The following is a 144,179-nucleotide window of genomic DNA, read 5'->3' as shown; positions in this document are numbered from 1 at the left end:
TCATAACCACAGGAAGAGGAGGAAATGGGCCAGATTCCTTAGCGATCATGAGTACTGCCAGCTCACTTTTATATTGGCAAAGTGCATCGAGATCACTCTGATTAGTTCATTCCCACATCAGCCCTCAGGGGGCACGGGAGTATTTTTCTTTTTGTTTAAAGATGTGGGAATTGGGAAGCACAAGATTTCTGCCATTTCCAACACCTGGCCTGATCAAAACCCTCTTCTGGGTATGCGGAGTTGCCTTATTGCTGTTAGAATTTTAGGGATGGCATTTTAGGGTCTCGAGCCATTCGATACTCTTCCAGGAAGATAGGCTGCCTGGTGTTGTCTAAGCGACTCTTTTACCTATCAGATGGGGCTGTGGGGAGGCCTAGGAGGAAAGAAACTCCAAACCTTAAAAGGTTAGGAATGCAGAGCCCAGGGAGATAGGGGGAACGGACCAATGAAAGCACTCAGCAACATCCAAGGACCAATGGAGGATGAGCCCCTCTGTTTCCATGAGGCAGCCTTGATTATCATTGGCTGTGATCAAGAAACTGTCTTCCTGAACTGGGGAAAGGGGAGGAGGGGTCTGCAGCTCTGTTTAGGTACTTATACCTGTCCATGGAGGGGGCTTAAGAAAGCTGGGGGCGTTCCCACTCAGGCCTTTGGCATCCGTAAGTTCTCAGTCATATTAAAAACAAAAACAAAAACAAAAAAACCTACAGCAGTTTTTAGCAGACTTTTGCTTTTGCCAGGTCTGCACAAATGCAAATTGTGCAGGCCATAGGCATGTGGTCTGTACATGATATAAAAAGGCACACATGGTCATCTTAAACCCCTGAGTGAAGGAAAAGCTATTTATATGTCAGTCCCTGCCTGCCTCAAGCCTGTCTCATTCAGCAAGGATGATCAAAGACTTTCTGCCCGCTCAACTCGGCCCGGCTCTGGAATCAATGTGAACCCAGCCTGACAGGGCGTTAGGGGGTTCCCTCCTCAGCAAGCGGTATGAGGGGACACTGCAAATAGCATTTGCTGCCCTGGGCGCTGCATCTGAGGCTGGGAGTGAGCTAAGCCCCAGAGGTCATGGGGGTCTCCCACCTCCCACTGCCCCTGAGCCCCCACCTTGAAGGGCTGGTTTTCCTGACCAGCCATTGTGCCTGGGGCCACTGTCCTTGATCTCTCCATCAGCCTCACCTCCCAGGGGACCTGGTATCCAGTCCTGAGCCTCAGCTGGCTGTTGGGGAGCCAATTGGCAGGTTTGGTTCCTGCCAGTCCCTCCCTTTCCTCAATGTTAAAACTGTACTTAGACCTCATGCCTTGTGTGGGCTTGTGGGATGGGTGACTAGATTTCCACTGAACGCCAAAGCCTGCTATTGCACCCTGCTGCCCACACTCCCTAGATATTGCACTCTGTATCACATATGCCTTGAGTTTCCCCCATATCCTTTAGACTTTATACTCAGACTACTTCTCATGCCCTGGCTGGGCTATTCCTTAATTTTAGCACCTACCGTGAGCTAGAAGCTGGGAAGGTTGCTGGGTTCTAGCTGTCCCCGGCCCCTCTGTCCAGAGCCAGCTTGGACCCTGATGGCCCCATACCCCCACGTGGGAGTTTCTAGCCTGCTGTACAGCCAGGGCCACCCCAGTTAGGAAGTTTCCATGAGCCATTGATTTATGCTCTTATCTTTATTATTTCCTTCATTCTTTTTACTTTGGGTCTATTTTTTTCTTCTATGTTCTTGGAGTAAGAACTTAGATTTTGGATCTGGGGCCTTTTCCCTTTTCTAAGGTAAGCATTTAGTGCCACAAGTTTCCCTCTAAGCACTGCTTTAGATGCATCCTACACATTTTGATATATTGTATTTTACTTTTCATTCAGTTCAATGTTCTGTGGGGGCACAAGCCACGCTGAGGTGGGAGGTGGGAGGGGCACACTGACAAGGATACTGGTTGATGCTCACACTAAAGAGGGCTTGAGTCCTTGTTTAGGGAGCAGCACCTTCCCTTCCACTCAATGTGGGGAAGAGTTCCAAAACTAGGAGGAACCGGGATTCAGTCTGCTGTCCTAAATCCTGGTCTCTAGCTGTGTCGGATGGGCCCCAAGCACGTGAGAATCCAAAGAGCCACAACGTCCTCCACTACTACCATGTTGGCCCCAGATATCTGCTTCTGGTACTCCTTTGGATTCCTGATTGGCTCTCGTGTCAATGCTGGCTCTCTGTGACAGTCTGCCTTAAGTGCCAGTCTGCCGGGTCTAAGATTGACCTGTGTCCCCTCAGCTCCAGCCTTTTGTCTTCCATGACCACAGCACTGGTGATGCCCATCTGGAACTGGCTCTCCACAAACCTCCCAATTAGCCTGGGAGGCCCTTAAGGATGGGGTCTGGGTCTCATTCATCTCTGTATCTCCATCACCACCCACAGAGTGTGTGACACAAAGGAGGGCCTGTAAGTGTTGGCAGAACAAATACCTGCACTCGGCTTCGAGTGTAGGACTAAACTGGCTTCCTCATGGCTTGGTCAGCTTATTTTGTCCTTGAAGAATCTCCACTCCTTTCAAAGAAAGATCTGACCTAAAACTTGGATTTCCACTTGTGATTACAAAGTGAATTTTTGCTCACGCTGAGTTGAGTGGGGAAGGACAAGGGCTTAGAACACAGGCCCCTGATGAGATGGAGAGTAAATATTTGCCAACATAATCAACTGTGCGTGGTCCAAGAGGGACAGCAACCACATTGGTCAAAAGGAAGCCTCGGAGTCTTAATGCACAGCAGCCTCTGAGGAAAGGGGCCCCCAAGTAAAGAGTGCTGAAATGTGCACAGGGGCTCTAAAGAAGTCATTTCTGAGGGAGCACGGTGTAACAGAAAGCATACAGGTTTGAGGCCAGAGTGCCTAGGATCAAATCCCAGCTTTGCCATCTACTGGGTGACTTTGGCAATTTCATAAGAAAACTTCATTGCCTATTTCTTCGTGCGTAAAATGGGGATAGTAACATTATCTGCTTCAAGTTAGCACAAAGGTTACAAATAATACATAGAAGCTACCTTGTAACCTGGAACATTCTCAATAAATGGCATATATTAGTAATATGATTAATAATGTTTGGTACATGATTGATCCTGACACACAAAGTTGAACCTGGTTAAATTTGCAGAGACTTCAAGCAGGGTCTTCAGGGTGGAATTATGTGTGTAGGCAGGTTATATCTTCTAGGAAATTCACTTTAGGATAGTAAATGAGGTGACAGTGAACTGGCTATTTATTAGGTCTGATGGGGATTAGGTCTGATGAGGCAGAGAACACTGGAGTAGGGACCTGCACCTTGCAGTTGCATGTGTGCATGCTCACCTCCGCCAAGCCAACTGTGGGCACCCCAGTGGCAGCACCAAGCCCAACCCTCCTCTCTCTGCCCCACCACCCTACGTACCTAGCCCAGGCCTGGCACAGAGCAGATGCATGAGGGGACAGGGCAACCAGAGAATTCTGGACAGAAGCTACCCAACTTGGGTCTGTGAGAGCCCTGAATTACATGTCTTCGCCTTGTTCGTTCATCCATCCATTTGACACAGGAAGGGGACAGGGCACAACCTTTAAAAGAATGACATAGCCCAAGGACACGACATAAACTGATTAGAACCAAATAGGTCCAAGATGGCGGATGAGTTGACTTCCACTAGACCTTGATCCTCAGTATACGCTCATTGTAACACATCGGCAAGCTAAATGACACACCCACAGGTGCCATGACAGTTCAAGGCCAACCAGAAAGGTCAAAATGTGGGCCGTGGCTCAATTCCTGGAAATCCCCACCCCTTCCCCAAAATAGCTGGAATACTCCTCCCACTCATTAGCCTATGAAATTACCCACCCCTATAAAAACTGACAACTCCATACCCTCTTGCCTCTCTCAGCTTCCAAGATGGCCCATGCTCTGTCTATGGAGTATGTTTCAAACCTTTCACTTTACTATGGCTTGCTCTTGAATTCTTTTCTGCATGAAGCCAAGAACACACACTTGGCGGCTGTCCCAGGGACTCGCCTGAGACCTGGGACGTGACCATCCTCTCTGGCCCCAGCTCTCTTTCCTGCAACACATTCACTTATTCAATAAAGCACCTACCATGCACGAGGCACACAGTAGGTCCACACCAACCCAGGCCTAAGTCTCCCTGCTCACTCTACAAAGTCCTTGCAGCTCCTTCTTTGGGTTCAGGAACTGTCTTCTTCGCCGGACATCCTGCTCAGCTTTGATTTTCAGCTTCTTCACAAGATTCTGCTTCTTAAATCCTACCTCTTGGCTCCTCCCATTACGGCCTACAAATAGGTGTGGTGTATAGTTCCTAACCCCCCTCCAGCTCCAGGACACCCCACCCTGGCCTGGCCCTAACACTCCAGGCTCCTACTGGCCTGAAAAAGGGGTCAGGATTGAGGACCAACTCAAAGACAAAGAGAAGAGAGCAACTGAGCCCTGCTCTCAGGGAGGACGTGGATCGGGATGGAGTAGGGCAGAGAAACAGTGAGGCCAGGAAGTCAGCTGGGGACAGTCCTTTCCTAGACCCCTACTGGGGGTGAACTGGGACAGCCAATCTCTCACAGAGGCAGCACACTGGGCCGGCTGCCCCGCCGCATCCCCACAGGAGGTTGAAGCCCAATGAGCGGAGTTTGAGGCTTTTGTTTCAAAGGCTAACTCACTCCACCTGACCCTGTGGGTTGAAACCATCCTAGATGTTTTTCTGTTGAAATCACAGGGACTAGGGATCAGACAGACTGGGAGGGGAGAGTAGAACACCCAGGGGCAAGGCCCGAGGGGGTGGCTTCATCCATGATGCCTGCAAGGCCTTTGTCCCCAAGCAAAGCCTCCAGTCTCCACCCCAGGCCAGTCTACCTGCTCTTACCCGAAAGAAAGCTCTTGGGCTCTGTGGCAGCTGTTTCTCTCAGGGCTGGCAACTCTCATAGAGGAGCCCAGAACTGAGGCGTGAAGGGGAAAGAGAAGGCAAGCAGCATCCTGCACGGGCAGCTTCTGAGAGAAGCCCTCACCATGCCCTTCTTGAACTCCTTTTGTTTTCCATCCCACCCCCACCCCTAGCCTGCTGAGAATCACCAGCTGAAGGCCAGGATCAGATGAGTAAATAAGCCAGACACTAAATGTTTCCACCCAGAAAGGGAAAGAGGGAAGTGACATGAAACCCTCCTCCCATTTTTTCTTCTCCAACTTCTTGGATATTATTTTGTGCTGTCTCCTGTTTGAAAGCCAATTTTTAAAGTCAGGTGGATGTACTTCTGCATCACCCAGGAGTAGGGCTACTTGCAGAGGGGGAGGGTAGGGCATCTGGCCCTAGTGTTTCTTCCCTGCTCCCTCTGCTCTCCATGTTATAGTCATATAAGAGGCCGTAAAGGAGTGGCCAGTAGATGTGTTCTTTTTTTTTCCATCCAGCTATTCCTTTATTTTATTTTTTAAAATATCTTTATTGGAGTATAATTGCTTTACAATGGTGTGTTAGCTTCTGCTGTATCACAAAGTGAATCAGCTATACGTATACATATATCCCCATATCCCCTCCCTCTTGCGTCTCCCTCCCACCCTCCCTAACCCACCCCGCTAGGTGGTCACAAAGCACAGAGCTTATCTCCCTGTGCTATGTGGCTGCTTCCCACTAGCTATCTATTTTACGTTTGGTAGTGTGTATATGTCCATGCCACTCTCTCACTTCATCCCAGCTTCCCCTTCCCCTTCCCCGTGTCCTCAAGTCCATTCTCTATATTTGCATCTTTATTCCTGCAGTAGACATGTTTTGATGGTGTAGCTTACACATTTGAAATCATTGTCAACGTTGAAAAGTGACAATATTTTACAGTAAAAAATATTAATTTCTGGCATCTCGAAAAACTGGAAAATGTGGCAGCACTGGGCCAGTAATTCCAGATGACAACGAGTAGTAGAGCTTAGAAGCAGCAGTCCCCTTGGGGCACAGACTGTCCAGTTTCCCACATTCCTCATACTTCCCTCTGGTGCTCCAGGCATGGAGGGCCACTTACTATGTTCATGCTAGTCTTTGTTTGTACATGACCTGCTTCACGCACTTATATTAACTTCTGGGGCCCTCTCAGCACTTCAGTTGAGATCTCTGATTTACTTTCAGCTACTTATTATTTCCAAAACACACCTCCATGTTTGCTTTATTCTACCGTTGGCATGGAATGCCACCCTATAGCCTACCTAGAAAATGTCTACCCATCCTTTACAACCTAACTGAACCTCATCTCCCCTGTGAAGCCTTCCCTAACTCATGCAAGCAGAGCTGGGGATTTCATTGTCTGGATTCTTGCATCGAGGCCAATGCTCCACCATTATCATTTACCCATTGGATGATAATTATGCATTTATATGTCTGTTTCTGCTACTAAACTGTGTGCTACTAAACTAGGTCTTCCTTATCTTTGAGTTGCCATCTCCTAGCAAGGGGCCTGGCACATAGGAGACATTCAAATGCTTGTTGAATAAATGATGGAATGACTGACTGAAGGGATGAAAAGGGAGCTGTAAAGTGCTCACTCAGGATAGATAGTGACTATCCCTTGATGGGGACCAGAGGCCAGTTGGGTGGTACCAGAGCGATTCTAGTTTCCCTGAAGTCAATCTCATTAGGCACCAAGTGCTTGGCACAGAGCCTGTCACACTCTAAATGCTCACGGATTAAAAGAATGGAGCTCATCTGACCAAGGAGAGTGATACTTAAACTTTAGTTTGGAGTTGGAGTGCTCCAGGGGCCACCTCACATCACTCTGGTTTAGAATCCTGCCTCCAGCACATCCTAGCTCTGGGGCCCTAGACAAATGACTTAACCTCTCTGAGGTTCAACATCCAAACCAGAAAAAAAAAGAGAAAATAATAATAATACTTTATCACAGAGTAGGTATGATGTATAAACAAGGTATCTCTAGGTCAAGTGAAATGTTGCAGACAGTTAATAAGTGTTGGGCCCTTTGTTGGTCTAGGTTAGTAAGGAGTATGTGTGTGTGTGAGAGTGAGTGGGTATGTTAAATTACATGTGGAACCGTACAGATGTGATCTGTTTTCCTATTCAGCTCCGATTCCTTGGGATACTTCAAGGGAAGATTAGGACACATCCTCTAAAAGGAAGAATCCTATTACAGGATGGTTAACAAGACCTCCAAAGAGAGAGCTAAGTCCAGTTCCTCCATCAAAGGCTGCTCACAGGCACAGCAGAGCTCTGCGCCACCCCAATCCCCATCCCCTAGTGCCCACAACACCCATAGGTGCTGCACTCACTTAACCCATTTTGGCTGCCATTTGGATGTTTCCTCATCTCTATAATGAAAATGATAACAATTGCTTGGAGGGCTGGGTGGGACCATTAATGAGACTGGACATCTGAAGCACTTAACTTGGTGTTAGTGTACAGAGCAGATGCTCAATAAACCTTGGGCCCTTTCCCTTCCGTGGGGCCACAGGACTGCAGGCTAACAAATAAATAATGGCAGAGGGAGGGACACTGAGGACATGTCACGTTGTGTACTGAAGGGGGTGTACATGAAAGTGACAAGGACAGGAGGAATTTTAATAGGCCCATGATGAGATGAGGCCAAGGGATTGAGAATGAGTGAAAAAGATGCATGTGTGTGTCCTGAATACCCACAACAACTCCACACAGGACCCAGCCCACTGATATAACCAGCTCCTACCCAACTAAAGTGGGCCAGATTGTGGTTAATGGACCTTTCTGAGATTTCCCACAGATACCACATGGGGATTACTGATTGGAAGTGTACCTGCCACTGAACTTGACTAAACTTGAAGTGGGAGACTTTTTTTGAAAGCTTCAAAAGGCATTTCATAGTGGCAGTATTTGTAAACACTGAAAAATGAGAAGAAATCTAAATGTCTAACAACTGGAGAATGGATAAATAAATTGTGGTACAGCTATTATATGGAATAGTATACAGCAATAAAAATGAATAAATTGTAACTCTTGTATCAGCATGGATAAATCTCAAAGCATAATGTTTTTAAAAAAGGAAAGTTGCAGAAGAATATGCATGAACAGTATGATGCTATTTATACAAAGTTTAAAAACATGCAAAAAACAATATATATATTTTTTATGGATGCATATGTATGTGGTGGAAGCATGCATGGGAATTAGAAAGAGCCAATTTGGGATACTGGCTTCCTCCAGGCCAGGATGGGGTGGGGCTCACAGCTGGATCTGTAATGAGCTGTTTCTTAAAAAAGATCTCAAGCAAATGTGGCAAAATGTTAAGATTTGACATTTTCCTGTCTACTTTGATGTATGTTTGAAAGAGTTTATAATTTTGAAAATATGGAGGAAAAAAGTGTTTCGGGCTGCCCCTGCCTCATCCTTTTACACACGCTTCTTTGTTGAGGGCCTGCTACAGACCACAGATCATTTAAACCTTCACACAACCTTCACCTCATTTTACAAAGGAGGCACTTAAGGCTCAGACAGGTGAAATGACAAGTCAACAAGAAGCATGATTGGGTCTTAGGCTCCCAGACCTCATTCTCATACCCTGCATCTGGAAGTATAAGTCCTATGCTGCCGAAGCAAACTGGGATTCTTTGAGCTTTCTGGTGGCTTGGATTCTTAAACGGGATTGATCGGCATTTCTCAACCCTCCACCTTGTGGCAGAAGGCAACCCAGGTCCAGCATCTCCCAGCCGTCCACCCAGTGACAGAAGGTAGCCTAGGTAAGCCTTTCTTTCCCTGATGGCACTAGTAGAGATGGAGTGGGAACCCTGTTGGCACCAGGCTGCCCAGAGAGTTGGTTGGGTGCAGCACTCTCTGCTTAGCAATCTGGTATCTCTCACTGCTTACCAAGAAGAACTTGGTAAGAGGCCTGGGGAAGCACCTTCTGCCACCACTGGGGGCACCAGTAGGGATCCAGTGGGAGGTCCACAGACATCTGGCCTGGCGAAGAGCTTTCTTCCTTCACAGGCCTGGTGTCTCACACCCTCACATAACAGTATGAGTCCTGGAGAAGTGCATTCTACTCCCATGTGAAGCATTCTACTCCCATGTAAAGTGCATTCTACTCCCATTCTACTGTTCACCAGTAGGGTGAACAAAAAGACCAGAATACTAGTGCAAGGGCTCTAAAAACTAAATTGTTATTGGAACCACAGCCCACAGAATTAGGCCAGGACCTGCCCGTTAAACCTAAACAGAATTACTTCCTGTTAAAATACAAGATTGAAATAGGATCTAGAGTCTCCTAACATAATATCCAAAATGTCTGGGACACATTAAAAAAAATCACTCATCATACCAAGAACCAGGAAAATCACAATATGAATGAGAAAAGACAATCAGCACATGCTAACACCAAGATGAATCAGATGTTGGCATTATTAAGCAAGGATTTTAAAGCAGCCATCATAAAGTGCTTCAACAGATACTACTGAAAAAATTTTTAAAATAGAAAATTTCAACCAAAGTAATAGAAGATACAAAAAGAACCCAACATAAATTATAGAACTTAAAAATACAATAACAAAATCTCACTCACTGGCTAGGCTCAGTAGAAGAAATAATATGACGGAGGAAAGGATCCATGAACTTGGAGATAGAACAACAGAAATTATACAATCTGAACAGCAGAGAGAAAATAGACTAAAAAATATGAGCAGAGCATCAGAGACCTGTGGGACAATAACAAAAGATCTAAGATTAATATCATCAGAGCCCCAGAAGGAGAGTAGAAATAAAGGGTGAAAACTCCCCAGATTTGGTCAAAGACATACGCCTACAGATTCAAGAAGGTGAGCAAACCCAGATGGGATAAACCCAAAGAAATTCACACCAAGACAAGCCATAAATAAACTTCTGAAAACTAAATATAGAGAAAAAATCTTGAAAGCAGTCAGAGAAAAACAATCTATTACCCATAGTGCAAAAACAATGCAACCGACAGTAGAGTTTTCATCAGAAACCATGGAGTTCAGAAAAAAGTAGAACATTTTTCAAGTGCTGAAAGAAAAGAGCTGTCAACCTAGAATCCTATATCCAATGAAAATATCTTTCAGGAATGGAGGGGAAATCAAGACATTCTCAGAGAAAGGAAAACTAAGAGAATTTGTCATCAGGAGAACTACCCTGAAAGAATAGCTAAAGGAAATTCTTTAAATATAAAGGAAATTATTAAAGAAGGAATTTTGGAACATCAGGAAGGAAGGAAGCACAGAATAAGCAAAAATATGGGTAAATACAATAGATTTAAGATTCTCTTAAATTTTCTAAATTACGTTTTATGGTTGAAGCAAAAATTATAATATTGTCTGACGTAGTTCTAAATGTATCTAGAGGAAATATTTAAGACAATTATAAATGGATGCTAAAAAGGACATAAAGGGAGGTAAGGTTTCTACACTTCAATTGAACTGGTAAAATGACAACATTAGCAACTGTGATAAGGTCTATATCTACATCTATATCTATATCTTATGAGATATCTATTTATATAAATATCTATCTATCTATATCTATTTGTCTATCTACCTATCTATAAATACCTTCAGCAATGTTACACAAAGAGATACACTCAAAGACATTTAGATACATCAGAATGGAATTCTAAAAAATGTTCAAGTAACCCACATGAAGACAGGAAAAGGAAAATAGAAAACAAAAGATAAAGTGGCAGACTTAAGCTCTAACATATTAATAATTACATGAAATGTAAATGGTCTACATACTACAACTAAAAGATAGAGATTAGCAGAGTGGACTAAAAGGCATTACCCAACTATATGCTGTCCACAAGAAACTTGCTTCAAACATAACAATATAGGTAGGTTGAAAGTAAGAAGATGGAAAAAGATATGTCATGCAAACATTAACTTAAAAGGCAAGAGAGACTATATTGATATCAGATAAAGTAGACTTGAAAGCAAAGAAAATTACTTTCTTTGCTTTCAAGTCTACATAGGGAAAAAGAAAGACATTACATAATGATGAAAGGATCAACTCATTAGGAAGTCAGCAATCCTAAATATGGATGCATCAAGCAACAGAGCTGCAAAACACAAGAATCAAAAACTAAAAGAGGGGGCTTCCCTGGTGGCGCAGTGGTTGAGAGTCCGCCTGCCGATGCAGGGGACACGGGTTCGTGCCCCGGTCCAGGGGGATCCCACGTGCCGCGGAGCGGCTGGGCCCGTGAGCCATGGCCGCTGGGCCTGCGCGTCCGGAGCCTGTGCTCCGCCACAGGGGAGGCCACAGCAGTGAGAGGCCCGCGTACCGCAAAAAAAAAAATAAAAAAAAAAAATAAAAGAGGTGAAAGGAGAAATAGATGAATCCACAATTATAGTTGGGGACTTAAACACTCCACTTGCAATAACTGATAGACCTACTAGACATAAAATCAGAACTCAACAATACAATCAATCCATAGGATTTAATTGACATACATGAAAAACTCCACCCAACAGGAGCAGAATACATTTTTTTTCAAGCATTCATGGACCATTCACTAAGGTAAACCATATCCTAGACTATGTATAAACAGATCTCAGTAAGTTAAAAATATTTGAAATCATATTGAGTGTATTCTATGACTGTAATGGAATCAAACTACAAGTCAATAAAAAAAGACAACAAGAAAATCTCCAAATACTTGGAAGTTAAACAACATACTTCTAAAAAATCCATGGGTCAAAGAGGACGTCTCAAAAGAAATTAACAGATACACTGAACTGGACTTCCTTGGTGGCGCAGTGGTTAAGAATCTGCCTGCCAGTGCAGGAGACACAGGTTCGAGCTCTGGTCCTGGAAGATCCCACATGCCATGGAACAACTAAGCCCATGCACCACAACTACTGAGCCTGTGCTCTAGAGCCCGTGAGCCACAACACCTGAAGCCTGCATGCCTAGAGCCTGTGCTCCGCAACAAGAGAAGCCACTGCAATGAGAAGCCCACACACTGCAACGAAGAGTAGCCCCTGCTCTCCACAACTAGGGAAAGCCCATGGGCAGCAGTGAAGACCCAACGCAGCCAAAAATAAATAAATAAATAAAATTATAAAAAAATACATTGAACTGAATGAAAAGTAAAATACAACATATCAAAATTTGTTGGATGCTTCTAAAGCAGTGCTTAGAGGGTAATTTGTGGCATTAAATGTTTACCTTAGAAAAGGCGAAAGGCCCCAAATCCATAATCTAAGTTCATACTCCAAGAACATAGAAGAAAAAAATAGACCCAAAGTAAGAAGAATGAAGGAAATAATAAAGATAAGAGCATAAATCAATGAAATTGAAAAATGAGAAAGCAATTGATCAAAATCAATGAAACAAAAAGCTGGTTCTTAAAAAAATCAGTAAAATTGATAAACCTCTAGGAAGAATAACAAAGGTAAAAAAGAGAAGGCACAAATTACCAATATCAGGAATGAAACAGGGATATTGGTACAGATCTCGAAACCATTAGAAGAATAATAAACAAATATTATAAAACAACTCTACACTCATAAACTCAACAACTTAGAAGAAATGGATCAATACCTCAAAACCACAAACTACCAAAGCTCAATCAAAAAATGGATCATCTGAACAGTCCTATAATGATTTAAAATATTGCATTCAAAATTTACAAAGTTTCCAAAAAAGAAATCTCCAGGCCCAGGTGGTTTCACTGGAGAATTCAACCAAACATTTAAAGAAAATTTAACACCAATTTTACACAATCTCTTATAGATAACAGAAAAGGAGGGAACACTCCTGTAAATCATTTATGAGTTCAGTATTACCCCAATACCAAACTAGACACAGACAGTATGAAAATGAAACCTACAGACCGATATCCTTCATGAATTGACACATGACACAAAAATGCTTAACAAAATATTAGCAATAGAAATCAGCAATATAGAAAAAGAATTAAATGCCATGACAAAGTGGATATTTTATTCCAATGGGGGTTTATTCCAGGAATGCAAGAGTTGTTCAGTATTTGAAAAATCAGTGTAATCTACCATATCAACAGGCTAAAGAAGAAGAATCGTATGATCGGATCAACTGAAGCAAAATCATTTGGCAAAATCCAACACCCATTCGTGATAGAAATGCTCAGAAAACCAGGAAGAGAGGTGGAACTTCCTCAACTTAGTAAAGAACACCTCCAAAAAAAATCTGCAGCTAACATTAAACTTAATGGTGAAAGACTGACTGTTTTCCCCTGGAGATCAGGAACAAGGCAAGGATGTCTATTCTTACCACTCTTACTCAACACAGAAAAGACAATTGCATTACTATATACTAGCATTGACCATGTGGGAACCAAATTAAAAACACATAATATCATTTACAATTGTTCCAAAGAAAAAGAAATACTTATGTATTAAACTTGTACAGGATCTCTACGCTGAAAATTACTAAATCGATCAGGAAAGAAATTAAAGACCTAAGTAAATGGAGAGACAATACTGTATCATGGATTGGAAGACTCAACATAGTAAAGATGTCAATTCTTCCCAAACTGAAGGTATAGGTTTAATGCAATTCCTATCAAAATCCCACAGATTCTTTCGTAGATATAGACAAACTTATTCTAAAATTTATGTGGAAAGGCACTAGGCCCTAGAATAGCTAAAAATATCTTGAAAGAGAAGAGTGAAGTGGGAGGACTCACTCTACTCATACTATATAGCTACATTAATCAAGAGTGGTATTGGTGGAGGGACAGATATACAGATCAATGAAATGGAATAGAGAACCCAGAAATAGACCCACAAAATACGCCCAACTGATTTTTGACAAAAGTGGAAAAGCAATTCAATGGAGGAAGAATAACCTTTTCAAAAAATGGTACTGAAGGAATTGACCTCCCCAGGGGGGAAAAAGAATCTCTAAATGGATGATGAGTTAAATGTAAATATAAACTATAAAACTTTCAGAGAAAAAAAGAGAAAGTCTTTGGTATCAAGGGCTAGGTAAAGAGTTCTTGGATTTGACATCTCAAGGACAAGCCATAAAAGGAAAAATTGATAAACTGAGTCTTGTCAAAATTAAAATGTATGCTCTGCAAAAGTCCATGTGTAAAGGACAAAAAGACAAGCTCCAGAGTGGGAGAAAGTATTCGCAAACCACATATCCAAGAAACCACATATCTAGATGCTAGAATACATAAGGCAGTCTCAAAACTCAACAGTAAAAAAAGAACAATCCAATTAGAAAACGGACAGAAGTCATGAACAGACATTTCACTGAAGAGTATATATAGATGGCAAGTAAACTATGAGAAGGATGTTCAACATCATTAGCCATTAGTGAAATGTAAGTTAAGATCACAGTGAGATATCACACCTATCAGAGTGGCTTAAAAAAAAAATGACCACACCAAATCCTGGTACAGCCACTAGGCGGAACACTCTTTGACATAAATCGTAGCAGTATTTTTTGGATCTATCTCCTAAAGTAAAGAAAATAGAAGCAAAAGAAAACAAGTGGGACCTAATTAAACTTAAAAGCTTTTGCACAGCAAAGGAAACAACTGAGAAAACAAAAAGACAACTTACTGAATGGGAGAAAATATTTGCAAATGATATGGCCGATAAGGGGTTAATATCCAAAATATATAAACAGTTCATACAACTCAATATCAAAAAACCAAACAACCTGATTAAAAAATGTGAAGATCTGAATAGACATTTTCCCAAGAAGACATACAGATGGCCAACAGGCACTTAAAAAAGATGCTCAACATTGTTAACCATCAGAGAAATGCAAATGAGGTATCACCTCACACCTGTCAGAGTGTTTATCATAAAAAAGAACACAAATAACAAATGTTGGTGAGGATGTGGAGAAAAGGGAACCCTCACACACTGTTGGAGGGAATGTAAATTGGTGCAGCCATTAAAGAAAATAGTATGGAGGTTTCTCAAAAGTCTAAACATATAATCACCATATGACCCAGCAATTCCACTCTTAGCTATTTATCCAAAAAAAGGGAAAACACTAAATTGAAAAGTACATGTACCCCAATGTTCATAGCAGCATTATTTATGATAGCCAAGATATGGAAGCAACCTAAGTGTCCATCAACAGATGAACGGATAAAGAAGATGTTGTGTATATACACACACACACACGCACACACACACACACAATGTAATAGTACTCAGCCATAAAAAAGAATGAAATTTTGCCATTTGCAACAACATAGGTGGACTTGGAGGGCATTATGCTAAGTGAAATAAATCAGACAGAGAAAGACAAATACTGTATGATATTACTTATATGTAGAATCTAAAAAAAACTATTGAATATAACAAAACAGAAACAGATAACAAAAAAGAAACAGACTCACAGATATAGAGAACAAAGTAGTGGTTACTAGTGGGGAGAAGGAAGTGGAGGGGGACAGGATAGGGGATTAAGAGGTACAAACTACTACATATAAAATAAATAACCTACAAGGATATATAGTACAACACAGGGAATATAGCCAATAATAACTATAAATGGAATGCAATCTTTAAAAATTGTGAATCACTATATTGTACACCTGAAACTTATATAATATTGTGCATCAACTATACCTCAATAAAAAAAATCCTCATGGAAAAAAAATTAAGCATGCAATTACTATACAACTTGGCAACTGCACTCTTGGGCATTTATCCCAGAGAAATGAAAACTTATGTTCACAGACAAACTTGTTACATGAATACTCATAGCAGTTTTATTCATACAGCCCCAAACTGGAAACAACACCAGTGTCTTTCAACAGGTGAATGGTTAAATGAACTGGTACATTCATACCATGGAATACTACTCAGCAATAAAAAGGAGCGAACTATTGATAGATGCAACAACTTGCAAGGATCTCAAGAAAGTGATGCTGAATGAAATAAGCCAGTCTCGAAAGGTTACATATGATATGAATTCATTTATATAACATTTAAAAAATAACAAAACCATATAGATGGAGAATAGCGTCTTGGTTGCCAGGGGTTAGCGATGGGGGCAGTGGGGAGTGGGTGGGTGTGAATATCAAGAGGTAGCACCAGGGAGATCTTTGTGGTGACCAAACTATTCTGCACCTCGATTTTGGGGATGGTTACACACGTGATAAAATTGCATACACACACACAATACGTACACACACTCACAGAGTGCATGTAAAACATGAAATCTGAATAAGCTCAGTGGATTGCACCAATATCAATTTTGGCATTGTACTACAGTCATATAAGATGTCAACATCAGGGAAAACTGGATGAAGGGTCACAGGACCCCCTGTACATTTTTTTTGCAATTTGCTGTGAATTTATAATTATTTCCAAATAAAAACTTTAAAAAGGGGGGTTGGTATATTTACTTGATGTATTATTTCCTAAGATATCAGAGCTGGGGTTTTTTGGGAGAGGTTCATTCTCAGTTTATCAGAAAGCAGGTAAGGGATGGAAACCAGCATTTGCTGGGAACATGCTCTGGGCCAGACAACTCACCTACATGACTGCAGTTAAATCTCAAGACAACTCTGGCAAGGTTGGTATTTTTTTCTCATTTCACAGATGAAGAAAATAAGTCTTAAAGAGACTCAGAGCTTATCCAAGTTAGTGGCTAATAATTCCTAATTGAAGCTAATAATTATTAAGTGCTTTGTGTGCTAAGTGCTATAATGAATTATTTCATTTAATAACTCAAAATAATTATGTAAGGCAGGTACTACTATTACTCCCATTTAACAGATGAGGGACCTGAAGCTCAGCAAGGCTAAATGACCTACTCAAGATCATACAGTATGGAAGAGGTAGAATCAGGATCCAAGACAGGCGTGTATGATGCTCTTTTCCTCAACCCCAAGGCACTTCCCAAAGTAAAGTGGGGTAAGAAATTCAGATTCCAAAGCAGAGATGAGCCTTCCTCGGTGCCCTCAATAAGTCCCATGAGTCTCTTACCCCAGTCCCTAGAACACTTCATTGCATACCTACCTCCACATGCCTGCCTCTCCCTCCAGGTGCTAAATTATGGAAGCTCCTTGAGAGACAGAACCATGGTTTACTCAGGTTCATGACTCTAGAATAGAGGAACAACTGATGTCTGGTGCATGGATGAAAGAAGTTAGAGGTCACTTTAAATCCCGTGACCAATTCTCTTAACTAAGGGGGCTGCACCTGGGAGTATCTGACAGCCCACCTTCATCTATCTCAGGTGGGCTGGGTAGATGTGTGGACCCAGTTCTCTTTGAGCCCACATCACAGCCACTGGTATACTGGAGCCAGTTTGCCCTGGCTCACCATAGCTGATTGTTAAAGTTTCAGAATTTTGAAAATCAATTGTTAAACTGTTCATAGCTTGAAATCAGCCATGGCAGGAATATCTATGCCACAAAAATTGGCAAATGCTACAAAGCAGGGCACCCCCCACAAACACCAGAACTGGTTGTTAAACATTTACCAGCACACTGCTGATTCAAGACATTTGGCTGCAGCACTTAGGTGCATGTAAATAAAGAACTCCCAGGTGGAAGGGGCAAAAATGAGCCTTCTGGGGTGCTGAGAATGTCCTTTATCTTGGTTTGGCTTATGGTTACACACAGATGTATACATAGGTAAAAATCCATTGAGCTGCACATTTACAACTAGCGAAATGTATGCAATTTACTGTATGTGTGTTTTACTCAATAAAAAGGAACTCCCAGACAATGCAAAGAGCTGCAGATTGATCCTGAGTGCCCCCCTGCAGAGACCCCACTAATCAAGCTGCACTGACGCTCCCCAGCCATACTGATCTGCATGCGTCACGGATGATGAGGCAGCCCAGTTCAGTGCATTATCTATTGCGCAGGAGGGGGCAAAGGTGGTCCAAACAGCTGCTGGCATCAGGAATCCGAGTCCCGTCACGTCTTTTCTTCGTCACAGCTGCTGTCATCTCTCACCTACGTTATTCCTGGCTCTGTGGCTAGGGATGGTGCTGTTTGCTGACGGGCAGCATGACTCACTACCCAGCAGATCATTTTTCTAATTAAGTGGAGAGAGATGGACGGATATTTTCCCATACTTGGGCAGAAGCCTCATTTGCTTGGATCATTTTACTGGAATTACTTAGCTTTACATTGAAGGGGTGATTTTCTCCACTTTAAACAAATAGTTCACAAAACCTGCTCCCCTTAGACAATCAATTTGTGGAGAAAATGGAGACTAAACGAAGTGCTTCTCCAAAATGCACCCTCAGAGAGAAAACAACGTTTACTGAACTTCTTCCATGAAGTTGCCCTAGATGGGAAGGCCCAGCTCCCTATTTTATCTTTAGGATGCTGGCTGGCATTTAACCTGCCTGACACAATTCCTGTCCTCCTCTGCTTTCCCTGCCCCTCTCCCCTCAGCCACCCAGCTGAACAACTTGCTTGCGGCAGCAGCTTTATTCTGTGAAAGAATGACAGGAGCTTGCAGGCAGAGCCCGGGGTCCAGGAAGTGGGCACAGCATGTGAGAGGGTGGTGTAGCTCGGTGATAGCTCTTCATGGGGAGCTAGGAGCAACCACAGTGGGATTTGAAGGGTGGACGAGGATAAATTTGCAGAGCGTCACCATCATAGCCTCAAGAAATCATACAGTCTAGTCCCCATCTCCCTTCTAGGCTCAGAAATAGCCCCTCAGATAAGCCCAGCTCAAGCCCAAGTGTCCAGAGTGCATTGTAGACAGATATTGCTATGAGGAGGTGTTTTTAAGTGGAGTGGTGGTAGCTCCTGGAAGTCCCACTCAGCCCCCTCAGCTGAAGTCATGGAACTCACCAGTCCACTCAGCCCCTCCAGTTTCTCCCTCCAGCAGGGTGAGCAGGCCCAGGCACTGGTTCTACTGCTCTTTCACTGTATTCACGGGGCCCTTGTGCAACCTGCCAGTTATGAGTCCAGTCCTGAATCCCAAGCCTACTTGGAAAGGGTTACACTTCCTGCCTGGCTTTTGCCAGGCTCTTTCTCCTAGGGACTACTTCCTATAACACACACACACACACACACACACACACACACACACACACACACACACGTGTGCACACAAGCTTGTCTCTGCCATGCCTAAGCCTTCCACACCCAAAGACCACCCAAGAACCAGTATTCCTGACCCCACCCCTTCTTCAACAGCCTAGTGGCTGAGAACCCAGCATGCCTCCTGCCCAAATTATGACAACTTGCTTAAGTCACAAAGAAAAAAATCCTCAGATACTCTTGGAAAATCCAACCGATCCTTGGCCCACGTATGATGCTGAGGCCCAACCAGGGGCCCAGCTTTACCCCTAATATCCAGAGAAGGGCTAGACCACCCCTTCTGTCTGGGACGGGTTAGGCTGGATTTCTGTGTCCCTGCTGGTTCCTGACCTTCAAAGTCCTTCCCGGTGGTTGAGGTCATGTCTGGGGCCCAGCCCCAAGTTTCTTTCAAGAGGGACTGCTGTCAGGTGAGATATACCCACTCTAGTGCCAACAACGTCAGCACTTATCATGCCCTCATCAGGTCACCTGAGTGCACTAGAAGCTGGTGCCTGTTTCACTCTCAAAGGGGCTGGGAGTTGGGTGAGGGAAGGGAGGAGGAGAGACGTAGAGAAGGAGTTCAGGTGGGAGGGTCAGCTGCCATGTTGGGTTGCTGGTTCCCCCAACACCAGCAGTGGCCGATAGTCATTTAACAGATGTTTGCTGAATAAACCCATAAAGAAATGCATGGATGAATCCTAAAATATAGGAGGAGAGACGTAGAGAAGGAGTTCAGGTGGGAGGGTCAGCTGCCATGTTGGGTTGCTGGTTCCCCCAACACCAGCAGTGGCCGATAGTCATTTAACAGATGTTTGCTGAATAAACCCATAAAGAAATGCATGGATGAATCCTAAAATATAGGAGGAAAGCATTCTTAAGCTCACAGAAATCTCAGGCTCTCTTTGAATCTCTATCACTGGCCCAGTTTACCTTCCCTACCTCTTTCTTTGTGTTTCCCCCCTTTCAGTTAAGTAGCATTAAGTCCTTTCCTCTGAAATGTAAACTGAAGTCTTTAAAAACTAAGAGCCTTGCTTGTAGTCATCCACAAAGTGGAAAACAAGCCCTAGAAGAACTTGCATGGCTCCTGGCTACCACGGCCACCACACGTGCAACTCGAGCCGACCGAATGCCATTTGCCTCATGGGAGAGGTTATATACCAGCGTGTCATGGACAGACAGACTGATGGCTGGGGCTGGAAATGTTCCCATCTGCCTTTCTCATGGGATTCCTGGCACCCCTCTGGCCTCAGTTCCTCCAGGAGCAGCAGCAGCAGCACACTCAACACTTCACATTCCCAAACTGCCACTCATCAGAATTGGGGTAGGCAACTCATGAGGGTGCTGGTGAGCCAGGCTGCATGGACCGGGCCTCTGTCTGAGCTTACAGACTCCCAAACATAGAGCCCCTGGTGGAGTCAACCAGAGGGCTGTGGTCAAAGCCCACGCATCTTCTTCCTGCCTCAGTTACGACGGTTCTTGGAGGTCCTGGGGGGTCCCCCTCCCACCTCCCACCAGGTCCATGTCAGACACTCCCGGACCTCAGTGACAGGGCAAAGGTTAAAATGTCCAAACTACATACCTAGTCATTCCAGCAACTTGCCCCGTAGTCCTCCAGATCGTGTGCTTGGGAGCTGGAGGAGGGACAAGATGAGAGGACGAGGCTGCTGGGGAAAGCCCTGGGCTCCGTAACCTCCTGGCCATATGGACTGAATTTCCAGACTAAAGCTGGAGGAGGGACAAGCAAAGGAGAGAAAGGAAAAGAGGCAGGACCAAAGCTAACCCCTTCTTTTTTCCTCCTAAACTCAATCCAGATTTGCCTTCTGAAGGCTGCTTGAAACTGATCCCTGCGGCTCTGACTCGGCCTTTCTTAAAGACATAGTCTCCACTATGGGGGGGGGGGCGGGGCGGTGGGAATCTCACCTGGCCCAAATATGTCCCAGGACAAAAGATAGGGGGAAGGCAACACAAGTGCAAAACCCCAAATGACCCGCACCTCCACTCTTGATCCAGACCCACAGCTGGAGATTCCCTCAGAGCAGCCAACTCAGGACCTCTGCTGGGTGACTCAAGAGACTCTGCTAGAGCCACTGGGCTGGTCTGCTGAAGTCTGCAGGTGGGTGTGGGGAAAAGAGCACTGGAGCAGGAGTCCCACCTCTCACTACTTCCTGTGTCACCATGAGCAAGTCACTCTCCTCCTCTGGGCCACGGTTTCCCTTCGTGACGCATGAAAAGCGAACAGTGGCAGCCCTGCCATGCTCCCAGCTTGCTGATGTCTCCTGTTAACAGCAGAAGGCAGCACTCTTAGGGTCCTGGCGTCTGACTCCCAGCAGGCTGTGCTGTTCCAGCTGCCAGATATTTACAAGGATCAGAGTTGGGACTTTCTGCTGGGTTGGGTGGGGGTGGAATCTGGGTGTGAGCTAGTGAGTGGGTAGATGGGGAGCCATTTTGTGTGGGTGCCAGGGGAGGAGGAGGAGGAACAGCCTGTCTCCCGTGTCCTTTACAAGGTATTAACAACCTGTCAGGATCTGCCATTCGAGGGCACAGAAAGAGGCTGTGAACACATCCTCATGTTCCCCTTGTCCCCATATTTACCATTTCCTCTGCAGGAAAACCACCTAGGCCATCAGCCTGGCAGGGCCTGGGGCCAGGCTCTGGGCCTGGTGGCTCTTTCTTACTGCAGGCGCCAGCTCCCTTTCTTCCCACCTCTTCTCCACCCCTGGGCTTCTGTTCCTTTTCATCCTGTCTGCAGAGCGGGGCACCGTCTCCAAGCTCCCTCCTCCTTTCTCACCAGAAACAGCAGCACACAGCCTCATTTCCTTTTGAGGCCATGGTTCTCAGCTGTCTCCACCTAAGAATCTCCTGAGGAGCTTTGGAAAAAAAGGCTGCTACTCAAGCCTCACCCCTGGAGTCAGATTCCGTTAGTCTAGGGCGCCCTGGGCACCACGGGTGTAAAAGCTCTAGAGGTGATTCTAATGTGATGTCAGAGGCGCGAGCCATGGGTTTGAGGGTTCCTGCTGCTTAATACATCAGGGAATCAGAGGAAGGATGACCGGATAACAGGTATGCAGAAAGAGAAAGGACTGGTATCTCCCAAAGTTCTTCCAGAAGCAGTTCTTCCCTCCATGCATATCACTCTCTCAGGAGAAAATAATGCCAACGGCTCACACCGTCATGCCAGACACAGTGTCAAAGGCTTTGTTACCTCACTGAATCCTCATGACCACTGTAGGCGGTATCATTATTATCCTTATTTTACAGTTGAAGAAACTGAGGCATTGAGAGGTGAAGCAATTGGTCCAAGAGTAGGATTTGAGCTCAGGCATGCAGCTGTCAGCCGTTATGTCACATCCCCCTGGCTGCCAACCATCAAATCTGGTACTGCTCTCAAGACACTCCTCTCCTCCCTGGAAGGGGCTTCATCCCATACCTTAGGTCTGGAGATGCACTGGGGCTGAAAAAATGGTGTCACCTTGTATGCATTCAGCTGTCCTTTGTCCTAGGGAGGTCATTTGTATTTGAGGAAACTGCATTTGAGGTCTGGCACTCACCTTCCGGGAAGACAGACAGCTGCAGTGGTTACAAAATAAACTCTGGTCAGACAGACCTGGACGCACAGCCCAGCCTGGCCACTTACTTGATGGTGACTGTACATGAGGCTCTCCTCCTCGCTAGCCCTGGTCTCCTCGTGTGTCAAGTGGGATAATCACACCAAGTTCCTGGGTCACGGGACTGCAATGAAAGTACATGGGCGAAGTGCCTGGCACAGAGGGGTGCTTGGTGTGCACGCTTCCCAACTCTCCAGCCTGCCCTCTATCAGAGGAGCCTTCTAGAGCATGCAGCAAAGCCTTTTGACAGTCTATGGACCCTTTCTCAGAAAAAAAAGAAAGCCTTTAAATACATTAAATAACTACTTAGGATTACAAAGGAAACTGATTACTGAAATGCAATTTACAATCTGGTCATATGTGCTTCTTTTTTTTTTTTTCTGCGGTATGCGGGCCTCTCACTGTTGTGGCCTCTCCCGTTGCGGAGCACAGGCTCCGGACGCGCAGGCTCAGCGGCCATGGCTCACGGGCCCAGCCGCTCCGCGGCATGTGGGATCTTCCCGGACCGGGGCACGAACCCGTGTCCCCTGCATCGGCAGGCGGACTCTCAACCACTGCGCCACCAGGGAAGCCCTCATATGTGCTTCTTGATGAACAGATTCAATGTAACAATATCTAGCAGTAGGTCTAATACAACATTTTGAGGCAGTAATAAGGAGAAATGATTTTTTGAGATACACGCAACAACTGTGATGTGATATGAAAAAAAAGCTGTGACTCTACCGGCGACAGTCCCAGATGCTGCTAATACCACTGTGGTTTACTGCACTGGAGACAGATCTTCTCACTCCTCTACTCAATAGCTATGTGATCTGGGCCAACCTACTTAGCCTCTCTGTGCCTGTCTCCTCATGTGTAAAACAGGGTTGCTGTGAGGATGCAATGAGTGGATGAGTACATGTAAAGTGCTTACATCCAGGCCTGGGACGCAGCAGGTGCTCTTTAAGTGTTAGCTCTTATTGTTATGTACAAATGGGCTTCCATAGATCAGGGTGCAGAGTTCATTAACTCAAACCCCAGGGCAAAGCCCTACCTCCAGCTAAGCTCCCCTACTATGCAAAGATGACTCCAACCCCACGCACAATGCTGTGCCATTTGTATTCTTCTGGGACCTGGGATCTTTAAATATCCCCTTTAAAACACTGCCAAGGCCGGGTCTTCTGAGGCCAAGAAACAAGCCCCTTTTCAAGGACTGCCTGCCCTTGGGCTTTGCCTCAGGACAGCCTCCAAGGCCTCTCCCCATAGCCCCACTTGCCCTCAAACAACCCCCCCCCCACCTCCCCCGTACCTCCGCTGCCCAAGGCGCCGCAGTTACAGGCTCTGCCATGGCTTCAGGTTTCCCACTTAAGAGTCTAGAATTCGCCTCCAAACCTCTAACAAGCGAAAGGGTAATTTGGAAACCAGAAGCACTTCCTAACTTATTGCAGTCGTCATGGGTCAGGGAGGGGGTCTGTGTAGATCAAAGCCATCCCTTCAGTGTACAGATGTGGCAACTGAGACCCAGAAAGAAGCAAAGACTTGCTGAAGGCCACGTGGCAGTTTGCTGGCAGTGCTGGGCCTGTGACCCAAGATTCCTCTTATTCCGTCCTCCTGGATTGGAGCAAAATCTCCATCGTCTTTGACTTCTCCCTTCTTCTTTTTCTCCATCATCTGGTCAGTTGATACTTCCTGTCAGTTCCATTTCCTCCTAAATATGGTACCAATCCATTAGCCCCTCTTCATGCCCCAGTACCTGCCCTGGGTCAGGCCCTCTCTCCCTCCACTCCTCACCTGCCTCCCCAACCCTAGTCCACTCTGCTGCTTGAGCCTTCTTACTCTGTGCCTCTCCTCCCGTTGCATGCCACGGATGTCAAGAGCTCGGAGGAAGCTTATGGTTCACGAGCCCAACTCCTCACACATCACCCCACTCCACATCCTGCCATATCAGAGAGGAAGACGCTGAGGCCACAGGGGAATGGGGCCTGCCAAGGTCTGACAGCAAGAAAGAGGGAGAGCTGGCACCCAAACCCAGGTCAAAGGGTCGTGGAATCTGAGTTCTAGAAAGAATTGACTTTAGTGCTATTCCCATGACATCACCCACCTCTCAGAATTACACCCCAAATCCTATTGTTTCAGGTAACAACTGGAAACGTTGTTTTGGTCAGGACCATAATTGCTACTTCCCCTTCTACATGCTAATGTAGACAATACTCCATATCTTTCTTCCAATTCTCCCCAGAGCCCCTAAGGTAGGCCTCCAGCATCCACCAGCCCAAATTGCCTCCTGATCTGTCCCAAGCATGGTTAGGCCCTGCCTGTTCACCAACCATTTTCACAAATATTTCTACTGGCCTGGGCTCAAAATCAGTTTGCCAGTCTCACGTTTGTGGACTTCCCTGTTGCCCTGAATCTCCTAGAATATACTAGACTGTGTCTGCCTCTCCTCTGCTGCCCCAGCACCTGGTACCAGGCCTAGCATAGAATGGAGATTCAATCTCTGAGAAATGAATGAATGAATGAAGATGCTGATATTGCAAGGGGGAAAGAGAGGAATAAGACACAGACAACCCTGCCCTCCAGGAGCTTAGAGTTTACTTATGAACACAAGATATAGAAAGTAATAGAAATATGTGAATATAGAACCAGGTTGCCATGTTTGACTTTCCCTGCAGGCCAAGCAGGAGCCTGGGGCACTGCAATGAGGCTGCAATGCAAAAGCAGTTGGGTGCGAGGGCGCAGCAGGGCAAGTCACGGGGGTAGCACCTTGGATCCAAGTGGACATCAAGTTAAGCAGCAGGCTGTAACAGGGCTGGGGGGAGTGGGGAAAACCAGGTAAGGTTTCCAGGAACCAGACACACCATGGTACTAAAAGCATGTTCAGAGTGGAGAAGAGAGATTCTGGAAATATTTTTTCAAGGCCTGGTGTGCAGCTGCAGAGGATTATTGGTAAACTGGAGGGGAGTGGGACCAGAGACAGGAGGAAGCCTGGGGATAGATGAGAAGTGTCTGGATGAGAATAGAAGCAGTGAGAAAGGAAAGACAAAGCCAGCCAAAAATGGCTAAGGAGGGACTTCCCTGGTGGCGCAGTGGTTAAGAATCCGCCTGCCAATGCAGGGGACACGGGTTTGAGCCCTGGTCTGGGAAGATCCCACATGCCGTGGAGCAACTAAGCCTGTGCTCCACAACTACTGAGCCTGCGCTCTAGAGCCCGTGGGCCATAACTACTGAGCCCACGTGCCACAGCTGCTGAAGCCCGCGTGCCTAGAGCCTGCGTTCCACAACAAGAGAAGCCACCACAATGAGAAGCCTGCGTACCACAACGAAGAGTAGCCCCCACCCACCGCAACTGGAGAAAGCCTGCATGCAGCAACAAAGCCCCAACGCAGCCAAAAATAAATAAATTAATTTTTAAATGTGAATTTTAAAACAAATAAAAATAAATATAAAATTTAAAAAATTGGCTAAGGAACCAATTCCATCTGGTGACTGAAGCTGATGCTATCGCCACTGAAATGGGCAACACACTGAGGGGTGGGAGGAGTGCAAGTGTACCTTGAAGTCTTCTCATCCTTAAACTTCATGCATTCACTCATCAAACATTTACTCAACACCCAGGACAGCTCTTGACTCCGTGTGTGTGTGTGTGTGTGTGTGTGTGTGTGTGTGTGTGTGTGTCTACATATTCTAACCTCTAGGGAATGCTGGAGGCCTCTCCTAACCCTTCACCTTCAGGGAGGACAAGGGAAGGCAAAAGAGACTTCTAGATCTTTGCTACTCAAAGTGTGGTCCGTGGACCAGCTGCATCACAATTACTTGGGAACTTGTTAGAAAATGAAGAATTTCAGGTTCTACCCCAGACCTTCTGAAACAGAATCTGCACTTTACTTCTTAAACTTTAATATACAAACCATCTCCTAGAGAGCTTGTTGTCTATGCCACTGGCCCATGGATCCCACATTGAATAGAAAGGAACTATGACACAATAAGGGGTCAGTGTGCTGGGGATGAAGCTTTTAATGGGAGGGACCAAGGGAAACTGAGTAAGCCAGGGTTATGGGTTTATTTGTGGGGCCCCCTTCAGGCAGGTAGGGAAGTAAGTTCCCAAGCAGCCTCTCCCCAGGGCCCCCAGAAAGCTGCTCAGCGCTGTCTCTGGTCTGGATCAAAGCAGGCCTGGTGGCCCCCATGTAATCTAGCCCAACTCTAGCCCAACTCCAGGCAGGGTGAGAAGGCCCCACAGTGGTTCAGGTCCAAAGCCCTGCCTCAGAAAGAAAAGTTCTCTGAAGAGTATGGCCTTTGAGGACTTAACATGATGGTCTACACCTGGCTAAAGAATCAGAGTTTTGGGGTCCCAGCCAACATCTCTTCTCATCAGAGACACAACTAATGGAGGGTAAGCGAGAACTGCCTCCAGCTCATGCTTTCACTGGGAACGTAAGGCTTACATGACAGTCATCTGTGACGGTGTGTTGTATGAGCTCAGGTGTGTGTATTATAATGAAGGCATAACAAATCTTCAAGGAACTACATCAGGTAGGTGAAGGATGGGTGGTTTTTATTTTCTTCTGTATACGTTTCTGTTTTGCCCACAATTAACTGTGTTAGTTTAATAATATGAAATTAACCAAGGCTTTCTTTCAAAAACCCATTGAATACAAAGAAAAATCGTGGCAATACACAAATGAGTGCTGGTTTTTGTGGCATAGATAACTCATTGTATGAGGATTCGAGGGAGATTTCCAAGGTTTAAGACAGAGCAAGGGCGGTGCTTTGTGACACCCTCGAGGGGTGAGATAGGGAGGGTGGGAGGGAGGGAGACACAAGAGGGAAGAGATATGGGGATATATGTATATGTATAACTGATTCACTTTGTTATAAAGCAGAAACTAACACACTATTGTAAAGCAATTCTACTCCAATAAAGATGTTAACAAAACAAAACAAACAAAAAAAGACAGAGCAAAGAGATGGGAGAGGGGTGCTTAAGATTGCCAAGTCTTTATTCTGAGGATGGGCCCACTCAAAAGTCAAAACCTGAATATCTTGAACTGCAAAGCTGTCCAGGCCCTAACCTGGGTAACTGGATTCATTTTTAGAATCAGAGAATCTCAGAACCTGAAGAATCTGAGAGATTAGAGGGCCAACCCTATCCTTTTTTTTTTTTTCTTACAGGAACGAATTGAGGCACAGATTGGTGAGGACATCGTGAGCTCTGTACCTTGGCACAGGTTCTTCTCTGCCTGTATCGCCCTCCCTTCTGGCCCTGGGTGCCTAGCTAACACCCACTCTTCCTCAAGACTTGGTTCAAACGTCACTTACTCTTGTGGGTTAGGTGTTCTCTGTGCTCACAAAATGCCTAATGTATTCCTTTATCATTTATTTGACCAACTACTGAGCACCTACTGTGTGTCATGCACTGTTCTAGGCACCTGGGACACATCAGTGAGCCAAAATTCCCTGCCCTTGTGTGTAGTGATTAAGACGTAGCATTTATTTATTCAGCAAATATTTGTGGGTCACCTATGTGTGGGGTCCTGTGTGAGGCATAAGCTGTTTTAAGGTCGGGATAATTGTTCACAGCTTTGGCCTCCTCCCTTCCCCCCATGGTCAGTGCCTTGTGGACACAATGAATGTTTTCTGAATGAATGAATAATAAATGGCCGAGGTCACACTCGAGATGGAGCTGGTACTGAAACCCTGGTCCCCTGATAGCTAGAGCTCTTCCACACCCCACACCCCGCCCTCTGCTGTATCAGCCCAAATCTTTGAAACCATCACCTCGGGTGGGAAAGGTCAAGAAGGGACAAGATTAAGGGCTGGGTCACCTAGGCAGATCTATTTTGGAAAAGGGGGACCCACCCTATCAGGGACCCTCTCTGGGGAGAGTGGGGAAGTCGCCAGCTTCTCACATCCCTGCTCAAAAGCTTGGGACAAGCAAGAAGAGGCTCTCTCAAGTATGGCCCTGTTGGCCCCATTGCTCTGTACAGGGACTGATCTTTTTTTTTTTTTAACATCTTTATTGGAGTATAATTGTTTTATACTGTTGTGTTAGTTTCTGCTGTGTAACAAAGTGAATCAGCTATACATATACATATATCCCCATATCCCCTCCCTCTTGTGTCTCCCTCCCACCCTCCCTATCCCACCCCTCTAGGTGGTCACAAAGCACTGAGCTGATCTCCCTGTGCTATGCGGCTGCTTCCCACTAGCTACCTATTTTACATTTGGTAGTGTATATATGTCCATGCCACTCTCTCACTTTGTCCCAGCTTACCCTTCCCCCTTCCCGTGTCCTCAAGTCTATTCTCTACATCTGTGTCTTTATTCCTGTCCTGCCTCTAAGTTCTTCATAACCATTTTTTTTCTTTTTTAGATTCCATATCTATGAGTTAGCATATGGTATTTGTGTTTCTCTTTCTGACTTACTTCACTCTGTGTGACAGACTCTAGGTCCATCCACCTCACTACAAGTAACTCAGTTTCGTCTCTTTTTATGGCTGAGTAATATTCCACTGTATATATGTACCACATCTTCTTTATCCATTCATCTGTCGATGGGCACTTAGGTTGTTTCCATCTCCGGGCTATTGTAACTAGTGCTGCAATGAACACTGGGGTGCATGTGTCTTTTTGAATTATGGTTTTCTCAGGGTATATGCCCAGTAGTGGGATTGCTGGCTGTATGGTAATTCTATTTTCCGTTTTTTAAGGAACCTCCATACTGTTCTCCATAGTGGCTGTATCAATTTACATTCCTACCAACAGTGCAAGAGGGTAGGGACTGATCATTTTGAGGTACATTTCACTTCTGTGTTAAAAACAAGCATTTTCGTTAAAAAATATATTATGAAATAGACCCTCAAAACATTAAAATATTTACATTCTGGCCCTCTACAGAAAAAGTTTGCTGACCATGCTCTAAAGTTTGAGAAAGACACCTGTGAGATCTTGTGATTTTTCTCTTAGGTTCCAAATAAAGTTTATTTAAAATTAGGTTTTTCTTTCAAACCTGTAGCACATTCCCAATCTTCTGTAACCAGGTCAGAACTGGAAAAAGAATGCCAACAATAAAGTGACAATATTTTAATAATCTATTAAAATACATGAGATATAACTTTATTTTGTAATATCAGGAAAATAAATATATTAATTGTTTCACAAAAACAAAAACAAAAAACAAAGCCACCACTGGGGCTGCAGAGACCTTCCCCCCACCTCCGGGGCCGGGATCTTTCCCTCTGGGCCAGACGCGGTGCCTGCCTTTGGCAGCTGGAGCGGCTGCACTGCAGCGCCCTCTGCCGGACACGGGGCGGCTCTGCCGCTCAGCCGGGCGGCTCTGCCGCTCGGCCAGGCGGGGGAGGAAGGCCGGCGGGGGCCGGGCCGCTTTCGAGGAGCCTCATGTTCCGGAGGAGCTGAGGGACCGTGACTCATCCCGCTGGCTGCGCCCGCACAGGCCGCCCCCGCAGGCTCGCCGCCTCTGCCAGCGCCTGGTGACGCACCAAGACGCGCGGAGGTGCTCTGCGCACGAATAGCAGCCCCGGGCGGCCCCGCGACGGTGGCACCTGCTCCGCCGACCCGGGCCCCGCCCTGCCTGAACCCCCAACTTGGGGAAGCTTCTGGCCCTGGAAGCCCCCCTCACCTCCACTCTGAGTCTTCATCGCTAACCTCGAATAGGGGTTGTTTTGTTACACGGCCTTAACAGAATAGGAAACTGAGGGGTGACAGAAATGTGAAGCGAGGGCCAGGGTCATGCAGCAGCTAAGACGCAGAGGAGAGACTAGATGAACCAGTTATCTCTGACCCCAAAGTTCAAGGTACGCTCTACCCAGCATCAAGCTGCACTGTCCTCCTAACTGCCCCCCCCCCCCAACCCCACTTACAGACATACACAGGAAGGGAAGGTTGGGACGCATCATAAGGACTTTGAAAGTCAAGCACTATAGTAAACATTTGCCATTTTGGAAATAAAGGAAAAGCTGTAAATGGCATTTAAGAAGAAAGTCAGGTGGACGTTAGGCCTCGATTCTGTCAAGATGTTTTATTAGGGAGCAGAGGACATGATTAGAGCTTTGAGTTCGGAAGATGCACCAGAGGAAAACACATCAGAGAAGTGGCCCCTGAGCTAGTCCAGTAGTGCTCAGTGGAGCCCAAATCAGAGTCATGAAAGTGGGAAAAAATGGTACAGATCCAAAAGACACTGGGGTGGGAAAAGGCTTAGTGATAGATTGGATTTTCAAAAGTGAGGTTAGTAAACTCCACATAGCACTTTGCACCTCTCCTAAGGTATTTACTGCACTTGATGTTGCCCTCTTTGTTAGAGCAATGTTTTGTCGGCCTTGTTAGATGTTAAGGTTCAGAGAGTGGTGCTGGTAGCTCAGGCCCCGCCCCTGCCTTGGAGAACATGACCTTGTGGGGGAGAATAAAGATGGCTGGGGGCAGTGTCCATCCTGTCAGCTGAATGGAACATAGGTGAGGGCAGAGCTGCTTGCCCAGACAGCATCTGCACATGGGAAAGAACCCCTAAACCAGCGCCTACTTCCTCCTTAGGAAAAGTTTGGAGGGCTCCAGCTAAACTCCAAGGCTGCCTCATACTACCAAATATCCTTCTTGGGCTTACAGTTTGCTGAAACACCTGAGCAGGTAGGTTGAGCTGCTCTAGCAGCCCCACCCAAAGCCAGGCATCCAGATCTGTGCAACTGGCTGTGAGTACCTGCTACCAGATAGTAACACTGAAGGGGCACACCTCTGGGCAGGCAGCATGGCCCTTTTGTGATAGAATACACCATTTTTATACAAGGGTAAACTATCCAGGCATCGGAACACCCACCAAGACAGAAACCCCATGGGACTTGGGAGTGTTTTATGGGAGTGAACCCAAAGATAGCCAGATCTGCTTCCAAACCCACACTATGGTCTATCCAGAACATCAGGCCCAATAGGCCCAGATGCCAACCCAGCCCGTCTTCCAGTATATACTGTATATAGATGGACACAGTGAATAAGAGCACCTTGCTGGGAACAGGTGGTTCCCTAGTTCCTCAGGACCCCACCCCATAGACAACAGCATGGAAGAGGGGGCCACTCCTAATTCCTGGCACTGTCCATCCTTCACCATTCATAGTTGCCGTTATCCTGGGCTCTCCTGGATAAAAAAATCATGACCCCACTGTCTCCTAATGTTACCATGTGCTGCTTGTCTCCTTCATCTACTCCCCACTTCCTTCCTTGAAGTCCAGCAAAGTATGTTATCAAGCCAGAGTTTGGGGGGGTTGTTTCTTTTCGATCAGGAAAAGGAGTTGCCCCCACTTTGGGAGTACCAATGAACAACAGCCCTAGTGCCCAGAGCCCGTGTTTCTAATAGATATTTACCCTTGGAGCCTAAGCGTAGGCTTTCACAAATACACAGAAACAAGTGTGTGTGTGTGTGTGTGTGTGTGTGTGCGTGCGTGTGTGTGTGTTTGTGTAGAAGGGGCTTATGTGTGTTCTTTAGCCCCTAAGCATTTTTCATGTGGGCTCCAATATTCTCCATGAACGAGGAAAAGTTGTGTGGGGAAAAGTAGAAAACATGTCAATTCTCCCTAAATTAATCTATAAATTAATTGCCGTTCCAATCAAATCTCCACAGGAATTTTTCATAGAACTTGACAAACTGATTTGAACATCCATATGAAAGAGAATATGTACAAGAAGAGCTAAAACAGTTTTGGAGGAAAAAGGACAATGAAGGATGATTCATTATATAAGGTATCAAATCTATAATAATTAATAGGGTGTGGCATTGGCACAGAAATAGACAAGTAAATGAATAAAAGAGAACAGAGAGCTCCCTAGCCAACTCATGTAATAAGATATTAAATAAATAATATGTGTCATTTATAAGTCTGTGGTGAAAGGATGAACTATTCAATAGAACAACTGGTTTTCCATTTGAAAAAAACTAAATTAGATTTCTGCCTCATAGTACATGCCTGCACACAGGCACACAGGCACACAGACACACAGACATTCCAGATAGCTCAAACAACTAAATATGAAATAATAAAACATACCTATAACCACAATGAGAAGCATGTAGGCATATATATTTGTGACTCTGGTGTAGAGAAATCCTGTTTAAACAACACACATACACAACACAAAAGCCATGAAGGAATGCTTGATAAATTTGAATCTACATCAGAACATTTCTTAGATGAAAGACACCATCAATAAAGTTAAAAGACAAATGATAAACTGGGGAAAATATTATTTGCTATATATATTATATAAAAATTAATCTCTATATATAATTTCCATAAATCAATAAAAAAGGCAGACAACTCAAAAGATATATAGCAAAGTATATGGTCAGTCAATTCAAAAGGAGAGTTACAAATGGCTAATAGACATTTGGGGAAATTCACAACCTCTAGTAATCAAGGAAAGGCAAATGAAAAGAACCATCAGATACCATCTTTCACCCATTACACTGATAACTAAAAGTTTGATTCTATCAAGTGTTGGCATGGAGCTGAGCAAAACTGATACTCTCATACACTGCTGGGTGGAGGACAGGCATCACAGGTAGGAATTTAGTAATAGCTATTAGTATGCAAAATGCACATCCCCTATTACCCAGCAACTCTACTTCTTCGCATCTATCCCAAAAAAGCCCTTGCACATGTACACAAATGTTTATTGAATGGATTCTTATTGAAATATCAGCTGTCAAAATTTAGAAACAATCTGAGTTCATCAAATGGGTAAATAGTTGAATAAACTCTTATAAATGTCATACTCTGCAAAATTGTGTAACATTTAAAAAGAATAAGTTAGGACTTCTGCTTCTGGGAAGATGGAGTAGATAAACTTTTTTTCCCCCGATTCCCCCACTAAGTAAAACTAAAAACTAAGTACAACTGAAACTCTTGAACATTATAAATAAAAGAGACACAAGAAGACTCTGAAAGGTGGAGAGAAGGGACACCAGAGAGACCTGAGGAACGACACGGTGGTAAGTTCCGTGGATTTGTTTTGCCTCATGTATCTCAGAGTTGGAGCTTAAAAAGCTTGCAACATGGAAACACCAACGGGTGCAGACAAAAAACAAAAACAAAAAAACCTATGTCTCTAACCAAAGGACCAGAAAAGGCGGTATACCAGCCAGATAGAAAATTTTAGACACTAACTGCTCTATTCCAGCCAAACATCACAGGAAAAGAAAAACGTGGCCCCAACCCTCAACCCCACCTGCAAAGAAAGGGTTAAAAACACAGACTTTCACCCTTGCTGAACTGTAACCAGGGGTAACCTCGGTACTGGGGTGATGTCGAAGAAGGCTGAGTGGGGAGCTGGGATGGACCTACTAGACAGAAAATCAGCAAGGGTACAGAACTCAACAACACCCTCAACCAACGGCTTCTAATTTAACATTTATAGAACACTCCATTCAACAAAGAAGACTACACATTCTTTTCAAGTGCCCATGGAACAAGCTATGTTACACCATATCCTGTGCCATAAAACAAGCCTTAACAAATTAAAAAAAAACAATTGAAATAAAATGAAATGTATTTTGTGACTACAATGGAATCAAACTAGAAATCAATAATAACAGAAAGATAACAGGAAAATATCTAAACACTTGAAAACCAAACAGCTCACTTCTAAATAACCCATGGGCCAAAGATGAAATCTCAAGAAGAATTTTAAAAAATACATTGAACAGAATAAAAATGAAAATACAACATAGCAAAATTTGTGGATGCAACTAAAACAGTGTGTAAACGGAAATTTATAGAGAGGAGAAAAAGTGTCAAATCAATAATCTATGTTTCTACCTCAAGAAACTAGAAAAAAAGCACAAGATAAAGCCAGAAGAAAGGAAATTAAGAGCAAAAATCAATAAAATTGAAAACAGGAAAACAGAGAAAATCAATGAAACAAAGATCAGCAAAACTGACAAACTCCAGTAAGACCTACAGAGAGAGGAAAAAAAAGAGAAAACACAAGTTATTAATATCAGGAATGAAATGAATATCACTACAGACCCTTCAGACATCAAAAGGATAATAAAGGAATAAACACTAAGAACAACTCTATACACTTAGAGAATTGTGATGAAACTGACCAATTCCTTGAAAAACACAAATGCCCAAAACTCACTCAGTAGGAAATAGATGGTTTGAATAGCCCTATCACTATTAAGAAAATTGAATTCATAATTTTAAAACTCCCAAAAAAGAAATACCCAGGTCCCATGGTTTCGCTGGAGAATTCTACCAAATGTTTAAAGAATTAACACCAATTCTACACAATCTCTTCCAGAAAATAGAAGAGGAGAAAATGCTTCCCAAATAATTTTATGAAGCTAGTATTATCTTGATGCCAAAACCAGCTGACAGTTGCACACAAAAACGAAAACTACAGACAAATATCCCTCATGAAAATAGAAGTAAAGCTCCTCAACACAACATTAGTATTTAGAATTCAGTAAGAATTATACACCATTATCAAGTGGGGTCTATTCCAGAGATGCAAGACAGTTTCAATATCTGAAAATAAATTAATGCAATCCACCATATTAATAGACTAAAGAAGAACAATCACACAATTATATCAATCAATGCAGAAAAAGCACTTAACAAAATCCAACACCCATTATGATAAAAAGAAAAAAAAAACCCTCTCAGAAATAGGAAAAGAAAGGAATTTCCTCAACTTGAAAAAGAGCACCTACAAAACACTTACAGCTAACACTAAACTTAATGGTGAAAGATAATGCTTTCCTCCTCAGATTGGGAACAAGGCAAGAATGTCTGCCCTCACCACTCGAATCCAACATAATGCTGGAAGTTCTAGCCAGTACAATCAGGCAAGAAAAGGAAATAAAAGGCATACAGATTGAAAAGGAAGAAATAAAACTGTCCCTATTTGGAAATAATCTGACGGTATATGTAGAAAATCCCAAGGAACTACAAAACAGTTCCTAGAAGTAATACATGAGTTTGGCAAGGTTGCAGGATACAAGATATGCATACAGAAATAAATCATATTTCTACATACCAGCAATGAACAAATGGATGCCAAAATTTAAAAATACTATACCATTTACAGTTTCTCAAAATAAAATGTTTAAGTGTAAATATAACAAGACACGTATAGGACTTGTATGCTAAAAACTACAAAATGCTGATGAAAGAATTCAAAGAGACCTAAATAAATTGAGAAATATACTGTGTTCATGGATTAGAAGACTCAACATAGTAAAGATGTCAATTCTCCCCCAATTTATATACAGGTTTGGTGCAATTCCTATCAAAATTCCAAAAAAAATCAACTTAAAATGCATCACAAACTAACCTTATTTTGGTAATCATTTTGAAACATATATACGTGCACCAAATCATGTTGTACACCTTAAACTTACACAATATTATATGTCAATTATATTTCAATAAAGCTGAAAAAGTGCATCACGAACTTAAATGTAAAATGTAAAACTATAAAATTTTTACAGAAAGGAAAATATTTGAAATCTAGAGCTAGGCATACAGGCTAGATTTTATACATGACAATCAAACAATGACATGAACAGATAATTCATTGAAAAGGATATATGGATGGCAAATAAGCACATAAAAAGATGTTCTATCACTTGCTATTAGGGACATGCAAATTAAAGCCACAATAAGATACACTACATACCTATTAGAATAGCTAAAACTTTTTTAAAATGACCACACCAAATGTTGGAGAAGATGCCAAGAAATTGGATCCCTCATACATTGCTGATGGGAATGTAAAATGGTATGGCTATTCTGGAAAACAGTTTGGCAAGTTACTTTAAAAGGTAAACTTGCAACTACCATATGACCCAGCAATTGCACGCTTGGACATGTATCCCAGAGAAATGAAAACTTCTGTTCACATAAAAACCTGTTACATGATTGTTCATAGCAGCTTTATTTATAATAGCTAAAAACTGGAAATAATCCAAATGTCCTTCAACAGGCGAATGGATAAACTATTTGTGGTACATCCAAGCCATGGAAAACTACTCAGCAATTAAAAGAAACAGACCGTTGACACACACAACAACCTGGATGAATCTCTGGATAATTATATTGACTTAAAACTGAACAGCCCTTAAAGGTTACATACTGGATGATTTTATTTACATAACATTATCAAAATGACCTAATTTTAGAAATGGAGAACAGATTAGCAGCTGCCAGGGGTTAAGGAGGAGGTGGGGGGTGGGGAGAAAACTGGGTGTAGCTATGAAAGGGCAACTTGAAGGATCCTTGTGGTGATGAAAATTTTCTGTATCTTGACTGTATCAGTGTTACTATCCTGCTGGTGATATTGTCCTATAGTTTTGCAAGAGGTTGCCATTGAGGAAAACTGGGTGAAGTGTATATGGAATCTATTATTTCTTAAACTGCATGTGAATCTTCAATTACCTCAAAATGAAAAGACTGATTGAAAAAGAATGAGTTAGATCCATGTGTCCTGACATGGTAAGGTTTCCAAGATACATTGTTAACTGAAAAAAAGCAAGTTACAGATCAATATATATACAGTGTAATACCATTTATTTTTAAATACCCACATACGACCGAACTATGTATACATAGAAAGAGATTGGGAAGAGAGCACTCTTTGCTGATAACAGTGGTTGTTACCTCTGGGGAGCAGACCTGGGGAGGGAAGAGGATTTTAACTGTAGCTGGACTGTTTGATTTTTTTCACAATGAGAATAGCTTCATATACCACTTGTATAGTAAAAACATTATCCTGGACACAGCTACAGTATACTAGGAATTCAAACCTGTTTTGCTTGTCTTGATCTGACCTATCCCTGTTTCACCACCACTGTGGCCGGAGGGCCCAGCTCACATCCCCCAGCCCTTGAGCCTCAAGGAAGTGCTTCCTGGGCCCACCTTACTTGGAAACAGGCCCATTAGCACTACTACTGAGGTATGGATGTACCACCTGGAAGGGCCAATGTCCCCATGACTGTGAATCTATCCACTGCTGTGGACTTAACAACACACAAAGCTCAGCCCATGCTAATCAGTGCAACAGCAGTTTCCATAAGGTTCGAGTTGACAAACTGTCATGCAAGTTTCAATACTGAGGGCACCAAAGGCCTCCCCACCCTCTGACTTGAAATACCGCAGCAGCGAGCCTCTTTGGAGAAAACTCAGAGCAGCAGGCATTAAAAACAATTGAACACCTACCCCTAGCTGTGCCTGGCTGAGAGCAGACTCACCGTAGGGAGGCCTCTGAGAGTGCTTCATTCATTGACCAGATATTTATTGAGCACCTACTGTATACTATTCTAGGCAGTGATAATAGCAATGAATCAAACAAAGTCCCTGCCCTCATGGAGCTCCCATTCTAGTGGGGGAGCAGATGACAGGCAAGATAAATAAATTATATGTTATGTGGTATTAAGTGCTATACGAAAACATAGCATGAAAGGATGTAAGGTGTTGGGGGCTGGGGGCTGAAATTTTAGAAATGGTGGCCAGAGAAGGCTTCACTGAGAAGATAACATTTCAGTGGAGGGCTGGAGGAAGTGAGGGAGCCAGCTACAAAGCTATGCAGAGGTTGTGCACATTTTCCATTTGCCCCTCCAGATCTTGTCCACCCTTTTCCACCCAGCTTCGTGCCTTGGTAGGCTGACCTGTATAGACTCCATCGACAGGTTCCCTCGCCCTCTGGCTTCGGGTTAGGTTTGACCAATGGGAGGCACCTGCAAGGAGATCAGAAGGAAAGAGAAAGTGAGATTTTTTTCATCAGCTCTCGCTGTGCAGGTTCATCACGGGTTGGCCGCATCCCTCCACCAAAGACCACAATTCCTGTCAGGTAGCCTTCTCCATACAACAACCTTTCCCCAGTTCCCATAACCACACTCTCCCAGGATCCTGACTGATACACTGGGGTAAAGCATTCCAGGCAGAAGGAAAAGCAGGCACAAAGCACGAATGTGCCTGGAAAGCTTAAAGAATGATCAGGAGACGAGTGTGGCTGGGATGAAGGAGGAGACAGAAGGATTTGTAGGAGATAATGTCAGGGAGGTAAGGGGGGTGGCAGGTTCTGAGGGCCTCGCAGGCTACCCTAAAGACTTTTAATATGAGTGAGATGGGGAACAATTAGAGGATGTTGAGCAAAAGACTGACATAGACTATGTTTTAACAGCATCATTTTAGGAGACTAGTGACAGGCAAGAGAGGATGATGGCTTGGACTAGGTGGTAGCAATGGAGGTGGTGAGACGTGGTCGGATTTGAAATAGATTTTGAAGGTGATGCTGAAAAATCCTGTTCACTAAAATGACCAGAGTGAAAGCCCAAACCCAAGATCAGAGACTTGTCACCTCTTAACACTGCATATCACTGAAAATTCAGAAGTCCCTGCATGCAGCTCGATAATCCTAATCCGTTACCACCTGTGCAGGACACACAACTCTAGGCCAAAGGCCCAGCCCCAAAGGTTCCCAGAGTGTACCTGACTCCAGAACAATTCCAAAAAACTATCATCACAGACTTTCTAGCCAACCTACCCCACCCTAAAGCCACAACTCTATGGGGGTTGTGCTGCGTGCCATTTTGCCCCTGACTGGGTCCAGCCTCTGCCTCCACTGGCTCCTCAGTGAGTTGGCCTAACCACGTCACATCAGAATTCTGGGAAACACTGTCCACACCTGCCCTGTTCCTACCTCCTGTCCCCTGCTCACCATCACTCACAGGCTGGCAGCAGATGGATGGCATCCATCAACCACTGAGCAGATAGGGATGGGTCCCAGGGATAGTCAGAACACAGTGTGGGCAACATCTCAAAGGTACCATGATTTTGATAAGGATTTAAAATTTTGCCTGGCAGCCACCAACCAGATCACTGGCCGATCATTGGGAAGAAAGAGAAAATAGAAAACTCGGCTCCACAGGCTAAAAGCCCCCAGCCTGAAGTATCTTCTGGGAAGAAAAGCACCCTGGCATTTTTTGAGTGCACACTGTTAATGCTCAGGACAAGGCCTATTGCTTCATGTTCGTGAACACCCAGCAAAGGCACCCAGCTGCAAACTGGAAAACAGCACATGATTCTGAGGACTCATTCCAGAGCCAGGAAAAACTGATGGTATTTTGTTTATGTTCAGAGAAATCAATCCAGAGATCAGCCCCACAGCCAAAGTCAGCAAGACCGGGGAGAAAATTGCTGCCAATCGGGGAGGGGATGAACTGCACTGGAATCCTGGATCCAGGACTTTGAAGCTATGTGCCCTTGGGTAAGATTCTTAGCCCTCCAAGGGCCTCAGTTTTCTAGCCTGTAAAATAGAGACGATACCTACATCACAGAGTTGCATTAAGGATCAAAAGAGCTTGTGTGCGTAAAATGTGTCTGGTGTGGCCTCTGGGATACTAGCTACTCACTACATGTTTTTTTTCTCATGTCCCCTTATCTTTGGCAAGAGCCAGGCCAGTGGTGTGGTGCAACTATGGAGTTCCAGTGGCCCCTGTTGCCCTTAGGAAGATCTCTCTGAGGAATTCTCTGGCTCTTTTATGCCAATACTGTTTTTGCCCTTTACTAAATGGGCATCCTGGGCAGCTGGCATTTGATCCCAGCAGGACATGATTCCATGCACAGCTGGTCACTGAAGGGCACTAATGCCTATTAATTAACCGTACATTCAGCTGACCTGCCTAGGCAGCTGCTTTCATTTCCAGAGTCCCAAATCTTTTCTTATTCCATTCCAGGTTGTTTGAATTCCTATGTATGGAAGCTGTTGATGCAGACCTTGGCTCTCTCCTCTCCTCTTTCATCCTCTCAGCCTCTCCTCTCTTCTCCATTCAGCTCCCTCTGCCTGCCCACACCTTGGCTCTCCATCTTTTTCCTTCTCTCCCTTGGCTCTTTCACTAACCCTCATCCGAAGACAGTGCTTATGGAGAGAGCAGTTAAAAGTGGCTCAAGTGGATGCATTGTCAGGCTTGGGGGAAACCACTGTACTTTCTCTTTGCCCTGTCCTACCAGCCCATCCCCAAGCCCACTTTCCCGTCCCTTCACACTAGGCTGGGTAATGGGATGACAAAGCAAAACATGGCTGCCGCCCTCAGGGAACTCTCAGTCTGGTGGGAGAGACAGAAACCCCACAGTGTTATGAAGAGCTGGAGAGGGAGGTACAGAGATGGGAAAGTGTGCTTGCCTCTGAGGGGTGGGGGAAAGCTTTACAAAAGAGCGGAGGCTTGAACTCAGCCTTGAAGCCTGAATTTATTTTTCCAAATGGAGAGAGGGTCAAAGGGCATCCCAGGGGAGGAGATGGCATCGATGAAAGAAGGACAGTGTGTGTTTGGCGCTCTGTGTGGCCAGATGGTAAGGTCTAGGAGATGAGCACCAACAATCCTTGAAGGATAATCTGGAGCCAGCTTGCTGGGCAGCACGACTGCAGGGGGTTAGGTTGTGAGGCTGGACCTGGTGAATGTTGGGAAGGGACTTGATGAAAGCCAGGTTTTAAGAAGATAATTCTGGAAGGCAGAGAGACCAGAAGAAAAACGGAGGCCAGTTAGGAGGCTGCTGCAATGGTCGTGGCATGAGCAGAGGCCCTGAACTAGGGTGCTGGCCTTGGGAATGGAAACGAAAGGGCAGAGGTGCCCCCAGGGCTTACTTCTCTAGCTTCAGCCTCTGTTCTGAATTCATTCTTCACCTTTTCCCCAATATCTTCTCCCTTGATGATCTTAATGGATGCTGGGTCTCAACCCTAACTCCCACTTCAAAGTGGATTTATCCCAAATCTATATCTTGAGGTTGACTTCTAATGTACACCTGGGATCAAATAGTGGCTGTTTTCTGAACATTCTCAAAATACCATCTCATCATCTCATCATGTTCAAAACTGCCATCAGGGTGCCTGCAGCTCAGCCCTAAGCCAGCCCGAGGGAACTGTGGGCCTAGGCTACCTTACAGGCTTCTGGGGCCTAACTCAGCCACTGAAGGATTATTTTACACCTTTCTGGGACAAATTTGATTTCCCAGCTCTAAACCACCAATTCCATGTGGACTTGGAGGACTCAACACGTTCATACCTTGGGGATGGCCTTCCTTCCCTCATGTCCTGTCAAGTCCCTCAGCAGTGGTCCTCAGCCAGGGGTGGGTCCTCCCAGCCCCTGGAAGTATTTGGAAATGTGTAGAGGCATTTCTCACTGTCACAATGACTCCAGGGTGCTAAGTGGGCCAGAAGTCAGGATGCTGAACATCCTGCAATGCACAGGACCATCCCACACTGCAAAGAATCGTCTCACCCCAAGTGCCAATAGTACTCTCACTGAGAAACACTGTGACCGCGAGCTCAGTTGAGGGCAGGAATTCTGTCTATTTTGTTCTCTACTGTGTTCAGCAGAGTGCACGGCACATGAGGGTGTGCAATGAGTGTTTGTTAAATTAATAAATTGACTCACCCCTTCATATAAGCAACACCTACTGAGCATTGCCCTGGTGCTGGGGATAGAAAAACAAACAAGACTTGGGCAGTGCCTTTGTCCCTTAGCCAGCCTTAGCTGGGAAGGGTAAAGATGATCCTGAGATGGAGGCTAAAAGTCAAGAACACGTCACCTTCCAGAACTACCACGGGGTCCCTTCCTAGCGAGTGGAACGTACTGCCAGTTAAATGATGAATTGAAATCCATTCATTCATTCAACCAGCACTTGAATAGCACGTGAACTTTTTGAAGTACCTTCTCACACATGATCTTGCTGGAGTTGGCCTGGGAGGAGGGGAGGGTTGGGGCGGGGGCTGGAAGCAGAGTGGAGGCCTGAGAGGTTCCTGCCCAGCTCAGACTGGAACAGACAGGCCCAATCAGACAGTCTCCTGGGACTGGGGGGCGGGTCTGGTGTAAATGGAAATGTGTGCCACATGGCCTGAATTGCAGAGGCCGGCCTCAGGCTCCCACAGCCCCCAAACACTTCCAGATGGATTTATTTATAACTCCCAAAGCAGAGGCAGCACTCCATTCCTTTTCCTCACTCTCCTCCCCACTCCTGGAGCAAGGCTTGGCCGCCCCTTTCCACTCCGGAAACCAGCAGGAGATGGGAATGTGCTGTACTGCTCAGCCCAAGTTCATGGTCACTGCCTGTCCCCTAGGTGGCAACAGCAGCTCACTGTGTGGGCACCGGCTAAGCTGGCCATACTCCTGCGCCCCCCCCCCCCGACCCCCGGCCTCTGTGGGCTCTCTGCTAAATGGGTGGTGTGAACCGGTCGTGTTCACTCTGGTAAGTTTCTACTCCAGACTTGCCTCCAGTTTGTAAAGCCAGTCACACCCATTTCTTCTCATTCTCTGTCTCTGGTAGATTCTGAGCTCCCTCCCCTCCACCTTCTCCCATAGGATACTGCTTCTCACTGTACAGGCTGCCAGAGGCTTTGGACTCAGATGTTTTCCAAATCAGGAAACAAGCTCAGAGAGGTTGAGTGACTCGCCCAAGGTCACACAGCATGTTAACTAGCAGAGCCAGACATCTAAAGCCCTAAGCTCTGCCTCTGATGCTAGTGCCTCCTGGACCTCAAGTTTCCTCATGTGTGAAGTGGAACAAATGCGTGGCAGGTGGTCTGGTTGGAAGTGTGGGCTCTGGAACTGCTCTGTATCGAGTGTGTGCTGGTTCTGTCATTTACTGGCTGGATGACCTTCGATGAGTCACTCTTCCTCTCTGTAACTCAATTTCTTTATCTTTGAAAGATTAAAGAGAGAATGGACTGAAATGGTTCAGCACAGTGTCTGGCCCATAGTAAGCTCACAATAAATAATAACCAATATGATAGCTTATTGCTCAGTTGCATCATTAGAAAGCTCACAGCTCCCATCTCTTAAAATATGGACCAGGCCCCATACAAACATCGCCTCGTGACTCCTCACACTATACAGAAAGAAGTAAACTTGGGTTTGGAGAGATTAATGACTTGCCTAAGGCCACCGTTGTAGGAATAGAGGAGGGGCTTGAACCCGGTTCTAGGTGAGTCCAAGGTTACGGATTCCATGTTTCTTATAGTCCTATAAACTCCTACAGAGTCTGAAGGATAAAAGCCCCCATATGAATCCTTTGCCCTGCCTCTCCCACATGACCCCTGCCCTATCTTGCCTCCTTTAGGACTGGCCCGGGAGCTCCTTCTGTCTGAGCATTTCGGTGGCCCTAAGCAGGGCCTGTGAGCACATCAGACCTAGAGGAACCTGGGGCTGAAGGCTTCCCGCTTCCCTCCTCTCCTAGCCACAGCTGGAACTGGCGGTGGCTGGAGGGGGCAGGGTGGCAAAGAAGGCAGATGAAGCCTCCAGGGTCAAGCTTCTAGATGCACCATATCTGTTTCCTGTACAACCTCTTTGCCCTCAAAGTTACTCAGAACCAAAGTCTGGTGAACCCACCTCTCTGCCTCCAAGGGTCCAGACAAATTTTCCTGCAGCTGTTTAGCAACACATGACACCAGATTTCTGCCCCAGCGGGAGTCTACGGTATTCTCACATTCCTTTCTGCTTGCTGCTGCGCAATGAAACATGCATCATTTCTGCATGTTTTCCCGTCCCACACCACACATCAGTACCACCAGTGATGGCATGAGGGAATAGCACAATCTCTGTGCACATATGGGCAAGGAAATAAGCAGATGCTTCTCTCAGCTGAACATGACTCACCAAAGGGGCTCCAAATGCCATGAACAATTAGGTTCAATCTAGCTGTTTGTCCCTCAGCTTTTCAGTGAGCTGCCCAGGAAGCTCCGAATTCCTGATAGCCCAAGAATAAGTGCAGAGTTACCTCATAAATGCCCAGCACAGAAAGGACATTTAAAAACTGCTTAATCTCTATCCAAACAAAGTAACTCTCCAAGTTTGTGGACAAACATTACCAGCGAGTCCCAGGGGCAGCTCCTCTCGGCTTCCAGCATTGACATTTAGGAAAGATTCCTCATCAAGCACAGGCATTGGCCCTTACCCCAGAAACTACCAGATCTCCAGCCCCAGGCCTATTGCATAGGCTCTCTGAGCCTCGGTTTCCTCCTCTGTTGTTCTGAGGCATCTAGCATGAGTCAGGTACATTGATACTTTCTCAACAGACAGTACATTTGTAAAGCTTTACCTTGGAGTAAAAGTAAAGTTTTACACATTCTAGAGTCATCTGGAGGATGATTCAGGAAATTCTTTATTCTCTCAGTACTTATTGAGCATCTACTAGGTACAGAGATGCATGGGAGAAACAAAATAAATTCAAAATAAAGTTTCTTTCCTCCAAGAGACTCTAATACAGCTGGACATTTAGATAAGTGTGGAATATTTCAGAATTTCTGAATGTCTTGAGGAGCCAGGCAGGTACTATAAATGAGTGAAGGAGGCTGGAGTAATATAATAATGATGATAATAATAATAATAACAATAATAATAATAATGATAGGGAGTGGTGGGAACTGTGGCGAACTGGAGAGCAAGAGCTCCATCTAACAGGGAAGCCACCACCCCAATCCAGCTAACTACTAACCTGTGAGAATGCAGAGCCAGTATTACTAGACTTCTCTGTTTTTCAAAGAAGCCAGCAATCCAGATTGAATGGAAAGATTACTAATTGTGACTTGTTAACAAATAATTTAGAAAAGAAACAAACCACATGCAGACTAAACCAAACATATCTGTGGGCATTATTCGGCCCACCAGCCACCGGTTTATGACCTGTCCATTATGGTAGATGGTACACTGTCAAAATGAGCGTTACTGACAATAAGTTCTGGAGGCGCTCAGAGGAGGACGTGAGTCCCTTGGGCTGGTATAATCTGGAAGACTTTCCTCAAGGTGGTCAGATTCAGACCAGGCCCCAAAGTGTGGGTATGAATCTGATAGGCAGAAGGAAAGGGCACAAGGCTTTTGGCAAGGATAGACTGGGGAACCAAGAAGGTTGTAGTCAGAGCTCAGAGGTAGTGAAGGGGTGCATCTGGCTGTTATGAAGGCTTCTTGGGGGAACGGCAACCTCTGGCCTTTGGTTGGTCTCAGTGGACGAGGCTTCTTGTGACCAGAATCAGGAATCTCAGAGTGGAGGAAACAAGGGAAGATAGGGAACTACTACTTAGAGGGTCTGATTCTGAAAAGCCAGTCAGAGAGTAATATTAAACACAGACAGACAGATGCCTCATCAGCAGGCATGGGGAAAGGCCATTTTAGTAAGTCCAAGGCCTTTTCTAGAATACAGCAATGTAAAAATCTGTGAGAAGCACAAATAAATAATGCAGGATCCTGGCTGGTGACTAGAAACAGGTCCAGAAGGTGGGGATGGATAAACCACAGTACAATGAGACCTACCACGTAGGAAAGGGGGCTCTGGCCCCATACAAGCACTGGAGAAAGGAAAAAAATGAACAGGAGCTTTGAAAAAGCCAGCAATCCACAAAAATCCTGGAAACTATTTTAGGAACACTTTAGTAAGAGCCAAGGTAAAATATATGTCCAGGATTAAAAGCCCTAGGGATTAGAAACCATTCTCCCACAGGGCTCTCTGGCAGCTGGGATAGTAACGGAAGGAAAGAAGGCACTTTACCCCAAAGTGGAGGGCACGGAGACGTGTGGCATGCAGGTGTCAGGGAGAATAATACCGGCCTTCTATCGGATTATGTAACCGCTAAAACAAGAGGCAAGGTGGTTAAGGGTCATAGAAAAAGCACAAGTGTGGTAGGCAAAATTATGCGCCCCCCAAAGATGTCCGTGTCCAAAATCACCAGAACCTGTGAATATGTTAGGTTAAATAGCAAAATTCGGAAATAAGGTTTGCAGATGGAATTAAGGTTGCTAATCAGCTGACCCCAAGATGGGGAGACTCTCTTGCATGTAGTAAGTGGGCATCATGTAATCACAAAGGTCCTTATAAAGTGAAAGAGGGGGGCAGGTGAGGCAGAGTTAGAGAAGGAGATGTGACAACAGAAGCAAGGTCAGAGAGATGGGATATGAGAAAGACTCAACCGGCCGTTACTGGTTTTGAAGATGAAGGAAGGGGACAAAAACCAAGGAATGCAGGCAGTGTCTAGAAGCTGGAAAAGGCAAGTAAACAGATCCTCCCCTAGAAGCTCCAGAGGGAATGCAGCCCTGCCAACACCTTGATTTTAGTCCAATGAGACCCGTTTCAGACGTCTAACCTCTAGAACTGTAAGATAATATATTTCTGTTGATTTAAGCCACTAAATTTGTGGTAATTTGTTACAGGAGCAATAGGAAACTAATACAACTAGCTTTGAACTCAGATGTAGAGTTTAATCCTGACTCCACTATACAGCAATTACTTGACCTTGGTCCAGTCATTTAACCTCTCTGAGCCCCAATATCCTCATCTCATCCTCAGAAATGATGTCCATAATACTTACACTTCGCAGAGTTGAGGTGAAGAGCAACTGAGATGATGAACATAAAAAAGCTAGCACAGCTTGGCACAGAGAAGGTGCCCGGCAGTGTTCTTTTCTTTCCATCAATGCATTTGATGAAATAGTAATTGATACCTAGGATGAATGGTGTTCTGGTAAATGTTTAACCACTGGCTTTTAAAAAAATGCATGCATGTATATACATATATATATATTTACTTATTATGTAAGAAGTGAAACACCCAATTTATGAATAACAATGAAATAATACTCTATTGCAAATTCCATACAGCCAATTGATTTTCATATAATGAGTTCATTAATTTTGCTGAACTCTCACATCCATAGCCATCCTACAGCTGAAAAAGAAGAGTGAGTGTAGTTCCTACATGAATGAATGGTGGTTGATACTCTCACTTATGTTAATGAGTAAGAAGAAAGTGAAATGGTGAAGAAGTGTTGGAACTTGACAGATTCATCAATGATTCAAACAACTCCTTTGCTGAATCAGATTGTAGTTTCCATGTACTGGAAGCATATTTCTTCAATTTTTGGGGTGTTATTCATGAAGATGGACATCATTTCTGAGGATGAGATGAGGATATCAGGGCTATAAATATGAAACGCTTTTAAGTTTAATGTACATTATTAACATTTTCTCAATCACTTTCTCAAGGCTAGAGTACAATGAACAAAACAAGAATCTTTCCCCTTTTGTTGACATCTTACATCATTATAAAATGTGTCAAAACTGAGAAATTAACATTAATAACTAAAGTATAAAGATTATTTGGATTTCACCGATTTTTCCACAAAAGTCTTCTCTCTGTTCTAGGATCCAATCCAGCATCCCATATTGCATTTATTTGGTAGAATATCCCTCATCTTGGCTTGTTTTCTGTTTTCTCCTATAATTTAATTTTTAACGATGGCTGTGTTTAATAATTGGCTCACAGATTTCCTAAATATTGAACAATTGGCTCTCATGAGCCACAAGCCCAAGCCAGCTCCAGCACACCACTACCTAGGAAGCTCTAAGCAAAACCGACAAACAATTCGTTTGCTTTTTCCATCAATTCCACTAATATTTATTGAGCGCCCTCTAGGGGCTAGTGCTGGGGGTGTGGAGATAACGGAAACGTGCAGTCCTTGCCACTGAGAAAATTACAGGTTAGGGGACGTGGCTGAGCAGTAGCAGATAGCACCCCTAGAGCAATCAGGGCTACGATGGGGGGGAATAGGATGTACTGGAGCACTCAGAGGTGGGAGGGACCAACCCTGCCTGGGGAGGTCAAGGAAAGCCTCACAAAAGAAGTAAAGGATGAGCAAGAGCTCCCCAGGTGGGACGCAAGGAGATAAGACGACTGTGTGAGCTGAGTCTTTTTTTTAAAAAATAAATTTATTTATTTTTGGCTGCGCTGGGTCTTCGTTGGTGCAAGCAGGCTTTCTCTAGTTGCAGCGAGCCAGGGCTGCTCTTCATTGCGGTGTGCGGGCTTCTCATTGCGGTGGCTTCTCTCGTTGCAGAGAACGGGCTCTAGGCATGTGGGCCTCAGTAGTTGTGGCACGCGGGCTCAGCAGTTGTGGCACGCGGGCTCAGTTTCTCCATAGCATGTGGGATCTTCCCGGACCAGGGCTCGAACCCGTGTCCCCTGCATTGGCAGGCAGATTTTTAACCACTGTGCCACCAGGGAAGTCTGTGAGCTGAGTCTTGATGTGTGAGTGAGAATGAGCCAGTCAGTTGAGGAAGCAGAAGGAAAGCAGTCACCATTTATTCTTTCATTCTATAAGCATTTATTAGGCATCAATTCTGTACCAGGCTCTGGAGATGCCCAAATATGTAATGAATAAGGGCATTCAAGTGTGACAAGGGTTGTGATGGTGGAGACGGTGCCTGGGCTGTCTTGAAGATGAGGTGGTGTGTGCACATGTGAAGGTGGTACCATGAAGGAGCATGGACATAAGGGCACTGGCCAGACATCTCCTCCCCGGCAGTGCAGAAGAACCTAAGAGGAAGCTCTCAGGCTTCTACCGTCACTTCATCTAATGCTTCAACCAACAGCTTTTGCCAGAGGACGACTAATGCCAGAACCTTTCAATGCAGGTACAATACGTTCACAGCCCCCTCTTTCCAGCCCCTCACACCCAGAGCCCCGTGTACAGACCTCTGGGAGCTACACTTAGCAACTGACTCCTGCCTTGGGCAGATGGCATGTAAATGCTCTCGGGATGAGGTAGTGTTGACCAACTCAAGGCAAGGGCTCTTGACCTGAGATCAAGAACCCCCAAAAGAGCTCCTATGTCCCTTTCTCAACCCCCCTAGAGATATACCTCAGCCACTCTCTACATCATTATACTGCTTTATTTTCTTCATAGCATTTATTACTATCTGAAATTAAGTCTTTTCTTGCTTTTGCCTGTCTCCTCCCACTAGAATCTCAGCTCCTCAAACATAGAATCCTTGTCTGTCTTGTCATCAATATATCCCCAGCTCACAGCTCAGGGTCTGGCCCGTGGTGGGTATCCATGAAATATTTGTGGAGTGGACAAGTGAATGAATGAATGTGTGGATGGATGCTATTATTCAGATTTGAGGGTTGCATTCCTAATCCTCTGTGGCCCAAACTATTTCCCTCAATTTAAAATCCGCTGCCTGTCCTTGGTGCTGTGAACTAAAATGTTGCCTGGATGTTGCAGCCATCAAGCCACCACATTAGAGCTACCCCTAAGGAAACTCAGGATAGAAACAGGATGCCCGCCATCTAGCAGTCAACTGCTGCAGCCACCCCCGACGGTGTACCCTGAGGAGACTCAGGATGAGAAAGCACAGGACACTGGCCCCAGATAGCTGAGGTGCAGATCAAAGGAATGATTTCAGTGAGCCCAGACTCTTGCATCTTCCCATACATAGAAAAGCGCTAAATTCCTTAACTTGAGATATCTGGTTTTCTTTTATTAACAGTAATCTTTTGATGTTCCGACTACTTGGTCTTTTGTTGCAAAAACTCCTGTATATCCTGGCTCACCCCCTTGGCTCTTAGGAACAGTTTCTCAGCATTATCTGAGATGCTGTGTACCAGGCTAGAAGTCCTCAGAATGTCCGCCGAATAAAACATAACTCTCAACTTTTAGGTTGTGTATTTTTTTCCAGTCAACAGTGCCTTGACTCTAAACTTGAACCTTACATGGAGGAAGAAAACTGACATGCATGAAATTCAGAGTGCTCCTCTTGGAATTGTTGTGAGAATGTGAAAGATAATGACAACTAATGTTTGTTGTGTTTACTAAGGGCCAGTTCCCATTCCAAGCACTTCATAGGTATTCAATAAATATTTGTCGAGTCTCTACCAGGTGCCAGGCACTGTTTAGGCCTTAGGGATATAGCAGTGAATAAAAGACAAAATAATCTCTGCTTTGAGGGACCTTAACCATTAGCTCATTTAATCTGAAAACAACCTTGAGATGCGGACCTTGTGATCAGTCCCATTTTAAAGATGAGGAAACTGAAGCACAAGGTTAGATCACACAGCAGAGCCAGGCAGTCTGGGCCCTGAGCCTGTGTTCTTAACCAATAGGCTCCCCTGCCTCCTGAAGAGCTATTATATAGGGAAGTGCTTGGCAAACTTTGAATGACTTTGACAAATTTGAGTTCCTATTTTTCTTGGTGGGAGCATGGTGTGGGGAGGGGGCAGGAAAGAGACTGGGCCAGGGAGCTCAGAGGATGCGTGGAGAGCAGTGATCCCGGAGGTGCCTTTGGTACTACTTAGGCCGGGAGAGCACTAGCTGTGTCTCTGGAGTCCCCACCGGCCTCTTGCGGGGGCTGTCAGACTTAGCAGACTCACATGGAGTAAGGCTGCATGAAAGAGGCTGCAAGGCCTCCTCACCAGCATGTACTTAGCTCTTTGTGGATTTTTTTTTTTTTTTTTTTTTGCCTAGAGTCCTGTCCTGGTTCCCCTTCTACTGATTTGTTGCCCTTATGGGGGCCCTGCCCCACCCCCCTTGCATAGTCCTCCCATTCAGCCTCTCAGCCCAAGAAGACAAAGGAAAGTTTGGCCAACCCCCACTGGGCTTTTCTGGTTTTCTGTTTCCATTGGAACAAAGAACTGCTCACCAAGTGCTCTCTGATCTTTGGAATGAGAAAGGAAAATAGTTTATCACATGGAGTACCCCCCACACACCACTCCCATCACTCACTGGTCTCAGCATCTCAGGACACCCAGATTCCTGGCAAGGCTAGGCAGGGAAGGCGCCTCCCTTCTGCTCAGCCTTCAGGGAGCCGGCAGGAGAGTGATGACTTCCATCTGGGCTGGCCTGCTTTCCACTCCTTGGGCTCCACCTGTGTCCTAGATTGAGCAGAAGGAAGAAGGAAGCATCCTCCCTCCTGCCTCTCCCACAGCTCCAACCACACAGATGAGCCTCCTAGACCTTGGTCAACAGATTTCCAAGTGATTCCTGCAGAAGAATGAGAGGTTGCTTGGGACCTTGGGCAAATTCCTTAATCCCTCCAAGACTCAGTGTTCACTGAAAAATGGGTCGAAGAATGCCTGCTTCATAATGTTATTGCAAGGATTAAAATTTTAAGTGAAAAATGTTTGAAAAATGCTAGGCCCCAACTAGACTAGGTAGAAGAATTTAGTTTGGTCTAGGAGAGGAGATGGCATTGCTCCAGAGATGGGCCCACCTGAGTGGTAGGTGTGGTAGAAACTTTTGCTCTGGAGGGTGGAGTAGGACGTCCTCCCAACTGCTGGGCTCTGCCAGACTTCTCCCTTGCACCAGGCCTTTGGGTCAGAGCCAGGTACCCTTTGCAGAGCACCGCTGGCTTGATCGAATGTGGCTGATGGGCAGCCACCCCATCCCCCATCATTATGTGACCAGCTATACCATGGTGTCTTTATAGATGTGGGTTGAAAAGAAGATGGCACATTGGAAGAGGTCAAGAAAGCAAAAGGGAATGGCAGGGGTGAGGACCTCTGCCCTGGTGTCCATGGGGCCTGAGTTGCAAACCCAGATGGCCAGGCCCTCACTTTACCCCTTAGAGATGATCACAGATCCCTTACTTTATCAAAGAGCAAACTGAGGATCATAGAGCAGAAGGGACTCGCCCAAGGTCACTCTGGCTAGACCTGCTAACTTCTATGGACTAGCGGGCTCTCTGCTTCCCCTATACAACCTGCTCCTGTGAATCCCAGGTCACATGGTCCAGAGATGGCCCAGAGCAGCCTCACTGATCCCCTCAGTCTACCTGTTTATTCAGTAAGTCCTCATTGAGTGCCTACTATGCACCAGGCACCTAGATTAGAAGGCAATGTCTGATTTGGGGGAAAATGAAACAATGAAGGGACTTGGGGGGGCAGCAGAGTTGGGGATGGTGCTTTATAAGAGGATGGTCAAAGAAGGATTTATTGAGAAGGTGACATCTGAGCAGAGATCTGAAAGAAGTGAGGGAGTGAGCCCCGCAGATATCTGGAGGAAAAGAATTCCAGGCAGACGGACTTCCCTGGTGGCTCAGTGGTTAAGAGTCTGTCTGCCAATGCAGGGGTCAAGGGTTTGAGCCCTGGTCTGGGAAGATCCCACATGCCATGGAGCAACTAAGCCTGTGAGCCACAACTACTGAGCCTGCGCTCTAGAGCCTGTGAGCCACAACTACTGAGCCTGCGTGCCACAACTACTGAAGCCTGCACTCTAGAGCCTGTGCTCAACAAGAGAAGCCACCGCAACGAAGAGTAGCCCCTGCTCACCATAACTAGACCCACGTGCAGCAACGAAGACCCAACGTGGCCATAAATAAATAAATGAATTTTTTTTAAATGAAAAAAAAAAAAAAAGAATTCCAGGCAGAGAGAACAGCAAATGCAAAGACCCTGTGGCTGTCTGGGAACAGCAAGGAGGCCAGAGTGGCTGGAGCAGAGTGAGTGAGGGAGATAGTGGTAAGACATGAGGTCAGACAGGTCGTGGGCGGACAGATCACTCAGGACCTTGTGGGCCATTGTAAGAACTTAGGCTTTTAGTCTGAAATAGAGACCCGTTAGAGGGTTTTGAGCAGAGACAGGACATGACCTGACTTATGTTTCATCAGGATCACTCTGGCTGCTGTGTCTAGAGTCGATGTAGAGGATCCAATAACCTTATCTAACAGGCAGACCTGGTAGGAAGCTGTTGCTAATATCTAGGTGACAGATGATGGTGGCACAGACCATGATAGTGGTAACAAGTGGTTCAATTCTGGATACTACGAAGGTGGAAATAACATGATATGCTAATAGAGCGGAGATGGGAAAGGAGAGAAAGAGAGAAGAATGACTTTGGGGTTTGGGTCCTGAGCAATTGGAAAGTTGGGGATGCCATTAGCTGAGATGGGCAAAACTGTAGGAGCAGCAGGTTTGCGGGGAACAGTCTGGACTTTGGCTTTGACCGTGGTAAGTTGGATATGCCTAGGTGACACCCATGGGGATGCCTGTGAAAGCCAGACCAGGAGCAGCATGTCCTCCCTCCCTCCCTCACTCGTACAGTCGCTAGTTCAGCAAGGATGAGGCGAGCAAGCCCAGGCACTGGGGATGCAGCTCCCCAGCTGGCTTCCCTGTCATCAGTCTCTTCCCCCTCCTGTCCACATGACACACGCAGGCTCCAGTGGGGACCTTCCAAAGCCAAGGTCAGATCTGTCACTCTCCTTCTCTAAGCCCTCAGCTGGTCCCCACTGCCTCCAGAGTAAAAAATGATCCATCCTGTTCCTGCCACTCCCAGCCCCCCATTCCTTATATACCTGTCACGGAGTGACTCACCAGGGCCTGAGCAGGCCATCCAGAGCCACAACTCCAAGGGTCTGCTCAGGGGCTGCCCCAGGCTAGGAGAGGCCTGCCCCCTCCTCAGCTTGCTTTACTTGCTTTCTTCCTCCAGGACCTGGCCAAGCCGTCTCCTCTCACCTGAAGCCTGCCTTTCTCAGCTTTTACACACACAGAGGGAGCCTCCCCCAGGGAGCCCTGAGCCTTTACACACTTGCGAGTCGCTGTTTGCTCTCCTGTCTCTCCCCTCACTGTACTAGTTACTCCTCGAGGGCAGGGGTTATTTATTTATTCATCTCTGTAACCCCAGGATAGCCCTTGCCAAGGTACCCAATAAAGTTTTATTGAGTGAATGAATGGTCTAATATGCGACAATAGAGAGGCTAAGGGATCAGAGAGAGAATTCATTTGGCTGAAGGAGGGAGGTCAGAGAAAGTGTCACAGAGATGCTAGTTAAGCTGGGTTTGGAAGATCAGGGAAGATTTAGCCAGGCCAAAAGAATTCTCAGTGATGTGCAACTAAATTTCACTTCTCACAACGGTCACAAACTGGCAGCCAGGAGGCTGAATATGGCTTGCAGATGCTTTTAGTCTGGTCATTTTTTTTTTTTTTTTTTTTTTTACCATGTGAGGAGACAGGCATTATGTTTGGTCACACCACAACTCTCAGCCCTGTTAACTGCCAAGGGTGGCATGGTGAGTGTGGCCCTGCATGCATATGAGTTTGCCTCCCTGGCTCGGGGAACCCCCAAAATGCTCACCGTCCAAAATTCCTACTGCTAAGGGGAGGACAAACTTGGCTCATTCAAACTAAGCCCCAAGCCATGGAAGCCACATGGCCATGCCAGGCCTGACCAGCCGGCTAGTAGCCATGGGGATGAAGACCCAAATGCTCGCCAACTACCAGACCATCGTCTCGACCTCAAAGACCCCTAGGCGTGTGAGAGCTCTCCTCACAATGGTAGGAGAGGATGCAGGGCTTGGGCAGTGTGTAGGAAGCAGCTGCAGAGCCCAGGCCAGGGCTTGGCTTACCCTGACCCCCAATTACTCGAAAGGTAGAGAAGAGCAACCACAGAGTCCCCTCAGTGGCTTCCATCTCAGAAGGAGATGGCATTTCAGCAAGAAGCCTCACTGTGTGATGACGGCAAGGCTGAACACGAGGCGCGGGTATGGGTCTGCAACCAAGGCCCCAACCTTATCTCCTTTACCCGCTAGTCAGAGAGAGCTGGGTTTCTGGGGCACCCAGGGTAGCTGAGTGTGCCAACAGTGGCACAACTGTGCTGCCAGACACAGGCCCAGTGGGCTATGGGGAAATTAAGGTGAGAGCAGTTGGCTCCACGCCCATGTACCTGACAATGGGGCTCTCCAGCCTTTCCTGTGTTTGCTCCTGTCACTGCCAGAACATCCTGGTTTCAACCTGCAAGCCACAAATCCACACACAACAGCTATAGCCAGGTTTCCCAGTCATGTCAGAAACATGTACATAACACACAGTACAGCCACAGTCATACCACCCGCCACATCACATCTCCCCACGTGCATGGTCTTTGGCCTGGGCTGAAGCTGAGCCCCACCTAGCCGCCTCTCCCACCCTTCAGTGGCTGTGATGTCTTACACTTCCCCAAGCAGGTGTGCCCAGCTCTCCTTGCACATGCAACGGTCTCATGTGTCTCACCCAACACCTTGCTGACATGAGTTGGGTGCACTCATGCAAAGGAAACCAACAATACTAAAAAAATAATTTAAAACTGTTTCTCTAGGGCTTTACATGTGTTCCATAAAGTTTCTCTGGTAGCAGATGCAAACTATTATATACAGAATGGATAAACAACAAGGTCCTACTGTAGAGCACAGGGAACTATCTTCAATATCCTGTGATAAACTATCATGGTAAAGAATAAGAAAAAGAAGAGATATATTTGTATAACTGAATCACACTGCTGATTTCTAGTTTCACTAGAAACTAACACAACATTGTAAATCAACTATACTTCAATAAAATAAATTTTTAAAAAAGTTTCTTTGGAAAGTTTACTTTCTCCGTTCTATTTGCCTTTGAAAAACAGTACTAGGGATTCACCTCCCTGAGTTCAGAAGCCGCCAAGCACGAAAGGGCAGACACAGGGAAGCAAAACCACACAGTCAATCCCTTTCACTCCAGGAAGCTCCCTAGAGTTATCCCAGACACATGAAACACCTTAGTCATAAGCACCGTCTGTCTTCTCCCCTCTGCCTCTCTCATCCTCCCTGTCCTCATCCGAAATGCCTATAACTGCTACATACAGGGTGACTTCACCATGTGTGTCCACTAACTGAATAGCCCCTCTATGCCTTCCACATTGAGTTTGGGGACAGCCAGGCTATACATACCCCAAGTCAGAGCAGCCATTTGGTGCCACGGGCCACCAGAGGTTCCACTTCTACTCAGTGACTGTGCCCAGTGATGGACACATATACCTGCACCAGCCCTTTGCCTAGCTCCCAGTACCTTTCACCCAGATGCTGCCCAAACGTGTGGGGCTCAGCTGCTGTCTGGGCTAAGCGAGTGTCTTCCAGCAGCCGCTGTGTTGGTCTGGCATCACCCCAGTGAGCCGAGCCTTGCCAACCTGTGGCCAGGCAGGTTTGCAGCTATGTGGCCCTAGGGACCAGCTAATGCAAAGGAGCTCAGGGGTGAGAATGCTGTCTGTCCCTGACCTTCCTTGCCCACCCTGCGCTTCTCTGTGGAGTCTCAATGTGGACCAGGCCACTGAGAGCCAGGCAGAGATCGAGAGCCTGGCTTGCTAGCACACACTCCACATTCAGCACTTTGTCCTGGAAAGGATCCTGCCAGGCAACTTAAGCTAAATTCATACTTTGTGCCTGCAGCCGATGCCCCCTGTGTATGTATGCCCAGCTGGCTGCCAATGGGCTTGCTGTGCTTGGTCCTTTCTAGATTGAAAATGGGCCCCACTTGTGCTGGGTTATGTGAAGACAATCGCTTTCAATGGAATAACATCTCCCCCTGCAGCTGACTGCCAACATCAGAATACTAAGGGCACACACCATTGTTCTTTGGTGGCCTGTTTTGGGAGGGCAGAGCCAGTCAGGCCTGGCTGCTGTGTATGAGATGACATTGGAAACCACTTAAGCAAAGCACTTGCAATTTTCATTTCAAAGCAGGTCAAGCAGAATCCTGGCCTTGCCAGAGTTGAAAGGTGCATAAACACCACCTCATCCAAGGGTCACAAATGTAAATGCCTTTAGGCACCAAGCAGCTAATGAAAATGAGAGAGGAGGGGAGGTGTAAGAAAATGAGGGAAAGGGGTGTGGAACTGGAGCCCAGCTGTCTTACAAAAAGGCATTTAAATTCATTTTAATGTGCCAACCAGCAAAGCAGGCCTGCTTTGGCCCTTAGGGCCAAAGACCTGTAAGTTTGGGAGTGCTGCTGGAGACAGGAAGCCCAGAGAGAGGAAAGGACTTATTCAAGGTCATGCAACTAGTCAGTGACAGAAGTCCCCGAAGAACAGCTACTTGGCAAAATGAGTCTTTATCACATTCATCCCTTCAGCAAACAAGTCCTGATCCCCACGAGGTCCTAGGCATCCTCCTGTGCCATCAGGGTCCCAGAAGTGAACCACACATGCTCTCTATCTTCAAGACAGTCTCAGTCCAGTAGGGAAGTGTCAAGAACTAAGCCTGGAAATTGAGATTGACAGCAGAGAGCATGGGACCTTGAATGTCAAGCCGAGGCATTTGGATTTTATGCTGGAACCAGCAGAGAAGCCTTGGGAAAGTCTGAGCAGGTCTCAGAAAGCTGTTCTATAGGAAGATTCATCCATCGATGGTAACAAGATGGACTGGGGCCAGGCTAATGGGGTGGGAGGTGTAATTTGAGACACACAGAGTGGCTGAAGAAACCAAGAGTCTAGGTCTAAGGTAATGAGGTTGAGGGTCACTAAGAAGAGAGGGGAAAGGATGAATGTGTTAAGACATTGCAAGTCAACAGGGTGGGGCTTCCAGAGGCGTGAGACTGTGTGTGTGTGTGGGGGGGGGGCCTGGGGTGAAGGAGATGGGTTGGCAAAAGGCGAGAACAGGGAAGAATCAAGATGACTCCAAGATGGGGTGGATTGCTGGAATGCCAACAGACAGGAAGAAACCCGGGAATCGGGTAGGGGGAGAGTGGGTGGGTGGGGATGCCCAAATGTTTCTCTGTGACAGCAGCCTCAAGACCAATAGGAAGAAGCTGGTATTATCTGTTTTACATTCTTGGAGCCTTTCCTTCCTCAGTATGGAAAATTGAGCCAGGGCCCCTTGACCTCTCGACTCTTCCATGTGCCCGGAAGTGACCCCTGGGGAAATCCCACTCGGTGCTTCTGGGTGAAATGGTCCAACGATTTAACAAATACTAATCAAATAAATAACTAAAATACATTCTCCACCCCCGGACTCTTTCTGTCCCCCACTCCAAAACAGCTCTGTGGGAAAGTCAATTTGGGAATTTCCCACATGTGTCTATGACCGCAACGCCAGAGCAGTGGTCTAAGTCAGCTACAACCTTCAAAATTCTGTATTTGCTTCTCATATAAAAGGCAGCCTGCTGGCTGGGAGAGCCCTGGTGATGTTGTAAAATAATTCCCCATGTCACCTCAGGGGCTACCTGGGACTTCTGTACTAGCTTCCAAAGGTGTGGGCTACCAGGTCGAGAGAGGCCTGCCAGGCATGTGACTGAACCATATGACCCACTTACCCCACACCACCCACAGGGATGTTCATTTGCCTCCCGCTCCCTCTCAAGTTGCCCTTTCCTCTTCCCTCTGGAAGAGGGTGCAGCATCGGTGAACAAGCCAGAACCACTGTGGGGTTCCAAAAATAGATGAAGACTTCCAGTCCAAGTTTTGGCTACAGAAAGGGGACTTGAAAAGCTGCAGATGAAACTGAAGCTGAAGGATGCATGGGGCTCTGGAAAGAGTAGGGGATTTGGAGTCCAACTTTGGTTCAAATCTCAGCTTGGCCTCATTCCAGACGCATGGTCTGGTCAGTTTTTTTCATGCATAAAATTGTTATTATGATACCTCCCTTTCAGGGTTACTGTGAGGATTAAATGTGATGATGCATGCACAGTTCCTGGTACATAGTAAATGCTCAATACAAATTAATTTCATCTTTCATATCTTCTGCTTTTGAAGACAAGGTCTTTAAAAAATAAGGACCAGGTGTTATACCAAAATACCATCTAGTGAGAGGGGTTGGCGGAGAGGAGAGCCAAGGAGAAGGGAAAAGGTGCCAATATCTCATCTTACCAAGTGGAGATTCAAAAGGTGCCGATGATAATTGATGGAATAAAAACATAAAAGTGTTAGTATACTGCATAAATTACTAGATTAACCAATAAAGGAATAAAAATGGTGATATAGCCATATAATGGTGATAAATCCTCAACTAGCTTAGCAGGAAGTCAACAGATCATCTCCCAAAATTGGTAAATGAAGGAATAAAAGAAGTGCTTTATTTAGAGAAATGAGGGTAAATACAGGAAGAAAAGAACGAAAGTTGGTTGCCTTCCAGAAAGGGGACTGGGTGGGGTTCCTGCAGGGATCTGTTGTTTCTTTCCACGGGCATGTTCCACTTTGATTACAAAAACCCAACCAGGAATAAGATGGAAAGTCTGGACTAGCACCTATGCCCACCACCTTAAAGGATGGCCCACAGCATCACAGCTGCCATATGCTCCACCTTTAGCCCCCTTCCCTGCATGTTGTGCATGTCCCTCATTTGAGGTAGACCAAAGGGGGCAGAAACTTGATTAGGCCAGTTTCTCAAAGAAGCTCCCTTGCAGGAGAGCAGAGACGGCAGTCAGAGTGGCATGGGGCACAGGCCAACTTGAGAAGTCATTTACAGAACACATTCTCCACTGGGAAGGGTCTACCTGTCCCGCCCCTGGATCCCCAAATTGATGATCAGTTCACACTAGCTGACCATAGATAGTGTCCCGAAGTGCCAGGATATGGCACATGTGGCTACACCAGCAACTCTACCCACCCATAGCCCTGCTTGCAAGGAGAAAGATCTATGGCAACTTCCAGCCCAGAAGGAGCCCACCACTCTCCATCCCACTGCCTGAAACTTCTGCCTGGAAGCTGCCTTGAGGCTCTTTTCTTAAAAATTCATTCATCCGGAATTGACTGATGCCCAACAGGAATGCAAAGACCACTTCAAGGGAGAGTAAATTAAACCTTTTCCACTTTCAGGCAGAGGGAGAATTAGAAAAGTGCTGAGGGAAAATTTTGCCTATGTGACAGTTTTGCCTGGGGCCAGGCCAGGACCGGAATACCCTGAAACACGCATATGAGCACATGCACACACACACACAGCCAGGGAATACACACTCACACAGAAACACCTCCTATGATCTCTGATAAACCCTTTTCCCTTTATCAAGTCTGCCATGGTGGCTCTGGATAGTTCGTTTCTCCTTCCATTTTTTTCTTTAACAGTTTTATTGAGATACAATTCATATACCATGCAATTCAAACAATTAAAGTAGACAATTCAATGGCTTTTAGTATATTCACAGAGTTGTGTATCCATCACTACAGTCAACTTTAGATCATTTTCATCATCCCCTGAAAGAAACCCCATACCCATTAATTCCCTATTCCCCCTTCCCCACAGTCCCTAGCAAACACTTAATCTATTTTCTGTCTCTACAGGATTTGCCTACATAATCATACAATATGTAGGATTTTGTATCTTGCTTCTTTCGCTCAGAATACTGTTTGCAAGGTTCATCCGTGTTGTATCATGTATAAATCTTCGTTCCTTTTGATGGCTGAATAATATTCCATCACATGGATCTGGATATACTACATTTGTTTATTCACTCACACACTGAAGAACACTGAGTTGTTTCTATCTGTTGGCTATTATGAATAATGCTCCCATGAACTTTGTACAAGCTTTTGTGTGGACATGTGTTTCCATTTCTCTTGGGTATAAACCTAGAAGTGGAATTGCTGGGTCATATGGTAACCTGGGTAATATATTTAACCTACTGAGGAACTGCCAGACTGTTTTCCAAAGTGGCTGTGCCATTTTACATTCCACTAGTAGTGCGTGAGGGTTCCAGTTGCTCCACATCCTTGCAAACACTTGCTATTTTCCATATTTTTGATTATAGCCATCCTATTAGGTGTGAAGTGGCATCTTGTGGTTTCAATTTGCATTTCCCTCATGACTGATAACGTTGAATATCTTTTCATATGCTTGTTGGCCATTTGTATATCTTCTTTGGAAAGCTGTCTATTCAGATCCTTTGTCTATCTTTAAATTGGGTTACTTGTCCTTTTGAAATTGAGTTAAGAAGAATTCTTTATATATTCTGTATACAAGTCCCTTATCAGATATATGATTTACAAAAATTCTCTCTCATTCTGTGGGTTGTCTCTTCGCTTTCTTGATGGTGTCCTTTGAAATGAAAAAGGTATTCACTTTCGATTAAGTTCAATTTATCTATTTTTTTGGTCACTTGTGCCTTTGGTGTCATATCTAAGAAACCACTGCTTAATCCAAGGTCATGAAGATTTACACCTATACTTTCTTCTAAGAGTTTTAGAGTTTTAGCTCTTACATTTAGGTCTTTGATCCATTTTGAGGTAATTTTTTATATGGTGTGAGGTTAGGGGTCCAACTTCACTTGCTTTTGCATGAGGACTCTCATTCCTTTTTATTTCCAAGGGCAGCACCTTAACTGAGAACTGGGTCTAGGCAAAATCATGACTCATAATAATTACCAACGTCACTGATTAGGTCTCTACTAGATACTCACATATGCTACCCCTTATTTTTACAGCAACTCTTCAATGTAGACCTTTGTACTATTCTCATCTTACATTTGATCAAAGTGAGAGAGATGAACTTGTCCCTCTTTCCACAATTGGCAAGAGGCAGGGCCAGGATTTGCATCAGGCCTGTCTGTCTCCAAAGCCTAGACTCAAAGTGCTGCACCAGGCTGCAGAAGTAAGCATGGTAATAGTGCTTGAGATACGCTGGTTGAATGACTTGATAAGGACAGGTTGTTGACAACAGCTGATGTTGCACAGGAAGTGATCCCGGGATAGGCTAAATGATGCCAGGACCAGGAGCAACTTAGCAGAAAAATGAGCAGTAACTTCGGCATTAAGTACTGAATGCACCAAAAGCTTCTGGTCTGATGTAGGTGTGCCATTTCACTCTTCCATGACTGAGTAAAACCTCTAGCTTGGAATCTCTTTCTTCTAGTCCCATGCAGAGTGCGGTTAAAGACCTATAGTAGTTTGTTGGGCCTGGAAATACATGAGGATTACCTGAGAAGCTGTTCTGAGCAAAGTCCTGGCACCAAATGAGGGCCCCATAGATGGGATTGAGTATAAAGTACCCAAGGGCAGGGGCTGGCAGGGCCAAGGGAGGGATCTGACCAAGATTCCCATGTAAAGGAGAGCACTGTTATCAGGGCCTGAAAATGCATGGACACCTGAGAATTGGCTAGTAAGGGAAAACCTACAAGAAAAGTTTAAGAGATGTCTAATGACTTCTCAGTTTATTTTCTAATAGTAATAATAATAATAATAGCAGCTTAAATTAGGGCTTCTTATGTGCCAGGTACTGTGCTAACCGCTTTACATGTATTAACTCATCTAATCCACATGAGAACCTCATAATAGAGATACTGTCATTATGTCTATTTTACACACGAGAAAACAGAGGCAAAAAGAGGTTAGGTAACTTGCCCATGGTCACACAGAGAGTAAGTAGCAAAGGTGGAATCTGAATTTAGGCCACCTGGCTCCAGAGTCTGTGCAGTTATGCTATTAGGCTGTATAAGCACAAGTGGAATGTAAATAAGGGAGGTGGGAGAAAAAAGCACAGTCACCTCCTTCTAGAAAGTTATATTATGATTTCAGAAATTTTCCACTATCCTCCTAGTGAGGTGTCTGGAGCACTTTGAAAAGTTTTAAAAGATTTACCAATAAAAAATGGTGCCACGATTAGGACTGTGGTTTTACCTCATTGGAAAAAGTCAAGAAAGAGAGATTAGTCCAAAAGTTTCCAACTTCACCTAGTATGGGACACATATTCTGGGAGGACAAATATTAGCTAAGGTTTATAAAAGAACTTACCGTGTATAAGACAATGTTCTGAGAGATTTCATGAACTTTTAAATTTAGTAATCACAATAATCCTTTGAAGTAGGTACTATTATTGTCCCCCATTTTACAGATGAGAAGATGAGACACAGCTTTTTCAAGGTTACACAGATTATAAGTGGCAAAACTGAGACTTATGTCTGGGAAGTCCATCCTTCCGTCTGGGGCACCTGTTATGCTAAACCAATCTTGCCAAAGTCTATAAGGGAGGCTGCTACCGAAGAAGCCAGACTATAATGTTATCCTGCTGTCCTCAATCCCTTTTTTGTTTTGCAACTTGTTTTAAGCCTACTTTTAAAAGTTCCTTGTGTTGACTTCAGCAGTTTAGAAGTTTTCATAAGCACCAACATATCCTGGCCCAAGCCACCCAGATACCCCTGTCACACAGTTGTACTACTCTTCTACTGGTTTATCACAGAGAAAAACAATGCCCTATGATTTTCCAGAAGGAAAAGTGTATCTCAAGTGTCTCCCTTATCTTCCTGCCCCTGCTGCTATAATATAGTAGGAAGACAACAGGCTTTAGGGTAGACAGATCTGGATTCAAATCCTGCTTTCTCTGCTTCTAGGCTGGGAGGCCTTGGGCAGGTTGCTTTGCCTCGGTCTGTTCCTCTATGATATAAGGATAATCATAGCAGCTATTTCAGCCCCCAACCCCACCTTCCTCCTCCTCCAATATCATACACATACTGAGTTCCTGCACTGTCCCAGGCACTTGGGGGCAGGGGAGAGAGGAAACGGAATAAGACAGGAAAGCATATTTAGGGCATGACAAGAAGTCCAACGTGACTGAAGTATTGTATAGAGAAGGTAAGGAGGACTGAGACCAGAGCAAGAGTCTTGAATGCCTCAGACAAATGGGTTAAACTATATTTGAGAGGCAGTGGAGCCTTTGAAGGTCTTCATACAAGGGATGATGCAATCATGATGAACGTTTGTCGAGTACTTATTCCAGGTTAGGCACGATTCTTCACTAAATCCTCACAACAGGACTATGAGTAGGTATTACTATTTTTCATAGTTTGCAGGTGTGGAAACAAAGACTCAGAAAGATGGACTCACTTGCCCAAGATCTCGCATAGCTTATAAATGGCAGGCCTGGGACTAAATCTATACAGCTGGATCCCGGAGCCCCAGGAGGCTCTGTTATTTTGAGGTAACTCAATCAAGCAGGGTTGCACACAGTAGACTGGAGGGAAGGGCAGAAAACAGAGACCATTTAGGAGGTCACTATAGTCATCCAAGGGAGGATACGGGTGAAATGGAGGCAGTAGCACAGACCCTGAAAACAAGTTAACGTGGGAGGTGGGGGTGGTGGTTAATCTAGCCCAGAAATGGGAGGGGCAGGAGGAGGCTTGTCCCCCCATGTTCTTAAAAATTAAGAATAATTGTCAACAGCTTTAAACAGGACAGTTTAATATCTGGATTTCAGTCTTCTCTTAATGAACCAGAGGATTTGGCAGCACTGGGCTGGCACTCCCACAGGGCACCAGTGGCCTGGGGCCCAGCAGTAGCTTCCCTCTTGAGACAGAGAAGCATGTCCCAAGGCCCTCTGGGCCCTGCTTCTCCACCTTACCTGGCTGGCCAACGGGGGCCCTGGAGCCCCTAAGCCCTGAATTTTGTTAGACTGCAAACCCAGATGCTGGGAGGAGTGAATTTGGTGGGGAGGGGCTAGTTTAGGAGAGGAGAGAAACACTGTCTCTGTAAATAAAGAAAATTCAGTGCCAAGAGAAGGAGGAGATAAAGCAGCTAGGGGAAGGGGGGCAGGGAGTGGGCCTTGAGATGACAACTGGCATGACAAGAAGGGACAAAGGTCAAGGGGGGTTGAGGACATCATGGGGTCCAGGCTTTTTAAAGAAGCAGTTGGAGGCATTTACTGATGGAGAGGGGGGAAGACAGAGAGAGAGAGAAAGAAAGGCAGGAGTGGGGGAGGCAATGTCTAAAATCCAAAGGTTCTGGCAAAAGCTTAGAGGCCATCCTGCAGATGTGCTGGGAAGCTGTGGGAGGAAGGAGGTCGTGCTCAGAACAGAGAATTAAAGAGTGAGATATCTTGATAAAAATAAAAATGCATTCATGAATGATGAAAAGAGTAAATTAGAGTTCAGAAGGATAGGAAACGGAGAGGCCAGTGTGCTGCCATGGCCATGGTCTCAAAGCAGTCAGTTCCTCAGCGTGCCTGAACTTCCTTTGCAAAAGGCAAATGGAGGAGAGTCCCCAGGGAACAGATAGGTTGGTATCTGCCCCTCCAGCCATGTGACACTGCATCCAGGGTTTGAGGTTGCCAGATTTGGGAACAAAGGAGCAGTGGCTGCCCAGAATCAAGACACACACAGGCTGAACAAGGAGGAAGAAAAGTAAAAGCTGCTATGGCTACCTCTTCTCTTTGGGGTCCTGCACTTCTTTGAAACTCACCATTCCCTTGATAAAATGGTCAGGATGAGTAGGCCAACAAGAGAAACAACTGGAGAGAGGGTGTCAGTTTAGAAGAAGACATCTTTCTTAGTGGCACAGTCTTACTGCACTTTCCATTGAGGTAAGAGTTTCCCAGCCTGGCTGGTGTTCAGAATTCTATGCCTCAAAAGGAGAAAGCAAGTCAGAGAGAGAAGGGAAATGATCTTTCCCAAATGGTCGGTGTGGAAGGGGTCATGAAAGCAGTTAAAAGTCACAGCACTGTCACAACCTGCTTTTGTACATTTTTGGACCAAGGCTGTATGTTTCTAGAGACCAGATGATGAGCTATTTTGTGCTCTTGCAAACATTTAGCCAAGATAGATTTTCCAGTAAAAAATTACAGTGGGGGCTTCCCTGGTGGCACAGTGGTTGAGAGTCCGCCTGCCGATGCAGGGGACGCGGGTTCGTGCCCCGGTCCGGGAGGATCCCACGTGCCGCGGAGCAGCTAGGCCTGTGAGCCATGGCTGCTGAGCCTGTGCATCCGGACCCTGTGCTCCGCAACGGGAGAGGCCACAGCAGTGAGAGGCCCGCGTACCGCAAAAAAAAAAAAAAATTACAATGAAATTTCCAAACCATAGCTGTATCAGCAGCAGAGCAGGCCCTATATAACCATAAGTATTTCCCAGGGATGAGATTATTTCTGCTGCTCCAGGGATCAGAATGCTTTACACATATACTGCTGTTTCCCCCTCTGATTAATGCCTGATTCTGTAGGACAGCTACTCTGCAAAACATCAGCACTTAGGTGATAAACCTCAAACTATTTATTGGGTTTATTTTTGAAATGTCTTACATTGTAACGCCATTTCACTTTTTGTATGCTTTCTTTCCCTCTGAATAAAATCTTGGGTTTGAGCTAATTGAGTTCTAGTGGAGAAGGAGCCCCCACCAATTTTTTTTCCACTGGAAAAATGTTAAGTAGGGATGTGGGACTTCCAGAATGGCTCTATGGGAAGCTGGTGTGACTCCCCTGTGAAACAACCATTTCACTGGTGAAAATTATTTTTAAAAACAACCATATAAAGTCTCTGGAGATTTGCCCTCAGGGCGTACTGCAAGTAGAGAAACATTTATTCAAGAAAATTTACTAAATCTTGGTAAGAACAGTGAGAGTCTGTGGCATTTGAGTCATGACGTGTTCCAATTCCATACCCCACCCCCACCCCCGCCAGCTCCATCTTACAGAAACACTGTTCTTGACAAGTGTGGCCAAGAAAACAGGGCTCCCTTTCCTCCCAGCTCCTAGTCTAGGGGCTATAGTTTCACCCCAGGAACATCTCTTGTCTCCCCTAGCTCAGTATTGCAAAAGCTCTATTCTGGATGGCCAAGAGGACTGGGCTGCCCTCTCCCACCCGGCCCCAACTCATAGGGTGGAAGAAGCTCTACCTCAGGCTCAGCAGTCCAAGAATATTGGGCCCTCAATCATCCCACCTCAGCTTGCTCATAGGATGGAGGATCCACACTAGGAGAGGCAAGCTAAGACCAGGGGCTACCATCTCCTCCCCAGCACCAGTTCACAGAGCAGGGAGTATCACACCAGGAGAGGGGGGCACAGTTCCCACTCCCAGCCTCTGTGCAGTGGCCCAGAGTTTCCACCCAGGGTTGTAGGCAGACCATAAACATGGAGAGTGCAACAGCACATCTCTACCCTAAGGGGACTATTTAGAACAGAGCATGGAGGAGTTCATGCCTAAGGACACTGTCAAAAACAATGGAAATTTTGGTGACAAAAAGTTAAGAGGGGGCTGGTAGCTTGATGAAATTAGTAGCAACAAGAAAAATGGCATGCCAGCCAAAAGGTTACCAGGGGAAAAGACAGCCAAGAAGATCCCCTCACGCGATAATTCTCATCTTTATGGATCTGGAAAGCTGTACACATGCACTAGGCTGCACCTACTGCAGGAGCAATCAGAGAAGGACATGGGACAGACTTGAAAACACTCCCCAAGCCACACACAGATAAAGCAGCAAAGGGTAGAAGTCTTACTGGCTCAAGGAACTTATGTACAACCTCTGACCAGGCACTGACTGAGCAAGAAGTCATTCTTAAAATTAAATCACAACCATCCCTAGTGGTCTGGAAGACTCTGCCCTCTCAGGAATGACTGGAGAGAGAAATTTTAAGTTATTACTTCCTGGTTGAATGTGAGGCAAAACTGTAAACTCCCTGAACTGTCAAAGCAGTCTCCAAGCCATACACACACATCCAATTATAAAGATAGATCAATAGAGATTTTGCTATCTGAAAAACAACAAAAAGAATAAGGAGGATGGAGAGGGGAAGTAAGACGAGGGGAAGAAGAAAAATGAACAGAGCCTCAGAAAAATGTAGGATACCATTAAGCGCACCAACGTATATATAATGGGAGTACCAGAAGGAGAGGTGACAAAGAAAGGAACAGACAAAATATTCAAGGACATACTGGCTGAAAACAATCCAAATTTGATGAAAAATATTTATATACACATTCAGAGGCTCAGTGAACTCCAAGTTGGATAAAGACAAATAGATCCATAGCCAGACACATCATAGTTGTTGAAATGTTGAAAGACAGAGAAAATCTGGAATGCAGAAAGAGAAAACTATCAGACACAAGGAAACACCAATAAGGGTAACAGTTAACTTCTCATCAGAAACAATGGAGGGGGAGCAGTGGTTAAGAATCTGCCTGCCAATACAGGGGACAAGGGTTCAATCCCTAGTCCAGGAAGATCCCACATGCCATGGAACAACTAAGCCCGTGTGCCACAACTACTGAGCCCACATGCCACAACTACTGAAGCCTGCATGACTAGAGCCTGTGCTCCACAAAAAGAGAAGCCACTGCACCACAATGAAGAGTAGACCCTGCTCAACACAGCTAGAGAAAGTCCGTGTGCAGCAATGAAGACCCAACGCAGCCAAAAAAAAAGAAAAAGAAAAAGAAACAATGTAGGCCAGAAAGAAGTGGAATGGCATATTCAAAGTGCTGAAACAAGGGGGACCTTCAAGATGGTGGAGGAGTAAGAAGTGGAGATCACCATCCTCCCCACAAATACATCAAAAATACATCTACATGTGGAACAACTCCTACAGAACATGTACTGAACACTGGCAGAAGATCTCAGACTTCCCAAAAGGCAAGTAACTCCACACGTACCTGGGTAGGGCAAAAGAAAAAAGAAAAAACAGAGACAGAAGAATAGGGACAGGACCTGCACCTATGGGAGGGAGCCGTGAAGGAGGAAAAGTTTCCACACACTAGGAAGCCCCTTCTCCAGTGGAGACGAGGTGGGTGGTGAGAGGAGGGGAAGCTTCAGAGCCACGGAGGAGAGTGCAGCAACAGGGGTGCAGAGGGCAAAGTGGAGAGATTCCGCACAGAAGATTGGTGCAGACCAACACTCACCAGCCTGAGAGGCTTGTCTGCTCACCCACCAGGGTGGGTGGGGACTGGGAACTGAGGTTCAGGCTTCAGAGGTCAGATCCCAGGGAGAGGACTGGAGTTGGCTGCATAAACACAGCCTGAAGGGGGCTAGTGGGCCACAGCTAGCCGAGAGGGAGTCCAGGAAAATGTCTGGAACTGCCTAAGAGGCAAGAGACCATTATTTCAAGGTGCGTGAGGAGAGGGGATTCAGGGCACCGCCTAAATGAGCTTCAGACAAGGGTGCGAGGCGTGGCTATCAGCGCAGACACCAGAGACAGGCATGAAACACTAACTCTGATGCTGCAGCTACCAAGAATCCTGTGTGCAAGCACAGGCCACTACCCACACCTCCCCTTTGGGGAGCCTGTGTAGCCCGCCACTGCCAGGGTCCCGTGATCCAGGTAAAACTTCCCTAGGAGAACACATGGCACACCTCAGGCTATTGCAACGTCATGCCAGCCTCTGCCACCGCAGTCTTGCCCTGCATCCCGGCCTGAGTGAGCCAAAGCAACCGAATCAGCTGCTACTGTAACCCCGTCCTGTCTGGGTAGGGAACAGATGCCCTCAGGTGACCTACACGTAGAGGCAGGGCCAAATCCAAAGTTGAACCTCAGGAGCTGCACAGAACAAAGAAAAGAAAGGGAAATCTCTCTGTGCAGCCTCAGCAACAGTGGATTAAATCTCCACAATCAACTTGATGTACCCTGCATCTGTGGAATACCTGAAGAGACAACGAATCATTCCAAATTGAGGCGGTGGACTTTGGGAGCACTTGTAGACTTGTGGTTTGCTTTCTGCATCTAATTTGTTTCTGATTTTATGTTAATCTTAGTTTAGTATTTAGAGCTTATTATCATTGGTAGATTTGTTTACTGATTTCGTTGCTCTCTTCCTTCTAATGTGTATATATATGTACATATATATATATATATATACATATATATGTTTTCCTTTTTCTCTTTTTGTGAGTGTACATGTGTATGCTTCTTTGTGTGATTTTCTCATATAGCTTTGCTTTTGCCATTTGTCCTAGGGTTCTGTCTGTCTTTTTTTTTTTAGTAAAGTTTTTAGTGCTTGTTACTATTGGTGGATTAGTTTTTTGGTTTGGCTGCTCTCTTCTTTCTTTCTTTCATTTAATTACTTTTTAATTTTTGTAATTTAAAAATTTTTTATTTTAATAACTTTTTATTTTATTTTATTTTATTTTATTTTATTTCTTCTTTTTTCTTCTCCCTTTTCTTCTGAGCCGTGTGGCTGACAGGGTCTTGGTGCTCCAGCCAGGTGTCAGACCTGAGCCTCTGAGGTAGGAGGGCCAAGTTCAGGCCATTGGTCCAACAGACCTCCCGGCCCCATGAAATATAAAATGGCGAAAACTCTCCCAGAGATCTCCATCTCAACACTAAGACCCAGCTACACTCAATGACCAGCAAGCTATGGTGCTGAACACCCTATGCCAAACAACTAGCAAGATAAGAACACAACCCCACCCATTAGCAGAGAGGCTGCCTAAAATAATAATAAGGTCACAGACACCCCAAAACACACAAACGGATGCAGTCCTGCCCACCAGAAACACAAGACCCAGCCTCATCCACCAGAACACAGGCACCAGTCCCCTCCACCAGGAATACTACACAACCCACTGAACCAAACTTACTCACTGGGGTCAGAAACCAAAAACAACGGGAACTATGAACCCACAGCCTGCGAAAAGGAGACCACAAACACAGTAAGTTAAGCAAAATGAGAAGACAGAGAAACACATAGCAGATGAAGGAGCAAGGTAAAAACCCACCCGACCAAAAAAATGAAGAAGAAATAGGAAGTCTACCTGAAAAAGACTTCAGAGTAATGAAAGTAAAGATGATCCAAAATCTTGGAAATAGAATGGAGAAAACACAAGAAATGTTTAACAAGGAACTAGACGAACTATAGAGCAAACAAACAATGGTGAACAACACAAAATATGAAACTAAAAATTCTCTGGAAGGAAACAAGAGCAGAATAACTGAGGAGAAGAACGGACAAATGACCTGGAAGATAAAACAGTGGAAATAATTACCATAGGGCAAAATAAAGAAAAAAGAATGAAAAGAATTGAGGAGAGTCTCAGAGATGTCTGGGACAACATTAAACACACCAACATTCGAAGTATAGGGGTCCCAGAAGAAGAAGAGAAAAAAAAAAGGGACTGAGAAAATATTTGAAGAGATTATAGTAGAAAACTTCCCTAATATGGGAAAGGAAATAGTCAATCAAGTTCAGGAAGCACAGAGAGACCAACACAGGAAAAATCCAAGGAGAAACATGACAAGACACATATTGACCAAACTATCAAAAACTAAATACAAAGAAAAAATATTAAAAGCAGCAAGAGAAAGACAAAAATAACATACAAAGGGATCCCCATAAGGTTAACAGCTGATCTTTCAGCAGAAACTCTGAAAACCAGAAGGGACGGCAGGACATATTTAAAGTGATGAAAGGGAAAAACCTACAACCAAGATTACTCTACCCAGCAAGGACCTTATTCAGATTTGACGGAGAAATTAAAACCTTTACAGACACGCAAAAGCTAAGAGAATTCAGCACCAAAAACCCAGCTCTACAACAAATGCTAAAAGAAGTTCTCTAGGCAGGAAACACAAGAGAAGGAAAAGAACTATAATAAAAAACCCAAAACAATTAAGAAAATGGTAATAGGAACATTCATACCGATAATTACCTTAAATGTAAATGGATTAAATGCTCCAACCAAAAGACATAGACTGGATGAGTGGATACAAAAACAAGACCTGTATATATGCTGTCTACAAGAGACCTACTTCAGATCTAGGGACACATACAGACTGAAAGTGAGAGGATGGAAAAAGATATTCCATGCAACTGGAAATCAAAAGAAAGCTGGAGTAGCAATTCTCATATCAGACAAAATAGACTTTAAAACAAAGACTATTACAAGAGACAAAGGAGGACACTACATAATGATCAAGGGATCAATCCAAGAAGAAGATATAACAATTGTAAATATTTAAGCACCCAACAAAGGAGCACCTCAATACATAAGGCAAATGCTAACAGCCATAAAAGGAGAAATCGACAATAATACAATAATAGTGGGGGAACTTAACACCCCACTTTCACCAATGGACAGATCATCCAACATGAAAATAAATAAGGAAACACAAGCTTTAAATGATACATTAAACGAGATGGCCTTGATATTTATAGGACATTCCATCCAAAACCAACAGAATACACTTTCTTCTCAACTGCTCATGGAACATTCTCCAGGATAGATGATATCTTGGGTCACAAATCAAGCCTTGGTAAACTTAAGAAAATTGAAATCATATCAAGTATCTTTTCCAACCACAGTGCTATGAGACTAGATGTCAATTACAGGACAAAATCTGTAAAAAATACAAACACATGGAGGCTAAACAATACACAACTAAATAACCAAGAGAGCACTGAAGAAATCAAAGAGGAAATCAAAAAATACCTAGAAGCAAATGACAATGGAGACATGACGACCCAAGACCTATGGGATGCAGCAAAGGCAGTTCTAAGAGGGAAGTTTACAGCAATACAATCCTACCTCGAGAAACAAGAAACATCTCAAATAAACAATTTACCCTTACACCTAAAGCAGTTAGAGAAAGAAGAACAAAAACTCCCCAAAGTTAGCAGAAAGAAAGAAATCATAAAGATCAGATCAGAAATAAATGAAAAAGAAATGAAGGAAGTGATAACAAAGATCTATAAGACTAAAAGCTGGTTCTTTGAGAAGATAAACAAAATTGATAAACCATTAGCCAGACTCATCAAGAAAAAATGGGAGAAGACTCAAATCAGTAGAATTAGAAATGAAAAAGGAGAAGTAAAAACTGACACTGCAGAAATACAAAGGATCATGAGAGATTACTACAAGCAACTATATGCCAATAAAATGGACAACCTGGAAGAAATGGACAAATTCTAACAAACGCACACCTACCGAGACTGAATCAGGATGAAATACAAAACATAAACAGACCAATCACAAGCACTGAAATTGAGACTGTGATTAAAAATCTTCCAACAAACAAAAGCCCAGGACCAGATGGCTTCACAGGCGAATTCTATCCAACATCTAGAGAAGAGCTAACACCTATCCTTCTCAAATTCTTCCAAAATACAGCAGAGGGAGGAACACTCCTAAACTCATTCTACGAGGCCACCATCACCCTGATACCAAAAGCAGAAAAAGATGTCACAAAGAGAGAAAACTACAGGCCAATGTAACTCAGGAAGAGAGATGAAAAAAGCCTCAACAAAATACTAGAAAACAGAATCCAACAGCGCATTAAAAGGATCATACACCATGATCAACAGGGGTTTATCCCAGAAATGCAGGAATTCTTCAATATATGCAAATCAATCAATGTGATAAACCATATTAACAAACTGAAGGAGAAAAACCATATGATCATCTCAATAGATGCAGAAAAAGCTTTTGACAAAATTCAATACCCATTTACGATAAAAAACCCTCCAGAAAGAAGGCATAGAGGGAAGTTACCTGAACATAATAAAGGCCATATATGACAAACCTCCAGCCAACATCAGTCTCAATGGTAAAAAATTGAAACCATTTCCACTACGGTCAGGAATAAGACAAGGTTGCCCACTCTCACCACTATTATTCAACATAGTTTTGGAAGTTTTAACCAGAGCAATCAGAGAAGAAAAAGAAATTAAAGGAATCCAAATCGGAAAAGAAGAATTAAAACTGTCACTGTTTGCAGATGACATGATACTATACATAGAGTATCCTAAAGATACTACCAGAAAACTACTAGAGCTAATCAATGAATTTGGTAAAGTAGCAGGATACAAAATTAATGCACAGGAATCTCTTATATCCCTACGCACTAATGAGGAAAAATCTGAAAGAGAAATTAAGGAAACACTCCCATTTTTGCCAATGAAACAAAAAGAATAAAATACCTAGGAATAAACCTACCTAGGGAGAAAAAAGACCTCTATGCAGAAAACTGTAAGACACTGATGAAAGAAATGAAAGATGATACAAACAGATGGAGAGATATACCATGTTCTTGGATTGGAGGAATCAACATTGTGAAAATGACTATACTACCCAAAGCAATCTACAGATTCAGTGCAATCCCTATCAAACTCCTAATGGCATTTTTCACAGAACGAGAACAAAAAATTCCACAATTTGTATGGAAACATGAGAAAGAAAAATGGAGCTGGAGGAATCAGGCTCCCAGACTTCATACTATATTACAAAGCTACAGTAATCAAGACAGTATGGTACTGGCACAAAAACAGAAATATAGATCAATGGAACAGGATAGAAAGTCCAGAGATAAACCCACACACATATGGTCAGCTTATCTTTGATAAAGGAGGCAAGAATATACGATGGAGAATGAACAGCTTCTTCAATAATTGGTGCTGGAAAAACTGTACAGCTACATGTAAAAGAATGAAATTAGAACACTCCCTAACACCATACACAAAAATCAACTCAAAATGGATTAAAGACCTAAATGTAAGGCCAGACACTATAAAACTCTTAGAGGAAAACATAGGCAGAACACTCTATGACATAAATCACAGCAAGATCCTTTTTGACCCACTTCCTAGAGAAATGGAAATAAAAACAAAAATAAACAAATGGGACCTAATGAAACCTAAAAACTTTTGCACAGCAAAGGAAACCATAAACAAGACGAAAAGACAACCCTCAGAATGGGAGAAAATATTTGCAAATGAAGCAACGGACAAAGGATTAACCTCCAAAATATACAAGCAGCTCATGTAGCTCTATATCTAAAAAAACAAACTACCCAATCCAAAAATGGGCAGAAGACCTAAACAGACATTTCTCCAAAGAAGATATACAGATTGCCAGCAAACACATGAAAGGATGCTCAACAACACTAATCATTAGAGAAATGCAAATCAAAACTACAATGAGGTATCACCTCACACCAAATGGCCATCATCAAAAAATCTACAAACAATAAATGCTGGAGAGGGTGTGCAGAAAAGGGAACACTCTTGCACTGCTGGTGGGAATGTAAATTGATACAGCCACTATAGAGAACAGTATGGAGGTTCCTTAAAAAACTAAAAATAGAAATACCATATGACCCAGTAATCCCATTACTGGGCATATATCCTGAGAAAACCATAATTCAAAAAGAGTCATGTACCACAATGTTCATTGCAGCTCTATTTACAATAGCCAGGTCATGCAAGCAAGCTTAGTGTCCATTGACAGATGAATGGATAAAGGAGATGTGGCAGATATATACAATGGAATGTTACTCAACATAAAAAAGAAACGAAATTGAGTTATTTGCAGTGAGGTGGATGGACCTAGACTCTGTCATACAGAGTGAAGTAAGTCAGAAAGAAAGAGAAAATCAAATACCGTATGCTAACACATATATATGGAATCTAAAAAATAAAAAAGGTTCTGAAGAACCTAGGGGCAGGACAGAAATAAAGATGCAGATGTAGAGAATGGACCCGAGGACACGGGGAGGGGGAAAGGTAAGCTGGGACGAAGTGAGAGAGTGGCATGGACATATATACACTACCAAATGTAAAACAGATAGCTAGTGGGAAGCAGCCGCATAGCACAGGGAGTTCAGCTCAGTGCTTTTTGTCCACCTAAAGGTGTGGGATAGGGAGGGTGGGAGGGAGACGCAAGAGGAGGAGATATGGGGATATATATATATATACATATAGTTGATTCACTTTGTTATACAGCAGCAACTAACACAACATTGTAAAGCAATTATACTCCAATAAAGATGTTAAAAATAAATAAATTAATAAGAAATAAGGAAGGAAGGAATGGGGGAGGGGGGAGGGAAAGAATAAAGGAAACGAAAGAAAGAAAGAAAGAAAAGGAGGAAGGAAAGGAAGAAAAAAATAGAAATGAAATGAAAAGTATCCAGGTTGGAAAGGAAAAAGTGAAACTATCTGTATTTGCAGATTGCATGATTTCGTACGCAGAAAATCCTAAGGAAACCACTAAAAAGCTATTAGAACTAATAAATTCAACAAGGTTGTAGGATACAAGATCAAATCACATTTATCTTCTTTTTCAGATGCCCAATCTCACATCAGGGACAACCACCTTTTCTTGAGTATCTTCGAAAATTTCCAGGCATAGATAGAGAGACATACGGTATTGATATTTCTGTATCAGCACATATAGAAATACCTCATTCTTTTTTTTTCCTCCCTGGGGAATATTCTACTATAATCATGTACAAAACTTTATTTATGGCACTTTCAATGAAAGACTTTTAGATAGTTTCCTAGTGTTTACTATTACAAACAGTATTGCAATGAACATTTTTTAGGCATATGTATATCTCTATACTGTGTATTACTAGAAATGGAATTGTTACCTCAAAGGTTATGTGCATTTGTAATTTTGATAGCTATTGCAAAACAGTCCTCCAAACGAAAAAGCTGTACCAGTTTACATGCCTACTGACAGCACATTTGAGCACTGCTTCCCCTCCCCCCATCTCATCAACACAGAACTATCAAAGCTCTTGATGTTGGTTAATCTGATAAAACTTGATACTTTACTGTTTAACTTTGCCTGTGAGAAAAGTTAAGAATCTTTTCCAATGTTTCATTTTCTCTCTTTTTCTTTAAATTTTTCTCCCCTTTTCCTTTCTTGGAGTGTTGGCCTTTGATTCGGAAGAATTCTTAGTGCACTAGGTAAATTAGCCTTTTGTTGCTATACATATGCTAGTCCACATTTGTTTGCTTGTAAAAGCCCCTCTTTCCCTGCTTATTTTATCATTTATTTTTTGACATTATTTGTGGTATATTTTGACTTGTACAAAATGTTAAGTTATATTTTGTCAAATGATTATTATTTTTTTCTTTAAGTTTGATGGGCTTTATGTGTTTCCTAGAAAGCCTGCTTTCACACCAAGATTATAAAAGTAAATTCTCCCATGGATACTTCCAATTATTTTCATGTTTTTACTTTTTAACATTTCAATATTTGAACCATCTGGAATTTATTTTTGTGTAAATTGGGATTTAACTTTATTTTTTCAAATGGGTGACCAGTTGCTCCATCATAATTTATTAAATAACCATCCCATATGGCTCTGAAATGTTACTTACTTCACCTACTAAATCTCCTCATGGATTGGGGTCTGTCTTGGGACTCTTATTTTCCATTATTCTGAAGGCTCATTCATGTACCAGAACCAAACTGTTTTACAACAGATATCAATATCTGGTACTGCTACCAATACTTTATTTCAGAGAAAAAAGTCTGCTCTCAGGCTTGTACAACAGATATAAAATTGACCATGTGAACCATAAGGCAACCTATTCAGAAACAGACAGTGCAGCCTGTTAATCACTTGGAACTTTCTGACAATCAGCCTAGCTAACATTTTTAACATTCACTTTACTGGATAAAAGGTCCTCACTGAGGCACAAAAACTTGGACCTAGGAAGGCTAAAGAAGCCAGCAATTGGGCTTCCCTGGCGGCACAGTGGTTGAGAGTCCGCCTGCCGATGCAGGGGACGCGGGTTCGTGCCGCGGTCCGGGAAGATCCCACATGCCGCGGAGCGGCTGGGCCCGTGAGCCATGGCCGCTGAACCTGTGCGTCCGGAGCCTGTGCTCCGCAACGGGAGAGGCCACAACAGTGAGAGGCCTGCATACTGCAAAAAAAAAAAAAAAAAAAAAGCCAGGAACTCTACCTTCTCCTCTGACAAATGTTCTCATTTCCAGAGAGGCTGTGACTTCTCTGAGTTCCCACATTGCCACAGTGACCCTCGGATCATGGGAGTACAGGCACAAGTCTGCCTCTGACCAGGAAGCAGGGCACAGGGGTACATACTGTGGTCTGATGAAATATTCAGATTGCTTAAAAATGTACCTGGCCAGTAATGGTTACTTCAGCTTTAGGAAGTGGTGGAGTAAACCCATACCCAGGTTGCTGCTGCTAGAGGAGGAATTGGAATTGGCCAGTAGAGATAGCCCTGACCCAGTTGATAGAAGATCAATAAAGAGAAAAACAAATACTGTATGCTAACACATATATATGGAATCTAAAAAAAATGGTTCTGAAGAACCTAGGGGCAGGACAGGAATAAAGACACAGATGTAGAGAATGGACTTGAGGACATGGGTAGGGGGAAGGGTAAGCTGGGACGAAGTGAGAGAGTGGCATGGACATATATACACTACCAAATGTAAAACAGACAGCTAGCCAGAAGCAGCCACATAGCACAGGGAGATCAGCTCGATGCTTTGTGTCCACCTAAAGGGGTGGGATAGGGAGGGTGGGAGGGAGATGAAAGAGGGAGGAGATATGGGGATATATGTATATGTATAGCTGATTCACTCTGTTATAAAGCAGAAACTAACACACCATTGTAAAGCAATTATACTCCAATAAAGATGTTAAAACAAACAAACAAACAAAAAAACTCCAAAAGATACATGTACCCCTTGATAGCAGCACTGTTCACAATAGCCAAAACATGGCAACAACCTAAATGTCCATCGACAGATGAATGGGTAAAGAGGTACATATATACAATGGAATACTACTCAGTCATAAGAAAGAACAAAATAAGGCCATTTGCAGCAACATGAGATTATCATACTAAGTGAAGCAAGTCAGAAAGAGAAAGACAAATATCATATGATATCACATATATGGAACCTAAAATAAGGCACAAATGCTCCTATCTACAAAACAAAAACAGACTTGTAGACATAGAGAACAGACTTGTGGTTGCCAAGGGGGAGGGGAGGGAGAGGGATGGACCGGGAGTTTGGGGTTGGTAGATGCAAACTATTACATTTAGAATGGATAAACTATAAGGTCCTAATGTATAGCACAGGGAACTATATTCAATAACCTGTGATAAACCATAATGGAAAAGAATATAAAAAATAATGTGTATGTATGTATAACTGAGTCACTTTGCTGTACAGTAGAGATTGGCACAATACTGTAAATCAACTATACTTCAATAAAAAAATTTTTTAGTCTACTGTATACACTAGCATGAGCCATCTGAAAATGAAATTCAGAAAACACTTCCATTTACAAGTACATCAAAAAGAATAAAGTACTTGGGAATAACCTTAACAAAAGAAGTTTAAAAATTCATAGTCCAAAAACTACAAAACACTGTTAAAATAAATCAAAGAAGATATAAATAAATGGGAAGACAGCCCATGTTCATATATCAGAAGACTTAATATTGTTACATGGTAATACTCCCCAAATTAATCTGTAGAATCAATGCAATCTCTATGAAAATCACAACTGTCTTTTCTTTCTTTTCTTTTCTTTTTTTGCATGAGTTGACAAGGTGATCCTACAATCCATATGGGAATGAAAAGGACCCAGAATAGCAAAAACTTTCTTGAAAAAGAGCAGCAAAGTTGAAGGACTCACAATTCCCAATATCAAAACCTACTACAAAGCTACAATAATCAAAACACTGTGGTACTAGCACAAGAATAGACACATAGGTCAACTGAATAGAGCTAATAGATCATACATAAGCCCCAAATTTATGGTCAATTGATTTTGGACAAAAATGCCAAGATAATTCAATGGGGAAAGAGTGTTTTTTTCAACAACTGGTGCTAGGACAACTGGATAGCCACATGCAAAAAACATGAAGTTGGACACCTATCTGATACCAGACACAGAAAATTAACTCAAAGATAATAAACTAAATGTAAAAGCTAAAAGTTTAAAACACAGAAGTAAATCTTAAGGATATTGGGTTAATCTATTTTTTTCTTACATACAACACTAAAAACCACAAGTGAAAGAAGAGAAGAATGACAAGTTGAACTTCATCAAAATTGAAAACTTTGTATTTCAAGGAACACCATCAAGAAAATGTAAAAATAACCTACATTACATAAATATTCATAGCAGCATTATTTATAGTATCCAAAAAGTGGGAAAAATCCAAGTGTCCATCAGCTGGTAAATGCAATAATGAAATGTTTTATATCTGTATAATAAAACATTACTTGGCAATAAAGCAAAATGAAGTGGCAGGCTCAACTTCAAGTGTGGCAGTGTGAGGACCTCTGTGAACACACTCCCCAGAAAAATTGGTGAAAAAATTTTTTTAAATCATTAATTTCTGGTTTCCAGTCTGGCATGTAACTCTATCCTAACAGCAAACAAAAAGATGAGCAAACTGAAAATCAACTCTTCTTTGATCCATCAGAGAACTGAGGTCACAGGGAAAACTTCTGCCCCCCAAATTAGAGACACAGACAAGCAGACACAGAGAATCAGAACTTAAGGGAGCAGAAACCAGTACTGGGGTAGGAAAATCTGAAGTGTACAGTAGTATCCCCAAGATCCCCAGTGGATGCCTGAAACCGAGGATAGTACCAAACCCTATATATACTACGCTTTTTCCTATACATACATACCCATGATAAAGTTTAATTTATAATTAGGCACAGTAAGAGATTAATAACAATAACTAATAATAAAATAGAACAATTACAACAATATGCTGTAATAAAAGTTATGTGAATGTGGCCTCTTTCTGTCTCTCAAAATATCTTATTGTACAAATTTAATGCCTTTTCCATCTTAACTAAGCACTCATCATGCACTGTAGCTGTAACTTTTGCAGTTTGAGGTACAACAGCAAAACCAGCACAGGTTTCTTTACCCTTCATCACAATTTCATGGATAGGAGATTCCTTCTTACTGTAGATCTTAGCAACCTCAACATGCGATTATTTTTCTTTCCTTATTAAGTTGAGAAGAGAACTTTCATCTTGCCCTTAAAGGAAGCACTTTATGGCTCCTCTTTGGCATGTCCGAATTGCCAGCATCACTACTCTTGCACTTTGGGGCCACTGTTAAGTAAAATAAGGGTTACTTGAACACAAACACTGCGATCTGCGATGGTTGATCTGATAACCAAGATGGCTACCAAGTGACTAATGGGCAAGATACACTGGACAAAGGGATGATTCACGTCCTGGGTGGGACTGAGAAGGCCATTGTGAGATTTCGTCATGCTACTCAGAATGGTGCACAATTTAAAACTTATGAATTGTTTATTTCTGGAATTTTCCACTTAATATTTTTATTTTACCGCAGTTTACTGTGGGTAAATGAAATCACAGAAAGTGAAACCGCAGATGCGGGGGAACTATTATAATTGACAAACTGTTGGAGGTTCAGTGTGGACAAGTCTGCAAGTTAAGAATTCCAGGGGAAACCAGTCATACGGAGGGCCTCACACTTTTGTGAGTTTTACCTCCAGGAGCTCTACCACATTCTCACAGTGAAGATCAGAGAAAAATCCCCTAGTGCTTTCAGCAGGGGGAGGAGAAATGGAAACATTTTGAAATATGCTAAACCATTCTGTTCTTCTTAATAAGGTCTTCCCTCAGGAGAAGCTATTTTACCAGAGTCTAACCTGCTGGGATTTTATTAGAGCCTAATGGACCTAGGGGAAGGGAAATACCCAACTCCAGCTCCATATGATTAAGGATTCAATTCTCCAAGAAGTTCACAGTCCAGCGGCACAAGCTCACTAAAAAACTGATACTTAATCATAGGACTACATGACACTTCCCCTCCTCCCACACCTTACCACTACTCTACTAAAGACCTATTTACCACAGTTCCTTTTACCTAGTACATCATGTCCACCTTACAACAAAAAATTGCAGGACATACTAAAAGGTGAAAAACACTGACTGAAGAGAAAAAGCAAGCATCAGAACCAGATTCAGATATGGCAGGGATGTTGGAATTATCAGACTGTGAATTTAAAAAGACTATGATTAGTATGCTAAAAAGTTCTAATGGAAAAATTAGACAACATGCAAAAACAGACAGGTAATGTAAGCAGAGAGTTGTAAATTCTAAGAAAGAGCCAAACAGAAATGCTAGAGACCAAAAACACTGTAACAAAAATGAAGAATGCTTTTGATAAGCTCATTAGTAGACTGGACAGGGCAAGGAAAGAATCTCTGAGCTTGAAGATATATCAACAGAAACTTCCAAAACTGAAAAGCAAAGAGAAAAAAGACTGAAAAAAAAGTCAGAACAGAATATCCAATGGTTGTGGGACAACCACAAAAGGTGTAACAGGGCTTCCCTGGTAGCACAGTGGTTGAGAGTCCACCTGCCGATGCAGGGGATGCAGGTTCATGCCCTGGTCTGGGAAGATCTCACACGCTGTGGAGTGGCTGGGCCCGTGAGCCATGGCTGCTGAGCCTGCGTGTCCAGAGCCTGTGCTCTGCTACGGGAGACACCACAACAGTGAGAGGCCCGCATACCGAAAAAAAAAAAGGTGTAACATACATGTAATGGGAATACCAGAAGGAGAAGAAAGATAGAAAGGAACAGAAGCAATATTTGAAGCAATAATGTCTGAGAGTTTCTCCCAAATAAATGTCAGACACCAAACCACAGATCCAGGAAGCTAAGCAAACACCAAGCAGGATAAATTCTCCCCCAAACCTACAACTAGGTATATCATATCCAAGTTTCAGGAAATCAAAGATAAAGAAAATAATCTTGACCTCCCAGTTTGTCAAATAATGGGATAATTTCCCTTTATTCCTGGAAGGGACATTAGATTAGAAGGAAAAAACACAAGAACTGGAAAATGGCATTAAAAGCTAATACCAAGCAGGCTTATGGGAGTAAGATCTGGATTCCCTCTTAACTACATTTGGAGGAGCTTGTCTGTTGTACTGTGAGGTGGTTCTTATTTGGTTTCCTGCTGATCTTCAGGCTGGAAGAAATTTTGTTGAATTAGGGGGAAGAAATCCAAATGACAACCATGGAAAAATCAGTCCCAGTAGGAACCGTACTCCATTAGCATGGGTTTGACAAGTGCCTCATATTGAACGTGAAGATAAACCGGAGTTCACTGTCCCAACACTGTCTTAAAGGTGAATGCTTTCATATGAACAAGGATGTTTACCACATAATCATATATATTTGTGTATCCATAATATATAAATATATATGTATATTTGAAATAAAATATGGTATAGTGAAAAAGAAAAAAGAAAATAATCTTGAAAAAAGTCAGAGGGGAAGAAAACACCTTACCTTTAGAGGAGCAAAGATAAGAATTACACCTGACTTCTCAGAAACCATGCAAGGAAGAAAGGAGTGGAGTGAAATATTTTAAATGTTGGGAGAAAAAAACAACTGAACTAGAATTCTGTATCTGTGAAATTATCATTCAAAATGGAGAAAGAAAGACTCCTCAGAAAACAAAACTTGAGGGAATTTGTTGCCAGTAGACCTGCCTTGCAAGAAGTTCTTTAGGAAGAAGGAAAATGATATAGGTCAAAAACTTAGATTTCTTTAAAGAAAGAAGAGCATCATAGAATAAATAAGTGAAGGTAAAATAAAAACTTATATTTTTCTTATTCTTGATTGATCTAACAGATAGCAGTTTGTTCAAAATAACAATGGCAACAATGTATTCAATTATGTATACATATTCATGTATGAATGAAATGAATAACAGAAATGAGACAGGGACAGAAGAGAAGAATTAGAATTCTATTATTATAAGGTACTTGCATGAAGTAGTATAGTGTTATCTGAAAGTGGACTTGGATCAGTTGTTAATGTCTATTACAAACTCTAGGAGAAACACTAAAAAGTAAAAAATAAAAAAGTTTGATATTCTATGATATGCTAAGAAATGAGAGAAAATGGAATCACATAAAATGCACAACTGAAACCACAAAAGGCTGGAAAAGAGTAGAAGCTAAAAATAGAAACAAGGAACAAGGGCAGCAAATAGAAAACAGTAACAAATATATTAGCTATTTCTCCAGCTATGTCAATAATAACTTTAACATCACTAATTAAAAGACAGAGATTGTCAGAATGGATGAAAAACAGGACTCAAATATATGTGAGGCAAAAACTGACAGAATAGCAAGGGAAAATAGATGAATCCACCATTATGGTTAGGGACTTCAACATCCCTCTATTAGAAAAGGACAGATCCAGCAGCCAGAAAATAAGTAAGGATATAGTTGAACTCAACAGCACCATCAATCAACTGGATAAAATTGAAATCTATAGACTACAGATTACTTCACCCAATTACAGCAGATTACACAGCCTTCTCAAGTTCACATGGAACATTTGCCAAGATAGACTGCACTCTGGGCCATAAAACACATGTTAAGTTTAAAAGAGTAAAAATCATATAATGTGTGCTCTCAGACCACAGTGAAACTATTATAGAAATCAGTAACAAAAAGATTGATGGAAAATCCCAAAATACGTGGAGATTAAACAACACACTTCTAAATAACACAAAGGTCAAAGAAGAAATCTCAAGACAAATTTTAAAATATCTGGAGTTAAATGAAAATGAATACACAACATATCAAATGTGTGGAATGCAGCAAAAGCAGTGCTTAGAGGGAAATTGATAGCATTGAATGCCTATATTAGAAGAGAGATCTAAAATCAATAATCTAAGCTTCCACCTTAGGAAACTAGAAAAAGAAGAGCAAATTAAATCCAAAGCAGAAGAAAATAAATAATAAAAAAATTAGAGCAGAAATCAATGAAACTGAAAATGAGAAATCAATGGAGAAAATTAGCAAAACCAAAAGTGGCTCTTTGAAAAGATCAGTAAAATCGATAAGCCTCTAGCCAAGCTAACTAAGAAAAAAAAAAAGAATGAAGACACAAATTACTAATATCAGAAAGGAAAGGTGACATAACTACAGATCTCATGGGCATCAAAAAGGTAATAAATGAATGCCATTGACTACTCTGTGCCCACAAATTTGATAACCTAGATGAAACAGACCAATTTATTGAAAGACACAGTCTGCCAAAACTCACACAAGAAGAAATAGATAATCTGAATAGGCCTATACCTATTAAAGAAATTGAATCAATAATTAATAGCCTTCCAAAACAGAAAGCATCAGGCCTAGATGGATTCACTGGTGAGTTCTATCAAACATTTAAGGAAAAAATTATACCAATTCTCTACAATCTCTTCCAGAAGATAGAAGGAGAGGAAATACTTCTTAACTCATTCTATGAAGCCAGCACTACCCTAATACCAAAACCAGACAAAGATATTATAAAAAAAGAAAGCTACAGACCAATAGCTCTCATGAACATAGATGTAAAAATTCTCAACAAAATATTAGCTAATTGAATACAACAAAAAATACAATAAAAAGAATTATATATTACAACCAACTGGATTTATCTCAGTTATGCAAGGCTGGTACAATATTTAAAAATCAATTAATGTAATCCATCACATGAATAGGTCAAAGAAAAACTATATGATCATGTCAACAGATGCAGAAAAGCATTTGACAAAATCCCTCACCCATTCATGATAAACACTCTCATCAAATTAGGTATACCGGGGAACATCCTCAGCATGATAAAGAACACCTACAAAAAGCTAACATCATACTTAATGGTGAGAAATTCAAAGTTTTCACAATAAGATCAGGAACAAGGCAAGGATGAACCCTCTCACCAATACTTTTCAACACCGTACTAGAAGTTTTAGTTAATGCAATAAGACAAGAAAAGGAAATAAAAGGTATACAGATTGGGTGGGAAATAAATTAAATAATATAAATAAATTAAATTAATATTTAAATCTCTCCTTGTACACAAATGGACATGATTTTGTCTATGTAGAAAATCTGAAAGACTCAACAACAACAACACCAAAACCCTCCTGGAATTAATAAACAATTATAGCAAGGTTGCAGAATACAAGCTTAACATACAAAGGTCAGTTGCTGTCCTATATAGTAAACAATGAGCAAGTGAAATTTGAAATTAAAAACACAACACCTTTTACATTAACACCCCTCAAAATGAAATAATTAGGTATAAATCTAACAACAGATGTACAATATCTTTATGAGGAAAAACTACAAAACTCTGATGAATGAAATAAAATAACTAAATAAATGGAGAGATATTCCATGTTCATAGAGAGGAAGGCTCAATATGTCAAGGTGTTAGTTCTTCCCAATTTGATGTATAGATTCAATGCAATCCCAATCAAAATCCTAGCAGGTTAATTTGCAGATATCAACAAACTGATTCTTAGTTTATACAGAGAGGCAAAAGATTCAGAATAGCCAATACCACATCGAAGGGAAAGAACAAAGTTGAAGGACTGACATTACCCTATTCGAAGACTAACTATAAAGCTATAGTAATCAAGACAGTGGTATTGGTGAGAGAACAGACAAATAGATCAATGGAACAGATTAGAGAGCCCAGAAATAGACCCACATAAATATAGTTAACTGATCTTTGGCAAAGGAGCAAAGGCAGTAAAATGGAGCAAAGACAGTCTTTTCGACAAATGGTGCTGGAACAACTGGACATTCACATGCATAAAAATGAATCTAGATACAGACCTTACACCTTCATAAAAATTAACTCAAAATGGATCATAGACCTAAATGTAAAACACAAAATTATCAAACTGCTAGCAAGTAACATAGGAGAAAATCTAGATGACCTTGGGTATGGCAATGACGTATAGATAAAACACCAAAGGCACAGTTCATAAAAGAAATCATTGACAAGCTGGATTTCATTAAAATTAAAAATTTCTGCTCTGCAAAAGACAATGTAAATAGAATGAGGAGACAAGCCATTGACTGGGAGAAAATAGTTGCAAAAAGACTGCTATCCAAAATATACAAAGAATTCTTAAAACTTAACAAGAAAACAAACAAATTGATTAAAAAATGGGTCAAAGACCTTAAGAGATACCTCACCAAAAAAGATATACAGATGGCAAATAAGCATATGAACAGATGCTCCACCTCATATGTCATAAGGGAAATGCAAGTTAAAACAACAAGATACCACTACACACCCATGAGAATGGTCAAAATCCAGAACACGGACAACACCAAATGTTGATGAGGACATGGAGCAACAGGAACTCTCATTCACTGATGGTGGAAATGCAACATCATACAATCACCTTTGAAAGACAGTTTGGTGGTTTCTTACAAAATTAAACATGCTCTTACCATACAACCCAACAATCACGCTTCTTGGTATTTACCCAAAGAGGTCAAAAACTTATGTTCACACACAAACCTGCATATGGATGTTTAGAGTGGCTTTATTCATAACTGCCAAAACTTGGAAACAGCCAAGATGTCCTTCAACAGGTGAATGGATAAGTACACTGAGGTACAACTGGACAAGGAAATATTCAGCACTACAAAGAAATGAACTACTAAGCCTTAAAAATACATGAAGGAACCTTAAATGCATATTACAAAGTGAAAGAAGCCAATCTGAAAAGGCTACATATTGTATAATTCCAACTATATGACATTCTGGAGAAGGCAAAACTATGGAGACAGTAAAAAGATCAGTGGTCGCCAAGGGGTTGGGGTAGGGGGTTAGAGAGAGGATGAATAGGTAGAGAACAGGATTTTTAGGGCAGTGAAAATATTCTGTATGATGCTAGAGTGATGGATTCATGTCACTATACATTTGTCCAAACCCATAGAATATACAGCAAGAGTGAATCCTAATGTAAACTATGGATTGGGTGATTATGATGTGTCAATATAGGTTCATCAATTGTAACAAATGTATAACTCTGGTGGGGGCTGTTGATAATGGGGGAGGCTATGCATGTGTGGGTGCAGAGGGTATATGGGAAACCTCCGTATCTTACTCTCAATTTTGCCATGACCTTAAAACTGCTCTAAAAATAAAGTCTACTAAAAAAAATTTAAAGTCGCCAGACATGGTCTTCAAGGTATACAGCAAATGAAAAATATTTATTCAAGAAAATCTGCTAAATTTCTATAAGAAGAGTGAGACCCTGGGGTACTTGAAACAAGATTCACTCCCTCCTCCCTCCCAGCGCATCAAGATAGAAACTCCACTCCATAGTGTTGCAGCCAGGAACACAGGGCTCCCTCTTCCTCAGCTCCTGGTTGAAGGGCTATCTTCCTGGGAAGAACAAGACATCCACATTTCTTAATTATGAGCCCAGCTACCTGTTGGTGAGGCTAATTTCTAGGTCAGTGAGTCTGAGAGGTGGGGCCTCCCTTCTTCCACTTACGGGATAGAGGCTCTAAGTAGGGTGCAGCACCACTGAGAATACTAGGGCCATGATCATTCTTTGACCTGGCTTGTGGGACAGGGTTACCACGTCAAGAGAGGTGAGCCAAGGAGACCTGGAACGCTGCCTTTCCCTCCACTGAGCACTCGGCTCCTAAAGTGGGGGTGTCATTCAGAAGTGTGCCATTGTCTCTGACTGCAGCAGTAGTGCTGTGGCTCGGAGACTGCCCTGGGGGAGAATCAGGCCACAGAACAAAGACCTCTGAATCTCTCCCCAAAGGAACGAACTTTATTTGCAACGGAGTGTGGAGAAGTTCAAGACTAAATGCACTCTCAAAAAGAGTGGAGGTTGTGGTAAAGGGCAATTGTTAGGAGAATGATAGATTCATTAGAGATATAGGCTAAGCCTAGCTAGCTAGACAGGCTAGCTTACTAGAGAGAAACGAGGAAAAAAGCAGCTGGGAAAAGCCCTCCTGGATCATAACAAATCACAAACTGTGACCTAGGAAACTATCCCTTCAAAGGAGCCCAGATTTGATTGGATCAATTTGTGGAACAATTTATGCCATACAGGATTGTTGAAAACAACAGAACAATCAGCTGACAATTAGTGGAACTTAACAGCTGGGAGTGGTCAGTAGAAGAGACAAAGAGAGCCCTGCCAAAACCCAGAATGTCTGTGGGCATCCTAGGGCTATGCCCTCTGGGGAGAATCATAGGCTTCATACTAGGAGTATAGGGGCAGTAGCCTTCACTAAAATAACCCAGTCAGTGACTAAACAATTAAACAAGCAAATATCTTAAATAAGCCCTGGGGCGGGGGTGGGGAGACCAGTACCCAGAATTGCTACAACATGCTATCTAAAATATCCAGTTTACAGCAACTAGTATGAGACATGTAAGGAAACAGGAAAGAATGATCCACACATCAGAAAAAAATCAAGCAACAGAAACTACCTGTGACAATAAGCAGATGTCAGATTTAATAGGCAAAGACTTCAAAGGAGCCATTATATAGATGTTCAAAGAAAACAAAATTATGAATGAAGAAGTAAAAAAAATCTGACAACAATGTCATATTAATAAAGAGTATCTGTAAAGAGAGAGAAATTATTGAAAATAACCAAATGGAAATTTTGGAGTTGAAAAGTACAATAACTCAAATAAAAAACAAAAGAGAGAGAGATCTAGTTTGCTATATCAAAGTACTGAAACCAAGCAGGACCCTGTGGGGCTTCTGGGCACAGAATCCTCTCTGTCCCCCATTTCTTGTTTGTAGGGAACAGACTCCAGCCTCCATGACCTTTCCTGAGTTCCAAAGGGCAGATTCGAACAGTTGCTAATCAAGGGAGGAACAGCCAAGAAACCACCTCTGGCAGGGAACCAGAGAAGCTCATCAAGAAGATCACCAGAGACCAGATTAGAGGACTGCAGGCCCTGCACACACCCTAATCTTGTCAGCAACCCCACTCTTGAACTATTACTATAAAACTCATCAAATCCTCTTGGGATGGGACATATAGTACTTTGGAGCAGAAGTCCACTGTGTCCTTCTTTGCCTGGCAAAGCAATAAAACTATTCTTTTCTACTTCACCCAAAACTCTGTCTCTGAGATTCGATTCAGCACTGGTGAACAGAGGCTGAGCTTTTGGCATCAGTACCATAAACTGGATGGCTTAAAAAAAACACAAATTTATTGTCTCACATTTCTGTAGGCTAGAAGTCTGAAATCAAGGTATTGGCAGGGCCATGCTCCCCCTGAAGCCTCCAGACTTCCTTGCCTTTTCCAGTTTCTGGTAGTTCTAGGCATTCCTTGGCATGTGGCAGCATTACTCCAATCTCTGCCTCCATTTTCTCATGGCTGTGTTCCCTCTTTGTATCTGTGTCCAAATTTCTCTCTTCTTATAAGGATACTGATGCTGAAAGCTCAGCCTCTGTGCACCGGTGCTGAATCGAATCTTGGAGACAGAGTTTTGGGTGAAGTAGAAAAGAATAGCTTTATTGCTGTCAGACAAAGGGGGACACAGAGGACTCCTGCCCCCCAAAACTATATGGCCCAACCTGGGAGGCTTTGATGAGGAGTTTTATAGCAGTGGTTCCAGGTGGGGTTGCTGATAAGGATTAGAGTGTGTGCAGGGCCTTTAATCTGGCCTCAGGTGGTCTCTTGATTAGCTTCTTGAGGTTATCTTCTGTGATCTCTCGAATGAAGAATGCTAAGATCTTGATTTGTTGGGGGTTTTAGTTCTGTAAAGAGCTCAAGGCTATTGTTACATGTATCCCTTGAGGTGGAACCAGGACCCTGCTCCAAGACTGCACTATTGTTTCTTGGCTGCTTCTCCCTTGTCTTTGCATCCCCTCCTTTCCCTGATTAGCAACTGTCTGAAAGGCTTCCATGTCCAGGAGCCCCACAGGGTCTGGCTTGGTTTCAATGCCAATTATATTGGATGAAAGGTCCACCTTTCTTCAGTATGACTACATCTTAACTAATTATATCTGTAATAACTCCACCCCAAATAACTCACATTTTGAGATACTGGGGATTAGGACTCCAACATATCTCTTTACAGGACATAATTCAACACATAACAACTGGTAACTGTAATTATGCAATTATAAAAGACAGTAAAAATGCTCGTTTCTTCTCCTTTCTTAACTGATTTAAAAACCAATTATATAAAACAATATGTATATAATGTATTGTTGTGGATGTAACATATAGACAAGTAATATATTTACCAATAAGACCAGAGAGGAAGTGGGTGGAGTCAAGGCTATATTGGACTAAGGAAAAGACTCAAGATAGAAACTCGAATCCACAGGAACAAACGAAGAAAATCAGAAATGTATTAATTTTAAGGTTACAAATAAATTTTAGCAAGTAGGCGAATTTGTAAATATGGAATCCATGAATAATAAGAATCAACTGTATATAGGAGTAACATTTATAATAGGAGTAACATTTCTAAATGTCACTGGAACTAAGTTAGTATAAATCTGAAGCTGATTCTGATAAATTAATCTATGTATGGTAAGCCTGAGAGCAACAACTAATAACTCAAAATAGTAGTGTAAAAATCATTTAAAAATTAAAATGCTACATTAGAAAATATTCACTTAATATGAAATAATGCAGTAAAGGAGGAACGGAGGATGAAGACATGAAACAAGAAACCAAAAATTAAAATGGCAAATGTAAACAAAACTATATTGATAATAATATTAAATGTAGGGAGACCTTCAAGATGGCAGAGGAGGAACACATGGAGATCACCTTCCTCTCCACAAATACATCAGAAATACATCTACATGTGGAACAACTCCTACAGAACACGTACTGAATGCTGGCAGAAGACCTCAGATTTCCCAAAAGGCAAGAAACTCCCCAGGCACCTGGCCGTGTGGCTGACAGGGTCTCCGTGCTCCAGACGGGTGTCAGGCCTGCACCTCTCAGGTGGGAGAGCCGAGTTCAGGACATTGGTCCACCAGAGACCTCCTGGTCCCACGTAATATCAAATGGCGAAAGTGGTCCCACAGATCTCCAACTCAACACTAAGACCCAGCTCCACTCGACAACCAGCAAGCTACAGTGCTGGACACCCTATGGCAAACAACTAGCAGGACAGGAACACAACCTCATCCACTAGCAGAGAGGCTGCCTAAAATCAAAATAAGGTCAAAGATACACCAATGGATGCAGTCCTGCCCACAGGAAAGACAAGATCCAGCCTCATCCACCAGAACACAGGCACTAGTCCCCTCCACCAGGAAGCCTACACAACCCACTGAACCAACCTTAGCCACTGGGGGCAGACACCAAAAACAATGGGAACTACGAACTTGCAGCCTGCGAAAAGGAGACCCCAAACACAGTAAGTTAAGCAAAATGAGAAGACAGAGAAACACACAGCAGATGAAGGAGCAAGGTAAAAAACCACCAAACCAAAAAATAAAGAGGAAATAGGCAGTCTACCTGAAGAAGAATTCAGAGTAATGATAGTAAAGATGATCCAAAATCTTGGAAATAGAATGGAGAAAATACAAGAAACATTTAACAAGGACCTAGAAGTACTAAAGAGCAAACAAACAATGATGAACAACACATAAATGGAATTAAAAATTCTCTAGAAGGAATCAATAGCAGAATAATGTAGGCAGAAGAACGGATAAGTGACCTGGAAGATAAAATAGTGGAAATAACTACCACAGAGCAGAATAAAGAAAAAAGAATGAAAAGAATTGAGGACAGTCTCAGACACTTCTGGGACAATATTAAACGCACCAACATTCGAAGTATAGGGGTCCCAGAAGAAGAAGAGATATAAAAAGGGTCTGAGAAAACATTTGAAGAGATTATAGTTGAAAACTTCCCTTATATGGGAAAGGAAATAATCAAATCCAGGAAGCACACAGAGTCCCACACAGGATAAATCCAAGGACAAACATACCAAAACACATGTTAATCAAGCTATCAAAAATTAAATACAAAGAAAAAATATTAAAAGCAGCAAGGGAAAAACAACAAATAACATACAATGGAATCCCCATAAGGTTAACAGCTGATCTTTCAGCAGAAACTCTGCAAGCCAGAAGGGAGTGGCAAGACATATTTAAAGCGTTGAAAGGGAAAAACCTACAACCAAGAATACTCTACCCAGCAAGGATATCATTCAGATGTGACAGAGAAATTAAAACCTTTATAGACAAGAAAAAGCTAAGAGAATTCAGCACATCAAATCAGCTTTAAAACAAATGCTAAAGGAACTTCTCTATGCAGGAAACACAAGAGAAGAAAAAGACCTACAATAACAAACCCAAAGCAATTAAGAAAATGGTAATAGGAACATACATATTGATAACTATCTTAAATGTAAATGGATTAAATGTTCCAACCAAAAGAAATAGGCTGGCTGAATGGATACAAAAATAAGACCTGTATATATGCTTTCTACAAGAGACCCACTTCAGACCTAGGGACACATACAGATGGAATGTGAGGGGCTGGAAAAAGATATTCCATGCAAATGGAAATCAAGAGAAAGCTGCAGTAGCAATTCTCATATCAGATAAAATAGACTCTAAAATAAAGACTATTACAAGAGACAACGAAGGACACTACATGATGATCAAGGGATCAATCCAAGAAGAAGATATAACAATTGTAAACATTGATGCACCCAACAAAGGAACACCTCATTACATAAGGCAAATGCTAACAGCCATAAAAGGGGAAATCGACAGTAATACAATAATAGTAGGGGACTTTAACACCCCACTTTCACAAAGGACAGATCATCCAAAATGAAAATAAATAAGGAAACAAGCTTTAAATGATACATTAAATAAAATGGACTTAATTGATATTTATAGGATATTCCATCCAAAAACAACAGAATACACTTTCTTCTCAAGCACTCATGGAACATTCTCCAGGGTAGATCATATCCTGGGTGACAAATCAAGCCTTGGTAAATTTAAGAAAATTGAAATCATATCAGGTATCTTTTCTGATCACAACACTACGAGACTAGATATCAACTAAAGGAAAAAAATCTGTAAAACATACAAACACGTGGAGGCTAAACAATACACTAATAAATAACCAAGGGATCACTGAAGAAATCAAAGAGGAAATTAAAAAATACCTAGAAACAAATGACAATGAAAACATGACAACCCAAAACCTACGGGATGCAGCAAAGGCAGTTCTAAGAGGGAAGTTTAAAGCAATACAATCCTACCTCAAGAAACAAGAGACAGCTCAAATAAACAACCTAACTTACATCTAAAGCAGTTAGAGAAAGAAGAACAAAAACCCCCAAGTTAGCAGAAGGAAAGAAATCATAAAGATCAGATCAGAAAAAAATGAAAAAGAAATGAAGGAAACAATAGCAAAGATCAATAAAACTAAAAGCTGGTTCTTTGAGAAGATAAACAAAATTGATAAACCATTAGCCAGACTCATCAAGAAAAAAAGGGAGAAGACTCAAATCAGTAGAATTAGAAATGAAAAAAGAGAAGTAACAACTGACACTGCAGAAATACAAAGGATCATGAGAGATTACTACAAGCAACTCTATGCCAATAAAATGGACAACCTGGAAGAAATGGATAAATTCTTACAAAAGCACAACCTTCCAAGACTGAACCAGAAAGAAATAGAAAATATAAACAGACCAATCACAAGCACTGAAATTGAGACTGTGATTAAAAATCTTCCAACAAACAAAAGCCCAGGACCAGATGGCTTCACAGGCGAATTCTATCAAACATTTAGAGAAGAGCTAACACCTATCCTTCTCAAACTCTTCCAAAATATAGCAGAGGGAGGAACACTCCCAAACTCATTCTATGAGGCCACCATCACCCTGATACCAAAAGCAGACAGAGATGTCACAAAGAAAGAAAAATATAGGCGAATATCACTCACGAACATAGATGCAAAAATCCTCAACAAAATACTAGCAAACAGAATCCAACAGCACAGGAAAAGGATCATACACCATGATCAGGTGGGATTTATCCCAGGGATGCAAGGATTCTTCAATATACACAAATCAATCAATGTGATAAACCACATTAACAAACTGAAGGAGAAAAACCATAGGATCGTCTCAATAGATGCGGAAAAAGCTTGCAACAAAATTCAATACCCATTTATGATAAAAATCCTCCAGAAAGTAGGCATAGAGGGAACTTATCTCAACAAAATAAAAGCCATATATGACAAACACACAGACAACATCTTTCTCAATGGTGAAAAACTGAAACCATTTCCTCTAAGATCAGGATCAAGACAAGCTTGTCCAGCCTCATGACTGTTATTCAACATAGTTTTGGAAGTTTTAGCAACAGCAATCAGAGAAGAAAAAGAAATAAAAGGAATCCAAATTGGAAATGAAGAAGTAAAGCTGTCACTTTTTGCAGATGACATGACACTATGCCTAGAGAATACTAAAGATGCTACCAGAAAACTTGTAGAGCAAATCAATGAATTTGGTAAAGTAGCAGGATTCAAAATTAATGCACAGAAATGTCTTGCATTCCTATACACTAATGATGAAAAATCTGAAAGAAAAATTAAGGAAACACCCACATTTACCACTGCAACAAAGAGTAAAATACCTAGGAATAAACCTACCTAAGGAGACAAAAGACCTGTATGCAGAAAACGATAAGACACTGATGAAAGACATTAAAGATGATATAAGCAGATGGAGGGATATACCATGTTCTTGGATTGGAAGAATCAACATTGTGAAAATAACTATACTACCCAAAGCAATCTACAGATTCAATGCAATCCCTATCAAACTCCCAATGGCATTTTTCACAGAACTAGAACAAAAAAATTCACCATTTGTATGGAAACACAGAAGACCCTGAATAGCCAAAGCAATACTGAGAAAGAAAAACAGAGATGGAGGAATCAGGTTCCCTGACTTCAGACTATACTACAAAGCTACAGTAATAAAGACAGTATGTTACTGGCACAAAAACAGGAATATAGATCAATGGAAAGCCCAGAGATAAACCCATGCACATATGGTCACCTTATTTATGATAAAGGAGACAAGAACATACAATGGAGAAAAGACAGCCTCTTCAATAAGTTCAATAAGTGGTGCTGGGAAAACTGGACAGCCTGTAAAAGAATGAAATTAGAACACTCCCTAACACCATACACAAAAATAAACTCAGAATGGATTAAAGACCTAAATGTAAGGCCAGACACTATAAAACTCTTAGAGGAGAACATAGGCAGAACACTCTGTGACATAAATCACAGCAATATCCTTTTTGACCCACCTCCTAGAGAAATGGAAATAAGAACAAAAATAAACAAATGGAACGTAATGAAGCTTAAAAGCTTTTGTACAGCAAAGGAAGCCATAAACAAGATGAAAAGACAACCCTCAGAATGGGAGAAAATATTTGCAAATGAAGCAACTGACAAAGGATTAATCTCCACAATTTACAAGCAGCTCATGTAGCTCAACATCAAAACAACAAACACCCTGATCCAAAAATGGGCAGAAGACGTAAACAGACATTTCTCCAAAGAAGACATACAGATTGCCAACAAACATAAAAGGATGCTCAACATCACTAATCATTAGAGAAATGCAAATGAAAACTACAATGAGGTATCACTTCACACCAGTCAGAATGGCTATCATCAAAAAATCTACAAATAATAAATGCTGGAGAGGGTGTGGAGAAAAGGGAACCCTCTTGCACTGTTGGTGGGAATGTAAATTGATACAGCCACTATGGAGAACAGTATGGAGGTTCCTTAAAAAACTAAAAATAGAACTACCATACGACCCAGCAATCCCACTTCTGGGCATATACCCTGAGAAAACCATAATTCAAAAAGAGTCTTGTACCACAATATTCATTTCAGCTCTATTTACAATAGCCAGGACATGGAAGCAACCTAAGTGTCCATCGACAGATGAATGGATAAAGAAGATGTGGCACATATATACAACAGAATATTACTCAGCCATAAAAAGAAATGAAATTGAGTTATTTGTAGTGAGGTGGATGGACCTAGAGTCTGTCATACAGAGTGAAGTAAGTCAGAAAGAGAAAAACAAATACCATATGCTAACACATATATATGGAATCTTAAAAAAAATTAAAAGGTTCTGATGAACCTAGGGTCAGGACAGGAATAAAGATGCAGAGTTAGAGAATGGACTTGTGGACACAGGAAAGGGGAAGGGTAAGCTGAGACGAAGTGAGAGAGTGGCATGGACATATATACACTACCAAATGTAAAATAGATAGCTAGTGGGAAGCAGCTGCATAGCACAGGGAGATCAGCTCAGTGCTTTGTGACCACCTAGAGGGGTGGAATAGGGAGGGAGGGAGGGAGAAGCAAGAGGGAGGCCATATGGTGATATATGTATATGTATAATTGATTCAATTTGTTATAAAGCAGAAACTAACACACCATTGTAAACCAGTTATACTCCAATAAAGATGTTAAGAAAATATTAAATGTAAATGAATTAAACAATCCAGTCAAAATGTAGAAATTGTCACACTGGATAAAAAAAATCAGTATAACAGTGTAACCATATGCTATGACATTTTAAATTCAAAGATACAAATAGATTAAAAGTGAAAGGAGCAAAAAAGAGAGAGAGAGAGAAAAAGTGAAAGGAGCAACAAAAATACAAGGAGCAAAAACTGACAAAACATGAAGGGAGAATAGACAATTCAACAATAACATTGGAGACTTCAATTCTCCACTTTTAATAATGGATAGAACTAGGCAGAATATCAACTTTGCACCCTAAGCAATAGAACAATAAGAGGAAACTAAACCCAAAAGTAGCAGTAGGAAGGAAAAGTAAAGGTAAGAGCAGAGATAAATGAAGTAGACAATAGAAAAATAATAGAATTTATTGCGTCAAAAGCTGGTTCTTGGGCCTCCCTGGTGGCGCAGTGGTTGAGAGTCCGCCTGCCGATGCAGGGGATACGGGTTCGTGCCCCGGTCTGGGAGGATCCCACATGCCACGGAGCGGCTGGGCCCGTGAGCCATGGCCGCTGAGCCTGTGCGTCCGGAGCCTGTGCTCCGCAACGGGAGAGGCCACAGCAGTGAGAGGCCCGCGTACAGCAAAAAAAAAAAAAAAAAAAAAAAAAAAAAGCTGGTTCTTGGGGCTTCCCTGGTGGCGCAGTGGTTGGGAGTCCGCCTGCCGATTCAGGGGATGCGGGTTCGTGCCCCGGTCCGGGAGGATCCCACATGCCACGGAGCGGCTAGACCCGTGAGCCATGGCCGCTGAGCCTGCGCATCCGGAGCCTGTGCTCCACAACGGGAGAGGCCACAACAGTGAGAGGCCCGCGTACCGCAAAAAGAAAAAAAAAAAGCTGGTTCTTTTAAAAGATTAAGAAAATTGACAAACGTTAGCTAGACTGACCAAGAGAAAACAGAGAAGACTCAAATTACTAAAATCAGATATGAAAGTGGGGACATTACCACCAAACTTATAGAAATAAAAAGGATTATAAGATAATACTATGAACAATTGTACATAGTATTCTTTTGTACAGTTGTTACAAATTAGATAACCTAGATATAATGGACAAATTCCTAGAAACAGACAAACTACCAAAACTGACTCAGGAAGAAATAGAAAATCTGAATGGATTTATAACAAGTAAAGACATTGAATCAATAATCAAAAATCTCCCAGTAAAGAAAAGTCCAGACCAGATTGTTAGACTGGTGAATTCCACTAAACATCTAAGGAAGAATTTACACCAATCCTTCTCAAACTCATCAAAAAATTAAAGAGGAGAGGACTTCCTAACTCATTCTACAAGGCCAGTATTAGCCTGAGTCCAAAGCTAAACACATCACAAGAAAAGAAAACCACAGACCAAAATCTCTTATATAAATGCAAAAATCCTCAAGAAAATACTAGCAAACCAAATCCAGCAGCATACTGAAAGGATTATATACCATGACCAAGTGGGATTTATCCCAGGAACGTGACAGTGGCTCTGCATATGAAAATCCCTATCATCATAAAACACCACATTAATAGAATGAAGGAAAGAGGCCACATGATAATCTCAAGTAATGCAGAAAAATATTTGACAAAATTCAACACATTTTCATGATAAAAACACTCAACAAATGAAGAATAAGAGGGAACTTTCAAAACACGATAAGGGGCATATATGAAAAACTCAGAGTTAACATAATACTCAGTGGTGAAAGACAAGGACGTTCTCTCTTGCCACTTCTATTCAAAGTTGTACTGGCAGTTCTTGCTGGAGCATTCAGGCAAAAAAAAAAAAAAAGAAAAATTCATTGAAATAGGAAAGGAAGAAGTAAAACTATTTTTATTCTCAGATGACATGATTTTATACGTGCAAACTCCTAAAAAAAACCAAAAAAACTATTAGAGCTAACAAGTGAATTCATCAAAGTTGCAGGGTACAAGGCCAACATACCCAAATCAGTTTAATTTCTATACATTGGCAATGAACAATCCAAAAATAAAATTAAGAAAACAATTTCATTTATCAAAATGAATAGCATCAAAAAGAATAAAATACTTTGGAATAAATTTAACCAAGGACATGCAAGATTTGTACACTGAAAATTACAGAACACTGATGAAAGAAATCATAGAAGCACAAATAAATGGAAATACATTCTGTGTTCATGGACTGAAAGATTTAATATTAAGATATCAATACTACCCAATGTGATCTACAAATTCAACACAATCCCTATTAAAATCTCAATAGCCTTTTTTGCATAAATGGAAGAGCTAATTCTAAAACTCATAAGGACTTCCAGGGGACCCCAAATAGCCAAATCGCTCTTGACAAAAAACAGCAAAGTTAGAGGGCTCACTTCTGGATTTCTAATCATACTAGAAAGCTACACTAATCAACACCATATTACACTGGCATGAAGATAGACATATAGTCAAGTGGAATACAATTCAGAGTCCAATAATAAACCCAAACATCTATGAACAACTGGTTTCAACAAGGTTGTCAACACTACTCAATGTGAAAAGAATAGTCTTTTCCACAAATTGTTCTGGAACAACTGTATAGCCACAAGCAAAAGAATAAAGTTGGACTCCTACCTCACACCATGTACAAAAATTAACTCAAAATGGATTAAAGACCAAAACATAAGAGCTAAAATTATAAAGTTATTACAAGAAAACATAGAGGTAAATCTCCATGATCATGGATTTGGCAATGGATTCTTAGATATGGCACCAAAAGCATAAGCAACAAAAGAAATAATCAATAAACTGGACTTGATAAAAAAAAAATTGCACATCAAAAGTCACTATCAAGGGGCTTCCCCGGTGGCGCGGTGGTTGAGAGTCCGCCTGCTGATGTAGGGGACGTAGGTTCGTGCCCCGGTCCGGGAAGATCCCACATGCCGTGGAGCGGCTGGGCCCGTGAGCCATGGCCGCTGAGCCTGCGCATCCGGAACCTGTGCTCTGCAATGGGAGAGGCCACAACAGTGAGAGGCCCATGTACCGGAAAAAAAAAAAAGTCACTATCAAGAGAGTGAAAGGACAACTCACAGAATGGGGGAAAATATTTGCAAATCATATATCTGATAAGGGTCTAGTATCCAGAATATATAAAGAACAATTACAACTCAGCAATAAAAAGACAAATCACCCAATTTTAAATGAGCAAAGGATTTGAATATATATTTCTCCAAAGAAAATATACAAATGGCCAACAAACACATGAAAAGATGCTTAACATCATGACTCATTAGGGACATGCAAACCAAAAGTACAGTGCCCACTGGGATGGTTATAATCAAAACAACACTCAGTAAAATGTATTGATAAGGATGTGGAGAAATGGTTCAGCCACTTTGGAAAACAGTTTGGCAGTTCCTTGAAAGACTAAACACAGAGTTATCACATGACCCAGAAATTCCACTCCTAGGTTTGAAGAGAATTGACAACATATATCCACACAAAAGCTTGCCAATTCAAAGGTCTGTCAACTGATGAATGGATAAACAAAATATGGTATATCCATAAAATTGAATATCTTTCGGCAAAAATAAAGGAATGAAATACTAATACATCCTACCACATGGATGAATCTCAAAAATCTTATGCTAAGTGAAAGAAGCCATTTACAAAAGAAGACATATTGTATAATATCATTTATTTGAAATGTCCAGAACAGGCAAATCCATACAGGCAGAAAGCAGAGTAGTCATTGCCTAGTACTGGGGAGTGCAGGAGTAGGGGAGGGCGAGGCATTGGCAGTGATGGCTAAAAGGGTACAATATTTATTTTGAGGGTGATGAAAGTATTCTAAAATTGGTTGTGGTAATGGTTGCACAACTCTTTAAATATAGTAAGAACCTTTGAATTGTACACTTTAAATGGGAGAACTTTATGGTATATAAATTACATCTCAATAAAACTGTTAAAAATAATTAAAACCAGGCTACGTTTTTGGTATAAATATATTCCAGAAATATACTAGCCCTGACTCTTATACTTGTACAAGCAACAAATGTTTGTGGATTAAAATTGTTTAGGGTAAGTGGCTCCTCTCTGGGGGCTACCCTTGGCCAACTTCCCAGTCTTAAAGAGGTGAACAGAGCTGTGGCTGCATAGCTATAGAACAGTGGGCAGGTGAGAGCCCAGATGGGCAGGGGCTCCATTTCCACCCTCTTCCTGATCCTTCAGTGCCTTCTAGACTCCTCCATTCTGGAATGGAAGCCTCCTGTTTTCTTTTCCATCCTTGATCAACTTATTCCCCAAGGAGGCACACTCTGGTCTGGTGCTTGCCTAACTCTTGCATTTCCCCTTTCGTTTCCTTTGTACAGTCCCTGGATTTGATATTTGTAATTAATTTATGACTCCCAGCCTTCAGACTCTGCAGCTGAGAGACGTTAGGAGACCTGGGCTCAAATTTCACCTTCCTAGCCGTGTGCCCTTGGCAGTCACTTAAACTCAGTTTCTGCAAAGTGAAAACAACAACTCCTACTTTATAAAGTTGTTTTGAAGACTCAATGAGATACTATGTTTGAAAGCATCTGCTGAATTGAATCCAACATCCTGTCCCATGTCAAGTGAAACCATTCAGTTTACCACTTAATAGCAACTAGCTTCCTTTAGACAGAAATTAGGAAACAGAGAAAGAGGCAGAGGGCAGAGAGCAGAGAAAGAGCTGGATTATATTCCCAGGCACATGCCTATGGATAGCACAAGCAGAAATGTTGCTATCTAACTCCTCGCTCTGTAGTTTGGGGACAACCCAATGCACAATCTCATAAAAAATAATGGGCCCTCCCCCTGCCCCCAGTCGGCCCGATTGCTGCCCAGCAATGGCCTATCTCAGCCATATAAATGATGGATGAAGTGAGCCAGCAACCATCATTCCCTGTGTGGCCTTCTCCCAGCCCAGGACCTTTATTGTTTCTAGCAATGTGATGAGCTGGGAAGGAAGACTTTTGTGAGGAAACTATTACCAGGCCATCAGGATTGGCCACTACTTCCGGCTTGGGCTAGCCAAGGGTCCAGCTAAATCTATTTGGCTACGTGGGGGCTCAGATCAAGGTGTGATGGGAAGGGAGTGTTCAACTTCTCAGTTACACTGAGACTCTGGGATTAGCAATGATTTGCAGTTCTCTGAGCTCTCTGGGGATATCCTCAGGGAGCTTTCTGGCCCTAAGCCTGCTGCTGGGGCCTGGAATGCAGCCTACCCTCACTCCCCACCCCCAGCACATAAACATTCATGATCCACTATAGAAACCCTAGTGCCTGTTCAAGATCAGCTCGAATGTCACCTCAAGCAGGAAGTTTTCTCTGGAGCCCCTTCCCCCGCCACTGCCAGATGTGAGCCTCCCGCCTCTCCATCTCTTCATTGTTCCTCTCCTAAGGCATTCATCACATTCTGTCGTGTGTAATGGTTATTTATGTGTTTGTCTTATCCCTCCTTCTCTACTATAGTCAGGGATTCGGGCCAGTTCATCTCTGTACCCCCCACAGTGCCTGCCATGGAGTAAGAGTTCATTCAGTCAGTCAACAAATAGTTACCAACCACCTACTCTGGGTACTTGCTGAGTACTCAGGAAGTAGACACCCTGGGCCTATTGGAACACTGCTACCACCTCAATTTCCCCTTAGCTGAGACTTGTCTCCAAGGCACTCCTTTCCCACCTTACCCTGGGGTGCAGCAGGCAGGGGGTTCTCTCAAAAGAGGGGAAGTAACTGGCCCTCCTCCCTTCCTCCAGGGAGCTACAAAAGATGCAGATGTTGGGAGCATGTGCTTGCTCCAAAATGACTGTGTGTGGCTCAGCCCAGCGCTCCTCAACCCCAGCCCATACCAGGACCCCTTGGAGGGGTGTACTGTGGGGCAACCAATGAGGTATAGAGTGCCAAATAGAGCTCCCTCCTAATCCCAAGATTTTCACCCTTTACCACCAGCCCCATGCTTCCCCCTCCAGGGGTTACTGAACATTTGCCCCGCACATGGTCCGGGGAGACTGCATACAATGAATAACATGCCAAGAGAGTTTCTGCTTTCTGGAAACCTCCAGGCTAAGAAAGTGTAAGGCTTCTATTCTATGGCCTCATCTGGTGATTTAGGAGGGCAGGGGAGCCCATTCTTTTGCCCCCTTATCCCCATCAGAGGCCTGCAGAGGTGAGCTATGGCTGGCTTCCAGATTGAGCCAGGAGGAAAGCAGGACTATCTGCTGGGTGCAAAGAACCTAACTCACCTCAGCAACATGGAAAGAATTTTTTTGAATTTTATTTATTTATTGTGTTGTACAGCAGGTTATTAGTTATATATTTTATACATATTAGTGTATATATGTCAATCCCAATCTCCCAGTTCATCACACCACCACGAGCACCCCCGCCACTTTCCCCCCTTGGTGTCCATACGTTAGTTCTCTACATCTGTGTCTCTATTTCTGCCTTGAAAACTGGTTCATCTGTACCATTTTTCTAGATTCTACATATATGCGTTAATATACAATATTTGTTTTTCTCTTTCTGACTTACTTCACTCTGTATGACAGTCTCTAGGTCCATCCACGTCTCTACAAATGACCCAATTTCGTTTCTTTTTATGGCTGAGTAATATTTCATTGTATATATGTACTACATCTTCTTTATCCATTCGTCTGTCGATGGGCACTTAGGTTGCTTCCATGACCTGGCTATTGTAAATAGTGCTACAATGAACATCGGGGTGCATATGTCTTTTTTTTTTTTTGGCTGTGTTGGGCCTTCGTTGCTGTGCACAGGCTTTCTCTAGTTGTGGTGAGCAGGGGCTGCTCTTCCTTGAGGTGCACGGGCTTCTCATTGTGGTGGCTTCTCTTGTTGCAGAGCACAGGCTCTAGAGGGCAGGCTCAGTAGTTGTGCTGCATGGGCTTAGTTGCTCCGCGGCACGTGGGATCTTCCCGGGCCAGGGATCGAACCCATGTCCCCTGCATTGGCAGGTGGATTCTTAACCACTGCGCCACCAGGGAAGCCCCATGTGTCTCTTTGAATTATGGTTTCCTCTGGGTATATGCCCGGTAGTGGGATTGCTGGGTCATATGGTAATTCTATTTTTAGTTTTTTTTTTAACACCTTTATTGGAGTATAATTGCTTTACAATGGTGTGTTAGTTTCTGCTTTATAACAAAGTGAATCAGCTATACATATACATATATCCCCATATCTCCTCCCTCTTGCATCTCCCTTCCACCCTCCCTATCCCACCCCTCTAGGTGGTCACAAAGCACCGAGCTGATCTCCCTGTGCTATGCGGCTGCTTCCCACTAGCTACCTGTTTTACATTTGGTAGTGTATATATGTCCATGCCACTCTCTCACTTCATCCCAGCTTACCCTTCTCCCTCCCCGTGTCCTCAAGTCCATTATCTACATCTGCTTCTTTATTCCTGTCCTGTTCTCCATAGTGGCTGTATCAATTCACATTCCCACCAACAGTGCAAGAGGATTCCCTTTTCTCCACACCCCCTCCATCATTTACAACATGGAAAGAATTAAGCCTTTATTCTTGGGAATATTATCTTTGAATGGAGTGTAGGGTAGTACCCAGTGCACCGGATTAGGAGTCAGGACTGGATTCACATCCCAGCTTAACTATTTATTAACTATGAGCAGATTATCTCTCCTTTCTGAGCTTCAGTTTCCTCATCTGTAAAATGGGGTTAATAACCCACTCAAAATCCTGCAGCACTCCAGTCATCAGCCAGGACCCTGCTAGAATGTAATTTAGGGCATGAGAAAACAAAGAAGAGAGATTGTACTTCTTTCATACTGTTCTTTAAAAAAAATTGCTATTTAGAAAAGATTGTCATAGAAATGTCCTGTAATGACAGGAACCTTAAGAGATCTTCTTGTCCAACCATCTCATTATATTGATGGAAAAACTGAGGCCCAGAGAGAGCAAGGTCTGCCTCAGGTCACCCAAACAATACAGCGCCAGAGGAATATCCTTTTAACAAGCACCACAAAAGTTGGCTTTCGTGAAGAACTGACTTCCGAGGGTCTGCCGGCCCCAGTACCTAAAAGCCAAAGCCACTGCTCCTGAGAGTTTTCTAATCTAAGAAGAGCTCATCACCAATAGACTTATGTTCATTCCCTCAACTTAGGTTGTGAAGAAAGATTAAAGGTGGCCAACAAGAAGAAATTTGGGGGACAATGGAAATGTTCATTATCTTGATCTTGGTGATGAGTTTATGGGTGCATACATATATTAAAACTCATCAACGTTTAAATATATGTAATTTATTGGCAGTCAAATGTACCTCAGTAACACTGTAAAAAAAGAGTGGAGGGACCCAAATGTTGAGCTGAGGAAGAGCTAAGCAGGGCCTGAGTATTGCTAACGTGGCCTCAAAGTAGCTTTGTTGTTCAAGACCAGCATTCCTTCCACCCCATTTCATGGAGGCGCCACAGGCAGCTTTCTTGGAGGTTGTCATATCTGGGCCTTTTGAAGCCCTGAGGCTCCTTACTGCTGCTCGGCTGCTGCAGAGCATGGGACCCACCAGGCATGGTTCTCAGACTGTGTCCTGCTCTTTGGTTTACCCCGGGGTGACGTGGCAACCAGTCAGGGATAGGCACAGAACTAACTTTTCTGACTTCTTTCTCCCTAAAGATTCACGGGAAACTTGCAGCTGGAATTGAATGAAAATTCAAAAAGTTTAGGAGTTGATGAAACTGGTTAAGTCATTTGAATGATTTCTATCACTCCCTCTATAGCCATCTCACTTCCACCCCCTGTCATCTTCCTTCACCTCACAGATTCCTGAGAGGACATATATGTGGTACCTAAGATTAGCTTTCAAGCTGCAGAATTGACTTTTTCTTTCTTTGCTTCCCCAGTTTGACAAATGCTTTTTGAGAATTTATCAATACTATGTGCAAGGCTGGGCCCTGTGGGAAACAAAGATGCCTAAGCCATTCCTCTGCCCTCCACATAAACTCTCAGCCTGGGACACAGTGGGAAAAAGATGATGCATGCTGTGAAGGCTGTGCAAGGGCTGGAGCATTGCAAAAAGAGAGGGTGCTCACTTCTACTCAGGGCCCTGGGGGAGCTTTCATGGGGTGGTACCACAGAGCTGAGCCCTAAAGGATGGGTCATTGCCCATATGAAATGGCATTTGGATGGCGCTTTACATTTTACAAAGTGCTTTTCATATAATTCTGTCTCATCACCACAACCATTTAAAAAGGTAGGTGGGCTGTAGCATTAGGCCCATTTTAGAGACAAGGAAACTGAAGCTCACAGGGGATGAGCCTGGGAGGTATGGCATTCAACCCAGGGCTACAGATCTAACCGTTCTTACTACTCCCTGAAGCTGCTTAATAGGCAGAGGCGGGAGGAGCAAGGAAGCCAGAAAGCCAGGAGTCTTTGGGCCATGATGGGTATTTGTGTCAATAGGAAAATTAGGATTGTGTAAGGAAGTGGTGGATCCCAAGACTGGAAATGATGCTTGGGACCCACTTGTTGGCAGCTTTTAGTGCCAGGCTAAGGGTCTGTGTATTTATCACCTATGTTTTATAAGAATAAGGGTAGATGCTAACTAGATTTATTGTGGTGATCATTTTGCAAAATATACAAATACTGAATCATTATGCTGTACCTCTAAAATCAATACAATGTTATATGTCAATTATATCTCAATTAAAAAAAGAATAGGAGAATATGAAAACAATGTATATATAACTGAGTCACTTTGCTGTATAGTAGAAATTAACAAAACATTGTAAATCAACCACACTTCAATAAAATAAAAGAAAAGAAAAGAATAGGGTTAGAATTAGTACTTGGAAGGGAGGTGGGGACCAAACCAGTGATGTATGTAAGGAGCTTCCTTTGCTTTGCTTTTAGGCCCCCAACAAAATAAACAAACAACCTTAGGGTGACCCCAGTCCCACTCCTTCAGCCATGAGTAAATTTCCAGAGAAGGTACAAGGAGACACTCATCCAGGTTAAATAACAAAAGCCATTTCCTTCAGAGCAGCTTGCTTTCAAGCTCCCATGGAGGGGGCAGTAAGGTCAGGGAGCAGAAGGCAATGAGAGAGGGTAGGAAGATAAAGGGAGGGCCAGGAAGGGAAGTCAGGCTCCAGGCCACATCCTGACAGCCAGCCGGGCCCAGCCTGAGGCTCTCCAGAGATGCTCTGGCCAGTTTCCCACTAGGACAAATTCAACTTTAATCAATCTGTTTTCCCCTCCAGCTCATTGTTCTTGCAGGCAAAAGAGAAAGAAAGCCCTTGTGTTGAGACCCTTTGCTAGTTATCCCAGCAGCAGAGGCAGCAGCATGCACCGGGGAGGAAAGGGCAGGCCCCCAAGGACGCAGTGTAAAGCTCACGTGAGTCAGGGAACCTGGGGCAAATTACTGAGCTTCTCTGAGCCTCAGTTTCCTCAAGTATCAAAGGATACCTGCTGAGCTGGCAGGAGAATTCAAAGAGCTCAGTCAGATGGAAGCCCAATGCAATGCTTGGCTCCCAGGAGGGACTCAATAGATGCTAGCTTCCTCAGTTCCTTCCCATTGCGCCTAGAACGGCTGCCAGGGGATGCCCGCGACACAACGAAGCAAGATGTCATCTCACGAGCAGAAGCGTCCAAGCCTAGTGTAGATTTCTCTAGGCCAAACAACGTTTAAGAATGCGTCCCATGTCATGTTTCAGGAGGATAAGCGCTGGGATTGTGCACACTAAGGAAGGAAAAGATTTGAAAAATCCTCTTTCCGGAGGGGCCAGGCAGGGGTTGGGAGGGAAACTATTAAGTGGAAGAGATTCGACCAAAGCAGAGTAATCTGAGGTTTAGTCACCAGCACTTCTGCCTTGAATTTCAGCAAGGAAAGCATTAGAGGAAGCTAATGAGGAAACAAAATATAGTCAATGGCCTAGTTCTCCGTGCTCATGGAGGAGAATATTAGTAGATCTAATAGATCCAATTGATTAGTAAACCTATTCTAGGTTTGTCTCACTGTCACCAGAGATCCAGAAACAGAAAGGTCTCCAGAACCAAATGCTGGCAAATCCTGTCATACAGCCCTCCTGGCAACTGTCTGCACGTAAGTCTCTTTTTAGAGAGGCAGGTCACTCTAAGGCAGTGTGTCCCGATCTCCAGTCACCTGTTTTTGTTTTTGTTTTTGTTTTTGCGGTACACAGGCTTCTCACTGTTGTGGCCTCTCCCGTTGCGGAGCACAGGCTCCAGATGCACAGGCCCTGCGGCCATGGTTCACGGGCCCAGCCGCTCCGCGGTACGTGGGATCCTCCCAGACCGGGGCACGAACCCGTGTCCCCTGCATCGGCAGGCGGACTCTCAACCACTGCGCCACCAGGGAAGCCCACCTTCCCAATTTTTATCACAGCCACAAACCACCTGAACTATTACTTAACTCATATTTTCCTTTAAAGTTCTCACTCTTTCACTTAAATAAACTGTGTATCGCTCATGTAAATGGAAAACCACTACCATGTGCCCTAAATTAAAGGAAACCATGAAAACAAATGCACTGCTATTAAAATAAAAATACTTATTCCTGTGCCATCTAAAAGCCTGAGCTGTACCCCCACTCCCAGGGCAACATGGGCCCACTTTGGGAAGCTGACTCTAAAGAACAAGATCGCTGCCTTGAGGATGAAGCCTACTCCAAGACAGACCTGGCAGCCAAGCTCCTGTCCCAACAGAACACCAGGCTGGAGTGGGAAGGCTCCAATGAACAGCTGGTTTGGGACATGGTGTCTGGGTCTTGCCCTGGAATCTCCTCTCAGATTATGGTAAGTCAAATGGTACTTACCACCTAGGGATAGGCAGAGAGCTGGGCCAGAAGGCAGGCAGGTAAGGGAGCAGCTGCAGTGCCCTGGCTCTTGCTGGTTCAGACTGCATCCCTTTCGGATCCAAAACTTGCACTCAGGAAACTTGTCTATTTAATATGTTGCTAATTGAACGAAGATCCCGCGTGCCACAACTAAGACATGGCGCAGCCAAATAAATAAATAAATATTTTAAAAATGTTGCCAACTGTATTTTTTTGGCAATGATTTCCTCCTTGCTCTCCTGTACTATTTTATAAATTGCCTGTTGAGAATACCAGATGTCTCAGGAGCTCAAAGAGAAGGATGCGGGTCTGGTCCTCAGGTGGGCTAACAACCAGCACGCCCGAGGCCACGTGGGGTAGTGTGGACAGTGGAGTCAGTGAGAGGATTCCAGGAGGAAGATGAAACTGAAGAAATGCATCCCTTCTCCACCTGGAAACCCTCCTACTACAGTTCTTGCCTGCTAAGAACTTGGAGGGGCTTCCTTTTTGTTCTTACTTTTGTTTTTCATGAGGGTCACCAGCTCTTCACATTCATTCAGAGATCAAACAGCAAAGGAAGCTCCTGGACAACATCTTTAGTGACAAATTTGGGCATTTTGATAGCTACGCTCTCATAGATCTATTTTCTATTCCTCATCTTATCCTAATGAAGAACAGGCAGGTTTCAAAGAAGGCACAGAACTGCTTGATAGACAAATAAAAACAAGCTTTTTGCATGGAGAGAGGGGCAGAATTATCTACTCTTTTGACCAGAAAATGGGTTCAAAGAAACTTGCCACCTCCTGCCTTTTCCCTTCTTCTCCATTCCCTGAGTCTTTTCCTCTCCAGGATGGCTGGCTGGCTGTTGCAGTAGGGTGGGACTATATTGGCCAGAGATGATAGAAAACAGACAATCAGAGATGTCTAGAGTTGGGGAAGGCCAGGTCTACAACCATGGGCAGAGAGTAGAGGAAGACTGCAGGACTGGCTGGCTGCGGGCTTGCAGCCTTCAAAGTGTGTGGAGAGACCAGAGGTAACTGATTGTACACCAAAAACTTCTTTAAGTCAAGGCAATCCTAACATACAAAACAATGGGCATGTCCAACTTCCTAGTGTGCCTGGAAATCAAAGCTAAATGCACAGCCTCATAGGCAAGCCAAAAACTTACCTGTCCAGCACATGAAAAGATGCTCAGCATGAGTAGCCATTAGGGAAATGCAATTCCAAATCACAGTGAGGTACCACTTTGCACCCATTAGGGTGGCCATCATTTTTTTAAAAGGTAAAAATAGCAAGTGTTGGTGAAGATGTGGAGAAACGGGAACCCTTGTGGTACATCACTGGTGGCAATGTGAGGTGATGCAGCCACTGTTTAAAACCGTATGGGGGGCCCTCAAAAATACCCCAAAGAATTGAAAGCAGGGAGTCAAATAGATATTTGTACACCCATGTTCAAAGCAGCATTATTCACAATAGCCAAGAGGTGGAAGCAACTCAAGTATCTAGCAATGGATAAACACAGTGTGGTATACACATTCAGTGGAATATGATTCAGCCCGTAAAAGGAAGGAAATTCTGACACATGCTACGATACGGATGAACCCTGAAGATATTATGCTACGTGAAATAAGTCAGATGCAAAAGGACAAATGTTGTATGGTTCCACTTATATGAGGTACATAGAAGAATCAAATTCATAGAGTCAGACAGTAGAATAGTGGTTTATAAGGGGTTGGGGGAGGAGGAAATGGGGTGTTACTGTTTAATGGGTACAGAGTTTCAGTTCTGGAAGATAAAAATGTTCTGGAGACAGATGCACAACAATGTGAATGTACTTAACCCCACTGAACTGTACACTTAAAAATGCTTAAAATGGTACATCTTATGTTATGTATGTTTTATCGCATGCACAAAAAGAACGTGCCTGCCTAGTACTAAAGGCAAATGAAGAGAAGGGACATGGAGTGATCCCAGCCCACTAAGGCTCTCACCCCTGCTAATAACCCACCGAGGGGGCAGGGGATGTACCACTCCAGGTGCTCACTGGAAAGGGGACCTGAAGCAAGGATGAAAGCGAGGGGTCCCTCTGCATGTCTGCAGGAGGCAGGCAGTATTGCAGTAGACAGGGAAGGAGGTAAGATAAGGAGAAACAAGGAAATACGGAGCCAGGAGGACTGTGCGCGGGGAGGGGAGAGGAAGAGCTGCTGGGCAGCAGGAGGCCATGGTGGGTGCTACCTACAGACAAGTATTTATTCTCCCCAGTGGGAAACTCTGGGGCTTCCAGCAGCTCCCCTTAATCCAAGCAAACCCCAACAAGAAGGGAAGCCATCCACCCCCTTCGCCTATTCCGTGAGTGGCTGTTTAAGTGCAGGCTCTGTGCTAAGGGCTGGTGGTGTCAAGAAGGAAACAGAGATGAAACGTGCTCTCAGGGAACTCACAGACTTGTAATAAGGAAAACAGGCAAATACACTACTAACTAGAACCCAAGGGAAAAGGTCCCAGAGGCCCTAGAACAAATCCGAGCAAACGTTGTGGAACGGATAGAAGGGAGAAATGCTGTCCGGCTGAACAGGCTGAGGGGACCTCGTGAAGGAGGTGGCCTTTAAGTTGGGCATTGAGAGCTGGGCAGATGGGGCCTGTGATTTTTGTTTTGTTTATTTGCTCTTCTTGAGAAATAAGCTCTATGCTCATCATTTATAATATCCCAGATTGACTTTCCTCAACCTTTTTCTTACACAGCAGAGCTTTATGTCAGCTTTACACCTAAAATCTTTGAACAAATTAGTTTACATAGGCTCTCAGTGCAGGTAAGACTTGGACATGTGACCACAAAGGTACCAATTACCATATCAAATACTGATCATCCAAATATATTTAGACACACAGAGTTGGAAACTGGCAATTTGCAAATGGAATTTGACACCACACCAGTGTCTGTGAGATGTCAAATACACAAATAAAACTGAAAACATTGTATCCACTATCTATATATTTTTTCAACATGATGCCAGGTGTACAGTCATTTGGACATTATATATATATATATATATATATATATATATATATATATATATATATAACATATTCAGTCTGGGGGGCAAATACGTGGCATTGGAATGTTGAACATTGTAAAAGATGAATTGTTGAAGTCTTTGAATACCAAGCTCAGGAGTTTGGACTCAACTCGAATGCCACCATCAAAATGAGCATTAACCCCTCTCCCCCTCACACTACAGGCTGCGCTCAATATCAGGATATGCCAGAAATCAGTAGGATGTGGCTGATGCCAACCCTGCAGAAATGGCCACATGGCTTAGTGTGGGAATGACAAACAGAGCTGTGCAAGTCAGGTCACAGGGATGGGGAGAGCTTAAAAGCCACAAGAAGGACCCACCGTGTCACAGGTAGGAGCAGAGCCATGGCACAGATGCTCACCCAGGCCCTTAGGAAGCTGTAAGGCATGTGCCACTGCTGGGCATTTATAGTGACAGGAATCCCTGGGGGCAGGACACAAGGACTTCTCCCTATAGCAGCCATTGGCTGCTGATACAAATTCCAGCTGGAACTGGGGCAAAAAGTTCAGCGCTCCTCCAGTTTTTGTTTTGTTTTGTTTTGTTTTGTTTTGTTTTTTTGCAGTACGCGGGCCTCTTGCTGTTGTGGCCTCTCCCGTTGTGGAGCACGGGCTCCGGATGCGCAGGCTCAGCGGCCATGGCTCACGGGCCCAGGTGCTCCGCGGCATGTGGGATCTTCCCGGACCGGGGCACGAACCCGTGTCCTCTGCATTGGCAGGCGGACTCTCAACCATTGCGCCACCAGGGAAGCCCTCTCCTCCAGTTTTTAACCCCGTCCCCCAGTCCTCCAACCTCAGGCTCACTAACTCCTCTGCCTTTTTTTTCAGTCCCACTGCACCAGCAGGCAAAATACCATGGCAACCTGCCGTGAACAGGGAGCTGGGAATGCTCTGTACTGCTGGCCAGGTTGGGTCCAGCTGGGCATTGGGACCAGCCGCTGCTGCAGCTCCTTAGCCTCACCTTCTTGCCTTACCCCACGGGCTTCCTCTTCCTCTGGAAGCTAGCCTTTGCCTCTCACCTAGGCCAGCTGGGCAGCCAGCAGGTACCTGGCGTACATCCCTGGCTGGACAAACTAGTGGCTACACCTACTGGCCAAAGGATTCCAGGTGGAAAAAAATACTCTGATGGATGGAGCAGAGGTCTGCAGAAATCCAAGAAATAGATAATCCAGATCCACCACTTGCAATGCAAAAGCACATGCTCAGGTGGCCACACTCTCTACCCCTGCAGACGGCCTGGCCCTCCCTGCCGCCTGGGGCCTCCTGCTGCTGGCCTGCAGGCACTGGTGTGATCTGGAGAGGCCAGAGGTCACACAGCAGGCCCCAGGGAAGTGTGCTGCCCCCTCCCCACCCCCAGGCCTGCTATGTGGCATCCCAGGGAAAAAAAACAGTCCCCCACCCCTGGTCTCTGCTTCCTGGTCTCCGCTCCCTGTGTGTGGCTTGGTGTGTGGAAGGGGCAGGGGGGATTTTGACTTTCTGATGAGCTTGTGTGTTCAGGCTGTGGGATCTTGGCCTTTCCGCTTGCAGGCAGGGCTGAGTGACTCCTGCTTTACCCAAGTGGCAGACAGGGTGGAGAGTAGGCCAAGTCAGAAGGCAAGTTGGAGATCTGATGTGTGGCAGTGATTGTCTGAGCAGACGGCAAGGAACCTCTGGGTTGGGGTGGGGGAGCTCAGTTATTGCCTGGTGAAGTGGCCTGGAGTTTTTCATCCCTATCTGTGAGCCAAGCAAGTCTGGGACAAAGCGACTCACTCCTCCACTGCAATATCTCCAGCCAGGGAAGTTCAGAGGTGCTAAGCTACTTACTGGGTAGTGCCCAGACTGTGCAGGTCCCTACAGCCTGTTTGGGTTCATCCTGGCCCAAATCTCCGGCCTGTGTCTTTCCCACCCTGCATTACCTAACGTATTCCTCTCCATCCTTCCTAACTCTTCTCAGACCTCCTCTCCTCCAGGAAACCTACCCCAAAGTCCTTCTCAGCCAAGCCCAGCCCAGGGTCCTCTCTCTCAGCACCCTGAATGACCTCTGTCACGGGGGCTCTGACAGAGCAGTACTAACATTTTATTTGATCATGTGAAGGCATTTTAAAAACTGCTATTTACTATAATCAAGATTTCATAAATAAGACGATGTTTTAACTTCAAAAAGTTGGAATGACAATTTCAGAATTTAAAAACCTGAACACGGGCTTCCCTGCTGGCGCAGTGGTTGAGAATCCGCCTGCCGATGCAGGGGACACGGGTTCGTGCCCCGGTCTGGGAAGATCCCACATGCCGCGGAGCGGCTGGGCCCATGAGCCATGGCCGCTGAGCCTGCGTGTCCGGAGCCTGTGCTCCACAACGGGAGAGGCCACAACAGTGAGAGGCCCGCGTACCACAAAAAAAATAAATAAATAAAACCTGAACACATTTGGCTTTATGAAAAATTACAGCATCATTTTTCACTTTTTTAGTTCAGAAGAATGAAAACCTTGTGAAGGATGAGCACCAGGTTGCGTTTGGGAACTACAGGCCTAGACACCAAGTAGGTAAATAAAAGCCTGTCTTGGGGATTCCCTGGTGACGCAGTGGTTGAGAGTCCGCCTGCCGATGCAGGGGACACGGGTTCATGCCCCGGTCCGGGAAGATCCCACATGCCGCGGAGCGGCTGGGCCCATGAGCCATGGCCGCTGAGCCTGCACCTCTGGAGCCTGTGCTCCACAACAGGAGAGGCCACAGCGGTGAGAGGCCCGCATACCACAATAAAAAAAAAGCCTGTCTTCAAGGACATGTGAGCACTTCCCCCACATTTGGATGGCACTCTGAAGTTTACCAAGCCACCTGTACATGCTCACTACCCCCTGCCTTGGAGGTATCATTTCCATTTTACACATGAGGAAAACTGAGGCTCAGAAAAATGCAATCACTTACCCAAAGCCACACAGGTAAGGAAGACCCCAAATCCATAATCTCCTAGGCTTCAACACAGTGGTATCTGCAATCCAACTTAACAAGCATTTGTTGAGAACAGACTCCTACCAAGTACAGTATTGTTCTGTCAGATGCAAAATTGAAGACGGCGTGTCCCACGTCCTCACAGAGCTCACAGGGAAGCAGGGACACTACAGATAACTGGGATTACATCACCACCTCTCAAGGTTGTTGTGACAAGGAATGACATGACTTATGAAGGCCCCTAGCATGAGGCCAGTCATCTAGTAGGCATTCAATAAATATTAGTTTCCTCACTTCCTTTCCTTCTTCAAAGCATCAGGGAGGGATGTGGAAAACAGCCCTGCTGCCAACAAGTGCCCATGCCTCCCAGCCCCAGTGCAGTCTGCTTTGGAGCACAGGGAAAGTGCTGGGGAATTGTGTCCCTTAACATTTAGTACAGTTCATCCCAGTCTTTGTGGTCTGTTTCTGGGAGCTAAGGATAAGTGCATCTGAGGGATGAGGTTAGGAAGGGAGGCCCATGGCCCAAGAAAGCTTCTTAGTGGGCCACGAGTCAAGGACCAGCTTGAGTGAGAAGAGGGAGAGGTCTGGTGGGTGGGGAGGGGCAGGAATCCTTCACTCCTGGTGTGTGAGAAGGCTGAGCATGGGGCGGGAGAGAGCAGATGAAGAGGCCATTGTTTAATTTTGCCAGAATGGAAGGGAAGGAGGGGCCAGAGCAGAAAACAAGGGGAGTGAGGGAGGTTGGGTGCCCAGTTAAAGGGTCTGAGGCTGAGGATGGAGGTTTGCCAAGTCCTCGAGTCTCCAGTGAGCATTCCTGTCGAGACCAGATACCACATGGGAAAATCCTTGGCAACCTCTCCACTGACAATGCAAATAGAAAAGAAAGGCCGATGGTGAGTCAGGCCCTGTGCTGGGCCCTTGATCACACGTGCAATTTCTATGGAGTCTCACAACTCTGGAGCAGGAGGTGGTACTAGCCCCATTTTACCAATGAAGAAACTGAGGCTCAGAGAGATCAGGAAACTTGCCCAAGCTCACACAGCTAGCAAGTGATAGAATGGGAGTGAACGCTTTAAAATCCACACTCTTCTACAAAATCCACACTCTGCTCCAATCAAATTATTTTACTTACCCAGTTATCCAGTTAGCAGAAAAGTTATAAGTGACTTTGGAGAAAGACCTGAGAAATGGAAATATGTTGTGAAGATTATTTGAAGAGTCCAGATGTGAAACAATATGGGCTTCAACCAAGGCAGCAGTAATAGAGCTGGAAAGGACAAGACAGATGTGAATGTGAAGCCAGATGATGGCTCCTTTTCAGTCTCTTTGGTGAGCTCATCGCTTTCTACCTACCTCTCGGCATTCACCAAGGCTTGCTCCTAGTGTCCACACTCTGTACTGCCTCCCTCTATGATCCTGTTCACAACTACAGCTGGGCACCTCTCTATGTGGTCTTCAACCGTCAGTGTTCTGGTAAACCAGTTGGGACAGGAGTGGGGGAGGGGACACCAATATGTAGCATTTGCCAACTTCCTTCCTTGCTATAAACACTTTCATCATAACCAATTAGAAGTAAGCAATGGTTTGATAACCAGCTTGCAAAATTCCTCAATATTTAAACAACAGTTCTTGCAGCTCCAGAACACCACTGAATCCACCCAGCCCTCTCCTATAAACTCTAGGTCCACATAGCTGAATAAGCCTGCTGCTTACTTGACCCCTACTCTTGGATGTTTCAATGGCACCCCAAAATTAACATGCCCGAAACTGAACACATGATCATTCCCCACAAAACCCCATCTTCTTCTGGGTTCTCCAGAATATAACCATCTATCTACCTGGATGTGCAAGACAGAATGCTAGGAGCCTTTCTGGACATCTCTTTCTCTATCTCTTTAATCCTCACACTCAATCTGTCACCAGATTCTATTGATTTTCCTTCCTCAATAGCTCTGGAATCCTTCCATGGCCCCAAGGTTACCACCCAAGTCCAAGCCACCATTCCAGATCTCTCTCCAAGACTATGGCAGTTGTCCCTTGACTGGTCTCCTCCAAAGCAATCTCCACACTGAAGCCAGAGTTGCCAGAGGGATCGGTTCATAATGCAGATGTGAACATGTCATCTCCTGCTTGGAAACGTTCAAGGGCAAGACTGAAAGAGGCCTGCAGGCCTTGCCTGTGTGAGGGCTTCAGGCCTCCCTCACGTGTGCGCCTCTCACTCCACCGGTCACTTGAATACGCTATGTTCCCTCCCACCACAGGGTCTTTGCACGAGTTCTTTCTTCTGTTTGGAATGCTGTTCCTTCCCTTATTTGCCTAATTAACTCCTATTCATCCTACATATTTCATCTCATCTCCCTCAGAGAAGCTTTCTCTGACTTGCCTGACTTGGTCAAATCCCCTATAATATAGGCTCCCCTAGTATGTATACATTTGTCTGTGTGATTATTTGGCTGTTATCTGCCTCCTCCATGGGACTGTGAACTCCATGAGGGCAGAGACTGGGTCTGGTTTTGTCGATCATTCTACCTCGAGTTCCTAGCACAAATTATATCCTCAGTAATTCCGGAGAAAAGTACTGAATGCGTGAATGAATAAGCGAATGAATGACTCCACAGAAGAGTCAGCAGAAAACCCCAGAGTGAGGCTACCTGAGTTTGGATCCCAGCTCTGCCACTTACCAGCTGTGCAGCCCTGGTCAAGTTACTTATCTCTCCTGTGCCTCAGTTTCCGCCTCTGGAAAACTGAGATGATAAAAGCAGTCGTTATGAGAATTAAATAAGCAAATATTTGTAAAGCACTTAAACAGTGTTGGGCACATGATGAGGTATATAAGTGTATAAGGTGTTCACTTAAATAATAAACAAACAAGTTCTCCTGTCTCATTGGCTCAATGGCAAGCAAGAATGCATTTGTTTTCCAGAGAGTTCCAAGACTCCAGACCTCAAGTTTGGCTGTAGGAAGCCCTCAACTTCAGCCTCTGTGAGCAGAGAAGAAAAGCGGAGGTCTGTGGAGCCCAACTGACCTGACTTGACTCCTCCCTCCCTCTCCTCCTACCTCGAATCCATCAGGAAGCGCTGTCAGCTCTACCTGAGACACAAACCCCTAATCTGTCTTCCTTGGTTCTCTCACCCTCAGCTAAGTCACCATTGTGATATCCCCACTTCCACTCTTGTTCCCTTAGAAGCCATTCTCCACACAGTGGCCAGGTTGAGCCAAAGAGAAGACCAATCATATCTCATCACTCTCCGGCTCAAAGCCCTCCGCAGGCTCCTCATCACTCCTAGAGTGAAATCCAAACTCCTCCCCACAGCTCCCATGGCACTCCACCACACAGTCCTGCCTACCTCCTCAGTCTCACCTCTCAGCCTGCTCCAGCCGTAGTCAGCCATGCTCAATGGTTTCTCAAAGCACTATGCTCTCTGTTGATTCTGGCCATTTGCAATGCTATGCCTTCTAGTTGGATCACTTTTTTCCTACCATAGCTTTCACTCGGCTGACGCCTGCTCCTCTTCTGGATCCAGCCCAGGCATCACTTCCTCTGGAAAGCCTTTGCTGCCTCCCCACCTCCTGCCCATGGCTGTAATGGATGCCCCTCCTCTGTACTCCCATAGCATCAATTTCTTCTCCATCACAGTAAGTGCCACCCTGTTCTATCCCTGCCTGCTTACTTGTCTGTAACACACACCCCCACAGCTGCTGAAGTTGCTGAAGGCAGCGACCTGCTCTTGTTCACAGCTGCATGTCCAGCATCCAGCACAGGGCTTGTCACAGAGCAGGTGGTTCAATACATTTTTGTTGAGCAAATCCTGACTTCCCCATTCCCTAGGTAAGTGACCTTGGGTAAATTCTCTCTGAGCCTGTTTCCCCAACTGTAAAATGGGAGGATCATACTTTGCCAAGCTGTCATGAGGATTAAATGAGATAACATACGTAAAGCACACAACACAGAGTAAGCACTCAATAAATGGCCGCTATTGTTGGATAACAACTGGTCAGGAGAAAGAAAAACAAGGCTCTCCTCACTGCTATCCCATATCCACACCCATCCGGCTTCGCCGCACCCCCCCCCCTCCGCCCTGTCCTGTCTTCAGTCTCTTGAATAAAGCTAGAAAACCTGACCCAGCAAAAATAATCCCCTTCAGTAAACTCTTGGGAGAGAACTATCTTCTGTATCAACAACACACCCTTGGCTCAGTCTCCAGTGGACCAGCCCCAGGTTGGAGGTCTGGCTTTGCTTTTCACCCCATCCAGATATTTACAGTGTAAACCTTGGATGATGGGGAGGGGCACACAGACCGTGCCAAGAAACCTCAGGAAGGAACTCACACTGGGTCTCCACACAGTAATGCACACTGTTCTGGAATGGGAATGGGACATGAAAATGCTTTGTCGGCTGTGAGATAGAAGAAAGGGATCTTCTCTTCAGTGAGGTGGACATGCAGAGGCTGTGTAGCTCTCTCCCAGCTCTGACTGTAGTCTGCTCTATCTAGCAGAGAAAAGACCCAAGTTCTAGTTCAAGCTCCATCTTAACTTTTCTGTCTTTATGGTGAAAGGAGGGAATAGTCTTGGATGCCCCATCTCCCACTTCTAAACTGCAGCTGAACTGGAACCTCCAATTGGTGACCCCCAACTGTCTCAGTGTTGACATTCAATTCCAATAAATATGTATTGGTTACCTAATGCCTCTTTGACTCAAACTCAGAAAGTTGTCTTCTGATACATGTCACATGTACATTTTATACAATCAATATGTACCTACTATTTTGCTCTTTTTCACTTAGCATTATTCTGTACAAATATTTTCTCGTAACAGCAGAGTTCAGAAAGTATCAAATTTGGTGACCATATCATAGCCAAATGTATTAAAACGAAAACTCACACTCTGCTTAGCCAAATCCCTATAATTGGCTGTTTGGGTTGTTTCTATTTGTTGCTATAATAAATAGCACTTTGTACAATTTACTTTTGGAAATTTCCTCTTCTAGATTTTTTTCTCTGGATGTGAATTCACTTTCAGAACTACTTCAGAAAACATACATGAAAATCAAAGATCCAAAGGCAGGAATGATTTCTTCCATGGAGAAGCAGGTCTGTCCATTCACTCCCCCCTCAGGCCTTGAAGTAGAGCCACAGGTAGAAACTACTCACGTGGCAGTAACAGAATGGGACAGTACCACACTCCACCAGACTCTTCGTTTAAGCTGAGGGAAGCCGAGCTGAGAGAGCCTACATAATCAGTCTGACCTTCCAACTGAGAGTCAAGGACACTTAGGTGCAATCGTGCGAGCACAGAGAAGATGGCTCTTTCTGGAAACCTCTTGGTCTCAGGGCTTCCACATCTCAGAAGCTAACTCAAACTCGGAGCAGGCTACTTATTTCTCTAAACTAGTCTTTATTGAGTTCTTTGGTAGATACTGCTAGGTGCCTATCTAACAGCCATTCCCTCCACCTTCATGCTTGCTAACAGAACTTCAATTTGTTCACGTAGCTGGTACAGATCCTTTCCCTGATATGAAAGGATCTTTGCCAGTTCCAGTCCCAGGTTTGAATTATAAGTGTTCTAAACCAGTTATTGATCTAAGAGTGAGCACACGACACAGTTCTGGCTAATGAGATGTAAGGGGTGGTCTCCTGGGAAAGTCTCTTCATCCCAAATAACAGGACAAAATCCCCTGTGGAGAAGCGCTTTGCTCCTTACTCCTTCTTCCTGATAGAATGCAAATGTGATACTCAGAGATGCAGCAGTCATTTTGTGACCATGAGGCAACAAGTATGAGGGTGAAAGCCAATTCACCATGGATCGTGGAGCAGGCAAACACTTGCCTCTAAACCTTTTGTTATGTGGAAAAAATAAACCTCTATTTGTTTAAGCCACTACAGGTTGGGTTTTCTGTAACCCGCATCCCAAAGCATACCCAACTGTACCTACCATGCACCTAGCACTTTGCCAAGCACCAATGAGGTTACAAAAGAAATAGAAAACACACTTCTTTACCTCAGAAAGTTGAGTCTACTTAGGGAGACACACACATACACACACCCCACAAATAGCACTATATGAAATATAAGCAAGTGACCAAATGGAAAAGACTGAGGAAACTGTTTTAGTCAAGGTATATAGGAAAGAGCCAGAGCTAGAAATAAGCACAGTATATCTGAGGAACAGTAAAGAAGGGAAATGGGAGATATGGGCAGATCTTAGGCTTAGGCTATATTCCAAGGACTGAGAACTGTTCATTCAGGAGTTTGGCCATGTTCTGATACTCACTGCAGAACAAATCTGGCAGAAATTCATGGCAAAAGTTATCCTGGAGGAAGATTCACTGGATGGTGAAGTGTAGGCTGAGGCTGTGACACTCAAATGGGTGATGGCAGCTGAAAGGGACACAGTGCAAGAGATACTCTGAAGGGAGAATTAACAGGACTTGGTCAGTGATTGAGCATGAAAAGGGGAGAGACAGAGAGACAAAGAGAGAGAACATGAGAGCTCTCAAAAGAGACCAGGAAGTTAAAGAAAGGAGATGAGGCTTTTGACTTTGATCTGTCGAGGTGACAGATGATTAGGCAGATTAATGTGTCTAGTAGACAATTCCCAAAGCAGAAGCCCCAAACTGGGGTGTGGGAGCAGAAGAGGCAACAGAAAAAGCAACATGATTTGGTCAAGACCAGTGTTCCCCCAACTTCAGTCTTCTGTATACTACTTTTATGACTTCTGCCACATGCTTAACACCTATACTGCTATCTTAATATTTTTCTTTAAATAAACTTCCTTTTTTAAAACTTTGGCATGGTTCTAAGCAATAATACCCTTGAAAGCACTGATTTTTATGTGAAAATTATATTTTTCTAAAACACATTAAAAGAAATCCATGGCTACCAAAGTTAAAAAATGTTCAGCCATATACCACCTGAAATTATTTCATATGCCACCAGTGGCCTACCCACCATCCTTGGGAAAACACTAGCTCAGACACAAGTCATCAGGGACCTGTTTCATGAGGGTGGGGCATTTCTAAGAGCCTAATCTCTGTGCCATGGGCCTCTTGAATCCATCCCTTTCCCCCACGTCAGCAATTTGCATTCTTTTCTCAGAAAAAAAATCTCTATCCATCTGGGTCAAGCTGTAGGGGAGAGAAAGATGGAGAGGCAAGGTCCTGACTGCCAGGGTACCTGGAGAGATGCTGCTTACACACCAGGCATCTCGGGCTGACCAGGTGAAGGCTCTCCTCTATAGCAGTCTGGTCACAGAGGGGCCTCAAATCCCCTCATCGGGGCTCTAAGGAAAGATTCCTATAACTTGAGCTAACCAACAAACTCAGAAAGAGGTTAAGTTGCTGCCTTCCTCCTCCCTTTCTTCCCCTCACTCCACCCCCACTCCCCTAGCCCCCTTCCAAATCTGAGCTGGGCTTAGCATAAGAGGAGCATGACTCATAGAAACCAAAGACTGAGCTGGAGAGGTCAGGCTGCCAGGATTCCTCCCCAGCTGACGATGAGCAGACCTAGCAGCTCGGTCCTCAGCTCACGGCAGACTCAGGAGTCTGATGGCTTTGGGCCTTTAGAAACCACAGGGTGACAAACATTCCCGGAGGGAAGGTCAGAAGACCAGAAAATGGCAAAGAGCTGGGATGAAGGAAAGAAAACTGGGTTCATTCAACTGCGGTGGGGTTCAAATCCTGCCTCCCCTAATGTCCTGTCCAAAACTCTATTAGGCCCTAAGTGCCTGCCTTCATAGTAAAATAAGAAGAAGAAGAAGAAGAAGAAATGTTTATAGGGAAATAACTATGTGCCACGTACTGTGCTGAGTGCTTTTCATGTATTATTTCATTTTCACAAAGACCTTATGAGGCAAGTACTCTTATAGAACTCATTTAAGAAATAAGGAAACTGGAATCAGAGGTGAAATAAATTGCCCAAGATCTCCCTGTAAGTGCGACAGCCTGGATTTAAGCCTAGACATCTGGTTCCAGAGCCCAAATTCTTAACCGCTCTGCTTGTCTTACCCACAACACCTTCTGAAGAATGTTGACATTAGATACCATTGGCTGGACCAGACATAGGTCTCCAAATCAGGGCAGAAAACCCATAGGTTGGCCAGCAGCCTAGACGGTGGCCTGAACTATCTGCCAAACATGGAAGATAGTGACTAATAGAATCACTCAGATCGTCTCTCCTGTGGAATCTGGACATGAGACATGGAGAGGAGGTTCTTCAGTCAGTAATGGGGGCAGAAGCAGACACAGAGACAGAGAGATAGAGACAGAGTTAGACAGAGAGAGACAGAGAGATATGAGGCAGAAGTCATGAGGCAGTGTAAGAGCCTTGAGTGAAGCAGAAGCTATGAAATAGAGTGAAAATAGAGGGAAATTATTGGTGGAAGCAAGAACAGGAGCTTCGGGGCTTCCCTGGTGGCGCAGTGGTTGAGAGTCCGCCTGCTGATGCAGGGGACACGGGTTCGTGCCCCGGTCCGGGAAGATCCCACATGCCGCGGAGCGGCTGGGCCCGTGAGCCATGGCCGCTGAGCCTGCACGTCCGGAGCCTGTGCTCCGCAACAGGAGAGGCCACAACAGTGAGAGGCCCACGTACCGCTAAAAAAAAAAAAAAAAAAAAAAAAAAAAAAGAACAGGAGCTTCTTAATCGAAGAGCAGGGGAATTACAAGTCAGTCATTTTAACTTCTCTTTTGCCAATATCCTCCCCTTTCTGACACCATTGTCCAGCCATCATATCCATCTTGCAAATCCCCAAACCTCAAAGCAATCCAATTATCTACCGTCTCTGCTCCTACCCCAGGACCACTAAGCGCTGCTTGGAGAAAACACCCCAACCTTGCAGATGAGAAGCATGATAAATTCATGGTCTCGACCTCCACTGGGCACTCAGTATGTCTGGGCAACCTTTCTTTGAGCCCCTGTTGGGTTCTCTCTTCCTTCCATTCTCTCCAGTGGCTCTCTGAGCACCATGGCCTCCACTTGCAGCCACAAACTAGTCCTGCCACATCCCACTCACCCAACTTCACAGAAAAAGAGAAGCCACAGGCAGTAATGTTCCATAAGGAAATCTGCAGGCTCACTCACCACATCCATGCTTTCCTCCTTCCCTCTCTGATTCCTCCTGCCTGAGACTGACCTTCTCACCTGTGCTCTGCATTCCATCTCCTCCCACCATCTCAGAGACCTCAATCCTCAATCACTCCTTTTCCCACCTGTATCTCCCATCATTCCCTCTCTACTTTCGGCCTCCTCCCCCTCAGCACTGAAGTATACCCTCCCTTCCCCCATAGCCCTCAGTTATCTGCTAGCACTTCCTTTTCACAGATAAACTTCTGGAAAGGGCTGTCTACACTTGCTATCTCCATTTCCTCACTCACACTCTTCAACTCAATGTTGTCTGACATCCAGTCCTACCGCTCCACTGAAACTCGTCACCAACCACCTTCTCACAGCAAAATCCCACTGTGGTTTCTCTCTTATATCGTCCTCTCCAAAGTATCGCCACCATTGGCCACAGCCACCATCTTGAAACATTCTCTTATCTTGGCTTCTGTGATGCTGTGCCCTCCCCCTGGCTTTTCTCCTGCTTCTCTGGCTGCTGCTCAGCCTCTTCATTGGTCTTTTTTACCTCTGTCCACCCCACAAATGTTGAGGGTGCTCAGGGCTCACTGCTAAGCCTTCTTTTCTTCCCTATGAATTCTCCCTGCACAATCTCCCAAGGTTTCAATGAGCTGATGGCTCTCAAATATATATATTTCTAGCCCGATATTTCTAGAAATATGTATTTATAGCTCCTGAACCTCAGACTCATATAGCCAACTTCCACTTGAGTGTCTCACAGGCAACCTAGAGTTGGCACGCTCAGAACTCATCATCATTCCTATGAGGACTATTCCTCCTCCCTGTTGCCTGTAATAATAGTTAATATTTACTGAACATTTTTCATGCTCCAGACATACTTCAAAGCACTTTATGTACTATTTCACTTAATCATTATAAGGAAGGTAATATTAATATCCTCATTTTACAGGTAAGGAAACTGAAGGACAGAGAGGTTAAGGAACTTGTCCAAGGTCACACAGCTAATCGGTGGCAGAGCCACTGCTCTTAACCATCACACTATACTCTTATCACTGCTATCCAGTTGTCCTGACTTCCCTTTACTGTCCATATCTGTTTATTCATATAATCTGCCTACCTTCTAAATGTGCCTCAGATCCATCCATCTCTCTCCAGTTCCATTACAACTCTCTTAACCAGGTCACTATGATTTCTCACCTGGGCTCCCAGCTTCCAGTATCACCTCTTCCCAATCCGTCTTCCATGCTGGCTCCACAGTAATGTTTCTGAAAGGCAAGTCTGACCCAAATGGCAAACCATTCCATAGTTCCCCACTGCCCTTGGGATAATAGCCAAGACACTCTACATGGCATCCATGGTCCTTCATGATCTAGCCTCTGCCTGTGTCTCTAAGCTCGGATCTTCATGCTCTCCTCTACCTCCTAACTTCCTTCCTTCCACGTGCCCTCACCTGGCTCACACCTACTTATCCTTCAGTTCTCTGTTTAGCTGAGTGACTGCTCCTCTAGGAAGCTTACCTTGACTCCCGAAGTCTAGCTCAGGTGCCATTCCTTTATTACCTTGTAGTCATCCTTGTCAGAGCACTTCTAGTGCCCTAATTATTTTCTTCTCCTACTAGACTGTAAATTCTGTGAGACCAGGACATTGTCTTGCTCACTTCTGTACCCCACCTAAGCTTAGCACAGTTTGGTGAATGCCATGCATGTATAAGCCATGCCAAATCTCTCTCTTCCCTCTCCTTTCTCCAGGCCACACTCAGTAGTGTGCAGAATCACCCTTAGGAGGCTGAGACCCGGGGCCAGCTGCCTGACATAGATCCTGTGCTCAAAGGCCAAAGACGTGTTTCCTGGGGTATCAGGCCAGATCTTCCTTCCCAGAAGTAGGGTCAAGAGCCAGTGTCCTCCCTTCACTCCATTTCCTGGACTTGCTTTGCATTATGAATTTCATTTATCCTTTGGCTTTTAGAACTAGAGTCTAGCTATGTCTTAGTTACTGACTCTTTTAATAGCCTTGTGAGATCGATGGGAATGCAACGGAAATAACAATGATGACTCACACAGCCTATGTCTCCTCCCTGCCCCACTCTGCACAAAATCCAGTCCCACCACTGGCAACTCGTGTCAGTCCAGAGGAGGCAGCTGCAGTGCCTTGATTATCTGAGGAATCATGCATGGGAGGAGAAGAGACCTCATGTGAGATGCCAGTCAGACTTTATGGTCAAATGCCCTGTTAGGCTTTGAGCCCATGGAACACAGACAGAAGGAAACGGGTAGAAAAGAATGGGAACTTCCAAGGAGAAAGGTGCTCTGGCTGGGAAATGGTGCAGAATGGAGCAGGTTGCCTTAACGGTATCATCTAAAGGGAAATAGGGATAGCTGAAACTCAGGTGGGCTTCCTTAAGCCTGCCCATGCAATCCCTTTCTTCCAGAACTTTCTCAGATAGAAGCAAGTCATGTCATGTTATATCACAGTGGGCAAGTGGGCTGTGATGGTCACTAGTGCTGTTCTCCAAATATTCCCAGCTCTTTGCCTTTGGGGTACAAGGTAAGATAGCACTTTTAGCCCATTATGGTAGGTCCATATGATGAGTTCTGCCCAATGGCACAGAAGTAAAATATGTCACTTCCAGGCTGAAACATTTCATCATAGACGTGTAGCAAGAGCATGGAATTGGCCTCTGTTGTTAGGAGCCACTAAGATCCTGCGTTGTCTGTTACTGCAGCACAACCTAGCTCATCCTGACTGATACATAACCTAAATCTTTCCTTTGGGATTTGTCATTATCAGGGAAGGGAAACCACAACCATAGAACTGAAAAGAAAGACAATTATTTATCAAAATGACCACAAAAAATACTTAGCATATTGGTAATATGTTATTAGCAATGTTCTAAATCATTATTTGAGTGGTTTGTTATGTTATGTTTCTTGCATGTTTGTTATATTATTAAACTGATAAATTGAGGGTAAAATACCTTACCACAAGTGTGATGATCTTAGACTACAACCAGCGATTCCAAAATGCATGGCACAGTCCAAGAGTCTAAACTGATCCAGTTAAGAACACAGATCCTAAGAGGTTCCAAATCCTCAGGTCCAGGCCCAAGTCCAGGCCCTTCTTAGCCTAGCTCTGACTCTCCAGCCCCGTGGAATTGTTGATTTCTCTTCCCCTGGTTCTCCATCCCTGGCTGAGGCCCCCTCTCTCAAGTCCCTTAATCACTAAGAACATGAGTTCTGCTTCCTGGTTCTCCATAGGCACTTCCAGGCCTCTACCTGCTGCCAAGGGAAGGCGCTGGGTGTCCCTGGTACCCATCCATCTGTAACTCCTTGACCCTTTCCTAGGGAGGGAGCCCCTAACAGGACAGGGTGTGGGTTTTGAGGTTAAAAACAAGCTGGGTTTGAATCCCAGCAATATAATTTACTTGCTATGTGATCTTGGATAAGTCTTTTAGTCTCTCTGAGTTTCAGTGTCTTCATCTTCAAAATAGGAACAATAAAACTTAGAACTCAAGGAATTGCTATAAGCATTCTACAGGGAGGCTGCAAGCAGACAAACGCTGGGACGCGGTAGGCACTCAACAGCTGTTACTTCCCTTTCACTTCTCTAATTTCTCCTTTTTTCTTTTTTTAAAATTTTATTGAAGTATATTTGATTTACAATGTTGTGTTATTCTCTGCTGTACAACAAAGTGACTTAGTTATACATACATATTCTCCTTTTTTCGAAATGGCAACTGACTTGTACTAAAGCTCTAATCTCATTTTATTCCTCATTTTTAATTTTCCTTTTTCTCCTTCTGGCCCAAACCACTCCCACCCCCTCCACCACCACCACACACACACACACACACACACACACACACATACACCACCATCACTACTCTCAATACCAGTGGATACTGTCATTTAAGCTTGTCTCTCATTCACTGTCTAGTTCAGGGGCTTTAAAGGTTTTTATTTTGCTTATTTTTGTCTGTTTGTTTTTAGGAACAGTGCCTTTTTTGCAAACAAAATCACCTGTAGCTGTCCAACATATAAGACAGGGTCAGGACTGCTCATGGCAGCCCCTGAGTTTGAGGGACTCTCGAAGGCTCAATGGATCACACATTGAAAACTACTACTGGGCTCTTTGCCCCTCCCAGGTCTATAGAATGTCAGGGCTGGCAAGTCCCTTAGAGGTCATTTGCTAATCCACTGCCTAAGTTTCTGGATGGGACACAGGTCCAGGGATTCAGAGAGTTGTTGGTTCCCAGGGCTGGAGAGAACCCTGAAGGTCACCAAAGCCCCAGGCTGACTGACAGGTGGTCAGTGCAGAGCAGGGAGGGAGCCAGGCCTCCTACTCCCATCTCTAGGCTTTGGGAGCACAGCCAGCCTCTCACCATGCCCAGGAATAAGCATCGTGTAATCAAAAGCTGGGAAACCTGGATTCAAAGCCCAGCTCAGCCACTTGGTAGCTATATGGCCCCAGGCAAATCACTTCCTCTCTCTGTATTTTTCTCCCTCTCTCTGTTTTTCCGGAAACTCTGTAAAATGGGGTAATGATGCCTACCTTGTAGAAGCTATATGTGACCACAATGCCTTTACTAGTGTAAAGCACTCACAGCGACACTTGGCTTTCAGAATTTCCAGGAGGGACACAGACAATGGTGATGGGAAGGAAGTGAGGCACCTCACACATTTTCCACTCTCCCAGGCAGAAGGGAGACTCACTCCCCTCCACAGAACCCTGGTTCCTACTTATGAGAAGCCTCTGGCTTCTCACAAATGCCCTAGGCTTTTCCTAGCAAAGAGGCTGCTTCCCAGCGGGGCTGTAAGGCTAAGGCTCACCCGTCCCTGCCTCAGGCCATCCTTTTGGTTCACTGCCCCTCAAGCACACAGGCTGAACAACTGCCCTGTTGGTCTTTCCCAGAAAATTTCGGGCAACCAGCATCTGCATTGAGTCCATTAGTACCCATTTGCATCACTGATGCAAACTCCCACCCTCAGGCCCTGGAAACACTGAGCTGTGAAGTGATCCTCAGTCAGAACCGACTCTGCCCGGAACCAACTGGTCAGTGGCCAAGACTCATTCTTTTTATTTCCAGTTTTCCACCCCTCCCTCCCCGTCTAATGAGCTACCCAGGTGACAGGCTGTGCACTTAGATAGCAATTATCCTTAGCCACAGATTGCTACTTTGGACTACGAACATTTGGTTTAATAAATGTGCAACTACAGTTTTTCACATTTCCCAAGGCTGGAAACCACTTTGACAGGGTAAAAGGTCCTTCCAACCACTAAGGCCACTCATTGCTGCTGACCTCTTCCAAGAAGCAAAACAGGATGAGGCCCCGAGAGGGTGCTGCTACTGTTTTTGTTTTCTAATTAAAAACCATTAGCAAAACGTTCATCCCTATCAGAAAAAAAATACTGGCAAGGACATGTTAGAGACCCTGAAGGACCCCCAGGACTACTGATGTAGGAGGTCCAGAAAGAGATGCCGCAGTGGTGTGCGTGGTTAGGATGTGTATGTGTTTGTGAATATGTGGGTGTGCATGTGTGTGTAGGCATGTGTGTCCATTACCAAAGAGCTCTCCTGAAAAACAAAAAAGGTCCTGCCAGTTAAATCTTTACAGAACAGCTGGAGGTGCACCCTAAAAGAACTCCAAGCTGAGGCTCCTCTCAGTTATCATGAGGTATGTCTTGACAAACTCAAGGATTCTGAGGTTCAATGTCAGTTAAGAATGGACACCATCTATCTACCCACATGTTCAAGCCAAAAACCTAGCAGTCATCCTTGACTCTCTTATACTCCTTACTTTCCACATCCAATCCATCAGAAAATCTTGTCTGCTTTACTCCAAAATATACCCCAAATCCCTCCACTTCTCCCAACCTTTACTTTCATCAGTGTGGGTCAAGTCACCATCACCTCTGACCCAGACCAAGCCTCCTCAATGGTCTCTCTGTTTCCACCCTTGCTTCCCCATGGTCCATTCTGTACACAGCACTTAGGGGAATCTTTTAAAAATATAAATCACATCTTATGCCCCTTTTTCCTGTCATAGCAATTATGGAGGCACGTGTTCAAAATGGAACTTCCAGATAATTTCCTGGTGGTCCAGTAGTTAGAATTCTGTGCTTTCACTGCCAAGGGCACCGGTTCAATACCTGGTTTGGGAACTAAGGTCCTGCAAGCCGTGCGGCGTGGCCAAAATAAACAAAAAGCCAAAATGGAACCTCCACCAGCCTGGATCACTGTGACTATGATGAACAGAGCCCTCTCCCCTGGATCCACCTTGCACAGTTCCCATAAGTGAGGATTTTATACTGTCTGTTACTTCTTCATAACTTAGCCTATCCTGACTGATACACTGAAGTCATGTATATTTCTGGGGAAAGCATTATGGCTTCAGCTGATTCCTAAAGAAATCTTGGACCCCAAAGGATTCTCTCAATAATTGTCCTCGAAGGACAGGGGAGCTGGCTGAGTGGGCACAATGCTCAGAGGGTACCATGAACAGACTTGGTTACATATACCTCAGGCAGGGGCATCACATGGATGAAGTAAGTCAAGCAGGCAGACTGCTCAGCAGTCAGGCAACCTGTACCTAGACCAGGATAGAGGACAGGACCTTGGTCCGGTTGGGGTGGGCTGGTGGGCCAGGACTGGAGTACAAAGCAGGGTGACTGCGCAGAATTTGGGAGTAGGAATCAACATGGTGGGGGGGGCAGGGTTGGGGGAAGGAGAGGAGGGGAAGAAGAAACAACTTAGAGGCAACATGGATCTCCAGGGGTCACTCTTGGAGGTACCCGATCTTACAACAAATTGGCAGCAAGAATGTCCAAGGACCAATGCAGGACCCCAGCTATTGTTACAGGTTCTCCAGCTCCTGGGTCTGCTGAAGCTGATGGGATATTCCTTGCATCACCCAGGACTGGCTCAGGGGCTGGTATGGTGAACCAAGCTGGCCACAGTGAACCTGCCTGGGAGCAGCTGGGGGAAGCAGAGGCGGGAGAAATGAGGAAAGGCTTGTACCATCAAAATAACAGCTGACAGTTATCTAGTGCTTTTCACATGCCAGGCACTGTGGCAAGTACATCACAGGCATGCTCTCTCCATAATCCTTACACAAACCCCATAAAGTTAGGACTATTTTATCTCCACTTAGAGACATTAAGTAACTTGCCTATGATCATGCAGCTAGTAAATGTCAGAGCCCTGATTTGAAACTAGGATGTCTCCTCCACAACCTATGCCTTTAACCACTTTGTCTTCCTCCTACTCCTTGAATTTATGTACGTATTTATTTTCCTTTCTCCTAGTTTCTCATTCCATCCCAATTCCTGCCACTTGTTCAATTCCTTCTTCTCACACTCCTCTACTTGACATGACAAAAGAATTGAGTACACCTTGACTTGTCATCATTGCTAATTTTCCAGTCATTTACTTTCTGGCTCAATGTCTCAGCATTTCAGCTTTCCATATATTGACAAATGAGAGAGGACCCTTATCTACAACCACAGAGTCCACTGGACACCTCTGGGACCGGTATAAGACAGCAGAGAAGCAGGAAGTCTTCTGGACAGGATGACTGTCACTGGGAAAGGAGGCAGTACAGCTCTCTGTACATGGACAGCAAATCTGAGTCAAGGAATCAGGGACTTGGGAGTTCTAAACACTCCTGGAAGGGGCTTGGTAGCAATGCTGTGGAGATGAAAGTTTGTAGAAAGGAGGCCAAGGATTCCTTGGGAGTGTAGGTTTTGAGGTTTGGGAAACACTTGGTGTGGTGGGGGTGCGGCGGGGGGAGAAGTGGTAGCATTGATTTTCTCTGATTATTTGAAAATATTTGGGACGGACCTTTCTACTGAGTCAGCTCTAATGTCAGAGAAAAGAAAGAGCAGCAGGTTGTTCTTAGAGTAATGGGATTCTGATCTGGCTTTGCCACTTACTGGCTGCTCAGCATCAGGCAAGCCATGGTAACTTCCCTGGTTCTCAGTTCCTTCATCTGCAAAATGAGGACAAGAGTTTTATACCTTCCTCATAAGGATGATTTAGAGTGAGGATCAAATAACAATGATGTCTGCAAGAGACCTCAAACTCAATAACACTGATCCCCTCTTCCCTGAAGCTGCCCACGCTCCAGTGTTCTTTATCTTGATGCAGACCACCCTTCCCAACACTGTCACCTAGGCCAGAAATCCGGTTGCCTCCCAAACGAAATGATGTCTCTAAAACCTCCTCATTTACTTTTGCACATGTGAATCTGTCCACTTCCTCTCCAGAGTCACCATCACCACCCTCGGCAGAACCCCATCACTTCTCTCTCGGACTACAGTAATACCCCCCTCACTGGCTCTGCTCTTTGCCCAACCCCCTCCAGTCCGTCCTCTGCACAGCATCCAGAGGGAGCATTTTGAAATCAAAACCAGATCATGTTACTTCTCTGCTTCAGTGGCTTCATGTTGTTCTCAGAACAAAATCTTAGGACTTCTTCCAAACAGCCCACAAGATCCCGTGGGACTGGTCATCTTCATGCAGCTCTCCCTCATCTAATGCTGCTCTTTCTCTTATTCCCTTGTGCCTCAGCATCCTCACTTCCTTACAATTCCTTGAACGCACCATGCTCCCTCCTGCCACAGAGCCTTCAGACATGGTGTTCTTGCTGCCTGGAAAACTCTTCCCAAACCCCCTCCAGCTCCAGGCACCTTCCCAATCATTTATTTCTCCAGGAAAGATTTCTTGCTCTCCCGATACTAGGTCAATTCTTTCTGTTAGTCACTTTCAATTTATTTTGGTGATTGTTTGATTAATGTATGCCTCTTCTACTAGATCCTTAGGGCCCTGAAGGCAAGGGCTATGGCTGTCTTTGCTCACCATGGTGTCCCCAAGCACCTGACACGGTGCCTCGCATGTGGCAGGTGCTCAGTCAATATTTGTTGAAGGAGTAAATGAATGTGGATATCCTTGACAAATAGTAAAGAGCTGTGCAAAAATTAATCAGCCTTGCAGAAATGGACCAACTGATCTTAAAATTAATGTGGAAATCCAAGGGACCTGGAAGAGCCAAAACAATCTTGAAAATGAAAAACAAAGCTGGAGGAATAACACTTCCCAATTTCAAAATTTACGACAAAGATATAGCAATCAAAAGTGTGTTACTGGCATAAGGACACACACATAGATCAATGGAATAGAATTTAGAGTCCAGAAATAAACCCGTACATCTACGGTCAATTGGTTTTTGACAAGAGTGCCAATGCCATTCAATGGGGAAAGAATAGTCTCTTCAACAAAAGATCCTGGGACAACTGGATGTCCACATGCAAAAGAATGGAATTGGACAATTACCTCCTCACACCATATACAAAAACTAACTCAAAATGGATCAAAGACCTAAATGTAAGAGCCCATCTATAAAATTCTTAGAAGGAAATATAAATGTAAATCTGAATACCTTTGGATTAGACAATGATTTCTTATATGTGACATCAAAAGGATGAGCAACTAAAGAAAAAAATAGATAAATTGCATGTCACCAAAATTTTAAAACAATTTTGCATCAAAAGACACTATCAAGAAAATTAAAATGGCAACACACAGAATGGGAGAAAATATTTATAAATCATATGTCAGATAAGGGATTAATACCCAGAAGAGATAAAGAACTACAACTCCAAAACAAAATAACAAACAACCCAATTCAAAAATGGGCAAAAGCCTTGAATAGACATTTCTCCAAAAAGTTATACAATGGCCACTAAGCACATGAAAAGGTGCTCAACGTCATTAGTCATTAGGGAAATGCAAATCAAAACCATGATGAGATATCAATCACACCCACTAGGATGGCTACAATAAAAAATAACCATGGAAAATAACAAGGACGTGGAGGAATTGGATGTAGGGAAATAGCAAGGATGTGCAGAAATTAGAACCCTGGTACATTGCTGGTGGAAATGTAAAATGGTGTATCCTTTGTGAAAAACAGTATGGCAGGTCCTTCAAAGGCTAAACATAGAGTTACCACAAGACCCAGCAATTCCACTCCTAGGTTCATCCCCAAAAGAAATGAAAGTACGTGTTTATGCAAAATTTTGAGCATGAATATTCACAGCAGCATTATTCAAAAGATAGAAATAGCCAAAAGATAGAAATAACCAAATAGCCAAAAGATAGAAATAACCCAAATGTCCTTCAACGTGAGTATAAAAACAAACTGTGGTATAGCCATACAATAGCCATACAATGTATTATTCTACCATAAAAAGGAATGAAGCACAGATACATGCTATGACACAGATGAGCCTTGAAAACATCAAGCTAAGTGAAAGAAGCCAGACACAAAAGGTCACATGTTGTATGATTCCATTTATATGAAATGTCCAGAATTGATAAATCTATAAAAACAGAAAGTACATTAGTGGTTACCAGGGGCTGGAGGCGGGGGGATAGGGAATTGGGAGGTGACAGCTAAGGGAAGCATGGTTTCTTTGGGGGGTAATGAAAATGTTCTAAAATTGATTGTGGTGGCGGTTGTACAACTCCGTGAATATACTGAAAGTCACTGAATTGTACACTTTAAATGGGGGAGTCATATGGTATGTGAATTATATCTCAATAAAGCTGTTATTCAAAAAAAGGTGTTAACAGGGAAGGTGAGTTCTAAAGGTCAAAAATGAGCCAGTCACACTAAGACTTGCAGGATGAGTGTTCCAGCCAGAAGGAACAGCAAGTGCAAGGATCCTGAGGCATGAATGAGTTCGGTGAGGAACAGTAACGAGGCCAGTGCAGCTGGCCAGGGTGGCCAGGGTGAAAGTGGTGGGAGCCGAGGTCAGAGAGGATGGCGGGACAGATAGCCTTGCAGCTCATGGTAAGGAATGTGGAATCTATTCCGAGTATGATGAAGAGCCGCAAGAGGTTTTGGAGCCAGAGAGTGACATATTTCACTGGCCCAAGCAAGTCACATGGCCACACCTAACCAGAAGGGGCTGAGGAGGTGCAGTCCTGCCATGTACCCAGAAGAAGGAGAGCCAGAACTATCTGGAGAGTAGCCCTAATGACAACCACCCACGTATGTGTTCACATACACATGCAATCTTGAATGTAGTTTCCAGGTGGTCAAGTCTCTCCTCCAAGTCAATTCCTAGAGCAGGATTAAGACCCCACACTGGGTTGGTTCTCCAGCATCCGCTTTGCCTCAGGGCATGGATTCTTAACCTGGGGTCCACAGACCCCTAAGAGTTACATGAAGAGAGTTCAGGAGGTCTGTGGAAAAATTACCTCTTTATTTCCACTACCCTCTAATTGAAATGATGAGCGTAGACAACATACCACAGAAGTGAGAGCAGTATCCGTGACTTTATCAGTAGTAGAAATCACAGCTTTGCATATCATGCTACAGTTGCTGCAGGAATCTCCAAATTTCACGTACACTCATTCAAAATTACAGTAATTATTAGACCTGCTGTTAGATCTTGTCATTTAAAATGTGTTCAAATAAGCACATATATTACCATATCACAATTTTTAAAAATATTTTGATAACCGTATTTCAGTACAATTGTTTTCCTTGGTAAGTCTATCTATTTTATCTAATGCATTTAAAAATAATATTCTGAAAAAGATTAAGAACTGCAACGAGTCTTAGAGGGTGACTCTCACATTAGGTCCCTGCCCTGTTTTCCTCTCAACTTGCCCTGTGTTGCCTCCCTGGTAGGTCTGCCAAGCCTCAAGTTCAAGTTTTAATCTATGACAGTACAGGAAATTAAATGAAGCAGAAAACTTGAAAGCAAGTTCTTTTTTTTTGGTAATAGTGTGAATTTCTTTGTTTTAATAAAAAATTTTTTTATCGAAGTATAGTTGATTTACGTTTCAGGTGTACAACAAAGTGATTCAGAGATATATATATATATTTTTTCAGATTCTTTTCCATAATAGGTGATTACAAGATATTGAATATAGTTCCCTGTGCTATACAGTACGTTCTTTTATTTTTTACATCTTTATTGGAGTATAATTGCTTTACAATGGTGTGTTAGTTTCTGCTTTATAGCAAAGTGAATCAGTTATACATATACATACGTTCCCATATCTCTTCCCTCTTGTGTTTCCCTCCCTCCCACCCTCCCTATCCCACCCCTCTAGGTGGTCACAAAGCACCAAGTTGATCTCCCTGTGCTATGCGGCTGCTTCCCACTAGCTATCTATTTTACGTTTGGTAGTGTATATATGTCCATGCCTCTCTCTCGCTTTGTCACAGCTTACTCATCCCCTTCCCCATATCCTCAAGTCTATTATCTAGTAGGTCTGTGTCTTTATTCCTGTCTTACCCCTAGGCTCTTCATGACATTTTTTTTTTGCTTAAATTCCATATATATGTGTTAGCATACGGTATTTGTCTTTCTCTTTCTGACTTACTTCACTCTGTATGACAGACTCTAGCTCTATCCACTTCATTACAAATAGCTCAATTTCGTTTCTTTTTACGGCTGAGTAATATTCCATTGTATATATGTGCCACATCTTCTTTATCCATTCATCGGATGATGGACACTTAGGTTGCTTCCATCTCCTGGCTATTGTAAACAGAGCTGCAATGAACATTTTGGTACATGTCTCTTTTTGAATTATGGTTTTCTCAGGGTATGTGCCTAGTAGTGGGATTGCTGGGTCGTATGGTAGTTCTATTTGTAGTTTTTTAAGGAACCTCCATACTGTTCTCCATAGTGGCTGTACCAATTCACATTCTCATCAGCAGTGCAAGAGTGTTCCCTTTTCTCCAGACCCTCTCCAGTATTTATTGTTTCTAGATTTTTTGATGATGGCCATTCTGACCGGTGTGAGATGATATCTCATGGTAGTTTTGATTTGCATTTCTCTAATGAAAGAATAGAGTACGTTCTTGTTGTTTATCTATTTTATATACAGTAGTGTGTATCTGTTAAACCCAAATTCCCAGTGGAAGCAAGTTGTGAAACAACTTCTGGGTACTAGAGGAGTAGACTTGGGTGCTACTGAATGCTGTCTCCAGTAAACAGCCCAGGCATGGTTATGCATCACTGCATGGCAGAAATATCAGCCTGACAAAGCCAAGCACAGTTTGCTGCTGGCTTGCTGCAGCTGATCTTTTTACCTTTCTGGGCCTCAGTTTCCCCATCTGGCTATGAAAAGTTTGGACTGGATGGTCTTCTTATGGCCTGTCCCTGTGAAGCCTGAGTTTATATGCTTCTGCACTGTCTGCTTCCATGACATCCCCAGAAGGAAGCCCGGTAGCACTAGGCACCCCCTGACCTTGGCACTGAGTTTGAGGGGCTTCCCATGGATTCCCTACAATGTGGTAGAGGAGAAAAGGTGCCTTCCCCAGCCCCCCAAATGCTATCCATAGCCTTACCTCCTTGCCTTTACTCATACAGCTCCCTCTGTCCCTCCTTGTGCCTGTCAAGGACCCAATCCAAAGCCAGGCATCATGACAAAGCTATCACTGGCTACTCTCTGAAGTCCCTTGGCACCAGGCCTGGTGCACCTTTTATGGTTATCGTCTTATACATATGTCTGCTGTCCCCAACTACAGTGTAAACTCTTCTAGGCAGGACCAGGTTTTCATTCTTTTCAGCATCCTCCGGGCCCAGCTTTTTTTTTTTTTTTTTTTTTTTTTTTTTTTTTTTGCGGTACGCGGGCCTCTCACTGTTGTGGCCTCTCCCGCTGCAGAGCACAGGCTCCGGATGCGCAGGCTCAGCGGCCATGGCTCACGGGCCCAGCCGCTCCACGGCACATGGGATCTTCCCGGACCGGGGCACGAACCCGTGTCCCCTGCATCGGCAGGCAGACTCTCAACCACTGTGCCACTAGGGAAGCCCCGGGCCCAGCTTTTATCAGTGGGCATCAAGACGGAGATAAAGGCTTGTGTCATTACTCAGTATAGTCCTGTGGTTGAGTGGGTGCTAAGGAATCAATTCCCCTGGGGTCATAACCTGGCTCTATGACTTACTAACTAGGTCATTTTTTAACAAGTGACAACATCTTTGTGCCTTGGTTTCTTCATCTATAAGACTGGGGAAATAGTGCCTACTTCATGCAAAGTAAAGATTAGGGAGCAAATACAAGTAGGGTGCTGGACACTTACTCCAAATCATTTTTATAATGTTTGTGTAAAAATATTTACTATGTGCCAAGCTTGTAATCTTCATGACAGGCCTATGAAGTAGGTATTATTATAAGGATCCCCAATTTACAGCTTGGGAAACTAATGCAAAGAGATGTCAGGCTACTTACCTAGGGTCATAAAGAAAGCAAATGGCAGAGTGAGGGCTCAGAGTGAGACCACCCCAGGAGGGTGGTCTCAGGGTCCCTGCACTTAACCACTATGCTAACTATGTTGCCTCTCAACAGCTAGCATTATCATCTTTCTTCTGCCAGCGCAGACCAATTATAGGTGCAAAGAGATCTAGGTCAACTGGTAGGCTGCCTTCCTCTAGCTCACTTTCTGCTGTCCCTGGCTGTTTTTGATCTGCAAGGCACACATCTTTGTTTCTTCTTCCCTCTGGGTGACTTTCACAGTCAGACGCCATTGAGTCCTCCCCTCTGATCCTGCCCTTGTACGCCCAACTGTGTTGCCCAGTTTTATATAGCTATGTATATATACATATGTAATTGAATACATACACATATGCAACATATATATGTAATATATGTATATACACACACATATGTAACTGAATCACTGTGCTGTACACCTGAAACTAACACACTATTGTAAATCAACTATACTTCAATAATAAAATAAAATAAAATAAAATAAAAATGTCTGGACATGACTGCTGAGATTCTAATTTAATTCACCCCAGAGGTGAGGTCCAGACATTGGTATATATATTTTTAAGTTCCCAAGGTGATTCTAATGAGAAGCCAAGGTTGAGACTGCTCTAAACCAGTGCTTCTCATGCTTGACTGCACACGAAAACCCTCTGGAGCAGGTTTAAAACACTCATACACACACATGCACACACATCCGATGCCTGGGCTTCAACTCCCAGAGATTCTGATTTAATTGGTCTGGAGTGGGGCCCAGGCATCAGTGTTTTTTTAAAAATGTGCCAGATGATTCTAAAGCACAGCCAAGGGACTTCCCTGGTGGTCCAGCAGTTACGACTTTGCCTTCTAATGCAGGGGGTACAAAGACTTTGCCTTCCAATGCAGGGGGTACGGGTTTGATCCCTGGTCAGGAAGCTAAGATCCCACATGCCTCGGGGCCAAAAATCCAAAACATAAACCAGAAGCAATATTGTAACAAATTCAATAAAGACTTTTAAAAAATGGTCCACTTCAAAAAAAAATTCTTAAAAAAAAAATAAAGCACAGGCTTGGGTTTTCAACCCAAACCAATATCTATTACTTGATAATTGAAAAGAAATAAATCATAGTTTATCTACCTTGTAAGCTCCATGAGGACAAAGAATTTTGTCTGTCTTGTTCACTGCTGTATCTCTAGCATCAAAAACAGGGCCTGGTACATAGTAGATGCTCAATTAATGTTTATTGAATGAATGAATGGTTTACTGGTCTTCATAACCTTCCCACTTGCCCCCATGGGCAAGTCTGTTATAATGTCTCTGGATCTATTTTTTTTTTTCATTTCTTAAATAGGAGTAATAACTCACAGGGCTGTCATGAGGACTGTATGAGACAACATATGTAAAAGTGCTTCATCAATTAGAAAGAAATGCAAAAATGCTAGCTAATTTCACAGAAAAAAATTCAATATCCTGTTTTCTCTTCCTGTCTCACCCCTGAATTTTAATTCTCTTTTTAGTCCTACCAAATATAGTTCTGCTGAATCTCCTGGGTCCCACTAGAAAGTCTCCCAACTGATCTTACCCCAACCTAGGCTCTTCCCTGACGGTGGCAGAAATACTTTCCTTCCCTACTCCTCACTTTCAGTACAGCCCACTCCCCATTCACTGTGACTGAGAACATGCATAAGGGTTCCAATTCTGGATTCTCAACTTACTCCACAACTTTTAGTCAAATTATTTCCTCTTCTCTGAGCCTGTTTCTTCATCCAGAAAATGGGGATAATAATGGTAACTATCATGGAATCGTTGTGAGGAATAAATGAGTTGATGATTCACATATTGCCAGGCACATAGTAAGCTCTTAACAATAATAATAAACACCATGGCTTTTTTTGTCCAAAGGTTCTTTAATTTTAAAAAAGATGGGATCACCTCAGTGCAAAAGTAAGGTGGGGTAATCTAGCTGTGACATCTGTCACTTTCTGATATCTGGAACTGATCTGATTGGCCAAATAGAAGTGCAAACACATGCTACTAGCTCTCCCTGTTTGTCAGCCAGCAAAGATGTATATCGCACTTACTGGATACCAAGGCAGTGGGGGAACACAACCCCCACCCTTGAAGAGTCTGGTGGGAGACGTAAACCCTTAAGAAAAAGATCATAGCCTAGGCACCACTGTCGATTTGGCAATGGTACATCCTGATTGCAGGCTTCACAGTGTTGGTAATGGCAGAAATTACAAAACAGGTAAGGGTAAGCATTAATACAGCAGATTTATTAGATAATATGGAAAGGTTTAAAGAAATGCAAACAGGTTTTGGTTTCTTTGATGAGTTATGGGGAGTTCTTTATATATTCTGGATGTTAACCCCTTAGCAGATATATGATTTACATGATAGAAACATTCTTAAGTGATACACTAATTTGAAAAGGGCTATAAAAGGATGGATGCATTACAATAACTTCTTCTTACACAACGAAAATGAAACATTCATAAGGAAAAATATTAGAAGAATATACATCAGAATGTAGCCAATTATTATATCAGGTTGATACCAAGAAGGATTTTTGTTTTACTGTTTTTTTCTTTGTGCTTTCTATACTTCCAAGTTTTCTGCATCAAATATGTATTATTTTTCCAATTAGGGAAGTTATCATTAACATTATTATTATTATTGGTATTAAAGGTAGAGTCCTAGGGAAAAAAAGAAAGAAATACAAACACCTATCTCCTACTAGGCCACTTAGTCATTCAACAAACATTTGCAGTGTGCCTACTTCCAAACTAGATGCTGGGGGAAAAGGGATGAGTCAGCCACTGTCTTTGTTCTCAAGGGTGACAATACATAACATTTTGGGGTGGTTTTTTGTTTACAAAGTCTTTTCCATATGGGATTTCATTTGATCCTCCTGACAAAGAGAAAAAAGGCTCAACACTGAAATTACCCCATTAGCAAATACTGAAATTGGGCTTTATCCCTTGGCAAAATGAGCAAAATTAGCCAGGTTCATATCCAGGGCTTCTTTCTACCTCTAAAGGCCTGTCACTAGCCCACAACCACCTAATATAACTCTGATGTCCCTTGGGATGGAGGAAACCGTTCAAACTCATCTGAACTTATCAGGATCTGAAGGCCGCAGTAGTTCTACCTTATTTCCAAAGCCCCACAACCTTTGAAACAGGCTTTCACTCTTCTCGGGAGAGAATGCTAACTTCTAGCTTACAGTTCATCTTGGGGCCAGGAATGGCCAGGCTGTTCTTCCAAGTTTCACAGAAGAGGGTCATGTTACTTTCAAGAGGTGGTAAAAGAAAGGAAATAAAAATGAACTCAAGAAGATTCAGTACATAGTTGGCAGTCTCTGCCTCAACGATCTTCTCCCAGCTGGGCCACATGGAGGAACCAAGGGTCTCAAAAGTGAACAAAGCACAGCAGGAGTATAGCAGAGAGAGTCAGAGGAGGCTGTAAAGATGAGGGAATGTCTGGATGGATGGATAAATAGCAGTTTTCAGGAAGACAAGAGAGAAAAAGGCTATGGAAGCTTTCCTTGCCTCTGTGCTCTATGCTTTTCACCTAAGACCCAGCAGCCTGCAGTGAGGTTATCTCCCTCCACACTGTCCTCCCAACTAAATATCAAGACTGAAGGGCAAAAGTAGGTCTTATGAATTCAGTGTCACCAATACCTGGCACAGGGCCTGGCACAATCTTAATACAATGAGCTAGGTAGGAATTAGCCCTTGAAGCCAGCTCTAAATCACCAGATTAGAGATAAACTGCTTTCCTTTATTAAAGAATATGAAAATTAAAGGCAAAAAATAGCTCAGTTTTGCCTAAACTCACCATTTCAAAGCACATTTAATCAGAACACAACCAAGTTTTAAAACAGATGTTGAAGAAATGCTGTCTATATTTTCCCATCTAGAACCTAGAAGCAACAAGCCTCACAACGAACAATTAGCCCTAGTTGTTCATTATAGATAGTAGACATTTAGCCTGGAGCCTCAGGCAGGAGCAGCACAGCCCCCACTAACAGCAGACAGCAGCCCGTGCATCTGGAGGGTAGACGTTTTGTCACCATAAAGAGAAGCTCTGCCAGGCAGAATGCAGCATGGGTGGAGCTGGCAGCAGATGGGGTGAATTAAAGAGGATGGGGGTTAGGAGCAGGAGTCTATACATTTCTCAAGAACAAGGTCTAGCTCTTATATACATCTGTATGCCTGGTGCCTGGCCTGGCCCCGGGCACCATAGGACCACCTGTACTCTTGTGCAAGTTGTATTCCTACAGGGGTACCCTGCCAAGGGGTCTCAAGTTGGGGACAAAATTCAGCCAAGCCCAATGCCCTGTCTGACTGCATGTGGACTTTAATTATTAATTATTATGTCAAAATTGGTCCACCCAGAGGATGCTCTATTTTTAAATCGTTATGACCAAAACAAATGACTATTTCTAATTGCTATGCTCAAAGAATGTGCCTTTGTCTAACAGTTCCACCAAAAGGAGTGGGTTTTCCTCATTGGTCTATCCAGAGGAGGTACCTTTTTTGCCATCCCTCTTCTTGGAGGGGACACCTATTTGCCATATATACTACCAGCTCCCACTGGCATCTAACAGGAGTTCAATACATGCTAACTGGAATGGAAGGAGTCCTCACCTTCACTGGATCTTCCTCCTCCAACCTCCTCCCCACGTGCAGCAGATAGTTTTGAAACTACAGGCACAAAATGTAAAGCCTCTGTGCGAGTCACTAACATTTGTTTCCTAAATCTACCATTTTCATTAATTTGGAATTATGGGGGAAAAGATTTCACTGTGCTATTTCACAATGGGGAGTAAACTTATGTAATGCGTTATTCCAAGAGGTAAAACAGGTTAGAAATTGGAATACAGTGAGACTTAGCTATCCAGAAGCCTCAAGACATGAGTCTCTCCTAAGAGCAAAGTTTCCTGGGAGCTGGACTCTTCCCAAACTTTTTCATAAACTTTTTGTTTAATTTGCACCATTCTGAGTGCAACTCTTCCTCAAAACACACTTCTCAGCCTTCTTAACCAGATTCTTCTGAAGATGCTGCTGCTTCTTCTCGATGCCTTGTTATCCTCCGCATCAGCTGTTGCTGGGGACACAAACTAGAAGGGTTGACTTTAGTATCTCTTCCCTCTGATCACAGCAGGGAGAGGGGACACTAAAAGTGGCCTCCCAAAGTTTTCTCCTCTCCCTTGTCACCCTTGTCCCAGCATTTCTCAGGGTCACCTGAGTGGATGCCTCAGGACCCCAAAATAGACACAGGAGAGGTTCTGTGCTCGAAGTCAGTGCAACCACCGACCCTGGAGATGCCTTTAGACCAGTCCTCTTCCTTTCTCTGGGCAGCTGCTGACCTAGATTCACATTCTAAAACTCTATTTCTATTGGAATCGTGGAGGGGATAAAAAGAGAAATACTTTTTCTTCTAAACTGCATTTGTTGAAGTATAACAGATATGGGTTTAAAAATACTGAACACAACAACCTATACAGTTGTTCTCACTATTATGCACTGTCATTAACGTAATAATCTACCTGCATCAAATGGTGTGTTACATAAGAGAACTGAGGAAAGCACTAAGTCCAATCTAGATGTTGATTCAGAGGCAACCATTTCAACTTCTATTTATGATTGCTGGCATAGCCTAATTTGGAACACTAAATATTACAAAGTGGAAGTTTCCTTCCTCTTCCCTGTACTGCAACAACCCTGTGCATTGTGGAATCTTAATATTCTTTTGCAAAGACAGGTAAGTTGAGGTTGACTTGATGTAGGGATCCAACCCAGTAACCTCAAGAGTGATATTAAATAACTACAACATAAGAAAACAAAAGTACTGTTCTCGTCTAAAATGTCAGTGGTTGTTGATGACGTGTTATAACCAAAAAATGTAAAATAAAAGACGTTTAACTTTACCTTAACATGTATTTATTCTTTTTATTAATAAAATTAATGGCTTCATCTTTCTAATTTCCTCTGTTCTCTTATAAAATTTAAAAAGTGTATTATCCAGTTTAAAAAAAATAATATACTGGAACTTCTCTAGGCAAGAAACACAACAGAAGTAAAAGACCTACAATAACGAACCCAAAACAATTAAGAAAATGGGAACAGGAACATACATATCAATA

The sequence above is a fragment of the Mesoplodon mirus genome (assembly GCF_964341445.2).
Source record: "Mesoplodon mirus genome assembly, chromosome: X".
NCBI lineage: Eukaryota > Metazoa > Chordata > Mammalia > Artiodactyla > Ziphiidae > Mesoplodon > Mesoplodon mirus.
This window is presented reverse-complemented; position numbering follows the sequence as displayed.